The sequence below is a fragment of the Gossypium raimondii genome, chromosome 12 (assembly GCF_025698545.1).
Source record: "Gossypium raimondii isolate GPD5lz chromosome 12, ASM2569854v1, whole genome shotgun sequence".
NCBI classification, from domain to species: Eukaryota; Viridiplantae; Streptophyta; class Magnoliopsida; order Malvales; family Malvaceae; genus Gossypium; species Gossypium raimondii.
The window spans coordinates 47,812,894-47,926,504 of NC_068576.1; the positions used below are offsets into that span (position 1 = coordinate 47,812,894).

Consider the following 113,611-nt stretch of genomic DNA (forward strand, 5'->3'; position numbering starts at 1 on the left):
AAATATGACAATAGACCTTCTAATTACTTTATGGTGGTGTTAATGCACATAGACTTAGATTGCAATTTCTTACTTTCCATATTTGTAACAACTCGATTTTCAGTGGTAACGGAACAATGCCTTCAAGACCACAAATTTTCGTTGTGTTAACTCGTAAATATTATTTTTAGAATATTTATAGTCATTAGAGACGTATTAAAATTTGATTTAGAAATATTAATGTTTAGTTAATTAAATAATTAAAAAGGACTACTGTTAAAAAGTTACAAAAGTTGGTTACTATAAGTTAAAGGTATTAAAAGATTAATTTAGTATGGTTGCAAGGGCTTTTATAGCAATTATGCCAAAGCTTAGTAGTATGCTCGGTTAGTGCTTGGTTTGATTATTATATGTGATAATTATATTATTATCAATTAAATAAGATAGTTAAAGAAAAAGAAAAAGATACACATCACTTTATTATTATTATTATTATTATTACTTGTTTGTTTCAACTCCCCCACGCCGAAACCTCCATTAAAATTAAAAGAACATTCGGCCAAGCACAATTGGGTTGCATGGTAGGTAATTTGAAGCTCATTTCTTTTGATTTTCATATTGTTAGAGTCTTGGAAGCTTCATCTAGTTACTTTATGGATCTATTTGTAGAATTATCAAATGTTTAAGAGTTTGCCGTTGTTGGAAATTGGATTTTTTTTATGTTAATAGATGTATACTTGATTTTTGTGATGATTTTAGACTATTTAGAAAGGTACTGTCAGTCTTGTAGCTAGGGATGTAATTGTGATAATGAGGAAATTCAAGGACTAGAGGCTAATATTTAAACTACATAAGGACTGTTAGAAAATCAGCATAATTTCCTCTAGCTTAGTTATTAAATTGGGAGGTTTAAGAGAGAGGGGTAAATGGGATGAAATCAAAAGTTTAGGTTAAATGTGTATACTTTCATCGAAGGGTTAGCTATGTGAATTATTTGTGATTTTTTTTAAAGATGGTTGAGTACATTAAATGAATTAATGATTATACGTAGATCAAGAATCAACTCCGTCGATTGTTTATCGGGGAAAAGAGAAGGTCGTTGAGTAGACATAGTCTCATTTCCACAACTATCGAACTCTGGTAAGTCGTATTATATAGTTTGTGTTTATATATTAATTATCATTATTATATGTACTTCAAATTCGTATGGTATTATGAATTGATGATTGGAGAACTATGTTATGAAAATATTTAGTAGTGCTAATAATTATTCGGGCTATGTGCCTAGCAGGCTGTGTGCCGGTGATTATTCAGGCTATGTGCCTAGTAGGATGTGTACCGATAATTATTCGAGCTATGTGCCTAGTAGGCTTTGTGCCGGTATTATTCAGGCCATGTGCCTAGCAGGCTCTGTGTCGGTGTATTGAAAATTTACATTAAATTGATCATTTTCAGTTAATTAATAAATGAAGTTAATGCCGAACTTACTAAGTTTTTTTTATGCTTATTATTTTGATTTATTCTTGTAGAACCTTTGGAATCGTTGCTTTGATTGGATCGACTCGGAAGCTCACACACTATCGTTAACATCTCAATAGTCATTTTGGTTGTTGCTAGTTGGTTTAAGTGGCATGTATGAGGAAGGGTATTTAGCATTTAGATATTTTGTATGGATTTAAATATTGAAAGTTAACATGTTATGCTTGTTACTAGTGTCACGGGCCAAAGTGCAAAGCCCGTGACCATGCCACAAGAAGTGCCCCATGGAGGTCTATCGATTAGATGGGGGGCATTTAGCCCACAAGAACTGGCCCGATTCAGAGAACTACTAAAGAAGCCTATCAGATTGAAGACTGGTTGGCCCAATGATAAAGACATGGCAACTTAGGTAATTTTGGTAACTAATCTTAATAGATAGAAGAGAATCATATCTTGTAAGATTAGATTAGATTTGATATGGCAAATCTTGTAAATCCCTAAAATCAAGGGATATAGTGAATCTCGTCCGTCGATATACATGTATCTTGACCGTCAGTTTTGGGGGAGCTCAACTATAAATAGAGAGCCTCCCCCTCATTTGTAAATCGTCCATTGTAAGGTGAATTCTTAAGAGTAATAGAATTCCTGAGCATTTACTCAAACACTTGGTGTGCATTCTTTCTTTGGCTTTCTATTGTTCTCTTGTGGCTTCTTTTGGCACAATCGCTTCCGCTATACAAATTGGTGCCTCGGATGAGTTCTTTAAAAGAATCCTCACTTTTGGGAGTTAAGGCTGACTTGGGCGAGTTTGGACAAACGGATTGCCTAAGGCCGCATGGTTTGCAAGACGAAAGGTCTAGCCCCGTGACAAGTGGTATCAGAGTCAAGTTTTGAGCCAAGTGTTAATCGAGTTGGTTCGAAGGCACCGTTGGGATGTCAAAAGAAGTCATTGGTCAGAGTGAGCCAATGGAGACCCGTGGGAGGGCTAGGAAAGGCAGTCGCTCGAGGGAAATGCTGACAGCTTTGGAAAATCGAGTGGTCAATCTCGAGGAATCCGTAGGGAACGTGAAAGAGACGCTTGAATTGGTCGAGGGACGCACGGATGGGTTTGACTCCATAGAGGAGCAACTCAGAGATTTTGTGTTGGATTCTCTCGGTGCCAATGCAGAAAAGATGAATAATTTAGTAGAGTCCACTGCGGGAAAGTTGGCAGAGAGGATGAAGCTCTCGAGGATATGGTGCTAGCCATGCAGAAAGAAATGGATGAGCTTAAGGGGGAGCTCGCGATCTACAAAGACGCTTTGAGTAATGGGATGTTGTCTTCAAGGCCGAAGCAACAAGCAATGGATGTTCCCAAACCGGAGAATTTTAAGGGTGCACAATCCGCGAGGGATGTGGACACCTTCTTGTGGGAAATGGAGTAATACTTCTGAGCGATGGGCATCGAGGATGATGCCATTAAGGTAAACACTGCTTTGATTTACTTTACTGATGTTGCTCTCTTGTGGTGGCAACGTAGGTCCACGGATGAGAAACGTGGAGGAACGGTTATTGGAACTTGGGAGCAGTTCCAAAGAGAGTTGAAGAAGCAGTTTTACCCTCAGTATGTCGAGAAAGAGGCTCGGGCAAAGTTGCGTTGTCTCACGCAACAAGGCACTGTTTGGGAGTATGTGCGGGCATTTAGCGAGTTGATGCTTCAAATATCTGACTTAAGTGAGAAAGAAGCTTTCTATTGGTTCGAAGATGGGTTAAAGCCGTGGGCAAAGCATGAGTTACGAAGGCAAGGAATCACTGAACTTACTGTAGCCATGGCCGAAGTAGAGTCTTTTGTTGAGCTTGATCCGGCGGGAGACAAGCTTGAGGTATCTAAGCACAATGGAAGGGGCAATGGTGAGAGAAACCATGAAAAAGATGAAGAGGGACATAGCGATGATGGCAACAGTACTAATAGCACAAGTGGCAATGGGAAACCACGAGATGCGAAGCGGGGATTAGACAACCCAAGGGACAAGAGGAAGAAAATGAAATGCTTCCTTTGTCAAGGACCACACATGGCGCGTAAATGTCCAAATAAAGTGATGGTTTCGGCAATCAAAAATAAAGATGAGCCGAAAGAGAAGGCGAAGCCTACCGAGGGAAACACATCGAAAGTCAATTCGATGGTGCTCATTCCTGGGAAGAGGAGTGAAAATGGGTTGATGTTTGTGGACATCAACATTGCAGGTCAGAAGCGGAGTGCTCTTATTGATACGGGAGCATCGGACTTGTTCATGTCAGAAAAGGCTGCGAAGAAGCTTGGTCTGTCGATTAGGAAATCGAATAAGAAGATCAAGGTAGCAACTTCCGAGAAAGCCCCAACTGTGGGAGTAGTTCGTAATGTGGAACTACAAATCGGCAAATGGAAGAGCAAGAAAGAATTCGAGGTAATCCAATTAGATGATTACGATTTTGTGCTTGGCTTAAACTTCCTTGTCAGGATTCAGGCAACTCTTCAACCATGGGCCAATCAAATCATATTGCCACCGGTCCATCAACAAAGAGTATTATGCCGGTGCATCGGGATGTGAAAGTTGGGACTAAGGTGCTATCGTCAATCCAACTAGTCGAAGATGTTTCGTATGGGAGAAACATTAAATTGTCGAAATGGAATGCTACGAAAGCCCCTTCGGAAGTGTTAGTGGCGCAAGGGACCGATATGAAGCTTGCGGGATCGACTGTGGAGCCGACACCTTTGGGAAAGGTGGGTTGTGCATCGGGCTTCAAGGGAAAAGAAGCGATGCAAGGACAGTCGAGACGAGTAAATACTGCGAGTCAGGTACATTGCAAACACTCTGATAGTGTTTTGAATTCTGACTTGTTGGCTTGGCAAGGTCGTAGGGGCCCTTTCAAAGTTCATAAGCAAGGAGGCCAAGGAACTGTGGGCGGTACGAAGCCGAGGTATGAGAATCGAGGGGATTCCAACAGAAACAAGTCAAAATTGGGGCAAGTTAAAGCGGAGACTTCTTGCCAACAGAATCTACCAACGAGTGCAACGGTTCAAGATAAGAGGCGACGGAAGCCAAAGCACAGATTTAGAAGGAAAGAACAAGCCGAGGCAACGAGAAATTTTCAAGGTGAATCCAGTCAGTGTCATCCAGAAGTCGCAACGAGGGCGTTGCGAGAATGGGTGGGGGAGAATGTCACGGGCCAAAGTGCAAAGCCCGTGACCATGTCACAAGAAGCGCCCCATGGAGGTCTATCGATTAGATGGAGGACATTTAGCCCATAAGAACTGGCCCGATTCAGAGAGCTACTAAAGAAGCCTATCAGATTGAAGCCTGGTTGGCCCAATGATAAAGACATGGCAACTTAGGCAATTTTGGTAACTAATCTTAATAGATAGAAGAGAATCATATCTTGTAAGATTAGATTAGATTTGATATGGCAAATCTTGTAAATCCCTAAAATCAAGGGATATAGTGAATCTCATCCGTCGATGTACATGTATCTTGACCGTCGGTCTTGGGGGAGCTCAACTATAAATAGAGAGCCTCCCCCTCATTTGTAAATCGTCCATTGTAAGGTGAATTCTTAAGAGTAATAGAATTCCTGAGCATTTACTCAAACACTTGGTGTGCATTCTTTCTTTGGCTTTCTGTTGTTCTCTTGTGACTTCTTTTGGCACAATCGCTTCCGCTATACAAATTGGTGCCTTGGAGAAGTTCTTTAAAAGAATCCTCACTTTTGGGAGTTAAGGCTGACTTGGGCGAGTTTGGACAAACGGATCGCCTAAGGCCGCACGGTTTGCGAGACGAAAGGTCTAGCCCCGTGACACTAGTACAAGATAACTTGTGTGCATAATTAGGTAAACGTTTTGGAACATATATAAGTAGAAAATGTATAAATCTTTTGGTGTTAAATGATGATGCTTGAATACTTCAAGTATGCTATGTGAATTAGCTTAGTTTATAATAAGTCATGATGCTTCATTTTGATAAGTCTTTGACATGTTTAAATGAATAGTTAATTGTTTGAATTTGAGGTGTCTTGTCGGCATATTGGTTGGATGAATTTTTGGTATATTGAATAGATTATTTCATGAATGAATTGGTTTGTTTTGAGGTCTTTAATGTGGGAAAAAAATGCTTTTGGGTACATGTTGGAGTTGGGCATGGAAATGGCTTAAATTTGACCAATTTCATGTCCACACGGCCTGAGACACGGACGTGTGTCTCAGCCGTGTGTGACACATGGCTAGGTGACACGGCTGTGTGTACCCTGTAGTGTACAAAGGGTTGCAAGTAAGGCAGTTACATAGCCTAGCACATGGCTTGACACACGGGCGTGTGGCTTGGCTGTGTGTCCTAAGTCAAAAAGTTGCATGGGCACAGAAACAGGCTGGAACATAACCGTGTGTTCGTACTCAAATGTCGCACGGGCATGTGTCTCAGCCGTATGGGTCACACAACCGTGTGGGTCACACGGCTGTGTGACCCCTGCAGTTTGAAAATTTTCATCTTTTTTTGAAAAATTCTATATGTTTCCAATTTAGTCTCGACTTGTTTCTAATGTGTTTTTAGGGCCTCAAAGGCTCGTATGAGGGACAATATGTATGTTAATGATTGACTTTGCTAAGATTGATGTTGTGATATTAAATGTTTTAAAGTTTTTAGATAGTTTTGAAGTGCAATCTCTAGTAATGCTCCGTAACCTTATTCTGGCGACGGATATTAGTTAGGGGTGTTACAATATTTATAGCAAATAAAATTTCATACGAAATTACCATACAAAGCAAAAAATCAAAACTCTCAAATGCATTGACCAAACCCTTCACTTCACTCTTTGACTTTGCATCATCACAAGATTCATATAATTCCGATAAAGCCAACCTTATTTGGGGAGTTTGAAATCTAATAGGTTTAACACTTTTAATTCAACTCTCCCAACGAGTACTAGATAAAAAATTCACTATTAATTCATGGTCATTATCAAGCAAAAGTTTCCATATTTTTGTACAACCCGAAAATAATGGATATATGCATTGAACAATTCCAAAAAATGAAATAGCTCTAATGCAAGAATGTAACAGCCCGTTTTCAGTAAAATCGCAACAGTGGTTTCAGGACCACAAATATGAGGTTAGAAGAAATTTTATTTTAATATTATTTTATGGTCTACATTATGATAGAAATATCGTATAAAAATTTTGTTAAGAAATTTTACTGATTACAAGTCTAATTTGATGAAAAGGACAAAATTGCATTAAGTGCAAAAGTTGAATTCTAGTAGCTAAAGGTATCAAATAGTTATGAAATTCAAAATTGGAGGTCCTTGTATGGAAAATAGATCATTTAATGGAGTTAGTAGATAAGAATGATTATTCATCATTGGAAATTAGTAAATTACTAAGGTTAATTTTGAAAAGATGATTAAATAAAAGATGATAAATGAATTCAATAATAAAAATATCATCATTTTCATCTTTCCTAAATTTAAAATATGGAAACCCTAGCCATGGGAGCTTGAAGTTAGCAAGCTTATTTTACTTAATTATGTGAGTATTCTTGTCCCGTTTTTAATAATTCTTATGTTTCCGAGATCGTAATAGCTTAATCTAGCTATCTCGGGGATTAATTTGCAAAACTGTTAAAGTATTAGGGTTTTCCCACGGATGATTATAGTTGAATTATAAAGTTTTATGGTAGAAAATGAAAGGTTGTTGATACATGAACAACTTTTGTAAAGAGAATTTTGATTAAATTATGACTTAGGGACTAAATTGAAAAGATGTAAAATTTATGGAAAAATTCTAAATTTTATGAAATTCATGGGCTGCTATTGTTATGTATGAAAATCGACTAGGCTTGGAATAAGGATTAAATTGTATGAATTTTATTTTTCGAGCCTAGGGACAAAATCATAATTAATTAAAAGTATAGGGGCAAAATAATATTTTTTCCAAATATGTGTATTGGACTGAATTGAATATGGATTGTACTAAATTGAGCTAAATTCATTCGTATAGATCCGGATAGATCTAGTACGGAATTGGATCGAGGAAAAGAAAAAGTATAGGATTAGTAGTTTACAAATCTACGTATATTTGTCGAGGTAAGTTCGTGTAACTAATTTGTACATTTATATGTTTAAGGCTCCGTTTGTTTGCCAGTAAAATATTTTCTGAAAAATAATTTCTGGAAAATGATTTACTTTTCTGGAAATGATTTACTTTTTTGGTGTTTGGATGAATTTGTGTAACATATTTTCTGTTGTTTGGCAGATTTCCTGAAAATATTTTCTAGAAGAGCTATTTTTACATATATTGCACTGATTTATTTATTTTATAAATAAATCAAATTAAATATATAATAATACTCAATTATTAAGCTAGAATATACATTAGAAAATAAAAGGGAGAAGAACAATGCAAAATGTGAAATATTTAAAATTAACCTGTGCTGTCAAAGCACAAAAAAACTATTACTGCATTTCGACGCATGTCCTGTAAGGCAGAGCTTTGAAAATTCCATAAACCATAAATTCATATATCTTGGACTAGCTTTGATTTATGAATTCTTACAATTAGATCCATAATGCCAAATACATGAAGAGAAAAAAAACATGTGTAAATAAGTTTGACATAAGTACAGAACTATTCATTCTTCTTTCAAATCTCTTTAATGAAATATTTACAATACCCTTTTTCTCAATGTCTGTGTACCTTAATGCATGTTATTTCAAATGTTTGTCATCAGTAACTCAATGCAAGACATTGCTAGCACCAAATAACTTTAAAACTAAAACCAACCGTCGGCTAGTAATTGAAACGGCCTATGGCCACCATGTAGAACGTGCAATGACGAGCCTTGAGTTGGTCATCAATGCTAAAGGGAAGAGCTGCAAATCACATCTGTTAGGGTTTTGACAGCAGAGGAAGAAAACAGAAGCAAGTAACCCAGATGATGTAAAGATTAACTTCATTACTTGAATAAGCAATGTGCCATATACATAAGTAGTCCGGATTACATGTGTTGGCTTTTTTAGCAGAAAACTAAGGAGAAAAAGAAAAACGAATGCAATGAAGTTTGAACAAGAAGAAATCTGGATTTGATCTCCAAAAATCAAATCTTTTTCATTGACTTGAGAAGCATTTATGTTACAATGAAATATGGCAGTTACTTAATGTATAACTGCTCCCACTAATGCATGACTAAGGCCTAGCTAGAATTACACACAAAATGTAGCTGACATACCAGCTATAACATCAAACATAAATCAACAACTACTCCTACTAACTTTAAGTAAAAATTGCATTGGAACTAAATCAAGTTACAAATGAACAAATAAACAAAATGCTGATGCTTCTCTGGTTTAGCTTGGATGCTAGTCTGCATTCTGGTTTGCTGCTGGTTTCCTGTTGCATTACAGGTCAAAGTTCAACAACATCCTGTACCTTGCTTACTAACAAAGTAGTGCATATTCCTTTTAGTGCATTAAGGGGAATTATGATTATGGTATGTTAGACATGAGAAGAACCTATATATTCTTAAAAAGTAAATATATGAAAAAGCAGAGTGTTGAATTGACTATTCAATGACATTGAAAATAATATATAGGTGTCCAAAACTCAGATTCAAGGGCATAAGCAAAGCAAATAACAAAGACAATGTCACCACATAAATTGTAAACTAAATGAAATATCGTGCAAGGCTGATCTAGAGATAAGAAATAAAATCTTTATTTGAAGCTCAAGGTCTTTGAAATGAACATACCTAAGCAAGCAACAAGGTATCTTCCAAAGCAATACATTGCAAATGATTCATAGCAATCATGTAGTATCAAACAATCAACACTAATTGATGGATGCACCAATGATACAAACTGTTAAAAATAATCCAGGTTAGTAGTACTGAAAATAACATATAATTACACCAGATGCATGGTGCAAAATTAACATGTTGCATGCTGTGCCAAAACTATACTCAAAACTTAAATAGTAACCTAAGTTGAATATAGGTCAATTTTTTTATGAACAAACGTATCCAACTAACAACCACACCTTTCATCGTAGATTAACTTCATAGCTTCAAATAAGTATGTTAGCAATATCAGATCAGACTGTTGAAGAGTCGTAAAACAAGTCACAGGAGTCTAACAACAAAAATTCCCAGTGCAAGCATCTTTAGAAGCAAAAGTTTGCAGCATTGATCATAAAACATTTAGCTAGTGAATTCACTCAGACGTGCATTTCATTATATCGCCAAAGGACCAACTATCACCTAACGATCCATAAAACTGAGCAACAATAAACAACAATTTCAAGCATTGTAAAAAATTTTAAGTTATAATGATTTTAACCTTACATTATTAGAGACTCTTATTTTAATCAATAATATAGAAGAAATTAATGCAAAACACTAGGAGTGTCACAATCTGAATTACATAAAATATGTATCTATAAGATTCAAATGCTTCCATTCAACTAATACATATAAACTCACCAATTCTACAGAATAGCAAGGAACAATAAGAACAACTCCGATCAAGAACTTTTGCTCCTATCAATCCAAGAACATAAAATTTTTAAAAAAATGCAAAACCAAATAAGGAAAAAAATGAAAATTTCAATTAGAAAAAAAGAAAAACACAAAAACTTACCGCAGGATTCTTGTATGAAGAAAGGTGCTTGAAAATAAGAAACAATGAAAGGGAAATTGTTATGACTGAAAAAACTTTAGCAACAAAAGTCACCCAAATAGGAGGCAAATAACCCAATAGATAATATGTAATCTTCATCGGCTACTACACTTTCTCTCAATTTGATGACAATCAGTATAATTCATTAAAATAAAAATGTTAGAAATCAAAGAACAATCATCGCCTTAAGCCAAGACCCAGCGAAGAATTCATGGTAAATTTGCCTAAGAAAGATAGAAAGTAGGGGTGAGCATTCGATTGAATCGAATCGAAAATTTTCAAGTTAATTGAGTTTTCGAATCTCATTTTATCATCCTAACTTTATTTGAAGTTTTCTCGAATCGAGTCGAGTGAGATGGAATTCGAATCGAATCGAATCGAATATATTTGTTCGAGTTAAATTTTAAAAAATAATTTTGGGTCCTTGTAACCATTGTCACCCATCGTAATAAAATTTGTCCACCTTAATCAAATTTTTATTAACTTTCATCACCTCATAATTTATTTATTAATTTTTATATCTTGGTTAGCTTATTTGTTTGCTTAGTTGTTTAAATTATCTTGATTCTTGTCACTATGTATTTTGGAATTAAAAATATATTAAATATAAAATATGATTTTTAATAAAAGTTATTTTAAAAATAAAATGTGAAATTGATACCAATATAAAATTTTAACACGAATATTTTATGGCATAATTAAGAATTCAATTTTAATATAAATATTCAATATGACTAAACAATTCAATAATATAAATAATATAAAATGTGAAATTTAATTTAATAATATAAATAGTATATATAAATAAAATTATTACTATTTATGTTTAGTGATTTTTTAGATAATTTTGACTTTTTATTTGAGAGTAAAGGGTGAGAAGTAAAAGTTTAGGGGGAAAATAAAAAGTTTTGGGAATAAAAGGTTGAGGGAAAAGGGGGAGTAAAATTTTGGAGGGAAAATATTAAAAAAAAATTGGAGGGGGAGGGTTTGGAGTAGATGGGAGGTGGGATGGGAAGAGAATAAAAGTTTTAGGGGAAAAGTGGGAGGGAGTAAAAATTTTGGGGGAAAATAAAAGGTTTTGAGGGTTTTTGGGAGTAAAATTTTGAGAAAAAGTAAATGGAAGAGTAAAATTTGGTGGGAAATGGATTTTGGGTAGATTGGGGGGTTGGGAGAGGAGGGGAGTAAAAGGTTTAGGGAGAAAGTTGGAAGGAGTAAAAGTTTTGAGGGAAAAGTAAAAAAGTTTGGGAGTTTAGGGTAAAAATGTAAAATATTATAGTTTGATATTCGAATTATTCGAGTTATTCGAATTCGAAAACTCAACTCGATTCGAACTCAAAATTCGAAAAAAAATTTGAGTTGATTCGAATAACTTGATTAACTCGAATAACTCGATTCATTTAACTCAAAATTCGAATTTTTTTCGATTTTTTCGAGTCGAATCGAGTTTTGCTCACCCCTAATAGAAAGAGAGGAAATGAAACAAAATATGCTGAGAAGAGAAGATATGCGACGGACTTTTACCTGGAAGAGAAGATGAAGAACGAAAGAAGGAGAAGGAGCCTTACCTGGGTGTAGGAGGAACCGAAAAAGGTCATTGACCAAACTGATTTACAACCCAAAGGGAAGGGGAAAGGGGAGAACAATGCGCCATTTTTCGAAAAATATCTTACCGAATTCAAAAGGGTAAGACATTTTCCTAAAAAAAAACCTCATTTTCCCGTGTTTTGTAAAATATTTTACCATAGAAAATCATTTTTAGCCAACCAAACATCAGAAAAGTGTGAAAAGCTTTTACGAAAAAGCTTTTACAAGTTACCAAACGGAGCCTAAATTGAATTATATGTATGTGAAATGTATATTTGTCATGTATAAGTATTGATCACATATCTGAAGATATCTGACAAAGTCCCATTTGAACCTAAGAAATTTGATGGATAAAAATGACATTGTCATTAAGGGTTCCAATTGGTTGTGGTCCTGCATGTGTTGCGGACTCACCATAACTCTTATGAGCATCCCGATATATGGCTCTCTTTTGCTTTCTGTTATTTGGCTCTCACGAGCTTCTTGATAATTGGCTCTCATGAGCTTCTCGATTAATGGCTCTCTAGAGCTTCCTGATATTGGCTCGCATGAGCTTCCCGTTACATGGCTCGGAATAGCTTCTTGTTTACATGCTCATATGAGTATACATGTATATGAATTGACAGATTACAGTTTTGTACACTTCGTGTGTGCTACCCATGTATCCATTGATTTTATAAATGATTCAACGGGCAAAATTCTGATATGAAACAATTTGAGTACGAAATGAAATATTATCTGTATATACCTGAAATACATGGAATTGATATTTACTTGATAGATTGAACCATGAAATGGGAAATGCATGTATATGAAACATGCTTGGTGATTATGTTCATCCATGTTTATGGATTATTATATGTGTTTACATGGCTAACATGTTGAGGATATGTGTTAGGCCTTTGGCCAAATTAGTTTGAGCATGTTTAGTTTGCTTATCTTGAATGAGAATAAATAATAAGTTAAATTTCATGCTATACGAACTTACTAAGCTTAAAAGCTTACTCTATTTTATTTTCTCTATTTTATAGTAACTCAGAAGCTCGTTAAGGTTAGAAGCTAGTCGAAGATACCTCACACTATCCATCGGCCCATTTCGATATATATATATATATATATATATATATAGTAAATCAATTTTGGTTATAATGACATGTATAGGCAAAATTTTTGCCAATGATGGCATGTAAATGTTTGGTTGAAACTAGCTATTGGTATGGCTTATGATTGATATATTTTGATATGTATATACGGTCGTAACATGTTTAATGTGTGTTTGAAATGGTTGAATAATGGAAAAACATATAGGCATATTGATGATTGGTTTGAGATAGTATATTTGGTAAAATATGCATATATGTGTATTTGGTTAATTTGGTAAGTTTGGATATTTGGATATATGTGTTAATATGTCATGTTTAAGACATGATTTTGGCTTGTTTTGGTTGCTTTGTTGTGGCTTATTGATATATTATAATGTTGTGTTTAGGTTGATGCCAAAATAGGTGAGAAATGTGGCTTAGAAATGACCTATTTTCATCCACACGAGCAGGGACACGGGTGTGTGTCTCAGCTGTGTGTAACACCCGGCCAAGTGATACGGTCGTGTGTCCCCTACATCTTAAATTTTCACAAAACAGAATGCTCACACGGCTTAGCACACGGGCTTGTGGCTTGGCCGTATGACCCTTGCACCTTATTCATGCAAATCAGTGTGCTCACACGGCCTAGCACACAGACGTGTGGCTTGGCTGTATGACCTAATTCAGAGAGCTCCCAAGTTTGGACACAGGCTGAGACATGACCGTGTGTCTCTAATTCGAATACCTACACAACCTAAGACAAGGGGCGTGTTTCTTAACCGTGTGAGCCACACGGCCTGACCACATGGGCATGTGTCCCCTGCACCTTTGAAAAATTTTAATACTTTTTGAAAAAAAATTGAGTACCCAGTTTAGTCCCGATTTGTTTCTAATGTGTATTTTGGGCCTCAAAGGCTTATGTAAGGGACAATATGATTGATTTTTCTTGGTTTCTGATATGAATGTTAAATGATATGAAATGCCTGTTATATGATCTGTAAACTCTGGTAATGCTCCGTAACCCTGTTCCGATAATGTATACGAGTTAGAGGTGTTACAAAGAATGTGTCATATCACTAAAAGTAAGATTCAGACTGTGACAAGCACAAGACTGTCACTAGCACAATGCATATATAATGCTCTCGGGTTTATTTCAAGAAATCTCTTTTGAGCACCTTGGTGCTTCCTTTTCATATTGAAACCATTATCATAACCCTGATCCCTTACATCATCAACATTAAGATCAAGAGACTTCAAAACATCTTGTAATTCATTAGAAAGTCTCAATCTAGATGTATCACCCACCTTCAAAAACTCTAAAAAGTACTCATCAATTTTTATTTTATTAGTTGACATATTCACACATCGTACTATTAGAGTCATTTGTTTTTTATGACTAATATCAGGGGTACAATTAAGAATTATAGAAAAATATTTCGCCTCTTTGATGATCTTAATTATAGAACTTTTAACACTATCAGCCAAAAAGGAGATCAATTCATTTTGAATTTTATGTCCAAGATAATGATAATAAATTTCACAATTTTGAATGCGTCTAACATGATCTTGTATTATCACTTTGAATTTCGCAATCATTTCAACCAATCCCTAGCAATTACCATTGCTATCTTGATAGAGTTTTTTAGTGGATCCTCGAAAAGCCAAATTATGAGTAGCAAGACATTTCACAGTTGAAAATATTCCAAGCAAAACTTGCCTCCATCGCTCTTTCTCTTTCATAAGCTGTTCTTGCAAGCTTTTATCAATTGTTTTATTTTCATCCAACCTTATTCTCATTTCATTCTAAGTATTCATATTAGTCATATGCTCAGCACTATTTTCATGTTGTTTGAGTCTGTCACTACTATGCCTCCAATTACTTAAACCCTCATTTGCTAACAAACTTTTGTTACTAATAGATTTAAATAACTTACAACAAAAACAAAACACTTTGTCAACATGTTTGGAATAAACCAACAATTTTCTATCGCTAATCTCACCACTGCTCAACTTCCTAGAAAAATAAGCATAAGAAAAATGTCTATTATTATTATCGAGAGGAAAATCAAGATTCATTTCTCTTATAGGCCCCTTTTCAACTAAAATGTCTCTTATTTTGTTATCAAGATTAGCCCAATTTCTAATATCATAAATATCCAAATAAAGAATTGTTTGTTCTTCATCAATGCCAATATCAGGAGGAATTGTTTGTTCTTCATTAGGACCAAGATTTTTAATATTGGATACATTTGGAATATCATTAGGCTCATTTAGATGATTAATTCCACCATTCTCATTGACATCATTATTCAAACCTTCATTTGATTGATTCAAATTTTCATTAAAACTACTTTTTAAAAATAAACTTATCAATAGCATATTGCTGTGATTTTTTTAACTCTTCAGCATGTTTTCTGTTTTTTCTTTTTTCACTTCCAAATAATGCTTTTTAGGCAACATTATATATAAAAGATAAATCAGACACTCGAGTAACGCAAGAGAATAAAACAATAGTAGCTGATAGAAGAATTCCAAGTTGAATATTTGCTTTCACATTTGTTAATTCCAAAAGTCAAATCGAGTCAATAAAATTCTGTAAATATAATTATAATAATAAATTACAAATAGACGCATTAATTAACTAAAAATTAAATGAAATGCAAATAAAAAATTAAATGAGTAACAAAAACACAGCTTCTAAGTAAAAAATTAAGTGAAACTGATGTCATATTGTAAGTGTGTTTATCTGGCAAACAATCATTTTCTGCATTCTTGAAATTAATCTAGGAGCTCTATTAACCTCAGAATGTTCGCAATGATAAGCCAAGATCACATTGTAACTCCATGTATCTGGATTAATATTCCTCTCAATCATCTCAGTTAGAAGCTGGTAAGCTTCATCAATTTTATCATTCTTGCAAAGCTTTTTGATAATATAATTGTAAGTGAACAAATTTGGTACTAGATTCAATAGACAATTGCAAAGCTGGTAAGATTCAACACTTATACCATCCTAATATTATCAGAAATGTAAAAAATCTCACAATTGAATTCAACACTTATAAGAGCAGTAAAACAGGGGGAAAAAATAAAGAAATCGAAAAGATTCAATAAACAATAAAAAGGGTATAAAGATAATAACCTTCTGCCCTCTCTCAATGAACTTAACATCAAAGAGCTCTCTTATCCATTTATCTCTAACTAGTTTAGCCACACCAAAGTTCCCTGACCCGATATCTTTCAAAATTTCATAACGTTCCATAGTTTCAATTTTTTTTATTTGAAAATAATTGTATATAAACATAAGAACTCCGTCCAAAACTTGACGCTTGGTTTCAAGTTCAATAGGTTTTATGAACCCAAGTTGTAGCTTAGAAGTGGCAACCATCATCATCATCGTCATCATAAAAAGCTGTAGAGGTAGAGGTAGAAGTAGAGGGAAAATGAGGGTAATAAGCTTTTAAAAACAAGCCAGAAAATTTTCGGGTTTCATTTTACTATCTCTAATTTCTTCCAAGAAATCCCATAAAATAGCAAATTGTTAGTTACTTCCTAATACATCAACCAAAATACGATAGCTTGTATTACTGTGTTGAAAACCCAGAATTCAAGATAGCTAAAATGCATTAAAATCAATGACAGAAATAACGGCCAAAATACCAAAAAAAGCCAATTTTTTAAAATTTACCGAAATGGGCCCAGTATTTTATTATATATCGGAATGAGCTATTTTCCCCTAAATCGCGTCCATGTCAGCGCAATGTCAGGGGATATGTCAGCAAATCGCGTCCACGTCAGCGCGATTTGCTGACATGGGAACAAAGCGCGGCCTTGAAAGCGCAATTTGTGTCCACGTTAGCAAAGCGCGCTGACGTGGACGCGATTTCGCGATGTTTCCCACGTTAGGTTTTTTAGGATTTTTCAGATTTTTAGGGCTTCGGAGAGAAATTAATTAATTAATTAATTAAAATTAAATTACGTGGACGTCAATAATTTGTGAAATCGCGCCCCCCTGGATGCGCTTTTGCTACAGTTGGTCCTGGAAGAAATAATTTTGAGTTGACATTTCTGAGCAAATAGTATAAAATCGCTTCTACCAGGATGCTTTATGAGAAGAATTTGTTAAATCACGCCCACGTGGACGCGCTTTTGCTACAGTAGGTCCTGAAAAAATTATTTCGAGTTGACGTTTCTGAGCAAATAGTACAAAAAACGCTTCAAGCAGGCTACTATTTGAGAAGAATTTCTGAAATCACGCCCTCGTGGACGCGCTTTTGCTATAGTTGGTCCTGGAAGAAATAATTTTGAGTTGACGTTTCTGAGCAAATAGTATAAAATCGCTTCTACCAGGATGCTTTATGAGAAGAATTTGTGAAATCGCGTCCACATGGACGCGCTTTTACCACAGTAGCATGTTTGGGCTGAGGCTATAAATGAGGCAAAAAATGTTCTCAGAATGCATAAGTCACAGCAGAAAAAATTTAGAGAGGCTAAGAAGGTTAGAGTTTCAAATATGAGTAAACGTATTAGTGCAGCTATTTACTACGATGGTGAGGTTTACCATACCGAGAATGGTGTTATTTTTTTGTTGGAGAATACGGTGCGACTGGTTTTTAACCAGAACATAGATTTGACAGAACTTCGTAAAAGAATTAGGCGTAAAATTTTCAGAACGACTCCAATGAAAGTTCTGCCTATCACGTATCGATTTTGTTCTTCTGTTGATCCAGTGACATATGACTCGTTCGACATAAAAGGTGCTCGTAGCTTGGAGGCAATGGTGCAGACTCATCTTGCTAGTGGAGCACCTTATATTGAGTTATATGTACAATTTACATCGCCAAATGATGTACTTGCGACCGGTGTTCGAGATGCATACACGACCCCTAGCTGACACTCGATTAGCAGGTTACAAAAATGGAACAGCCTATGTTTGGTAGCGGTGTCGAATGCACATCCCCTGCAAGACACTCTGTCGGTGGATGGGACATGTACGTCGGTGGCTCGATGTTTGATGCTGGAAATACATATTGGGGAACGACATCAAGTTCTAGTGGGTGGCAATCTACATCCAATTGGGGACGTTATCAAATACCCAGAAGAAGGGATGATGTACTCCCTACGACGTCAAGCGGTGAGGGGACCTCGTACGCTGCAGATGATTGTGGGTTAGAAGATGACTCCGATGTGGATCCACCTCGAGAGCCCGGGCCGGATGGTACAGAAGTTGGCTTATTTTCTGAATTTGAACCTATTCCAACAGAACCTGAAGATGCTGAAAGGAGTTCATATGAAGAAGAAAATCCACGATTCAGAGCATACTCACCTCCAGCCCACATGCATAATGTCGATCTATCTGCAGATGATGCGTTAGAGTTTCCAGATCTACTACACCAGTTGCGTGATCGTACAAGTTCGGGTGTAGATTCTAGTGAATTTGAAGTTGGTAATTAGTTTACCAACAAGGATAGTTTTATTGGTGCTTTGAAACAACATAGCATCAAAAACGGTGTTAACTACCACGTCGTTAAATCCAAATATGATAAGTTTGGGGCAAAGTGTGCGGTCCAAGACGGCACATGTTCATGGAAAATCTACGCCTCGTTAAGGAAAAGGACAGGTTTGTGGGAGATTAAAAAGTACAAAGGTCCACATACATGTGCTGCAGGTACAATATTGACGGTTTCTGAATAATACTTTTATTATGCAATGTTACATTATTTAATGTACTCGGTTTATAGGTGTTTCATAATATCATCCCAAGATGGATTCAGCTATGTTAGCTAGCTTGTTACTGCCCACGGTTAAAGCAGATCCCATGACTTTAGTGCCGGTGTTAATTGCCAATATTCGTAGCCAAATAGGGTACACGCCCTCTTACCGCAAGGCTTGGATAGCTAAGCAAAAGGCGTTGGAGAAGATGTATAGTGGGTGGGACGCCTCATATAATGAAATATGGTTGTGGTGTCAGGTGCTAGAGATATACGTCTCAGGTGCTATCACAGACCTTAAAACGGAACATGCGTACTACAACGGCCGATTGCTACGTGGATGCCAAGTGTTCAAACGCCTGTTTTAGACCTTTAAGCAATGCCGAGACGCATTTCCATACTGCAAGCCGTTGGTATAAATTGACGATACATTTATGTTCGGTAGGTATACTCATCGGATATTACTTACAGTGGCATAGGATGGCGGTGAGAGAATTCTTCCAATTGCATTTGCAATAACACCGGGGGAGTCGTCTGATGACTGAGATTTCTTTCTATCTAGGTTAAGGAGGCATGTATGCCCCCAACCTGATATCTGTGTTATTTCAGATCGGGGCGCCGGTATACTAGCTGCATTTGATCGACAGGGAAGCTTATGGCAACGCACACACCATAGATATTTCCTCAGACACGTTGCTTCGAACTACTACAGGCAATATCCATCTAAGAGCGAACGACGACAAGTGACCAACATGGGTATTTAGTCTATATCTGTGTTATTTCGTTTGTCAATTTGAATTAGTTTTATTGGTAGAAGTGGTATAAATTATTTGCTATGATCTTATATTACCAGGGTATGAAATAAATAAAGATTGTTTTCATGAGATGTTGGCAATTTTATGTTCAATTAACGGAGAAAGGGCGGACTACCTTTGTAACATACATTTCGAACAGTGGGCATAAGCATACGACGGCGGCCTACGATATGGCCATATGACGTCGAACCTGGCTGAATGCATAAATTCTATTCTTAAAGGAACGCGCCATCTACCGATAACATCGGTTGTGCGATAGACATATTTTCATTTGGCGGTGCTATTTCCAAAGCGAGCAGCAAGTTATGCAGGCCAGATGCAGGGAGGCCATGTATGGTGCAGTAAGGTAGTTCAAGAAATTAACAAGGCCAATGCGACGGCAAACACCATGCATATAGTGTGTCACGATCGAGACAATTTATGGTTTCGCGTGATAGAGTTTGACAGACCGCACCAAGGTGTTGTTGGCGGGCAATATCGTGTACACTTGCGAAATAGGACTTGTGACTGTGGGATGTTTGATGCACTTTGTTATCCATGCGCTCATGTTATTGTAGCTTGTCAGAATCTCCGTCTGGATCCGATGAGCTATGTGAACGAAGTGTACAAATTAGAAAACTTGTACAGCGTCTGGAGACACGTTTTCCCACCGGTCCCAAATAAACGTAAGTGGCCGCCTGTATCTCTTGCTCCTTTTAAGCTGTTACCGGATAGAGAATTGCGTCGTAAACCAAAGGGTCGACCTTGCTTGACTAGAATACGTAACAATATGGATATCCAAAAAACAGCTAGTCAACAGAAGTTGTGCGGATGGTGTAGGAATCTAGGTCATACAAGCCGATCATGCCCTAATCGGAATAGTTGAATGTAATTGTAAATAAATAATATTTTTTAATTATTTATTAATATTTGTAAATAAATATTCAAAATATTTGTACAAATTAATTAAGCTCATGTTATTACATCAAATAATATCAAAATAACTCGAAAAAATTTCTATTTTATTACATCAAATAAACTTCTATTTTATTACATCAAATAATATCAAAATAACTGAAAAAAATTTCTATTTTATTACATAAAATAATATCAAAATATTCAAAATATTTGTACAAATAAATTTAAATACGGCAATCAATGTCTACGCTCCGGATTCGAGGTGCGCATGGCGAAATTCGTGATTCTGTATTTGGATTCCTCATTTGTCTAGCTTCCGGTGGCGGTTGTTGTTCTTCTAACGGGGATTCTGGTTCTTTCGGTACGGCATCTGGTTGTCGGACTTGGGACGATGATCCACCTTCAAAGAATAGTGTATGTGAAGGTGTTTGCATCACGAACGACGACGATGTTTGAAACCCATACATTGGTGAGGATTGGTAAAAAGGAGAGCTCCCCGACAGCCCCTCTTACTATCCTTCGTGAGCCTCTTGCCTATACATCGGTAGTTCACTCGGCATAACAGGAAATGGAGCTGAACCGGGCATTTGGTTCCAACCTGCCATAGGACTCGAAAAAGGATACATATAAGGGTTAGGATACATATAAGGGCTAGGAAACGCACCTAACATCATCTGAAAAGGCGGTTGCGTGGGTATCATCGGTTGAACTGTTGCGTCAGGTGACTGTGTCGGTGCTCTCGTTGGGCCTGGTGATTGTATGGCCACTAATGATGAGCCGGGTGAATGTCTGGGCCTCGTTGAGGGGCTATCTTCATCGTCTTGGATTTAGAGGCCCACACCTTTCCCTTTGGACACGTATTTGCCGCTGCCTCTCCTCTAGCGTCGGTAAATACGGCTTGCCATAGATCCTAAACCATAGCATGTATTCCAAAACGCATGCTAACTCCGGAACGATGATTGGTTCCCGAGTAGGTATATATTCATACCGGTCTTCCCACATTTCCATGTACTCAGACCAGTATCTCATCCAATCCGTATTCAATTGCCGAAGGTCGACTTTGTGTTGATCGTCAAACACCTCAAGATTCACGGGAATCGGTTGTCTACATCCAAACTGTCGTAGCACTCTGTCTGACTAGTGCGGCTCCACGATTGCGTAGGTGATCAACACGAAATTCATATGCCAAGCTAGTGGATTTTGTAAGAACTCTTCCGGAATTACTGCTCGAATTACCGGATCCTCGTATGGTGTACATTGAAACTATATGAACATTATAGAAATATTAGTTATATACATAATACTAAATACTAAATACTAATTACCAATCGACTAACAAATGATGGAAATATCAATTTTATTTAATACTTACATGTGCTTCCGACTGTTGGTCTAACAGAAGCCGTATATCTTCAAGTTCCGTAGGTAATCGAGCATGACTTGTCGGATGGTTCCACCTAATTAAATAAAATTTCAGCATGCTTTTATTTTTAAATATCTACATAATAATTGTAAATTCTAATATAAAATTTACCTCATTTATGAGTGGGAATGTATATGGGTGGTCCACTCGAGGACGTAAAAATGGAAAGCGAAACCGTGCCCATGACTACAGTAGTAACAGGCAGCCTCCGATTTTTGCTTTCCTCGGTCGCGTTGCCCCATACATCTCCCGATATAATGTGGCCAAGACGGCAGACCCCCAACTCAATTCACCGGTTGCTCTAAAATCAATGAGTTTCAGTAGCCATCTTAGATGTACGCGGCTCCGTGACAAGTCCGACATCAGATAACCTCCAATTAACTGAAGAATGTATGCCCTAGCATATCAGATTCTTTCTATTTCTGTTGAATCTTCATTCAGATTCGGGAATGTGTCTCGCAACCAGCCTATCTCAATCTTACCTCTGTCTATTTTCTCCTAAATAGCGCCCAGAAGCTTGTAGCACACCGCTGGCCAATCGCTAGATTGGGCAGACCCCGTGACTGGGTACCCATCCACCGGCAATCCCAATTGCAGGCTGACGTCTTCTAAAGTGACAGTGCACTATCTACATGGAAGATGGAATGTATACGTCTCGGGTCACCACCTCTCGATCAACGCACTGATTAGTTTCGGGTCCACTTTGCATCCCCGGCCTACCATCGCCATTTGCCAAAAACCCACTTCCCGCAGGTAGATCTCTACCAACAGTGATGGAGGAGCATGCATATTCCGGATATTGTATTTTAATACCCAATCTACAGACTTTTATAACAAATAATAAATTAACAATTATCTAAAAATACATAAATAAAAAATTCTTAAATAATATTTAAAAATTATATTTAACGCTTACCATTTTCATTTGTTCCACCGATATGTGATGATTATCAAGACGAGTCAATTCTCCGGCCATTGCTGAAATCGTACAAAATTTTACGGTATAAAAAAATTTTAAAAAAATAAAATTATTTAAAAATAGGGATTTAAGCGAAATTTAAGAAGAACTTGAGAGCAAATTGAAATTAAATACGGATTTGAGAGAAATTTTAAAGGAATTTGAGAGCAAATTGAGAGGAAATTTAAGAGAGGATTAGTTTGTGAAAAAAACAAAGGGTGGAGGGGTATTTATAGTTTTTTTTACCGTTGGGAGGGGGCAACGGTCAAAAATTTGACCGTTGCACTGTTCACGAGCAGGGCAGATCGCGGCCATGTCAGCGCGCTTTGCTGACGTGGACACATCGCTCTCCAGAGGACGCGATTTGTTGCCATGTCAACAAAGCGCGCTGATGTGGCCGTGATTTCCTGGGACGTCCTCTGATATCGCGCTGACGTGGACGCGATTTCGGGGAAAAGGGCCCATTCCTGTAAATAATAAAATACTGGGTCCATTTCGATAAATTTAAAAAAATAGGCTTTTATTGGTAAATTGCCCAGGAATAACATGAATAATGACCGGATGCTGATGGCATAACAAACTAACAAAGTGATGTGCTCTGTTTAAATCTGCAAGTTACAAAGAGGAAGGAGGGAGAATTAATGAATTATACCTGCAACAATGCTAGTAATGGTTGATTTTTTGGGGGGGGGGGATGAAATTGTTTTTAGCTTTAATGGTAGGAGTTGAAATTTAGTAACCAGAAGAGGTTTGAGAAGTCAATGAGTTGGAGATGAAGGGGAAGAATTGAAAATCTCTTTTTTTTTTCTGTTTTTTTCCTACTGCAATGAACTCCCCTGTTTTTTTTTCTGTCTGTAACGTATCAAAAAGCTTAGAAGATGAAGAGTTCTTTTCACTTTTGAAGAAATAATTTTTTTGGGCCTTTTCCGACCTTGGACCTTGGACAAATCTACTCCCAAACTACCCAAGGGTCGGGCTTGGGTGGTGGATGGTGATTATGTATACGAAAAAGAGAAACATCTAACTATGCTTAAAACTTTGCTTTTCTTCACCAACAATGGCTTCACTGTTTACGGTTGTAAAGGTCAGTTGGTCTTCTGAGTGGACTCGTATGGTCCTGACCCTTAATGCTCATGGAAGATGCTTGCTCACTGACAGAAAGAAGGTAGTTTTTTTCTCGTTTCTATTTAAACGATTTGTCTGGACTCTTTCAGTGAAATAAGACAATAGTTGGATTTGCTTTAATGGGTTCCGTTATGAGCTAATCTAGATAAGTGGATATAGTTTTGACTTGTGAGTCAATTTGTTTAAAGTAGATAAGCTGGAGATTCACCCAAAGGAGCGTTTCGGGTTTTAAGTTTAAAATCAGGTTTTTTATGTAAAATATAAAATGAAATTAAAATTATGCGGAAAAAAATTAATGTATAAAAATTACATGTCATTTTAGTATTGGTATTTTAATGATTTTGAACTAAAATAAAATAAAATGATAAATTAAATTATTATTTTATAATTTTTAAAGTTGAGTGATTTAATAATAAATTTTCTAATAGTGGAGTAAGAGTTTATATAATTTAGTTCAAAAATGGTAACAACTCCTTGTAGATTCCAAATTATCCATTGCAATTCGCACCTTAATGCCATCGCTTGGAGACCGAAGAAAGGGCCTTTAGAAAAGACACATCCGTTTTTTTTATCACAACATCGGCACCACACTTGGCTTCCTGCGCGAACAATGCAGCATCAATCAAGCATTCTCGCACACCTATTCCTGCACTCAGTCCTTCAACAGAGAGACCATGTCTCATCGGATCACCATAAGTTTGAATACCGCTCCTTGTTGCTTGTCACTCCTATAAATAAACAGGTGATCGTGATAAAATAATCGAAAAAGGAACCTCACCATTGTTCCATGAGTTCGTTTCGCACCCACCATATATGCCAGTTTATCATACAAAACTTAGCACTTGCTTTTTTAAGAAGACACATGATATCATCCAAGTCATGAAAATATTTGAAATTTTCATCAAATTTTAAGGATGATAATACCTTTTCCTTTAAAAATAAATAATGGATAAACTAAAAATTTCAATGTCACCCCCCCTCTCTTATAGAATATGTTTTCATCATTCTCCCCCACTAAAAAACAAAAAAACCCCAACCATACTTATACCTCATTAAAGGTTAGGTTACCCACCCACACTTAAATATTTGTTTGAAATTTCAGAATATTTAGACAAACAAACTAAAAATGAATTTAAATAAAAAAATAAGTTTGTTCGAAATATGGGGTAAGCTCGAACTTTAATATTTAAAATTTAAGAGTGACTTAACATGATCCGTTTTCAAGTTTATAATATATATTTTTATTAATTATACTATACTATAATGTAAAGATTGAAAAATATGATAGGTTATTTAAAAATATATAATGGTAAAAGAAGTTGTTGACACCATTTTTTTGATAAAATGGGGTCGACTTGGATTTTGGGAAAAAAACGAAAGTGGGCACTCTTTTTGATGAGGTGTGATCGTGTCACCTTAGAAAATTGCTATTTTTAATAAACGGTTTGATTTATTAAAATTACGCTTTTTGGTCTACGAAATTCAGAAAGATGGGTTCGGGAGTCGGTTACGTACGAGGAAGGATTAGCACCCTCGTAACACCCAAAATTGGTACCTAGTTGATTAATTAGTGTCTTTGTGTCGAAAATTAAAAACTCGAAAAGAATTTAAAAATACGATTCTTTTTTTATATGTGTTATTTTAAAATTACTCGAATAAATCCAAATGGAAAATGTCTTCTTATCTTGAAGTAACAAGATGTCACATCCAGTAAGTTAGGACACGACACCTCGTATTTTTGAGAGTAAGCTTGCCTTTTATTTTCTTATTTAAACCTGATTTATTTCAATTTTAAAAGGATATTCGGTTATTTAGGTTCAACGCGAGAAAAATCGAAACCTAGTAAGTTAGGGCACGACTTCTCGAATTTCTAAATACGGAATATTGCCTTTATTATTTTGAAATTTTAAAAGGATATTTGGCTATTGGGTCAAACGAAAAATCGAAACCCAGCACGTTAGGGCACGTTTTCTCGAATTTCCAAATGCGAAATATTGCCTTATTTTGAGATTTGTTACGAATTTAGGTAAAAGAATAGTGAAAAGTTAAAAAAACGCATTTTATTTATTAGGTTTTTTAGAGAAATCATTTAATACGCAAAAGGAATTGTACATAACTATTAATAATAATACAACATGCATTTGAAACAAAGGCCTAACATACATCGTAAAATTCAAATGTTTTAATATTTAAAAGTTCTAGTATCAATGTGCATGAATAATAATAATACAATGATATGTATAATACTACGAACTTAACAACGACAATGCACATAATACTAATAAATCTAAATTTTGGAAGCATTTGACATTATTAAATAAATAGATAGCGAGAATAAAGGCACAAATAATACGCGTCAACCAATAAACATAAAGCAAATGAATAATAAATAAATAAAAGACATATAAGCTTAATTGGAAATTTAAAACAAATAATTAAACGAATATCAAATAAAATAAATAAATAAAATAAAATTAGTAACCGTTTTTAAAAAAAAATGAAATTTGAACTTAAATTTATTAAGGACCGAATTGGAGTTTAAATAAAATCAGTGGGTTAGATTTGAAATATAAAAAAATAGGAGTCGATTGGAACACGCGCAACGATGCGGGGGCTAATCAGGAAATTAATCCCTGTAAATGGAACGAAAATGAAACTTTAACAAAATTACATGGGAAAATTTAAAACTAAAAAGGATGCCATTAAGAACTGAATTAAAAGCGGAGGGACTAACCGAAAAAATAACCCTTTTCATTCGGCACAAAACGACGCCGTTTACAATACTGGTGCATGTGTCACGGGCCGCAGTTCAAAGCCCGTGACCAGTGCACCAAATGCATCCAATGGAGGTCTGTTGCTCAGATGAGGATCATTTGGCCCACAAGAACTGGCCCAATTCAAAGAGATATTGGAGAAGCCTGTCAGATTAAAGCCCGGTTGGCCCGATAGCGAAGAGATGGCAACTTAGGCTAATATGGTAACTATTCTTAGAAGATAGAGGGGATCATATCTTGTAAAGATTAGATTAGATTTGATAAGGCTTATCTTGTAAATTCCTAAAATTAAGGGATATGGTTAAATCTCATCCGTCGATGTAATTGCATCTTGACCGTCGGTTTTGGGGGAGCTCAACTATAAATAGAGAGCCTCCCCCTCATTTGTACTCACTCCTGAATTGTTTCATTATTCTTTGTGAATAAGAATTGAGAGCATTTACTCAAACACTTTGCGAGTGCTCTTTCTGTTGTTATTTGGCTTAGCTTCTTTTGGCACAATCGCTTCCGCTATACAAGTTGGTGCCTTGGAGGAATTCTAAGGAATCCTTACTTTTGGGCGTAAAGGCTGACTTAGGCGAGTTTGGAGCAAACGGATCGCCTAAGGCCGCACGGTTTACGAGACGAAAGGTCTAGCCCCGTGACAAGTGGTATCCGAGCCAAGGTTTGGACCAAGTAATATTCGAGTTGTTGGTTCAAAGGCACCGTTAGGATGTCGAAAGAAGAGTTCGAACAAAGGTGGGCGAGGAAGTCTTTGAGGGAGACATTATAGGAAGTAGAGGAACGTGTGGGAAAACTCGAGGGATCCATGGAGGATGTAAAGGAGGCACTCGATGGGGTCGAGGATCGCATAGCTAACTGGAAGGAGCAGTCCAGAGACTATGTAAAGATGTCTCTTGGTTCCATCATGGATAAGGTAAACGAGTTGTTTAATTCACACAGGGATAAGCTGTCGGACAGGAATAATGCTCTCGAGGCCATGATGATGGCTTTGAAGGAGGAAACAATGGCCACGATGAGGGCTTTAAGCACAAGAATAGAAGAGATCGAGGGAGAGCTGGCCTTGTGTCAAGCAGCCGTGGGGAAAGGAGTGGCAAATGCAGCACTCAGTAACTAGGATGTTCCAAAGCCGAAAGAGTTTGTGGGGACAAGGTCTGCATGTGAGGTGGATAATTTCTTGTGGAGGATGGAAAACTACTTCCGTGCCAAAGGCATCATGGAGGATGCGGTTAAGGTAAACACTGCTTCAATGTTTCTTACTGACATTACACTTTTATGGTGGCGAGGTAGGACCATAGATAAAAGACATGGTGAGATTGGGACGTGGCAAGAGTTCCAATGCGAATTGAAGGGACAGTTTTACCCAGAGTTTGCCGAGGAAGAAGCTCGGGCAAAGTTGCAAGGGATAATGCAACGGGGCACAGTGGGGGAGTATGTTCGAAAGTTCAAGGAATCCAAGTTTCAGATGTGATCGATGAAGAAGCATTGCTTGCTTTTCAAAAGGGATTGAAGCCGTGGGTCAGACAGGATGTGGAGCAAAGAGGTGTCTAAAAGCTGTCGGAAGCCATGACGGTAGTTGAGTCCGTGGGCAAGCTTGGTCTAGGGAAAGACAAGCTTGGGTCTTCCAAGTCCGAGGAAAGGGGTGTATGTGAAAGGGATCACAAGGAAGATAGAGTTGATGGCAATGGCAACGGCGACAATGGTGGTAATGGGAAACCACGAGTTGGGAAGAAGAAACCCAAGAGGAAAAGGGACAAGCTGAAATGCTTTCTCTGCGACGGTCCACACATGTTGAAGAAATGTCCGAAGAAATCCGCGCTTAAGGAGAAGCCGGTGGGTAAGGCCTTGGTACTTGGTTCGAGCGCAAGGGGTGTCGAAGCCAAGGAGGCCGAAAACGAGAAGAAGCCAGTGGAGTACTTCTTGTGTCATGGTCTGCATAGGTTGCGGAAGTGTCCGAGGAAGTCTGTCATCGAGGGGAACGATGGAGCAGACAAGGAGCCCAAGAAGCTTGGTTCGAGCAAGGGAAAAGCCGAAGCCAAGAGGGCAAAGAGGAGCAAAAAGAAGCGAGTTAAGTGCTTCTTGTGCCGTGGTCCGCATGAGTTGCGGAACTGTCCAAAGCAAGCCGGAGTCAAAAGAAATGCAACGTCTGAGCTTGGTGAGTCATTGGAGGGGCTTCCACCCAAGTAAGAGGTGAGTTTGTCATTGGACTTAGAGGAAAGAGTTGCGATGAAAACAGTGAAGCTGGGACCAATAAGGCTCAAGTTGAGTGAAGCGTCAGAGTTGGCCGAGTCATTGACAAGGCTTCCACCTATGGGAGAGGTGGGTGGTGCATCAGACTTCAAGAAAAAGGAAGCGATGCATGTGGGACAGTTGACCAGAGTAAATGCAGCGAGTAGGACGGCTCGAGTTAAGAATCAACGTAAGCCGAGGCAAAAGTCCCAAAAGAAGGGAAAGGCTAAGGCGCCGAAACGAGACCGAGGCGAATCAAGTCAGTGCCATTCGGAAGTCACAACGAGGACGTTGCGAGAATGGGTGGGGAGAATGTCACGGTCGCAGATTCAAAGCCGTGACCAGCGCATCAAATGCATCCAATGGAGGTCTGTTGCTCGGATGGGGATCATTTGGCCCACAAGGCGGCCCGATTCAAAGAGATATTGAGAAGCTTTGTCGATTAAAGCTGGTTGGCCGATAGCGAAGAGATGGCAACTTAGGCTAATATGGTAACTAATCTTAGAAGATAGAGGAATCATATCTTGTAAAGATTAGATTAGATTTGATAAGGCTTATCTTGTAAATCCCTAAAATTAAGGGATATGGTTAAATCTCATCCGTCGATGTAATTGTATCTTGACCGTCGGTTTTGGGGGAGCTCAACTATAAATAGAGAGCCTCCCCCTCATTTGTACTCACTCCTGAATTGTTTTATTATTCTTTGTGAATAAGAATTGAGAGCATTTACTCAAACACTTTGCGAGCGCTCTTTCTGTTATTCTTTGGCTTAGCTTCTTTTGGCACAATCGCTTCCGCTATACAAGTTGGTGCCTTGGAGGAATTCTAAGGAATCCTCACTTTTGGGCGTAAAGGCTGACTTAGGCGAGTTTGGAGCAAACGGATCGCCTAAGGCCGCACGGTTTGCGAGACGAAAGGTCTAGCCCCGTGACACATGCGCATGGTTCTAGGACCAAATTACACTGTAAATAAAATTTAGAGCCAAAATAAAAAATAGACAAAAACTACATTGAACATGTCCACAAAAGGAAGGGACTAAATGTGAAAATGTCCCCCAAGGAAACACGCGAATCCTCAGCACCCGTTGGGTCGGGTCTTCGGGTCAAATCTGAAACGACGCCGTTTTGGCCACCAATACTAAGGCCCAAAATGACGCCGTATTGCAGCTTATATAAATAACAAAAGAAATAAAAGAAAAATCATTTCCTTTAGTTTTTTAGAAAAAACAGAGAGAGTGAGGTAGAGGTTTCTCCCAAATCCAGCCAACAGGGCCGACACTCGCGCCACCGTGGCCGACGACCGGCGCCGCACGAGGGCGTCTCCGATCAGCGCGTCCAAAGACCAAAATCTTAGACGGGGGAACAAGGAGATAAAGAAAAGGTCCTACCCCTTCCCTAAGCCCAAGTCAGACGGCTGCGAAGGACCGATAACGACAGATCTAAGGGTCGATTCAGGTATGATTCCCGTTTCCTTTTTATATTTCGAAAATATTTTAAAATAATAATAATAATAATAATAATAACAAAAAGAAAATCGCATGCAAAGGAAAACAGAAAAAGGAAGGTCTCAAATCACCTTAGTTTTTTATTTTTATTTCTTAGTTTCGTAAAAAAGGAAGAAGAGTTACAAAACACCAGATTTTTGGCTTTTAAAGCCGATCTAAACAACTCCTAATATCCATTTTTGTTGTTTTGTGATTTGGATTGTCTATTTGTTGTTTTCTGCCTTGTTGGTTTCTCTTTGCAGGTGTCAGAGGCGTGCGATGGAGGTGTCAGACGCGTGGTGGTGATAGGCCGGTGGTGGTTGCAGCGTCGAGGGGACTAGGCTAGAGCGTGCGGCACTGAAGGCTCCTGCTAGGGTTTTTTTGTTGTAAAATTTTTTAATTCGTTGGCCTTGGGCTAGTATTGTTAATTGGGCTTGGGTTGTTGTTTTCTTTGGGCTTTGGGGCCAAATTAGGCCCGGGCAAAATTTGGGCCTTACAGAAGTTACCTATACTTGTAACTAACCTTACTTCAAAACTCTAGAGAGGTGTGTCCTTTTTATTATTTATTATTTTTAATTTTTGTTCTATTATTTTGAAGCCAAATACATTATGTATCATATTTGATTTTTTAAAGGAAAATTACAAATACAAACATTATAAGTTAAATATTTTTTAAAAAAAATTATGATTACAAATTTACAATTAAAGATGCAAACAACACAAGGCGAATAATTGCAAATAAAACCAAATTTTAATGTACTATTACACAAATAATCAGCATACATCTAAACTTATTTTGAAAAAATATATATTTAATTTTTAATCAAATTAAAATTTTAAAAATTATCCAAATACAACATGGTTTTAGGGTACGTTTGAATGGGCGGTGGAGTGCGGTGTGATGCGTTTAGTTTACTTGTTGTCTTACACTACAATATTATTACAATATCTAATTTCACTGCTACCACTATTTTTATATTAACTATTAGTAAATTCATTACCCATCTAAACCATAACTTCTCCTTATCATCGAACAAAGTGCTCATTGATGATATATATTAATCATGGGTGATAGTTGATTTTTTATGCTTAACTTGAATTACTATAAAATTAAAATTAAATAAAAATAAAGGACAACGTGATTCAATCAAAATTATTATATATATTCATTAAAATCACAAAATAATCAGAATAAAATCTACCTTTAGAATGGTTATTCCACACTGAATTATTAATCAAAATACGAAATAGTTTACTTCAAAAAATGATCTAATAGAATATAATGACCATTCAATGTAACCAAACATAGCCTCTATATAATATAAAGCCTTTATGAAAGCCATACGTCCTGTGGTGTAAGCAAAAAGCGGTCAATCCAAAGGGCAGGGAATGTGGAGACATGGGGAGGGCACATGCTGGGCGAAAGCTACACACGCGCGCGAGTAGCGACATTACAGCTTAATTTAACTAACTGAAAATTCAATGGGTGACCTTTCATGTGATGACAAGCAGCGGACGGCATGATTTAGGATTTAAGCCCTCCTGGCTCTCCCGTTACTTTATTTAATCACTTTTTGTTTTTTAAATAATCAGACCCCCTTCACTCTCTCCTCCGCATAAACCTCACATTCTCTTGTATTTTCTATTTTGGAATCACGGGGTTGGAGAGCTCCTCACATTGGGTCAATCATTTCCAATTTTGCTTCTTAATAGCTAGTGTGTATATATATATATATTATAATTAATCGAAAAGTTAAAATCATTTATTATTATTGAATAATTATTAAAGTTATTTATTTAATAAATAAAAATCTATCTAAACAACTTCACTATAAATATTACATTACTATTCTTTGTCACGTTTTCAAATTGCTAAAAGAATATATAAATACTAAACATGATAATGTCACGATTTTTCTTTTCTTTTTAAAGAAAATAAAGATTTTAAAGAAGGATATTGTATATATGAAGTTTGGATACAACATTTTTAGTAAGAATGAAAATATATTTAAATATGATTAAATATGTCATATTTATATCTAATATTTAGATACATTTAGTTTTGTTCGCGGAAGTTGAAATCTTAAGGCCTTGATGCTCCAAGTTCAACTTTTACTTGCATAAAATCATGTGTGGGTGTTTTAAATTTATTTTAACTTAAAAACTCATTATGTGTGCCTTCTCTAAAACTATTCTAATTTGACTTTGGATATATTTTAAATATTAGTTTAATTGTCCTTTGTAATACTCAATTCTAACTATAATTTATTGAAATATGAATTATTTGTAATAATTAGTGAAGTTTATTTTCTCTTGTGATTTAGATACAAATTGTTAAATCTATCTATTTTTAAAATGTTGATATTGGAATAATGCTACCACATCTGTACAATATATGTATAATGTAGAATAAATCAAGATAAAGTACATTAGACAAAGAACCAGATCAAATGAAAAAATTGAAAAAACTTGCAAATAATTTATGCATGTATCGTAATTGTATATGATGAGACTCAATTAGGGTATTCAATAACTCATTTTAATATTTTATATTTGCTTGATTTGTTTTATGTTTTGAAAATTGAAAATGTTAAATATTTATAAATTTTAAATTATATTAACATATAAATATATATTAATGTACTAAAGCAATGCTTATGTGTACCTATATTTTACAAATAAAATACTAACTAATATTAATAAATTCCAAAACAGTTAAATTAAAATAGACTAATATATCCACATATCATTTTTAGACGAAATTCGAAATCGTACGGAAAAAAGAGAGAACGAATCTTTCAATGCACCTTTTTTTGAAGGACATTAATGATTATGAAGTAAATAAGAAAATAAAAGAAAAACCAAAGAAAACTCTATTAGGCATGACCCGATCCGAATGAAACCCGTTTTGACGCCCCATTATGACATCACACCACAAAAAGGCCTGCGGTGCGATTCATCCCATAACGTTGTTTGGTAGAACATCCCCATCACCCCCCGTGGCAATCTCTTAAATCTGTAGTAAAAAACAACAAAAAACAATTTAAAAATCATTCAAATTGCCATCGTTCAATTCATAACAGAAATTTTAGTCCTCATACAAGCTTAAAATCCAAACTCTCTCCCAAATGCAAAGTCCTTCCCGCTCTCTTTTCTTCATGTTGCCTTCTTTTGCCCGTGGTTTAGCAGTGCATGGGCGGTGGCCAGGCTCACTCAGACCCGCCCGACAAGGAGGAGGACCGAAAGTCGCCGCTTGCTGCGGTGGCTGGTCTGCGGCTCCAAGATGCTCCTATTCTTTTCCTGCTTTACTTCCATACGGCTATACGGGCGGAGCTTACTGAGCTCCGGCGTTTGGCAGTTGCGGCCGCTGCGGATGGGAAGAGTGACTCATACTCGCGTGAATTCGTGGGTGAGCTGTTTAGAAGGTTCGAGTTTCTTAAGCTTGTTTGTAAGTATCACTGCGCTGCTGAAGATGAGGTGAGCTGATCTGACTGCATATTTATTCTGTTTGGCTGTCTAGAAAATGAAAATAGACTCGTCCGAAGAAAACGGACAAATGTCGTCCTTCAGTCTTCTTCAGATAAAATCAATGAAATTTTCCTTTTTCCCTTTCTTTTCATTCCTCAGCAATCAAATAGATCAGCTGGCTTTGGATCAGTTGAAATATTTATTGTTGATTCTTTTTAACTAATTTTACGAATATAAGATGATCAAGTAATTAACCGAGGATTATGCATGCAATAAGCATTAATTCATTGTTGCTTAATTATCAACTATAAACGAAAGACTTTTGGTGTAACCAAAACATAAGTTGACTTTCACGCTGAATATTTTATATGTTTCATCCATCAGATTAATAAATTAATCAGAGTTTAGGTAGGTTATGTGGCTTTTGATTTTTATAAGTAGAAGAATTAAAGAAATAAGAATTGCTGCTAATTCTTTTAGTAATACTAAATTAATTAAAGACGGACATAGCATTGAACAAAGCTTAGCTAATAAAGAAACGCTCTTTTTTAAAAACATAGGTTAATGTTAAAAGGTTAATATTTGATGTACTTGCAGTGTATAAAAATGTTAGTGGAAAGTGTCTTAATGCTGACATGAACTCCTAAAATTTGACAATACAAACCGGTGGGTAGAACTAAAGTAGCGAAAGAATTTTTTCCGTCAAGCACATATGTTTTATAATGTTTCAACTCGGATATTTTTCGGATTTCAGAAGTGCACATTAGCATTTAGATGGTTTTTCATTAGCGAAGTTTTCAATTTTACTTGTTTGTAGCAATATGAAATGTACAAAAATTTATAACCTAGTTTTATAGAGTAGAGATTAGATCTCATTTTTGACAAACAAGGAATGCCTAGATACTTTAACCTCCATCATAGTATGCGTTTATGTACGTATAACTTTCCAATTGACATCAGTAGTTCCATGAGTATAAACAAAAATTGTTGGCAGGTTGTCTTTCTAGCTCTGGATGCACATGTTAAAAATGTGGCTTGTACATATTCACTGGAGCATGAAAGTATAGATCACAACTTCGATTCTGTTTTCTATTGCTTAAATGCATTGGAGGGAAGTGAAAATACCTCTAAAGCATTGCAAGAACTTGTATTTTGCATTGGCGCCATCCAAGCTTCTATTTGCCAGCATATGTTGAAAGAAGAAAAGCAGGTAACTCTCTTATTTATTTTTATTAGTTATTTCTTTTTGCTTTTCTTTTTCCCATTACATGAATTGTGTTGCTTTTCCCCCATTAGCTTGCCCTTTGTTTCTAGTTTAAGCGATAACCAAAGATGAAGGTTGGATTGTTTCTGGGGAGTGGGCACAAAGGTTTTTTTCTTAGAGCTATATAGATGCATAAATTATTATGTTATAAAGTGTATATATATACATACCTTCATCCATTTTGTGCTCATACTGTGAAACCGTTGTAGATGAGAGAACTTTACCATTACCACATCTAAAGTATCAAAAGCATTCTCAGAGGAGATATATAATTAGATTAGATGCATATAAAAGTTTAAAGGATTATCCTATACACATCTTCTGGAAGTTTTATAACTCCATAATAGATTTAAATGCATGCTGTGTGTCCATCAAACTATAATAAGGGAGTCGAAATGAGCTTGTAGTCCTAAATTACATTTGTTTCCTTTTTCTGTTAGTCTATAAATTGAACAAAAGTATTTTTTATTCAAATGCCCTAATAGTATTTTTAATTAGACGCCCTTATCAAAACTAGGATGCAAAAGAAGGAAACCGCTATGCTATGAATAAGAAACTTCTACTTCACAGCAATTTTTTAGCCTGGAAAACCATGGCATCTATTGATTGATTAGATGACTTTTATTTTCTATTTTTCTAATTTAATATGTCTTTAAGGCAATTGATAGATATCTAACCAAGGGAGAGTAAATTTGCAAACTTCTCTTTTTTATGTCTTTGTGTCACTTTTTCATTTGTTTATCTTTTAATTTTTAGCACAATGAGCTCTTTAAAGATGACACTCAAAATATTTAAAGTAGTAGGATACTTAATTTATTTAACAACAGAAGTTCCAACAATTAATTTTTGATATAGTTGCGTTCTTCATGTTCAACATGTCAATGCATACCTGACTAACCAACGTTCTACAATCTTATGCACTGCATGCAGGTTTTCCCTCTGCTGGTTAAACATTTTTCTTTCCAAGAACAAGCTTCTCTGGTGTGGCGGTTCATTGGTAGCATCCCTGTAATTCTGCTGCAGGATTTTCTACCATGGGTGATCTCTTTTTCTCAACCAGATGAGCAAGAAGAAATAAAAAATTTTGTAAGAGAAGTTGTACCGAAGGAAAAATCATTGCAAGAGGTAGATCCCGTGTTATATTCTTACCAGAATTTGAGTAACCTTCCTGACGGTAACAAATTTAAACAAATTTTGAAGGTTGTAGTATCCTGGCTAGATAAGAAACACCGGACTGGTTTTGAGTTTCACATTGAGCTTGCGAAAGGAGTTCAGCCTCTTGATGGACCTATCTCTATCAAAAGCAAATTCAAATTCCATTTGATTAAGAATCCTCTTGGATGGATGAAAGCGCCTTGTTTTCAAACAAATACCGGGAATAATCCAATTGATGGCCTTCTTTTCTGGCAAGGAGCCATTCAAAAAGATTTGAAAGAAATTCTGGCAGAGCTGCATCAAGTAAAAACATCAAGCTGCTTTCAAAATCTTGATTTTATTGTACTCAGACTGAAATTCCTTGCTGATGTCCTAATCTTCTACTGGTAACATATGTTTCCTAAAACATTTTTGTAGACTAATTAAAATTTATTTGATTAAGGTGTCTGCTTTAAATATTTTTGTCTGTGCCACTAAATGTAACACCCCCTAACTGAGTTGGCAATGGCCCCAGTCATAGAGACCTCAAATTACGGTCGGTGGCTCTCTATGAGCCTAACTAATTTGAGGTCTCTATATGGTCAACCTATGGTGTGAACAGTGACTCTGGGCCCCTTAGATTGGTTTAACTATGGTTTAAAAGTGAACTGTGAAGTATCGATACTTGAAGGAAAGAGTATCAAGACCTCCAAAGTCAGTAGCCAAGATTTGAAAACAGGGAATCTTAGTCTCAAGACTTAACAACTAAGTCTCGAGACATGCACTATTAAGTCTCGGAAATACCTCTATTATCTTTCCTTGTGCTATTATTTCTTTATCATCTTGTCCAAACTTTCAGAACTTGTTTTGTTATTTGCAGCAATGCACTGGAGAAGCTTTTTTACCCTGTCTTGGTTGATGTTTCCAACATTCAGCTGTCTCTGCCCTCTCAAGATCTCTACATTGCAAGTGATATTAAACATTTACTGTACTTGGAAAATTGTAATAGTCGAAAGGGGATAACAGCAAATGAGTTTGTGAAGGAGCTGTGCCAGAAACTGGAGTCCTTTGTGATGAACATTGACATAAAATTTAGTTTACAAGAAAATGAGGTATAAAGTGATTATTTATTTGCCATTCTTATACAGCAACGTAGGATAAGATGGTCTCTATTGAAGCTTCAATTTTAAGTCATGATATGGCTTTATCTCTTTGTAGTTACATACCAACCATCTTTCCAATAACCACTCACTGAAGTTTTGCCTGGATGACTGCCATTAACCAATTATTAAAAATGTTTTGCTACATTTTCCTTTGACACTTTTCCAGTTTCTTTCAGGTATTCCCCATCATTAGCAAGAACTGCAGTAAAGAAATGCAGCAGCAGCTTCTGTGCATAAGCCTCCAGGTGGTGCCACTAGGTTTGCTGAAATGTGTGGTCACCTGGTTTGCTGCTCATTTATCTGAGGATGAATCTAGGTCCATTCTGCATATTATAAAGAAAGGATATTCTTTGACCCATGCATCTTTTGCATCCCTTTTGTTGGAGTGGTTCCTTTTAGGTTATTCAGGAAAAACCTCAGTTGAAAGTTTTAGAAGGGACTTGGAGAAATTGTTCAGCAACAGATGCTCTTTTCTTCCTGTGTCAATTGAGGAGGATGCTGGATCTTCTTCCTTTCTTTCCGATATGTGCCTTGGTAAAGGATCTAAATCTAAGATAATTAAGCCAGTTTTTGTTTACAAAGGAAAGAAGGACTTCCCTTATTCTTCAGCCAGCTCCCATGGCATTAAGCACGATGAGACATCAAACTGCGGTGGAATCAATTTGCATATATTTTTTCCCAAAATGACAAGGGATTTACGCTTTTTTCCAGATTTTTCTGTTGAGAAGAACTGTGTTGATTATGCTATTGATGAACCAATACCAATGGATATGATTTTCTTCTTTCATAAGGCTTTAAAGAAAGATTTGGATTATCTTGTCCTTGGTTCAGCTCTGCTGACAGAAAATGCCGGGTTTCTCCCTGAGTTCCGCCAACGCTTCCATTTGATACACTTCTTATATCGGATCCACAGTGATGCAGAGGATGAGGTAGCTTTTCCAGCTTTGGAAGCAAAGGGAAAACACAGAAATATCAGCCACTCTTATTCTCTGGACCATGAAATAGAAGCTGAAAACTTCAGCAAAATATCCCTCATTTTGGATGAGATATATGAATTGCAACTTGAATATTCTAGTGGTGAACCAGTTACACTGGACTGGGTGGCGAAGCGCCAAAAGCTGTGTATTGATCTTCAGGATACATGCAAATCGATGCATAAGTTACTCTCTGATCATGTGCATCGTGAAGAAGTTGAACTTTGGCCCTTATTTAGAGAATGTTTCACGCTAAAGGAGCAAGAAAGGATCATAGGAAACATGCTTGGAAGAACAGGAGCAGAAATATTACAAGATATGATACCCTGGCTTATGTCATCTTTGACTCCGGATGAGCAGCAAACTCTTAAGTCCTTATGGCACAGTGCCACGAGAAATACAATGTTTGATGAATGGTTAGGAGAATGGTGGGAAGGACATAAAATAGCTAAGGAAACAGAGGAGTCAACTATTCCTTCGTGGACCCCAGATCCATTGGAGATTATCGCAACATATTATCCTGAAGTCCTTAACAAACGAGAAGCCATTTGCGGCAATTTCTCAAGAACTAGTTCGAATGGTGCTGATGTTGAGCTGTTAAGATTGTCCAACATAGATGATAAAGTAAAGGCTTTTAAAGGTGATGAAAACTGTTCTGAATGTTCCAAACTGTTTAGCATGAGCAGTGACAAGCGATGCAATGAAGCCGCTGATCTGATGGGCTGGACTAATGAGCCAGATCAAAAGTTTCAAGTAACTCATAACACTGGGCAATGCAAACAACTAAAGACAATGAGTCAAGAAGATCTAGAGGCTGCCATAAGAAGGGTGTCATCTGACACATCCTTAGATCCTGAAAGGAAATCACACGTGATGCAGAACTTACTAATGAGGTGGGTAATAAGCATTACTTTTCCATTAAATGATATCTTTTAAACTTTAGGAGAAGATTTGTGGTCTTCGTAGGCTGCTTTTAGATAATCTACACGCTTATTTCTCATGTTTATAATTGGGTTTGCAGGCAGAAACTCCTATCTGCAAAAACCCATGAGCTAATACATTTATCTCAAATGCGACAATAGGCTGCTAGAAAATACAATTAGTGCCTTTTCAGCTGTTTATATATCTATTTTGTGGGGTGTATGTGTTTTCTATATCTTCATAGAATTTGACTCTTTTTTTTCTGGTACAGTCGTTGGATTCTTAAGCAACAGATATCTAATTTAGAAGTAAACAATTCAAATAATGGAGAAGGAATTCCAGGTCAGCATCCATCCTATCGTGACCCTCTGGAACTAGCATTGGGTTGTAAACACTACAAGAGGAACTGTAAACTTTTTTCCCCATGTTGCAACCAGCTTTATACATGCATTCATTGCCATAATGACGTGGCTGATCATAAACTGGATAGGTAATAACACTTTGTATATGAATTTGCTTTTCCCTTTTAAAAATTAGAAGTTCTAAATTTTGTGTCTCTTCATCACATTTACCTGCTGTTCCTAATAAATATGCAGAAAATCTGTCACAAAAATGATGTGCATGAAATGCTTGGTAATTCAGCCAATTGGATTTACATGCTCAACGGTTTCCTGCCATAATCTATCAATGGGAAAATATTATTGCAGGATCTGCAAGTTATTCGATGACGAAAGGTGATATCTTGTTTAATTGTTCTCATATAAGATATTTACTGTGTTGAAGATTGATTTTGGACATTTCTAGACACCTAACATGATGCAACTAAATTCTGATTCTCTTCAAACTTCATTGCTACCATTGACTCATTATTTTTACCTTTGTTAAGCCAACAAACTTAATAGGAAAGGATCAGATTTAAGAGTTTGTCCATGATCAAAGTGGCATTGGAAACATTCAACTTATCTTTCGCTATTTCTATTCTAGAATATGCAATACTAGAAATTAGTATGCAAAGCTACTTCCACTGCACGATTAGAATTTGATATTGATATTTTTATATGTTTCTTCTCTAGTTTACTATTTAAATGCCTGTGCTTGATATGTGGTCATTGGTGGGTGGTTGATAAGTTTTGCAGTTATAACTTATAAGCATTCTTTCTTCGCATAAATGAAAGGCCAAAAGTAAACTGATTTCAAATGTTTGGAATGTTATACTTTATGATCTCATATACTATGCATAGTCACGTTGAAGTCATTGCATTTTATCAGGGACCTCATGAAATTTTAAGGGAATGAAAATTTTCGTTGAGCAGATATAAAGGGAAATGTGTATTATCCATGTCAAAATCTGACATAAAATGATGTCACCTCGTACTTTAATGAATGGAAAAAGACAATAGATAACTCAGATATGAATATTTTATACAATCAAAGGGTATTAGAAAGTCCAAACATTACGATAATTTTATTTTCATTCTGAATTCTAAATTGTTATTATTTCAAATATTATTCTTTCTTTTTAGTCTTCTTAGGTTGCCTTTAGGAACTCGGATTTCAAAAGATGAATTTGGATTTAAAATAGTATAAGTTGCGTGATAAAATGCATATAAATTTAGTATTCATGATTAGTTTTCAAATATATGAATTTTGGATGCCTATGAGCAGTGAATTTGAAATTTCTATTATGTAATTGTAAATTTGAAATTCATCTCTTTATACCTGTCAAATAGATAATTATTTTGATTCTGAACTAGCTTAATGCATAATGTATAGATTTCATTCTCATTTATATATTAAACGAAATCCCAGTCTAAAATTTGGAATATGTTTCCAAACATAACATTAACAAACTGCAATTTGGTGCAAGTTTAAAGCAATTGTGAACTACCTATCATGTAATATAGAGGGTTGTTAACTTCTTGATTCTACATTTATGAATTGTTTAACATGGAAAATTTTCAACAGGCAAATTTATCATTGCCCTTACTGTAACCTCTGCCGAGTAGGGAAGGGATTGGGTGTTGACTACTTTCACTGCATGAATTGCAATGCCTGCTTGTCACGATCTCTGTCACTGCATGTATGCAGAGAAAAGTCCTTTGAAGACAATTGTCCTATTTGCCACGAAGACTTCTTCAGCTCCACAGCTCCAGTAAAAGCGCTTCCTTGTGGACATATGATGCACTCAGCTTGTTTTCAGGTACTTAAGTCTGAAGTTCTTTTTCCTTGCAACTTTCACCGAAATTTATCTGCTTCTTGTGTTGTTTCTAGGATTATACTTGTACACACTACACCTGCCCAATCTGTAGCAAGTCACTTGGGGACATGCAGGTTTGTTTCTCCTTATCTCTAATGTCAATGAATGTTATCATTGGAGTTCTAAGTTGACTATATCCAGTTATCATGTCGGCGCAAATTTATCCTTATATCTGAAATTGCTTGCATTTTCTCATATGAGTGCTTCACTGCTGATAGCAACAATATATGATATGTTGCCTTCCCTAAAATGTACTTGTTTGTGATTTCCTAAATCAATTGGTTCATAAAAAGAGTGAACCTGTGGGGAATCAAAATCAGTGTCCTGTAGTAACAAATTGTTTAGGGTTAAAACATTTCTGTAATATCAATTTTTTTGTCCTGTAATTTCTACCCTCGTTAGTCTCAATTACTTGGGATGCTTGGAAAATTAAAGATTATCGAAAAGCTTCCCCCCCCCCCCCCGGAGTTTTAGTTAAGGGGAAGAAAGAGGAAATAACACTTTCACATCATTATGCTGTAATTAGTGCTTGAAGATATGTAAACAGCTAAACTTTTAGAATCAGTAATCCGGAATCTAACAGGCTTGAGAAGATCTGAAGTCTACAAACTGAAGAAAACAAGCCTCACATTTGTATCAAATTGATCCATGTTCAAATTTTAGTCTTCCCCATGACCGGCTAGGTGAGTACTATTAGCAGAGATGATCATGCTAGCCACTAACATGCTCGACTTCAACTTTTATTTGTTTCTTTTTTTACATGGAAGTTCAGATTGCCTGCTTGTTTAATTTGATTATATCAAGTGCATTGGAACTATCTTTAGTAAATGACGATGAATTGATGCTTTGAGGAGTTGAATGATCCTTAAACCTTTTAAGGGTGTTTTTTTGCAGGTCTATTTTAAGATGTTGGATGCTTTTTTGGCTGAAGAGAAAATTCCAGATGAACATCATGACCGAAATCAGGTTCATCGTGTTGTTTATTTGTCTTGGTTTATCATAGGCACTCTTCTTTGTAAGTTATAGAAGCCGTGTTTGAGAAATTATGATACGGACTGGACAGTGAAATTATTAACTTAAATTACAGGCAATACTATGCAATGACTGTGAGACAAAAGGAACAGCTCCCTACCATTGGAAGTATCATAAGTGCTCCAACTGTGGCTCATATAACACGAGAGTACTATAGAAGATGAAAGACAAGCGCGCAATTCTCTCGCCATCCATTGCCAATTGAAAGAAACCTACCTTAGGTCCACCATGAGGATAATATGTCTAAGGGTCTGTCTTCCGTATTTTGAAAACTTTACCAACCGTGTGCATGTTCTAGATAAATAAAACCAAGAAACTCATTCTTGTTATCCAGCTGCTTATTCAAGTGATGTTTCCTATTAAACCCTACGCAAAGATTCTGCTTATAAAACTACCCATACTAAGGGAGACAATGGATATGATGCTTTTTGTTTTATATAAATTATGGAATTTTTTTTCAACTTAAATCATCGAATGTTTTTCAGGATTATTATTATGCATGTTTAGTATAATGAGAAAGGATTGTATCAAACATAGATATTATTTTTTTCAAGATAAAAATGCTGATATGGCATAAAACTATTAGAAAAAGAATACAGATGACGTGGCGTTATTGTTTCATACAATCCTTTCCCTAGAATAATTATGGGCAGTAAAAATTCCACAAACATTATATTAATGCATTTCAGAGTTTATTATAACCTTTGAGCTGTTTCATAACTAGAGGTGATGATGGGTTGGTTTGGATAAGGCCTCAATAGAATTTTAGGCTTGGGTTATACTTAAAAAATGGGCTTAAAATTTTATCCAAATTTGACTCGGATAAAAATGTTAAAATCCGTACTTGACTCGGTCTATCCGTATTAAATTTTTATATTATTATTTTATATAAAAAATTTAAAAAATATAATACATCAAATACACTAAAAATATTAAAATAAATGTTTTCTAACAAATTAAAAATAAATTAAAAAATCATTTAATACTAAGATAGTTGTAACTTAACAAGTAAATATCTCTAAAATAGTAGCGAATTAACATACAATATCCAAATAATAATAGCAATACAATAACAAAATGACAGTAAAAGAGTGACAAAAGAGTTATTCCATAGTACTTTAGTTTTTTATTCTAAAAACAGTAAAAAAATACACATGGAGAGATTTAATATTCTTAATATGATGTATTCATGTGTTTAAATTTCGTTTACTTGTAATTTTATTTTATTTTTATTTTTATATCGTACATATTTAATGTGTTATTATTAATCGAGTTCAAGCCATATATTTCATTATTTATTGTATGTTAATTTTAAATACAAATTTATGTTCAAAATACATGGTTTCCACACACAGATATGCTTGATAGTGTTTATTATTAATAATATTGTTGATTGAGTTAGTGTCGTAAATTAATTTAACACCAACTTAAAATTGTTGTATTCATTTAGGATTCTTAATCTGATGTAGACCTGTCTATGGGCTAGAACAAAATTTTAGACCTGTTTGATAGTCCCCAAGCTTGGCTCGAAAAATAAGCTTAAAATTTTATTTAAACTCGACTCGAATAAAAATATTAAAACTTGAACTCGGTCTAACCCACCCGTATTAAAATTTTACAAAATTACTGAGTGAATTTTTTATAGTGTGAAAGATTAAGGCTGCAAAAATCGTTGGACTGTTTAAATTGTAGTTAGTGCCGGCATTAAGATTTTTTAAGAGATTTAAGTTGGCGTAAGACCCCGTAAATTATTTACGTGATTCATTAAATTACTTTTGTTATGGTTTGTTTATTGTTTTACTTTTGTTATGACAATCGGAACAATGTTCATTAGAAGAGTTTTCATAACATACTTATATAACTTTTTAATACTATTAATTTATTCAATTATTACTAGGAACAATATATTAATATCATTTTAACATATTTTTAAATATTGTATGTTGTTGCAATAATATTAAACACTAGAAAACTCATTAATAATCGATTGAGTCTTGATGTTAATATTGTTTCAAAGTTTTGTTTTTGGTAAATTTAAAGTATTTGTGTTTCCTTTTAATAAAAAGGAAGGTTGAAATTGGTGGCCGTCATTCCTGACATCACAAACGAGTCCAATCCATAGTCAAAAATCTAAATGCAAGACCTAAAAGGGGTATGTCCTTGTCATTCACCATATTATCATTCCATTCTTTAAATCAAAATGATTATATTCCCACACAAAATATATTCCAATGATAGGATATTTTTTGTCATTGTATCTCAATGTGTCCACAGTATCCCACATAGCCTTAGGAATTCATTTTAGTAACTTACTCTAAAAACAAAAGGAGTTTTTATTTTGTTTTAAGTTTTAACCTGTAAAATGTTTTTTTATATTAATTTTGTAAATTCAAGATTTATAGTTGCTCGGTTTAACAATGTTGTTTATAAAGTTCAAACTTATATTTTCTCCTAAACCATTAAACACAACACTTATTGATATTTTTTATCAAATTTTAATCTTTTATTTTGCAAAACACTTTGATTAAAGAACAATTAATCTTTTTTTTCAAAAGAGGAAATATCATATGAAACCGAATCAAATAAAACAGTTTAAATTATGGCACACCAAAATCTATGTAAAAATATATTTACAAATATTTTATATTAAAGTTAAGTGATATTAGGGTTGAAATGCTAAAATTAAAAGTTCGTTTATTTCTTTGGAGAGTACTCACAGTGAGGAGATTAGTCATTACTATTAACGGTGGATATACTAATTTTGACAAAAAATTTAAAATTTTAAAACTCATGTGCCTCAAGTTCAAATCGCATCATAGTATTAATTTATTAAAAAGCATGAAAAGACAAAAATATTTTTGTATTAATATTTCTTATTTTGTATATAAAAATATTTTAATAATTTCTCAATTAAGTTGGTGCTCGATTAACTCGTCACACCGACTCAGTCAAGAGTTTAATAAATGTATAGACTAAAATGTAAATTTGTTTAGTAATATTTTTCTCGTATCATATTAAGGGAAACACAGGGAGTATTTATACATGTTCCTACTGCTACTGTTACAACTCACAATAGGGCCCACTATTTTGTCTCGATCTGGGGGCCGATGGCACTAACATTCCATGTCTCTGGTGCTGACATTCCCTGGGCATCCCCTGGCCTAATGGATGTGTGTCTGCGAAGCACATAGTCCTTTCTGATCCTTGGACTGACATCTCTAGCGAGCCTCGTACCTACTGGTCACGAGTGGGGATCCCTTGTAGGGCTCACTATCCCTTCTACAGATATAGCTCGCAACCCATTCCTGCGAAGCTTACGCGAGCTCTCCTCGCGAGCTATCTTTGTGAGCACCCGACACCTAGTGGGGCCCCTCGTGTAACACCCCTAACCCGTATCCGTTGCCGAATTAAGGTTAGGAGGCATTATCGAACAAAACACAACCATCTCAAAATCAATACATATATAAATATATATTATTTAAATATAATAAACTTAGTCTAATATAAAACAAAATGCAAAATATTAAACTTCTCTTCTAACCATTTTTTAATAAATAAAGACATTAAAATCTAACTAATAAAGACATTACAAACTAGCAAATCCATAAAGAAATAAACCATTTTAGTATGGCTATTATAATCATATACAATACAACAAAGTACGATCTTCAAAATATTTATCTAGTCTTACATGCCATAGTTAGAATTTAAATATTTTAAATATCGAGATAATAGATAGGGTGATGAACTTGCTGATAATCCCCGAGCTTGAAGCTTGATCTTTAAGTCTATAAAATAGAAAGACATAAGTAAACAAAGTAAGCTTTTATAGCTTAGTAAGTCTATAGCATAACAACAAATATATTTATAAAAATTATAATATTTCTGGTACACTTAATGAATTCGCAAACACTGTATATATTAACAAATACTTATAGATAAATGCATACATAATTATCAACAATTAAAACCGAGTGTATTATACACTTTAACGTAAATAACCGATTGCATATATATACATATGTTTAACAAATTTTATAACCGAATGTGTATACATCTTTATTACTGCATACATCCGAATGCACATATGTACTTATCATGTGTATATAATTGATCATACACATATATACCAATCATATTTTATATTCGTTTGTATATATATATCTACTCATTATGAATTTATACACGAATACATAGCTAATACATACATTCGAATATATATACATATTCTTCATATACGTATAAATGAGTACCTTTATATATATATATATATATATATATATATATATATATATATATATATATATCTCAAATGCATACATAAATAATTATCAAACACATAGACTCAACATATATATATTTAACAATGACATATCACCATATGCATTTATAAATTCAACAATCGCATATACCTAATGTACATATGCCTTTATTAATTGTATATACCGAATACATACAATTATATTTAACCAATGCAAAACCCGAATGTAGGTGTATACTCACCATGCATGTAAAAACTGAAAGTTTATGTATTCATCGATTTCATATAATCAAAATCATAGATATATCAATTGCATATTCTCACATAATTTAAACAGATTCACCGGCACTTAGCCTGTTAGGTTTTAAAACCTGATTCGGTACACCGGCCTTTAGCTTGCTAGACCTATAGTCTGAAATGTATCACCGGCATTAAGCCTGCTAGACGTAAAGTCTGTATTATTTCACCGGTATCAAGCCTGCTAGACGTAAAGTCTGTATTACATTCGATCACTTTATAATGATCCAAACTAATAATTTCATATCTTCACTTCCATTCAAGAACTTTTACATAAATATATATACATAATCGAAACTTTCACATACATATATAAATTTCATACTTAAATTCATTACAAGAACATATACACATAATCTTGCATAATCAAACCTCATATATAAATGTTATACATACCTTTGATTTATACCAGAAATTTATACATATACAACATTTGTACTTTAACTAAACTCAAAAACTTATATATATATATACATATATATATATATATATTCAGTATCATACATACATATATATATATACATATCTTTGACTAAATTCAAGACTTGTTCATGTATTCACATATATATATTTGATCTATCGTATGTATATATATATATAACTTTCTTACCTAATTTCAAGAAAATAAATTTACATATATATATATATATTCATGCTTATTCGAACATCACCTATTCTTGATTACATTTCATATCTTCATTTCAAACCATGAATTTATACAAGATCATACTTGTATATTCAAACATGTTATATATATTATCCACTCTTCAAAATGTATTCATCTATTATACTTTAAATTATAGCTCAACATAAAATACAATTAGTATGCATGTATAAATATTAACTTAATAACTTTTAGTTGCTAATAGACTTACCTCGAACGGTGAAAAGTCGAAACCAGACGATTAATCGACAACTTTAGTTTTTCCCCGATCCAACTCTGATTTCTTCGGTTCTCGATCTAATTATATTCAAAATAAGCTAGTTTAAATATAATTACATTCAATTTAATCCAAAAAAAAAAACATAAATGGGTAAATTACCATTTTGCCCCTAACATTTACACTTTTTACAATTTAGTCCCTATTGGATAAAACAGAAAATACACAAAATTTGTTCACAACATACAAGGGCCGAGTGTACCTATTGTTCATACAAGTCCTCACATTTCATTTATTTCACATTTTAGTCCCTCAAAAATTTAATTTCACAATTTAACTCTAATTACTCAATTTCACCAAAATTTCCAATACAAAACATATTAATCTAAAATATATCTTTCATTATTCATCATCAAACATCACATAACACAAATGTTCATCAATGGCACAACTCAAAATATTCATCAAAATTAAAAATTCAAACATGGGTCGGATAGTATTCGAAACAACGATCTCAAAAACGTAAAAATTATTAAAAACCAAAGTAAAACATACCTTGAATTAAGCTTGATAATGACCGAATATCTCAAAGCTTTTAAACCCTATTTGCTTTTCTAAGTTTCGGCAATGAAGAATGAAAATAATGGCTTCAATTTGATTTATTATATCAAATGTTAATTTAATTATTAGTTTACTATATTAACATTTATTACAAAATATATAAACCTTATAATATAAGGTCATTTTTGACCATTATCACCCACTCACATAATAATGGGCTTTTTACCTATTAAGAACTCCATAATAACAAGACATTAGCAAATTAACACTTTTCACAATAACTAGCCAATTTTTCATTTTACGCGATTAAGTCATTTTCCTTTAATCGATCACTCAAATGACAAAATTAAAACACGAAAATTTCACACAATTAAATTCACACATAATAAACACACAGAATAATATTAAAATATTTTTTGACTCGGACTTGTGGTCCCGAAACCACTATGTCCGATTAGATTCGAAATCGGGCTGCTACACCTCGCGAGCTCTCCCCGCAAGCTATCTTTGCAAACATCCAGTAATCTAGCGGGGTCCCCAGTGAACTATCTTTACGGTGAACATTCTTCTTCCGGGTCGGGTCTATCCTGATCGGAGATTTGGACCCTATTGGGTCATTTGGGTTGACAGTTACCAAATCCTAACAAAATTTGTTATTCATTTATCGTTATCTATACTATATTTAAGTCTCTAGTTAAATTAGTATTACGAGTCAATCAAACATTAACTCAATTGAGAAAGCACTAAAATTCATTATTTTTACAAAATAAAAAAATTATTATAAGTGTGTTTTTGATTTTTATAATTTTATGTAAAATCTATAAAATCAATATAACCAAAGACACCATAGTCTCTAAAATCTAAGCTTCATCATTTTAATTAAAACCTCATTTATTTTTATAGAATTTTTTATAAATTTATTTTTTACATAATTTTTTTCACTCAAATTGTGTATGTCATCTCTATCTAAATTGTTAATTAAGTGACTAAATGAATTTAGTGTCATGAGTTAAATGACAATAATTTCGTGACTCAATTGATAAAAACAACTCGAATCACGTAGTTATATACATAAAGGTAATTATGTCATTTGATATTAATTTATTTTTATTACAAAATGTAGTTAAAGTATTTCATAGGTCTCATATTCTTCACAAATGTGGAATTTAGTATTTATACTTTTATTTTTAAGAATTAGTCTCTTTACTTTTTAGATTTTAAAATTCAGGTCCAATTGTTAACATTGTTGTTTTTCTTGTGTTAAATTTGTTTGTCGATCATTTGAAATAAATAAAAAGTTACTTGTTTGGTGGCAACGTAACTAAAAAATGATGTTGCAATGAACTGAATTTAACAAAATAATTTTAACTATGCTAACATTAAACTTAAATTTTGAAATCTAAAAGTAGAGAGATTAAATTTTAAAAGTAAAATAAAGGGACTAAATTTCAAATTTACAAAAATAGAGACTTATTGCATATTTTAACCTAAAACAATATCCATTCATTGTTAAAAAAAGCATTCAAAAACTAGCTATTGAAAATTTATCTCAGTTAAAAATTAAAATTATTTTTTGAAATTTGTTGTCAAAGCAGGATAATATAGGTTTCAGTGTGTTGAATTGCGTTTGTCCTCTTATTTAAAGGTTAAAGAAGGGTTATTGATAGTTCTAGGTACACCTGTCCAAAGGTCAAGTAGCCCACTCGGCCTAACCCGACTTGAGCTAGGTTTGGACAAGAATTTTTGTACTTTGGGCTAGCTTGGCTCAACCTGAATTTAATTTAAATAATGATTTTTAAAAATTTAAATTTAATTATAAAATATATAACATATATCAATTAAAAAAATATTTTTATTATTTTATTATTTATGAATAGTTATATCGACTTTTTGAGCAAGTAAGGCCAAATAAAAATTTTAAAATCGTATTTTAACCCGACCCATAAAGAGCTCTAATTCTAAGTATTCTATTCATAAAATTAATTATTAAGGTGTAATGATAAATTTATATTTATTCTAATCAACAAAATAAAATGTAATGACAAATTTTTTTCAAATATAATATAATGTAGTTGTAAAATTGCGGCTTAACCCAATAAAAAAAAGGAGGATTCTTCTTGGAAAATAAATTGTCTGATAAATATAAAACAATTTTTACAGATGATATCCACAACAAAAAGAATATCAGTGTTGGGTTGATTATTTATTTGTATCAAATTATTGAGTAAGAATATAGAGATTAAAATATGTTTTAAGTATTTATACATTATGTACATTTGGATTTTAGTCTCTTTTATTTTTAAGAATTTACTCTTATTTTTAAATTTAAAATTTTAAGTCTAATTGTTATCGTTATTAAAATTCTTCTATTAAATCTATTGGAATGACATTTTAAAATTAAAAAAATACATTCATTTGGTAGTCATATAACTTTAAAAATAATGTTGAAAGTATTGATTAAAATTTTTTTCCTTATAAACACCCGTTCGAACTTGTCTTGATAAAATAATTTTTTGTCGTAGTGTTTTAAAGAAAAATATTGTCAACGTTTTAATTGAAATAATTAATTATTTAGATTAACTAATGACATTATAAAATGAAGGAACTAAAATATATAAAAATTAAAGCATGTAGATTAAATATCAAGTTTCAATATAATATAATTAAAACTGAAATTTGACCATTATATGTAAAAATAAAAATAAAGGCAAACTAAAAAAGTGAAGAGTCATAAACCAATTTTTAATACTAACTTTCAAATTATATATAATCAACGTAATATTTTAATAAAAAAACTAACATAAGTATGCAACTTATATATATCATATAATATTTAGAAAAAAAAGATGTTAGGTCCTCTTTCTATATATATATATATATATATGTATATATTTATCATTTGAACAATCAAAGGAATGTAAGGAGCTGTATAAGGACTAGTATTTTAAAACTAAACATCATAACAAGAATAGTACGAGGATCATGAAATCTGGCTTCTCACTTATCCTTTTTATTTTTCTTGTTTCGTAGGAACATGTCAATAGAATATGAATTAGATGCAACATCAAAATCTCCTCAAATTATCCTGCTTCTCTTCAGTCCTACAACTGCATATTCTTGTTGGATCTTATAATCTAAAGCCAAAGAAATAAAGGGTTTTCATCTAAGCTAGCTACCTATACATCATCTATATATGAATACAATTCAACATAAGACTAAGGTTTATCAGACTGCTGTTTCTCGCCATTAACGTGAAGTTCAAGCTCAGGGGTGTTGTCGCTGTTTCCTTTGTACTTATACCAACTTGCGCATAACAAAAAGTAGCCCAAGTTTAAGATTCCTAGGCCAGCAATTATGTAATAGTAGTAATCCAATCTTCCCTTATTCAGATCCTCCTCTAACCAGTTTCCGGTGGCTGTGCGGTTTGTTGTTCGATGAATTATAAAGATCAACAAGCTACTGAAATAATTTGAACCTGCCAACCCACAGTAGAATAGAGACCCTCCGATGCTTTTCATGTTCTCAGGGAACTGCTTGTAGTAGAATTCAATGAGGCCAATGGATGCAAACGCTTCCGTCAGTCCACCAAGTATGAATTGAGGGATTAAAATCGAGGCTGACATTGACGAAATGGCACCTTTCCTTGGCACAACTCCTAGGGTCGGTTTCGTCAGAGCTATGCTTCTTCGGTGTTGTTCTACCATGCCAGACACAAGCATGGTGAATATGGAGACAAACATCCCAATACCGATCCTCTGCAGGATTGTAATGCCCCCTTCTTTCCCTCTGATTTTTCGAAGGAATGGAACGACAGCTCGATCGTATACGGGTATGAAAATGGTCAGGCTAAGCATCATGAAGACAACATAGGATGCAGCTGGGATCTTGAAGTTGCTGTTTCCGAGGCGTCTATCAGATTGAACGGCTTGGAACACGGCATAGGTATGCAGTTGAACAAGGGTAACACAATACATGATTTGTGATGCCCATATAGGAAGCACTCTAAACAGGCATTTCACTTCTTCTACTTGCTGCAAGCTGCAGAGTCTCCATGGATCCGCTGGTGATCCATCACCCTTTATTTCATCTTGGGGTGTCACAATTGCTGCTTTATCCAGGAATCTGAAAAAAAAAAAAAAACTAACTTAAGCCAATTCTCAACATGTTCTTTTCCCCTCTTGTTTTAGCTACATTGCTTGGTCTCGGGGCATGCATTGATATACTTGAAGAAAACTGATAAGTGGGAGCAGATAGTGTGCTAACCTGAATTGGTCGGTGTAGGGAAGCTTGGAGTTGATAGAATTGGGAGGAATATACTTGAAAAGGGAGAGCCAAGGCTGTTCCACAGGTTTTAATTTCCTTTTCTTGATAGCTACCACTATTACTTGTGCTACACTGGTCATTGGACTACCAGTAGCTTTAACTTTGACATATATTTTGGAACCAACAAAATACACCACACAAGCTATAAACATGAGAGTTGCAGGAATCCCAAGGCCAATAGCCCAACTCACGTTTGATTGAATGTAGACGATGAGGGTTAAGGATACCATCTGCGCAAAAGTGAAGGTGAAGAAGTACCAATTGAAGAAGCTGTCGATTCCTCTCTTTCCAGCTTCTGTTTTAGGATTGAATTGGTCCACCCCAAATGCTAAGTTACATGGCCGAACGCCCCCAGCTCCCACAATCATTAGCCCCAAACCCATTAGCAGAAATGCCAGTTGCCCTGCTGTTGGCCCTTCGCATTCCCCACTCTCTTTTGCTGCACACCGGTGAGGATGCAACTCTGGAATGGCTGCTGTTAGTTGTATTGCTTGCAATCCCTTCATAAACAAAAGAGCAGAGAAAAAAATAATAAAAAAGCCAAAAGGTTATATCAAAATCTGTACTGTAGTGCAAAATTGGTAAGTTTGGTTGGGTTAATGTCCTGTTATGGTTCAGCTTAAGATCTATACTTTTTTATGATTAATTTCCTTGATGGGGGTTTTCAAATAAAGGGCAGGGGGTGATCTATGTTTAATGTTATTACCAAGAAAGAGGCAGCTGTAGCAAATCCCAAGGTTTTGTAGCGGCCGAAGTAAGTATCACAGAGGAAAGCTCCGACCAGGGTTCCAAAATTTGTAGTGCCATTGAAGATATTAATCATAGTTGCAGCTGTAATACTCTTCAAGTTGAAGACAGTAGTGAGGTAGATCAACAAGTTGGCTAAGGTACCAATGGCTCCCAGTTTCTCAAAGGTTTCATTCCCTGCCATGAATCATACACCTCAAAAAACCAAGGCAAAAAATCAAAACCAAACAAGCTTTTGTTCCAAAGTTACCTATAATAAATGGCATGGCTTTCCATCCTCTGTAGTTGATTTCAGGCTCATCATCTGTTGCGACGGTAGCTTTCTCCTTCTCCATTTCGTCTTTGTCACTCTTGTTCATTCTGTCATCCATCTTTTTCCACTGTTTGCTAACCAAGATGCTACTATCTCATTTATAACATTAATTGCATGTCTGAGACCTTTAGTGTGAACATAGCTCAGCTAGTCACATTGTTCTTGCTTCTGATTGGCAACGCAAGAGACCAACCCTACCAAAATTTCCTACCTCGATGTGATAAATATCAGGGATACATTCATATTACACAAAAATTCTGATATAATTAGATGTAACATCACGTCATTTTAAGTATACGGACACTAATAATTTATTCAATATTATAAATTAACTAAACCTTTATTGTAACAATTGTTAGAAAATAATTAAACACAATCAATTTTTATTAATGCAGCAGATGATTTTATTTAACAATTATTTGGATCATCTATTAACTTAAGCCTAATTTACCATTACACAAAGAAATAATTGCAGCCTAATATTGACCCCAATTATCACAAGTCGTTCACCCAAATATCTCACAATACAACCGATAAACTTCTCCAAATATTATCTAAAAGAGTGTCACAAAATAACCACAAGAAAATACAGTAAAGTTGTTGACAAAGACACTCCAAAAGCTACTCTCAACACCAGAAAGAAACAAAAGCTCGTAATAAAAAAACTCAAGAAAGTGAAGATCTTCTCTCTCTCTCTCTCGCACGTGATTTACCAAGAGAGAATGAAGCCTATTTATGCTCTATTATAATAGCAAGACAAACTCCTTCAAATTAGCAAATAAATCATTGAAAAAAACTCTCTTGAATAAAATTGATATTTATCTTTAAAAATTAACGTTTTAATAATAAAACATTCAAGGTTATTCAATCATTTCAAGCAATTTAGTTGGGATTCTTATTACCCCAGTTGATTCATACTTCTTGTTTTGTCAAATATGCTACATTCAAGTGAACAGCTCTATTCAAGGCCTAAATGAATGACCCAAATAGAGAAACAATCTTGTTATAACATGACATAGAATAAACAACAATAATTTTCCTAACAATAGCGTTAATTTATGAAAATTAAACTCAAATTAAAATTTTATAGATTCAATTATAAAAAACCAAAGTTTATGTGTCATATTACAGATAAAATAAAAGTGAATATATGATTTTAAAATTTACCCCATATTAATTAAATTAAACTGAGATTTTCCTTTCCGACTTTTCTACTACCTGATGGCCCTGAGAGGAAAAGACAAACATATTCAATTTCAATGGCCTTTTTTCCAACTTAAAAGTCTAAACCAAATTGTTTTTCTCTAGTGGTTTGAGTTGCACTAATCATCGAAATAATGACAAATATTGAATGTTTTATTCGTTTTATTGGAGTACAAAAGATTGGAAAAATGCAGAAACTGGCTATCTAGATATCTGGAAGTTGGATGAGTGGTTTCAAGAGTTTATCAATATTTCTTTCCTAAGTGTTTGTAAGCTACTTTTTCCAAATACTTGGTCTATTTTTGGTTCATATTTTTATTTTTCCTATTTGCGTTTTTTTTTCAACACAACATAAAGTTGAAAAAAAAATTAAAAAGTATCTACCAAATCTTAGTCTTGGGATTTGAGCTACATAAGCTTTTGGCATGCAATGAATTTTTCAAATCCAAACAAGTTATAATTAGACTGCTCATGGGTTGGTCACCCAGTCCGGCCTGAAGGTCCGCTAAAAATGAAAGAGGGATTGGATAAAAATATAGGCTCAAAAAATAAGCTTTGACAAAAAATAAGGCCCGTTTTAAAAACGGGTTGGGCCTTGGGTAAGACATTTTTTATCCGGCCTTGTCCCGGTCCGGCCCGAATTCACTAAATGACAAAAAATCTTTTTTATAATTTTTTAAATATTATTTTCTTGTTATTTTCTCTCAATTTTACGACCATTTTACTATTATGTTACTACCATTTTGTTGTTATTATTTGGATATTGTATAAAACTTATTTTATTTTTAATTTTGTTATTATTTTAAAGACTTTTGTTATTATTTTAGAGGCATTTATTAGTTAAGTTGCATCTATTTTAGTGTTATTTAAGTATACATATTTTTTAAATTTTATTTTTAATTTGTTAGAAAATATTTATTTTGATGTTTTTAGTATTTTTGATGTATTATATTTTTTTAAAATTATATAAAAATTAATATGGGCGGACCGAGTCGAGCTTGGGTAAAATTTTAGGCCTATTTTTCAGGCCAAACCTGGGCCTAATAAACGAGCCTGAACGTTTAGTTGAGCCCGGCCCATACACACCTCTAGTTATAATATAAATTTTGCTTTTAGTGAATATTATATATAAAATTTATTTGATTTTCACAAATTATCATGATCATTATTATATAATAGAATTTTATATTTACATATTAAATACATAAATAATTTTATTTATCAAATATAAACATAAACTAAAACATTTATTCATTTAAATTTATATAATTGAATCAAAATAAAATTTATACGTCTACATAATTACATGAAATAAAATTTAATGTATGAAATTATATAATAGATAAAAACTGATGCAATTTATATTATCTTTTTTCATGACAGTCGAAGGGCCCATCACAACCTAACTTAATTTATATTATCTTTTTTCATGACAGTGAAGAGCCCTCACAACCTAACATCAATTTGAACCACTTGGATAGTATATGAAGGGTTGAATGTTGGACCACTTGGACAAAGTGTCCCTACTTTATTGCATTCTTTTTTCTCTTGTTTGTTTATTTGTCCTTTTTCTTTTTGTAGCTTATATTGTTGATTAGGCATAGGTTTCATTAATATGTTTATGTATGGATGTGTTACAAGTCATGGATTAAGGCCCGTGACCATTACACATGAAACGTTCTATGGAAATCAATTGATTAAATTGACTCATTTAAGAAGACATTCGTGTTAATGGATAAAAAGTGAAATATTATATAAGTATTAGCTAAAGGTATAGTACTGTAATACCCCTAATCCGTATCTATCGCCAGAATAGGGTTATAGAGCATTATCGGAATTTACAGATCAAATAAACATATATTTCATATAAAATAACTTTCATATCGGAAACCAATCAAAAACAAATATATTATCCCTTGTGCGAGCCCTCGAGGCCCAAAATACACTCAGAAATAAGTCGGGACTAAATCAGGTACTTAAAGAATTTTTCGGAAAACATTAAAATTTTTCAAAGGTACAGGGGACACACGCCCATGTGGCCAGGCCGTGTGGTTCACACGGTCAAGAGACACGCCCGTGTCTCAGGCCGTGTAGGCATTCGAAATAGGGGCACATGGCCGTGTCCCAACCCGTGTTCATACCCGTGTAACTCTCTGACTTGAGTCACACGCCCGTGTGCTAGGCCGTGTGAGCATTCTGTTTTGTGCAAAGTAAAGATGTAGGGGACACACGACCGTGTCACCTGGCCGTGTGTCACACGTGGCTGAGAGACTCACCCGTGTGGACAAAAATAGGTCATTTTCCTAGCCATATTTCTCACCCAATTTGTCATCAACCTAAATCAACATTTTGGACATCAACAAGCCATAACAAGGCATTCAAATCATGCCAAAACCAATACTTAAACATGTAATACTATCACATACCAACAATATGCCCCTAGGCTCTTTAAATGACAACATAACTAATATCAATCAAATAACCAATTTCACCTACATAACCAAATACATATATGCATAATTTATCAAATATACCTATTCAACCCAACCATTAATATACCTATAAGATTTCCATCATTCAACCATTTCAAACACACATCAAACATGATAAGGCCATTTACATACACATCAAAATGTATCCATCACAAGCCATTCAAATGGCTAGTTCCAACAAAACATTTATATGTCATCATTGACCAAATTAACCTATACATGCCATTATAACCAAAATTAATTTACTAATTATACCGAAAAGGCTGATGGATAGTGTGAAGTTGCTCCGACCAGCTTCCAACCAAAATGAGCTTCCAAATTACTATAAAACATGAAAAATAACACAGAGTAAGCATTTAAGCTTAGTAAGTTCATATAACAAGGAAATTAACTTACCATTTAATCACATTTAAGGTAAGCATGCTAATATAACCAAACCAATTTGGCCAAAAGCCTAAACACATATCTTCAATATGTTAGCCATGTAACACTTTCCATAACTAATAAACATGGATGTACATAATCATTAGGTAAGATTCAAATACATGTATCATCTATCTCATATTTCAATATATCATGTAATATCATTTCCATGTAATTCAAGTATATACCCGTAATTGTTCATTTCGAACTAATATTGTTTCATATCAGAACTTTGCCTGTTGAACCATTTAAAATAACGTTGGATACACGGCTAGTACACACGAAGTGTAGAAATCTATAATCCATCAATTCATGTACTTGTATGCTTCTACAAGCATGTAAACCAGAAGCTCTTCCGAGCCATATAACGGGAAGCTCATACGAGCTGTATATTGGGAAGCTCTTGCGAGCCAAATATCGAGAAGCTCATTAGAGCCAAGTATCGGGAAACTCAAGAGAGCTGTGGTGTGTCCGCAACACATGCAGGATCACAAACATATCGGGAACGCTAATGACATGTCATTTGTATCCTTCAAATTTTTAAGGTTCGAACGAGACTCGATAGTTATCAAATATGTGATCATAATTACACATGGCAATTTGTACAAATCACACACAACAACATTCAATTTTAAAACATATAAATATACAATTTAGTTATATGAACTTACCTTGATAAGTTTTCGTAGATACGAAGGCTACTAGTCTGATACTTTTTCTTTGCCTCGATCTAACTCCGTATTAGGTCTATCCGGATCTATACGAATGAATTTAACTCAATTTAATATAATTCATATTCAATTTAATTCAACACACATCTTTGAAAAAATTACTATTTTGCCCTTATACTTTTAATTAATTACAATTTAGTCCCTAGGCTCAAAAAATGAAATTCATACAATTTAATCCTTATTCAAGCCTAGCCAATTTTCATACATATCAATAGCAGCCCATGTTTATCTAATTGATAATTTTATCAAAATTCTCTTTACAAAGGTTGTTTATCTAACAACACCCTTTCATTTTCTATCATAAAACTTCAAAATTAAAGCATACTCATCCATGAAAAATCCTAATACTTTAATTATTTTTCACATTAATCCCGAGATAGTTAGATTAAGCTATTTCGATCTCGAAAACATAAAAATTATTAAAAGCGAGACAAAAATATATACCTAAATGAGTAAAAATAAGCTTGCTAACTTTAAGCTTCCATGACTAGGGTTTCCATTTTTTCTTTTATTTGGTAAAAGATGATGATATTAGATTATTTTATTTATTTATCATCATTTATCATTTCTTTTCCAAAATTAACCTTAATAATTTATTAAATTTCTAATGATGAATAATCATTCATCCAATTTAAATTGTCTATTTACTATATAAGAACCTCCAATTTAAAATTCCATATCTATTTAATACCTTTAGCTATTAGAATTCAATTTTTGCACTTTATGCAATTTAGTCCTTTTTATCAGATTAGACATGTAAACGGTAAAATTTCTCAACGAAATTTTTATACAATATTTCTAGCATACTGTAGACCATAAAATAATATTAAAATAAATTTTCTTCCGACCTCGAATTTGTGGTCCCGAAATCACTATTCTGATTTCACTGAAAAGAGGCTGTTACAAGTACGCCTGATTTGTATGGAATATTGTGTTAGCTAGACTTAAAGTAATTTGGTTAGAAACCAAATGTATATTTTAACCTGATAAGTTTGATGAAGGGAATTTATTTATATTTTTATCAGAAACTATAGGCCAATAAGAAGATAAGTTTTGATACGTACGACACTTATTAAAGCAAGATGAATCATATTTATATGTGAGAGTGTGTTCTAAAAAGGGGTCTTCCTTCTTTTCCTTAAGTGGTCTCTACTGAAACCTTCCTTATATCTAAATGTATCCTACCTCGATGATTTAGAGGCTAAGATTCTTTTATGATTAGTAGTTACTTCGCATCAGGGTAAGTATTGCAACTCTACACGTTAAGTACTGAATAAGTAAATATGAGACTGTAAGTATAAGGTTTTTACATGGAATTCTCAACTATTGAAATGATAAGCAACTTGTATGTATAAGAGTAGTAATGGTGAAATTTTGTTCTTAAGCAGTGATTGCTACTGGTTTGAGAGAGATGTATGGATTTGGAGTTTTAAAAATGGATTGGGCCTCGAATAAGGATTTTTGGCTCGAGCCCAGCTCGACTTGGCCTGAATTATCAAAAAGACAAAAAAAATATGTTATTTTCTTACTATTTTTTTGTTGTTTTCTCATTGTTTTGTTATCGTTTCACTATTATATTACTACTATATTGTTGTTATTGTTTGGATATTGTATAACTCTTATTTTATTGTTAATTTTGTTACTATTTTATAGGCATTTGCTTGTTAAGTTACACCTATCTTAATGTTATTTAAGTATAAATATATTTTTTAATTTATTTTCAATTTGTTGGGAAATATTTATTTTAATATTTTTAGTATTTTTGATGTATTATATATATATATATATTTTTTTTTTTAAATTATATAAAAATTAATTTGGGCGGGTCGAGTAAGACCCGGGTTTTAGCAATTTTATCTGGGCCGAGCTTGAACCTATCAAACGAGTCTAAAATTTTAGTAAAGCCCGACCTCGAATCCGGCCCAGCCCATGAATAGGTCTAATGGAAACAAGGCAAGGTGGGGCAAATTTTTGCCCACCCCATTCTCGACTTGAAGCTTTATCAATCCGCCCTGAGCTCAATCCCACTCTAATTCTTAAGAAAAATTTTGTCTCAAATTAAAATTTTAATAATAGACCTAACTCAATTTGACCTGACCTGACCTCAATTTAATTTAATTGTTTTATTTTTATTTTAAGGAAAATAAAATTACTTTTTTACTTAGAAATTAAGTCACAAAAACCATTTATTTGGCAAAAAAACGGAAGCCAATTTCATTTTTGAGTTTAGAGCAATAACTTTTTTGTTCAAAAATAAGAAATTATGTGCAAGGGAAAAATGTAGAGAGAAGCAAAGAAGTTATAAGACTTCACAACAAAGGAAAAGTCAAGGTGGGGATGAGCAACACTGACTAAACAAAGGAAACGCACTAAAAACCTTTAAAGTTTATACTTCAAATTTAATGTATACTAGATTTATCACATTCTCGATGAAAATATTTTTTTATTACAAAAATATATTAATAAAATGATTACTAATAGAGTGGCAATTTTATATGAATTTGTTAGTTTTATATTCATTTCTTAAATAATATTTTTTTAATTATTTTATTTGAAAATTATATAAAAATATGAAAAGATAAAAAATATCTTTTTAATAATATTAATTACTCCTTAAAGTAAGAATATTATTAAATTAGTATCAAGTTGACTTATGATATCAATTTAGTCATCTATCCTATATTTACTTTCAATCCAATCTCAATCCAACTATTTTTATAATTTCACTCAGAAAAATTTTCTAACCTTAATAGATTGGATCGAGTCGAATCACGTCAAATTGGAGTTTGTTTATTTTCATCTATCCACTCCTATCGAAGCGGTGGGATTCAAAATCCATATGGTTTGGTCATCTCTACCAAAATTTCAGTATGATAATTGTATGAGAAGGAAAGTGGTCCCCTGTTGAAGACTGAATCACTGTCACTATGATATTTCGAACATGGGTTTTAGTATTCACCCAATTATGAATATTTTTTTTAATTATTTAATTATAAAAAGTTACAAAATAATTATTTAATTATTTTATTTTATTTTATTTTTGTGACTCAATCATATTGAATAAATGATTATGGTTTTACCTTCCTAACATGGTTATATCAACAAATTTGTCTAATCCAACTTTAATGTAAATTGGTTTGAACCCTAAACTAAATAAGCGATTAAAATAGATATTTATGGGTTCACCCGACAATTGCATGTAATTGAAAAATCAAAGAGGCAGGAAATGGACATCAATGTCCAGCCCAAATGACGAGTTTCTTTTCCTTTTGATGAAGGCCCAAATGAAGAGGTTTAACTAACTTTGAATAATTAAGTCATGCAAGCACATTCACGTTATTATAACGCATATAATAAGGACCATGGATTGGCTTTTCCAATGATTCATTTAGTCCGCGCACAAAACTGAAGTTAAATTATATATTTTTATAATAATAAAGATGTCATTTTGTCATTTTAATAGCATATATCTTTATAATTTTTAGAAGATTAAATTAAATTATTATTATTATTTTTGGAGGTCAAAATACAATTTTACCATTATTAATTTAAGATTTTATAAACCATAAACAACTTTAAAAATTCCATTTTAAGGAAACTCAAAGTCCTTTCCAACTCCTAGATCTGCCCTGAATTTATTCATATAATGTTTTCTATAAAATAATCTATATTCCAACAACAAAAGAGTTACTATACAACTAATCCATAATAACCATAATTTTCATAAAAAATTTATTATGAAGCTAAAGTTACTATAAAAACTTAATTCTTTATTATTTTTCATGGGATGTAACTATTAATAATTCCCAGTAGTTTAGAATTTTATTTGTAAGATATTTCACACAATTGATCCATCTATCAATTACCAAATCTTCTATTTTTATCGATATTGTTAGTTTTGGAACTATCGAGTTTGAACCAGAAACCAGTGAATCGTTCAAAACCAATAAAATATTGAAAATTAAAAATTAAATAATTCAAATATTTTATTCTTTTATTAATTTTAATTTTTAATAAAAATACTTTTTCATTATATTTTCAAACAAATGATATATATATATATATATATATATATTATAATCCGTTTTTTTCCTTTTACCTATTATAAAGATGATGATGAAATGAGGACTACAACGCCCACCGCGATGATGATAAAATTGGTTGTTTTGTCATCATTGTTCACTCTGAATATAAATTTTCTTTTCTTTTTTTAATATCCTGATTTTCTTTTTAAAATTTTTATTTCAAATTCTTTAAAAAAAAAAGTAGATATTAGTTAAATTGTGCGTTGAACATGTTGGAGATGTCGAGAGTTTGAGTTGATTTTAAGTTAGAAGAAAGGAGGAATGGATGAGGTTTTGTAGGGTGAAAGTGGGCAATGATGAGAAATGACTTGCGCACATTAAGGGTAAGTTTAGATGGGCAGTGCGTTTACATGCGGTTAGTGTAAAAATAGCGGTGGCGGTGAGATTAGATATTGTAGCGTGAGACAAAAAGTAAATTAAACGTATCGCACCCAATCGCTCATCTAAACCCACCCTAAGTTGGCATGATTTTCTTTAAATAGTATAATTTCATATTTCAGCTTCGATCTTTCATGGTTTTATGAACATGCGAATCATAAAATGGAACAATTTTATCTTATTAATAAAATAACATATTTATATATGCACAAAAGTCTACTAAAATCATTTAGTATTTTTTATTATTTGATTATCAATTAATATGGTTTAATTTCAAATTTATATGAAAAACAATATGAATTTATTAAACATAATGTTATTATTAAATACAAAAATGTGCATAGCACATGTTGGCAAACTAATTTGATTAACAAATTTACGATCAAAGCCGAAGTTTCCTAACAAAATTTAAATACTAAAATTTTATACGGGCAGGTAATATAAACTTCCAAAACATGATTGAAAAATATATATATAGAAACACAATTTTTCTATTTACAAAATTTATATGGGTGAAATATTTACGTATTCACCACATTTTTAATTAATTAATGAAAACATATTTTTAACTAAATTTAAATTTATAAAATATCTACTTTCAAAATTAATTTATTGATTTATATTACAAATTGGATATACACATGAGCGGATCTCTTATATAATGAAATTTAATTGAAAACTAATTGGTTAAATTTAAATATAAAATTAAGTTGTACCAAGTCAAGTTGATTAGACCAGATCTCTCTTTATTGATAAATTCAATGTATGGATAATGTATTATCGTAAAGTAAAATATGAAGAGAGTTGCAATATGTATAATGAACTATACCTATTATTATTCTGCATTTCTACTTGCATAAGTAAGTTATGTACAATGGAGTTAAAAATTAAAGAATATTTGGTTTGGGCTCATCATCCGAATGTGTCTAACATAAGCCTCATCAATGGGCCTTCTTGATAACATGATCAAAAAATCATTTACTTATAGGCTAATCAGAAAATAAGTCGCCACACACTCAAATCAACTTGAGTAAGAAAAAGAAAATTTCTTCAAGTTGAAAACTGATCAAACTTAGAAAATTTGAATTTTAAAATGATAATTTAAAAACAATAAAATTATAAATTAATATATGATAAAAGTTGAATTTTGGCACTTAAAAAATGGGATTAAAAATTATATTTTGAGTTTAAAAAAAAGTCTAGATTCCCCACCCCAGTGAATGAGAGTGGCTAGTTGCCACATTGTTCTCAAGTTAATTGAAGTGTAAACTAAATATGCGAAATTCGAATTTTATTAAAACTACTGAATTTGCTTCCCTCATGTTTTAATTAATTAAATTCAAGCTCAAATAATGAGCTTATTTTCTATAAAATTTCATTTCTCGTTCCGAGTTTTAATTTTATCTGATATAAAACCCAATTTTTAAAAATAAAATTGAACAAGGTTGAAATTAAGTTTTGATTCACAACTTTGGTTCAACTAGTTGAATTACACCATCATTAATCAAGTTTTATACCACTGGGTTTAGAGTTGTGGTATCTTGTACGTGTGTTCAATTTTTGGGTTAAATAACATAAATTTTAAGGTGAAATCAGTTTGGGGTTGCAAAGTATAAATGAAACTGTCACGGGCCGCGAATAGCACCGTGACATCATCATCATCATCATCATCAATATCAACTATCCATTTTCTCCATTCGGCTCCTAATTTTGATCGACGGGGCACTTAAGAAAATGTGTATTTTCACTGAATAACACAATTCAAGCAGTTGAATCTAAGGTTTAGAAAGCACACTGATTTGACCTTTGTTTTTTATTTTATATAATAAAAGAAAGGAACTCAATCTAATTAACCATTACAAGAATCAGAACACAGCAAGTCATTCTTAAGCAGCGCCCGGGCTCCAGGAGTTGGTTCTTCAAAGCAGTGTAAAACATCTTCCCTGTTAGCATCTCTGGGTTTTTATTAGTACTCATTTGTGTGTGGTTGAAAGTATAAATACTTTGCAGATTTCACTGGCAACAGAAGAGTGACCCAAAAAAAAAAAAAAGAATCACAAAACAAAATTGCATCTAAAATCTAAAATGCAAAGGCAATGAAGTTTGAAGGGATGGTATCACCTCACACATGGAGTGGTTCCCACTCAATAGTTCATCCCACTAATACAGAATAATAAAATTCCAAATCTCCTTTTGTGCAGCCAATTCCAAGGAAATATGTCAACTGGAAGTAAAGCAACATACTGTTGTTCAACATTAAAGCAGCTCCACCATGAAAGTTACTGAAACTGTAGATGAAGAATTTATACAGAAAGTGTCAATCAAAGCATTCTCATGGGTTTTCACATCACGGAAAATACTACTTTTTTCAGCTTTCAGTGAGATAGCTGTATTAGCAATTCAAAGCCTGCTAACTGTTATGTTTGATCTTATCTCATTGAATTTTGGATATGCAAAGGGTCAAATGCCTGCATCCCATAATGAATGAATAAAGCATAAAAGAAGCTGCAATGGATTGTGTAACATTTCTAAGAACCTTATCAGAAAAGATGTTATTTAATTACATTCCTGGGGAATTGAAGCTTATCCAACTGTAAGAAGTAAGAATCCCCCCAAAGCAAACTAAGATTACACAAGGGGACAAAAAACAACCATTTCCAACCACAAACCAACACCAACACATTTGCATTTCAATGCCATTCATTGGGTTTTTATTGCTTCCTTATAATTGCTACTACAAAACAGACTTGAACAAGAGAGATTATAAATACAGGAACTCAGCAAGCCCAAGACCAAAAGGCATGATCATCAAGAGGGAATCCAAAATTACAGGAACCTGCAGGCGGGTCGGAGTAATCGATGTCTTGGAGTTTAGGGAAGACGCATGAAGGAAGATGTAAGAGGCCCTTGCTCAAGTTGTCTTCCTCATCTTGTGATAAATCAGACTGGTCTGGTTCAAATGGATAAGTTGAACCAGCACCCTCCAAGAGTACTGAAGAATGAACCCCTTCAGTGTAATCGCTTTTGGCAGACACCACTGGCACAACCTTAGACTCTTCCCCCTCGGCAGCCTCTGATGGTAGCTCTTGCGACGATGTTTTCGCATCAGGAAGCTCCGGCTCTCCCTTATCTTTCCCTTCCAAAAGTAACTTGTCCGTGAGCTGAACAACCTGAAATATATAAACATGAAAATTGACTTCATTATTGACTATATGGAATTTTGTAGCTAATTAATTACCTCTTCTTTTAGTTTGTCAGTCTCCTTGACGAGATTGTCATAGTCAGCCTTGAGGCTATTATAGCTGGCTTGCAAACTGTCATAGTCTTTCTCAAGCTGCTTGGTCTTCCATCGAGCCCTGCGATTCTGAAACCATATGGCAACTTGTCGTGATTGGAGCCCAAGGTCTTTAGCCAGCTGAACTTTCCTATCGGGTTCAAGCTTGTTCTCCGCCTCGAAACTTTTCTCTAGAAACTGGACTTGGTCAACCGTAAGCCGTCTCTTCTTTTCAGATCGATGTAAATACTCTTCTATATCCTCCTCCACCTTCTCTTCTCCATCAAACGTCCTAAAATACGATCTTCTTCGGTCAACGCCTTCGAAGCTTACCATCGATCTTGTACCTGAAACTGGACCATCATTTTTCAGATCACAAAGTAAGGATGAGAATAAAATTTAAAAAAAAAAAAGATGGAGAGAATACCAAGAAAAGGAGAAGGAGAAGAGCCTGGAATGAAAAGGGTATCAAGAGGCTCAGAAGAGGAAGGAACCCATTGACTTTGAAGCAAAACAGAGAGATTATTAGAACCAGCATCAGCACTAGTATTACTACGATAGACCCTCCCACCCGCCATTAAAATTTTCAAGCTAAAGGATCGATCTTGCTGTTTTTTCTTTTTTTTCAAAATATCAGCTTCATCATTATCATCAACATCGTCAGAAGAAGATCCAACAAGATTAAAAGGGGAAAAGAAGGCCACTCTGGATAGGTGGGTTTCTTTGTTTCAAAGAATATGAAATTCTTCACTTCACTTGTTTAAGGCTTGTGGCGAAAGAAGCTGGTGATGATGATTTCAGTGATATGGGATGTGTGGGAACAGCGGCAGATCACACCCATCATCACTCAGAACAAGTTGAAATTTTGTTGAGTTTCCGGCAGAGGAAATAGATGGAAGGAAAGCTTGGGGAAGAAGATGAAGTGGCAAAGAGATAATTTTTTTTTAAAACAACAACAACAATAACAATGGGAGTTGAGTATGATGAGTTTGTATTAAGTCCAGCAGATTGGTTTTCATGGGGGCATGATGTGCTTAATTTGATTTTTATTTTATCTTTGTTTAATATTCCTAAAATAGCTTTAATGAATCAATTCTTTACACCTAAGGCCATCACTTTTTCTTTGTGAAAAGTACTCAACATTGTTCCAACTTTTGCTTGGAATAGTATCTCCTAGTTTTAGATTGCTACCAATAGTTGGGATACAGTAACTTGCATGGCTTTCTTGGGCTCATATTGCCCTCTTTGTTCTTTAAATGTGAAACAACACATGGATTTCATATGTAAAATTGCAAAAGCAATAGGGAATGAAAAGGAATCTTCCTTTAACTTATGAAAATGGGTAAAGGAGAAAATTGGATGACAACCCAAATATGAGAACATATCTATCAAAATCATCAACAACTCATGATCAAATTCAAGAAATTTTTAGAATTTCCAAAAGATATCTAGAAAATGATAAGTAATCATATAAATTATTATAATAATTAAGGTGTCAGAGGTGTTCAGGTATGGTCCAATTAAAATTTTAAGCCTGTTTGTTAGGTTTGGATTTAGCTAGATCCGAAAAATGAGCCTAAAATTTTATCTAAACTCGACTTAGATAAAAATGTTAAAATTTGGGTCCGGCTCAACCCATCAATATTAATTTTTTATATACTTTTTAAATATATATAATACATCAAAAATACTAAAAAAATTAAATAAATATTTCTCAATAAATTTTAAAAAATATGTATACTTAAATAACTTATCTCTAAAATGATAACAAAATTAACAATAAAACAAATGTTATACAATATCCAAGCAATAACAATAAAATAGTAGTAACATAATAGTAAAATGATAGCAAAATAGGGAGAAAATAACATTAAAACAACAAAAAAAAAAACAAATTTTTTTGTCCTTTTGTGAATTCGGGCTGGGCCTGAGTCAAAAATGCAGGTTTGACCTTTTTTTAAAACAGACCTTATTTTTTTTGTTCAAACCCATTTTTCAGGCCTATTTTTTGGTCAAAGCCTCCTACTTTTCAGTCGGACTCGGCCTAACCCATGAATAGGTTTACATCTTGTGTAGATACTTAAATTTATTTTTGTCAAAGAATTTAAAATTTTATTTCGTTATCACTTTTAGTGTAACTGTTAACTTTCGTTAAAAAATTCTTTGAATCAATCAAAATATGAGAAAAGATATTTTAAATTAAATAAAAATATTTAAAATTAATATTGTTTCGTAAACACTATACTTAGGGTCTGTTTGATTGACGGAATTGATTTTCCGGAAAATCATTTCTAACTTTTCCAGCGTTTGATTGGCGGAAAACATTTTCCATTTGGAAAATGAACTCCAAAACAAGGGAAAATGGGTTACATTTTAGGGAAAATGTCTTACCCTTTCAATTTTCGTAAGACATTTTCCGTGCTCTCCTCTCTATCGCCTCCTTCATTCCTTCCTTCATTTCCGTAGAAAACCGCTACATTTATCGATTTTCCAAGAACTTGTTTTTTAATTATTCAATACTTGTTTTTTAACACAATTACAAATAATTTATTTGATATTAGTTTTTTCAATTTATAACGATTAATATTGTAGCTTAATAATTGAGTATTATTATAAATAAATCATTGCAATATATGTAAAAATAATTTAAAATATAAAATTTATTAATATATATTAATATATGTAAAACAACTTTTTGAAAAATATTTTCAAAAAATCAAGCAAAGCAGAAAATATTTTACATGATTCAATCAAACACCGTAAAATATTTTCCAAGAAATCATTTTACAAAAAGTAAAACATTTTCCGAAATCATTTTACGGAAAATATTTTACTGGCAATCAAACAGACCCTTAGTTGTTCCACTTTTTCATAGAAATGCTATAACAAGTTGTTCCCATTTTTTAGCGAAACAATATAGCTAGTTATTCTGAAAACTCTATGCTTGATTGTTCCCATCTTTTTTAGGAAAATGTTATAACTAGTTATTCTCAAAACGATATGCTCTTCTAAATTTTATTTATTTAGTTTAGAGAAAAGCAAAACATGCTCTTCTTAAATACCATAACTTATTTTCTCAAAATTTTCGACAACAATTTGCATGTGCTTCCCATTTTTCATGTAGCTTGCTATTTTGCATTTTTTAGAGAAATTCTTTTTAAGGAAAAACATTTAATGCTTAAGTGACTGAAATGAAAATACCTTAAAAGTTATATAATAAATTTGTAAGAATATTTTTGAGTGGTCGGAATGAAAGTGCTCTAAAAATTAAGTAGTTTACCATTTTAAAAATTAAAACAACGAGCATTTAATAAAATATCAACTTTGGGAGTTGTAATGAGGCTAAAATTTTGTTTGTAACTGACTTTTGAATTCGAATTTTAAAAAAGGTTTTTGAAATTTCATTTATAAAGATAGTTTTAAATGTTTTGAACCAAAGCATTAATAACTGCTCATTGTTTTTAAAAGATGTCATGTTGTTGTAAAGACCAAAATATTGATATCTTTTTTCAAATATTTGTGAAGCTGATTTTTTATTTTGTATGATTTCAACCGAAAAATAGTCGTAACAATGTCATCATCACCCATTTGTGTTTTATGAGTAAAAGCATTCTTGAAAAGGAGTGATAACAACTCCAAGAACCAGCGGGAATAGTAGGAAGCATTGTTCTTGGGGATGAGGGGATGAAGGTTTTATTGACTTTCCCTTGACCAAGAAATAGATTAACAATGTAGTTACCCATGAATTCCCAATTGCCCAGGAGCTTTTAAGTGGCCAAGAGAGAAGAAAGCTTCCTTGATATCTTCTTTTTGTAATGGGAGCATCCATTAGGGGAAGCAAGTACTCACTACAATTGTCTTGAAGACAACGCAGGTGATTGATAACAGCTTCCTTAATTCCCTCTTTATTTTTAATAGCATTCCCATAGCTATCTTTTAAGAACCAAATTCTATTACTAACTCTTCTCTTGAATGGTTCCAGCTTCTTGCTGCCAATTCCTTTTTAATCATCTTTCCCTTCTAAGGCCTGGGTTTTTTATTCTAACAACATACTCACTCCGTTTACTTGAAAAGCTGGCATGCCCTTAACATTCTTCTCCCATTTTGATTTCAACTTTTGTTTTACTTTACATCTACTATTATATGTTTCAAATTTCAAGCAAGTCACTGAACACTGCACAATCCTTGAGGTTGTCACAACTGATTAAAATCTCCCAGTAAGACAGATTTGGGTTCTGTTTATCCACTTTTAGCGGCGTTTGGACAAAAAACATCAGTAAAAATCGAGTATTAGTGGCGCTTTATGTAAATCGTCACTAAAGATTGAGCATTAGCGGCGTTTTTTGAAAAACGCTGCTAAATGAGCATTAGTGGTGTTTTTTTGAAAAAACGCCACAAAAAACCTAAGCCCAAAGCGCCGCTAATGCTCGGGGATTTTGCGGTATTTTTGAAAAAGTGCCTCTAATACTTGGGGCTTTAGCAGCGTTTTTGAAAAGCGCCGCTAATGCTCGGGGATTTAGCGGCATTTTTGAACAGCGCCGCTAATGTTCGGGGCTTTAGCAGCGTTTTTAAAAAAGCGCCGCTAAAAACATTTTATCTTAATTGGTTTATTTATATTAATTAAATAAATTTCAATTCATTTCTAATTGAATATTTAAAATCTTCAGAAAAAAAACAATGACACGTGGAAATAATTTGAAATAAAACACATGGAAAAATAAAAATACTATTATTTAAAATAATTTTAAAGTTTTTTGGGTACATGATTACTGATTGTTTTTTAATTTATATATTAAAAAAATTATTATATAATCATAAAAGAGCTAGTATTAATTTTAAAATATTGAATTAATTATCACTATAGTTTAGGGTTTTTGGTTTAAGGTATATGATTAATTTAAGATTTAAGGTCGGTTTAGGAGTTACTATTTTAAGGTTTAAGGAGTATGGATTTAGAGATTATGGATTAGGGATTATGGTTCAAAGGTTGGGATTTAAGGTTTAGGGGTTAGGAGTTAGACGTTATGGGGTTAATATTTAGGGATTTAAGGTTTAGGGATTCAGGGGTCGGGTTAGGGTTTTGGGTTTAGATTAATTAGTTTTTTAATTTATATTTTAAATATGTTCTTATATAATTGTAAAAGAGATAGTATTAATTTTAAAATATTGAATTAATTATAATTATAGTTTAAGGTTTAAGGTTTAGGGTATATGGTGTAGGGTTTAAGGTTTAAGAGTTACTATTTTAAGGTTTATGGATTATGGTTTATGATTTATTGTTTAAGGGTTAGGATTTTAGGTTTAGGGGTTTAGGGTTTAGGGGCTATGTTTTATGGTTTATGGTTTAGGGGATAAGGGTTTAGGGTTTAGATTAATTAGTATTTTTAATTTATATATTAAATAATTTCTTATATAATTGTGAAAGAGATAATATTAATTTTAATATATTAAAATTATGATTATAGTTTAAATTATTTAAGAGATAATCGATAAACTTTATATATATTAAATGGTTTAGGATTTAAGGTTTACTTGAGATTTGTTAAATGATGAAATTTTATACAATCAATTAATGCTTTTATATTTAAAATATTTAATCTAAACCATTTGATATATTTAAATATTAGATTTTTAAAAAACATTGATAAATAAATAAAAAAATATGATTGATATTGATAGGTAACTATCTATTTTGGATAGGACTAAATTATAACAAATAAAAATAAAATACAAAAATAAAAATGAAACACAAAAACTAAAAATTATAATTTTATCTAATTCTTTTAAATATTACTTAAAATTTTAAAAAATTATTTATTTAAAATTTATATGAAATATACAATAATTTAATATAAAATTGTAAAAAATCGAGCATTAGCGGCGTTTTTGTTACAAATGCCGCAAAAAGTTGAACAATATTGGCATTTTTGGTTCAAGCACCACTAAAAGTCGAGCAATAGTAGCATATCTTTACAAACGCCATGAATTTTTATTTTGCAAAACGGCGTCGTTTTGTAATTATATTTTTTTATCCCAAAATTTCAAATAAAATCCCTCTTTTTTTCCCCTTCCTTTTCCTAAAATTTCAAATGAAATCCCACCTGAAATCTTTTTCTTTTTTCCCCATTTTATTTTTCCCAAACCATTTCTCCGTTACCCTGATTCCCTTTATTTTTTGCCCCCAATTTCCCCAAATCGACAGCCCTCTGCATCTCCGTTGGTCCCGTCCATTTTCCCAGCCTTGACTTCGGTGAACGAAACGACTACCTCAAAGGCGTCGTCACCGATGTTATCCACGACCCAGGCCGCGGTGCGCCCTTAGCTCGCGCCGTGTTCCGTCACCCATTCCGTTACAAGAAGCAGAAGGAACTGTTCGTCGCCGCTGAGGGTATGTACACCGGACAGTTCGTGTACTGTGGTAAGAAGGCCAACCTTATGGTCGAAAACGTGTTGCCTCTTAGATCTATCCCCGAAGGGGCTATCGTTTGCAACGTCGAACACCACGTTGGTGATCGTGAGGTTTTCGTTAGGGCTTCTGGTGATTATGCCATTGTTATTAGTCGCAACCCTGATAACGACACTACCAGGTCTCTAATTTCATACTCTTGTTTTAATTTTAATTTTGATTTAGATTTATTTGCTTTAATTATATGCCATGTTTATACAAAGTTTGGGTTCAAGTATAAATTATTGAGGCTTAAAAGGAAAAATCTGACATAATTTTTGTCATGAATGAATGAATTAATGCATTGTCTATTTATTTCTGCATCACTGCATCATTGTCACATGATTTTGTTCTTTTTAACCTTTTCGATAAACATCAAAACAGTTGGTTTTAATAATCTTCAAACTGAATTATTGTATCAAAATAAATTTGGACATCCTAATACTGTTCTGCTTCTTATTGTGTCTAGTAATTACATTTCAAAGGAAAATTATTGTTTGATTGCGAAGATATGTTGAAGCTTTTTATCGTTGTCATGGTTACGGATCTTGGGTTAGGATTGATTTCTCTTGGGTGTTAATTAGATTTGTGTTTTTAGCTTATTTCCATGGCAATTTTAACTTTTTATGCTTAGATTCTCTGGGATTTTCTATGCTTAGTTTCATATTTAATGGTTGTGATTTGCTGTATCAGTGTCCAGAGCAGAATTTAAAAGCAATAGTGTGCTTTATGCCCCGTATGATTTTTTTTCACTATTGCGTAATCTGTAAGCAAATAAAAATATCAACGTTTATGATTGGTGTGCGAATTGATGTTTCCCAGCGATTAGAGCTTGAGATTCCTAGTTGGAAGAGTTTAATTCGAACCTTGCAATGTTAACTAGAGCTTTTGAGATTGAAAACAGTCTCTTCTTGTTGTGTAGCTCGTGACTTGGCGGGTCTTTGCATGCACCTCAAAGTAAATATTGAGATTTGAATGTCAATCAACATGTGAAGCTATAGAACTGATGTTCTAAACTCGGTTTAGTTGTAGAAGTTCTATTTTCATCTAATTTGTTTGCTGTTTATGCTAAAGAACTGTGGCCTTTTTTATCATTTATTCTGTGCATCTTTGTATTGATTTGGATTGGCATCCTTTAAATTTATAGGAGGTGAAGATGTCAACTCCTGCAAGGAAGAGATTGATGAGGGATTTTAAGAGGTTGCAGCAAGATCCTCCTGCAGGAATTAGTGGTGCACCTCAAGATAACAACATTATGCTTTGGAATGCTGTTATATTTGGGTATATTATGAAATAAGACTAGAGAATCTTTATGTACTTGCTTTTTAAATTAAAGTTCTATTAAACTGTGCTAATGTCTTTAGTTGATGGATTTGCAGACCTGATGACACCCCATGGGATGGAGGTAAAGTAAATTCTGGTGTTTTGGTTTGAAGCATCAATTTTTCTATGTTCGTTTAGTTTATTTGTTTGATTTTCTCTTTAGAAGGTTGCTATGCTCAATATATGTTGATGTAATCTATTTAAAATTTCTTAGCGGTTTTTTGAATGATGAATTTGTTTTCTAAAACGGAGTAAGCTTTGGCCCGAAGATGAAGAGAGCTTCTGAGACTTGTATGAGCTGGTACTTAATGCAAAATGCTGAAGGTTAGATTTGTTCAATGGGGAGTGGCATTGTTAATGGGCCTGTAGACTTATTTTTCATGTCAGTAGTGAAGCAGAAGCAGAACAATCTTTCATCAACTAGAACCTTGTGATATCTTTCATCGACTAGAACCTATCTCTTGCACCTTCTTACAGACTTGATATGGTCATCCGTGATAGGTTTGTGAAACAATCTTTGTATGTTTTATTTCCTCTCGTTGCTAGTTGTATGAATTCTGTAGTATCTAAATGTGTTTGGTATTTTGGGTATCCAACATTTATTGATGCACTTAGAGATTTGGATGATCCTCTTACAATGGTGCACCTGTTTGCAATGTTAACTTTCAAGAATTGATTTTTTTGTGATGTTAACTTTCAAGAAAAATCAATTATTTGGTTTTTCCTGCTTCATGTCTCGTTTTTGTTTGAGAGGAGTTAACGAAACTGAAAATACCCTGTAAATTGTATTTTATAAATATTTTTAACCATTATTGTTTGTCTGGTCTCTTTGCTGTAATCTATGATGTTAGGGCCTTCACTAATTTTCTATTTGTCTATTACAGTTTGGTAGTTTTGGGAGTGGTTAGGATATTAATTATTTTCTCAACTATTTTGTTCTGAAGGAATTAAGTTTTCTTGGGGTTTGAATTACTGGGAAGCTATTTCTGTTGTGATATACATACTTTTAGATTTTAAATTATCTTAACACCTTACTGTTTTCTTCTTCCTATGGATACCATTACAACTTGCAGTTGAATGTTTCTTTTAGGTATTTCTGCTTCCAATTCGCCTTCTGTTTGTTGATTGAATTTTTTTAAGTGATTAGGTTTGGACGTTGGTGCTAGAGAGAAGCAAGGAAATCCTAAAGTTGATGATGGATTCAAGGTTCCAAAAGAAAAAATCACCTGCATTACGGCATCTGTTGATGTGGATGAGGAGTTTGAATCTTCTGGAGTTGAAGAAACTAGGAGTACTGTTACAAATGGCAGCCGAAGCCACACTAACAGACGCTATCGTGATAAGACAACTAATTTAAAAACTAATTCTGGTAAGCTTTTTATCTTTATTTTGTCTTTAATAAGATTTTTTTAATTAAGAAACCATTTTTTTCTTTTTAAATGTAAAACTTTTATACTAAGCAGCAACATAACTAAATCACCATATGCTGATAATGAGAAGATTTATTGTTCCTATTCCCTTGGCTCCAATTTTTTTGGTTCAAAACTTGATGTCTAAGTGCATGCTTGAGTATTTGGCAATCAATCCTGTGAAATAGTTTCCAGTTAAGGTGGCATAGAAGCATATAGTCCAGGCAAAATCTCTTTTTGTAGGAATTTCAGGAATAACATATCCTTCTTTGTTTTGAAGTGTTCGATCTATTTTGGTTAGCTTGGCACTGCTTATGCTTAATTTAGTCTTCATACAATTGCTATAATTTGGTTATCAGCCAGATTTATGATTGTTTTCTATTTTTATTGATTTATGTAATCAATCTCAATTCTGCTTTGCAAATTAATACTATTGTTCCTTGTTAAAAAATTGAATAGTTTAGACAATCATTAGAAAGAATGCCTATTTGTGACACATGGAAGAGCTATGATTGAGATTGTTTGTTAGTATGTTTCAACCTACTACTAAAGCTGCACATCATTGTTTGTTATATATATATTTTTTAGCCTTAATGGCTATATATAATTTTTATTTTTAACATCTCTGTTGTTTACCAAGTTTGTTGGTTTATCTGATCATTTGGTTTTGCATCCTTTAGATATTGAAGGTGTTGTAGAGGATTCAATCTCTTCAAGCTGGAAAAGCCAAGGCTTAGCACTTCTTCAAGTGGGAGTGTTATTTAATTTTCCATTCCATGGTCGTTTATCTTAGTCGGAACTTGAATTTGGTGTTATTGAAATAGGGTTTTGTAGCTACCTTATGTACTAGCTTCTTTAACTATGATTGTTAATTATTACGTGTTTTGTAAGTTCTTTTATATTTGGCCGAGTTAATATAGATCAGATGAGCTGTGAGGTAGATTGCTCATTTATTTAAACATAATTTTTTAATTCTAAATTTAAATTCATTAATTTTTATATTTAGCTTTAAAGTTAAAATTTTAATAGAAATTTTAATTTAATTAATTAATTAATTTTTTATCCTTAAAAGTATATAGTTTAAAGTTTAAATATAAAAAATAAAACATAATATAATATTTATTATAGAAATAAATATTATTTAGTTAAAATATTTTTAAAAAGTCATGTTTTTAGCGGTGTTTGTAAAAAAGCGCCGCTAAAAGTCATCTTTATATTGGCGCTTGTGGTAGAAGCATCACCAAATGTCATGATCTTTAGCGGTTTTTTTTTATAAACGCGGTTAAAAGTCATGGTCTTTAGCTACGTTTGTGGTAGAAGTGCCGCTAAAATTAGCGACGTTATCTATAGCGGCACTTTTTGCCCAGCGCTGCTAATACTTTTAGTGGCGCTTAAAAATGCCGCTAAAAGCCTAAAAAAACGCCGTTAAAAATTTATTTTGCTGTAGTGATCATTACTTTTCAAGCCAAATATTTAATAAAAAAATTATCCAACTTCGATTCATAAGACTTAATTTGTCTGTAGTATTTACACACCATGTCAATGTTAGCTCATAAAAATTGATAATTACAATGGTAATCTTTTAAATTAACAAAAAAAAAAAGAGTCAAAAACTGCTAAAATCAACCTAATGGAACAAAATGTTGAGTTTGATTATTTTGTTTGTCGATCTAGCCGTACAAAATTGTCAATTTACTTGATTTTATATGTAAACTGAATCGATCTCGACTAAATACATACCTTTATTAACCCCAACAAAGACGATGCAAATCAGATGAAGATACATGTATGAACAAAGAATGGAGTTCATGTGAGTAAGTTCGGACACCATTCAAGGCCGCAACTATGGCCCATAGTCTTTTACTCAGAATCTAAAACTCTTGGGGCATTGGTAAGGTCAGCCCCTTATGGCATCGTCCCGGGTCTGATCAAGTAGGCTCTTCGACCATTTGGAGCCCACAGCCAAGTAGGTCGCATGGTTGTAAGTTCAAAAAATTTAGATCGTTTCTTTAGACATTTCCCACCTGCGCTAGAAATTTCTGTACCAATCATTTGACACAAGGAAATGATAAATGGTCCTCTTCTTTCGACTAGAAGATTTTGGATGTAAACACTGCCTTGTCTATTCTAGGTTTGGAATCCAAAATATCTTTTTTTTTTTTGTATATATCTACAGAAAAATAATTGAGTTAAAAAAATAATGCTGAAAAAATGCGATCTGGAAATTTTTGTTTATTTGATATTATTGCGAAAAAACTTTCTGGTGAATTCGTAACATATTTGGATAGAAAATTTTAAATAATCTATTTTATTTTTCTAAAAAATATCTACTTATGTATTTTAAAATAAAAATATTTTGATGTTTGGTATTGTTGTTTATTGCAAGAATAATGATGATATGAGTTCAAGTTCGTTCATATACTTATTATTCTCTTATTTAAAAGTTTTAAGAAGATTTATTGATAATAATAACAATTGTATAAAAAATAGTAAGGGTTTGAGACGATTTATCGATAATAATAAGAATTATATAAAAATTATGAAAAATCTTATTACCATTTACCCAAGTTTGAAATGTTTACTGATGAATTGACATTACAAATTAACTTGACACTAATTTAAAATTGATGATGGTTTTTTAAGTTATCACTCCACTTGCCATTCAATTTTAAATGAATATTTTATAATTATATTTTTAATGTTGAATTTTTCTTTCATCATCATGATAACATTTTGACATTTTTATAACATGTTAAATAATGCCACCTAACATGATAACATTTTAGTGTGCTATAGGAAAATGACAATACGAGCTAGAAATCAATTGGAGTGCATTTAATATTTTTAATCGCATTTATTTACATATTTAAATTTATTTTTACTCACAATTTAAACTAATTTATTCTATTTTAATTTTATACATATTGTATATATCAACCATCAACTAGGTCTTAATTTAGATTCGTTTTCACTAAAAATGGCTTTAGGAAAATGATTTAAAAAAAAAGACTTGTTTTTCGGAAAATTTAATATTTTCTTTTGTTCGGTAGATTTCACGAAAATATTTCATAAAAGCTATGTTCAATGAAACAAACATAATTTGAGATTTTTCATCCTTCTATTTTTTAATTGAGTTTATTTTATATTTTACATTGTTATTTGTAAAGCAAACACAACATAAATATATTTGTTATAAATATTTATTATTAAAAATATGAATATTTTAATTATATATATGAGTATTTGTTTAAATAATAGTTAGCTTCATTTAACGTCTTAATATGTATTCTCATATATATAATAAATATTTATTATTAAAATATTAATATTGAATATTTTTCAATTATATATGAAGAATATTATTTAAAATTATTATTTTAAAATTTATTATTAAAATAAAATTGAAATATTAAATAAATTATTAAAATAATAAATTATTAAATATATATGTTTAATAATATTAGAAATTATAATATTTTATATTAATATTTTATTAATTTTATTTTTTAGAATAAAATAAAAATTTATTAATAATATAATAATATTAAACTTGACTTAAATTAATTTTTATATAAAAATAAACTCACCAAAAAAAGAGTTTTTTCTAAAAGATGATAAATGACTTATTTTCCGTTGACCAAGCTGTTTTTCATGAAACAAACACAGGAAAATACAGAAAATATTGTTCGAAATCCACTTTCAATTAAACAAACGGAGTTTTAATCGTAAGATTTTAATCCTAAAATTACCAAAAGCTCTTTATTTTATAAAATAATATCTTTTAATAGAAAATCTAAAAATATTTGCATAGGATGAGATTCAAATCCAAAATGAATAATTTAATATCAATTTTACTATTTCAATCAAAATTATCTTGGACTATTTAAAATTATTACATTCATTTTTCGGTAAAAATCTAGTATTATTATTGCTAGATTTGATTGAATGTAAAGTTTAAAGGCACATGTATCGGTATATTATCTTCCTAGGGAAAGAAAACATGACAATCAACTCAATCTTTTAGGGTTTGAGAAAACATCTTCCGAAAGATGGATGACTAGTAACGAAAAATATGATTATACATAGTAAGTAGTCAAAATATAAGCTGAATATAAAAATATTTTATTGTCGATTTTGTATAACATAAATTTTAACAGTTCAATTAAAAATATATTTTTAAAAATACAATAAATATTTTATGAAATTTTATATATTTATATAAAATTCATAAAAAATTTAAATCAAATTAAATCAAGAACCTAGGGCTTCAACTTCAAATACCAAAGTCTTCGAAGATTAACTTTGTCATTTCCATTAGAATTGTTTTTTATATTTATATATAAATATAGTTTTAATTACATAATTTTTACATAGATGTAAATTTATTATTTACCTATATTTGTTATTTATATATTATACTATTTTTAGGCGTTGTGAGTTTATCGAATTTCAATTTAATTAAAATAAAATTTTAAAAATATTTTTTAAAACTAACAAATATTACTATGAAATTATTATTATTTTACTTTTATATATTTATAACAAAATCATTTAAGCCCAAATTAAATTAAGAAGTTAAGATACCGAATTTGCCAAAGATTAACTTGTTATTTCATTAAAAGCTCATTGATTTTTATATAATTTTTATAAATATATTTTATTTATTTTGGTAAATTATTAAGGGTGATATTTGATACATTCATAGTGTACTTTTTTTTAACAATCTCATTATAGGTTCTATCATATTTGCTCTTCTTGATACAATACCTAGAATTATCTATAGCCATTTTAGCACACTTAAACTCATGTCCTCCTGTATTAGCAATAATGTCTATACCAATCGAGTTAAGACTCAATCGGCACAGTGTACTTTTTTAACTCTACAAGCATAGTTAAAAAATTGTCATGTGTCACATTTCTTTTATTTACTTTTTAAATATTTTACTATACTCTATAGAACATTTTTCATCACATTACTCGTAAAATTTAAAATCGAAATTATACAGGTGTTATATATAAAATACATAGAAGAGTTTTTTTTTTTTTTTGATCTGGAAAATATATAGAAGAGTTATAACATAAATAGAGAGACATTTTTCTTTTGATAATATATAATTAAATGATTAGTATTTACGCACACATATTTATATCATACATGCACGCATTATATTTAAAGAGAATTGTCCAAATCAAATTCTATTACTACTCCCCTAATAACCCTAATTAGTTACTAGATGTACATAATATAAAGAAGTGGCGCGCGCATGGCAAAAACGTTGAAACATGCATCCCACCATATGTGGCCACAACGCAACTATTGCCATATCTCCTTCCCTCTTTTTATCATGTTGGGCAAACATGTACCAGACTTATGGCTTAGTTGTCACTGCTATCAGTTCATATATTCTATGTCATATTTGTACTTTTTTTAATGTTATAATTATGTTTAAATTATTTCACATTTTATATAATTTTTTATTTGTTAATAATTTGTGTTATATAGATTTTGATATATTTACATATTTATGTCATGTTTTTTCTTAGTTTTTTTCTTTCTTTTTTATATTACATAATTGTGTCATGTTCAATAAGCTGTGAAATTGGTTTTAATAAAATTAAAATAATTAAGAACAATACCACTAAGATTAAGATTAGTGAATATTTGGATTCAAACGTCATAATGATAATGTAATAAAAACATGTTTAAAATAGGTTTAAGTATAAAGCATGCGAACAGTTATTAAAAAAATATAAATTTATCGTTACTTTATGAAAATTGAGAAGTTAAAACTTTTTACTTTAATTTTGTCGAAATTGATCTTTATACTTTACAAAGATTAGTAAGTGAGTCCAATTGAGTAACATTGTTAAACATTATCATTGAATCGCAAATTAAAGTGGTGATATTAACTTGTAAATTTTCATAAAGTGTAATGATGATTAAAATGATAAATTGTTATGATACATGCATGCATCTTGAATGTTGTGGATGTTATAATGACTTTTATGAGATTTATGTATTTATTATTTGGAGTTGTGTATAAAATGAATTAATCTTCAACCCAGTCAATTAGAGTAAAATCCTAAATTCAAGATCAACCTGATGGAATTCAAATAAAAGCTTAAACCTTTGACTTTGCCTTTGCCTTTGTGGTCTTTTTAGGTTTCATCCTTTGTTGGATCTTACAATCATGTTAGCCTCAATGAATGTCCTTTGTTTGAGCAGTTTTTTTCAATTCCCACATTATGTTTCATAAGGGTTTTTATTTATTTATTTATAATTTTAACATAGGAAACCAAAGTATACTTTATGTGTACCTGACTTGCCTTTGCAAAGGATGTTGACTGTGAATTTAATATGTAATTGTTGCGTTTTCGAATGGGATTGATTTTTTTATCTAAAAATATTTTAATTGGTTTTCAATTTGATTAAAGTCTGATTTAGATAATATTAATTTTAAAAATTTTGTTTATATTTTAAAATTAAATTAAAATTATTTTTATTTTTATTTTGAATTTTAAAGAACTTTTAATATATATATATTTAAAATTATAATTTTATTTTTAACAATTATATGTATATTATGTTTTTATTAAATTATGAAAAATAAATTTTAAAAATATTTATACGTAATGATCAAATTGATAAAAACTATAATCGTTGAGGGCTAAAAATTATTTTACCTTTAATACCATTAAATTTAACAGCAAAATTAGATGGAGGGACCAAAATTTTAAATAAAAAATATAGTGATTCAATGTCTCAAAATTAAAGTACATAAATTAAAATTTAATTTTGAAAAGAGTACAAAGAGCCCTAACATGTTTTAATCTTTTTATCTGATTGAAATTTTTAAAAATATTTATAAAAAATACTTTAAAACTTAATCGAATAATAAAAAGTTATAATAAAAAACCGAAAATCAAATCAAATTATTACAAACAATAAAAAAACACTACTACATGGAATCAAAGTCAACTACAACATTAAAACATATTTGAGAGGAAATAAGTATAGTGGTATTGGTTATCCAAAACCTCAGTTTAAGTGTACCAAGATTGAGGAGATGAAACATTTAATAGAATCAGAATCTAAAGAAAAGTGAAGTGAAAGGCAGAATCAAGATCAGCTTTTAAAATAATTATTTATTGGCTTAATGTTAGGATTATATGTCATCCAAATATATTATTAATCAATGCTTAAAAATATTAATGTTTTTCCTTTTTTAGTTTTGAACTTATATATTTTTTGTCAAATCACCCTAAAATGGATAAAAGTTAACGATTGTTAATTTCTTGACATGACATACACGTAGATGATATATCAACATTTAATTAATTTTTAAAATAATAAAATATAAAATTGATTTTATATTTTTTGAGTTTTAAAATTTTAAAAAGTGCCATTCACGTGGCAATTCACGTATATGTTATGTCAGCAAAGTTAAAAAATGTTAATTTGATAAAAGAATACAAATTAAAGACTTAAAAGAGACGAAAAATTAAATAAATGACAAATGATTTAAAAAAATTATTATGCTAAAAAAATGAATAAAATCTTTAAAGAGGTGCAGAAGGGGGGCATGGATCAGTGGGCGGTGGTATGTGAGGGAACATCGGCCTGCGTCCGGTACGACTCTTCCTTCATCAATAGGCAAAGGAGCTGGGCGTATAGTGACATTGTCCAACCTCTACAGTATGCCCATTCCTGCTATGGTCAACAAGATATGCTGCTCAATATACTAGTTTAATGCACATGCAATCTCATTCTCGTGTGGTCACCCTTTAATTTCATTGGCTTTTATTTAATTGTTTCCTAAAATGCTAATTCACCTTACATTGTTTCATTATAATGGTTAACATATCAAGGCCAACGGCAAAAACTTGTGGAAACCCACACCTAACTTCCAAGTTATTTGTTATGGCCGGAAAGCTTCAGCGATGTGTCCCATGAAAAGCATCTAAGCATGGGTGGCAATATATGCATGCAAGCAAATGGAAGGAAGTCTGGTCCCAATCCTAAAAGGCTATAAGCCACCCAATTTGGAGATTTGGAAAAGGTACATCGTTATCACGTCCACATAATCGGCTGAGCAAAGGGACTTTCAGGTGGCCTACAAAGGAAACCGGTGATGAAGGTAATGCCATTGGAATCAAATAGTACACCACACTCCTCAGATGTCCTTCTTTCTAGTGACTTGACTTGTGAGAATTGAAGCTGAAAACACTAGTAGCAACATGAAAAAGGGACAATAAATTCACATGTATTAGACGGTGACACGACATGACAAAGAGATTAGCTCTTTTTGTCAGATTAGAAATTCAATCAGCCTGATCCAAGTGATCTGGAACAACTTTTTTATACAAGAAAAAATTTCAACTGTTCATCACTTTATCTATGTTAGGAAAGTCAAAATATAGGATCTATGAGGATAAAACACAGATAGTGGAAGTAGAAAAGGCACTTATCTCTCTTAAGATTAGCTTTAAGTCCCAATGGCATTACCACCAGAAAGAGTGAGTGTGGGTGTGGGGCATGTACAGAAAGCAAGGATCTTAACTTTACCCTCATCAACATCATAACACTATAGCTTCATTTAATCTACTCCACTTGTTTCTTTTATTTTTATATCTCATTCTCAGATACTCATCCTTGATAAAAATAAATACGTTTGGGCATCTATGTATTGCACAGTCTGGACAGGCAATCATCTGACACCACATTCATTTCCAATTTGCAGCTAATATCAGCTAGAAAATTATCTCCTTACACATGTTCGCTATCATAATTTCCTTACACATGTATAGACAAGTTTAAGTAGAACCTGAGAATTAATCCAGTTGGTTCCATGTAAACGTTGGACTTAATATTTGCAATTCTTTCCTCTTTATGAGCTCCTTTGCGTAAATAATAAATATGACCATCATCATGAAGTTCAAATAATCTTCTTATTCGTGTTGTTTTGATGATAATGGTTAGGCATATCGTCTGGGGTAATCGGAGCCCATCTAAAACAGAAAACATAACAGCATTTTTCAATCATCATAACAAGTGTGCAAACAGGTCTTGATTCCTAACCTATTATGCTTCTCATTTTTATCATCATTTCCTGTATGATTCACTATAACCAAGTGATCTTAGATAAGAATACACCTCCACTAGTATCCCTCTCTCTCTCTCTCTCTCGCTTCCCCTCCCCTTCAATCTACAACCTACACTGACAATATAGGAGGAAATGAGTAGTCATTATCATAGGGTCTAGACCTTTCTCTAAGGCTTGGACCACATATTTTCTGTCTATATAAATAACTCAAATCTCTACTACCTTTTATTCAAGAAATTCTGTATCAAAGTCTTCTCTACCAGAGATATCCCTCCTGAGTTTAAAACACTAAATATAATAATAACAATAAACGTTGCTATGGTGATCTTAACATCTTGTTCCTTTTTCTTATTTTATCTTCACGCTTTGCCACTTGTTTCTAATTCAGTTGCTGGTTCATTGTTGCAGGAAGAAGGACAAGAGTTAAACAAATGGGAAGGGTATGTAAATTGGAGGAATAAACCTGCCATGAGAGACCAACACGGTGGCATGCTAGCAGCCTCCTTTGTCTTAGGTCAGTAGCACCATCATCTGTATTGTTTTTTATCTGATTCCAAGGTCTTACAAAAGTACGCAACTTGGTTGTTGCAGCAAAGAGCAGTTTAGATATAGTAAATTCAACAATATGAAAGAAATTTTTACGATATGTTATATTATCTTATATTGATATTGCAATTAAATTATATCCTAGTGGTGGAGATACTGGAGAATCTAGCTTTCCTGGCTAATGCAAGCAACCTTGTGCTATACCTTTCAAAGTTCATGCACTACTCTCCATCAAGTTCTGCAAATATTGTTACCAATTTCATGGGAACAGCCTTCCTCCTTGCTGTCCTTGGTGGCTTTTTATCGGATGCTTTCTTCACCACCTATCGCCTCTATTTGACAAGTGCTGCAATAGAATTCATGGTAAGAATCTTTAGTAAACTTAAACTCTTCAACTTTATGTTAATTTTTTCCCCATTTTCTTTGGAAGCTTAGATGACAACAATAAACTAGCCGAATATTGAAATATGAAAATCGACCAGCACAAAAGCTGCCATCAACTGGGGTACAAGTTGGTCAAGAGAGCACTTAATTGGCTTTTTCAAGCTATGTTGCTCCGATTTTTCATTTTTGTTGAGTTACTCAGCATCAAACACTTGTGTTTGATATATGGAGTTATGACTTTCAAAGATCCTCACAATACATGTAAAAACTTAAAAAAACCTGACCATATCTGTTTTGGGCACTTAGCCATATCCAAAACTTACACCCAAATTCGGGTAACATAAATTTCAAGTCTCTTTGGTAGGAAGGGTGTAGAGCAGAAATCACCACAAAGTATCTGTTTGTTATTTCAAGCACGACGAAACATTTAATGCTCCATTCATCTAGAAGCATGTGTGAACAATGCTGCATGTCCCAATTAGCATTTCAAAGGGATATGTTACTACCCTAGGCCCACCTGATGAGGTCCCTACCTACAATTGACACATTATCAATGGGTTCAGAACAATGACTCCATCACAAGACAGACAGAGCAAGCCTAGCCAATAATGATCTATGAAAACAAGGGGTGGGGCAGGGGAAATACAAAGATTGAAAGTGTTAATTTGGCTTACATTTCATGGCAACTGGGCTTGGTCCCACAAATGAATCTGCTTTTCCTTTAGAGAAATTTTATTGGTGGAAGAAAAAAATTCCACGTCTAATTCCCCATCTGAGTCCACTTCAATTAAATGCAGTCCATGTCCAACCATGTAAAAACTTGATTAAAAGCGGGTGTTATTAATGCAATTAAGGGGGCAAAAGTGTATGTGCCATACAAGCTCCCCCAATCTTCATAAAGTAAATGTAGTGTGACCAAAAGAACATGATGCCCATTAAAACTCCATTTGCCATTGTTTTTAGATGTGTAATAAGTAATAGGGGCTTTTGTTTGTTTTCCCGCAGATATTTTTTACTTGGCTTCTGCCTGATTTTTTTAACAAATTCTAATAATCAAACAGGGGTTATTGATACTCACAGTGCAAGCTCACACACCTTCACTGAAATCACCAATTTGTGCTTCAGCAAGCACTGAAATTCAATGCGAGAAAGTCAATCGGCGGAAAGCAGCCATGTTGTTTACTGGACTTTATCTGGTGGCACTAGGTGTTGGTGGAATAAAAGGTTCACTTCCCCCTCATGGAGCTGAGCAATTTGATGATACCACCCCACAAGGGAGGAAGCAGAGATCATCCTTCTTCAATTACTATGTTTTCTCCCTCTCTTGTGGAGCTTTAATTGCAGTAACATTTGTGGTATGGATTGAAGACAACAAAGGGTGGCAATGGGGTTTTGGTGTTGCTACTGCTGCAATACTGGCTTCTATCCCCGTTTTTCTCCTTGGCTCTCCTATTTACAGGACAAAGATTCCAGCAGGAAGTCCCATTACCACAATGTTTAAGGTAGAAAATCAAACGAATAATTAAATTTAAGAGTACAAAAGCACCGCAAGTTGCAAAGCTAGAGCTTGACTAAGTGACCCTTTCTCATTCATGCCCAACAGGTTTTAATTGCAGCAGTTTGCAACAATTGCAAGTCTAAGAATCCAAGCAATGCAGTCATGGGCATGAAGACAAGTCCCTCATCCTACACTACTGAAACCGGTGAAGAAGGGAATGCTACCAAGGTGAAGGTCCCAAGTCAGACTCTTACAGAAGACCTGGAGTTCCTAAATAAAGCAGTCACTGAAAAAACAGTTAGCCCAATGTTACAGTGTACAGTAAAGCAAGTAGAAGAGGTGAAGGTAGTGCTAAAAATAATCCCAGTTTTTATGTGCACTATAATGCTGAACTGCTGCCTTGCTCAGCTCTCTACCTTTTCTATCCAACAAGCAGCCACCATGAACACCAAGATTGGTTCCTTAAAAGTTCCACCAGCTTCTCTACCTGTCTTCCCTGTCATCTTCGTGATGCTCATTGCACCAACCTATAACCATGTCGTGGTTCCATTTGCCAGGAAAGTAACCAAGACTGAAATGGGAATCACTCATCTCCAGAGAATAGGAACAGGGCTGATTCTATCCATCATTGCAATGGCAGTGGCAGCTGTAGTGGAAATGAAGAGGAAAAAGGTAGCAATCGAGTCGGGGCTACTTAATTCTGCGGAGCCTCTACCGATCACATTCCTATGGATAGCTCTCCAGTACTTGTTTCTGGGATCTGCTGATCTTTTCACCTTAGCCGGCATGATGGACTTCTTCTTCACCGAGGCCCCGAAAAGCATGAGATCTTTGGCCACTTCCCTCTCTTGGGTTTCACTTTCCATGGGATACTATTTCAGTTCAGTGCTTATCTCAACGGTCAACAATATTACCAGCATCTTTCGACACACGCCATGGCTTTCTGGTAGCAATTTGAATCACTACCACCTAGAGAGGTTTTACTGGTTAATGTGCATACTTAGCAGTCTAAATTTCCTCCATTATCTCTTCTGGGCAAACCGTTACAAGTACAGAACAGAAAGCACAGCTGATTAAAATATCTAGAGATCTACTAGTTGTGGTCAACCAAATTCATCAGCTGTAAACCCATTTATATGAATGATTAATGTCTAATACCTTTTCACTTACATTTGAATCAGCTAATAAACGAGTCAAGAAATGGCCGCAAAGTTAGCAGAGTGCACAAATCATCACACTTACCTTGCTTACTGAATGTTCAAGAGCAACACCATCCAAGAAACAGCTTAATCTTGAAATACTTGCCTGCCTCCAAATAAAAAAAAAGGGATGTCTAAGTGGCACGAAATTAGCAAAATTAGCAACTAACGAGAGTATGGGTGTTTAAAGTATAGCATGCAACTTTTACTTATAAACAGATTGAGATCAAAGTAAATGAAAAGTGTAATACGTAATGGAACAGTGAGCAGGAATATGCTTGTTAGCTGGACTCTTCAAGGGAGGAAAAGGGCAATGTCAGCCCATCCCCAGTTTGATTGATCTGACGACAATATGTTGAGTACCTGAAATTGGGAAATGTTGGAACGAAATAAATATTCCATTGAAATAAGAGCAATATATTTGGTAGTGGTCCTGCATTCTCATGTGCTTAATCACAAGTCATCTTTCCTTGGTTTCTAGGCAACTCAACAGTTCATCATCATTAATTGAAACATTAAGGCTAGCATGTGCCTACCCTTATACGGACACAAAAAAAAAAAAACAAATAACAAATGAAGAAATAAAACAACATACCTGCAAATTGCAAGGTGAATAACCAACATTTTTCACCAAAAAAAAAAAGGAGTAACATTCGGAATTCCAAATTTCCAATCATCACACTCTTTTCAGAAGGTTTGCCTTAAATGACTAGATAACAATCAAACAGAACTAGTCCTCCTGCTTTTGGATGCAAAGAGTTTTATTCTAGTTAAATCTGATTGAAGCCCTGTAACAAAGGGGATGTAGCTCAGATGGTAGAGCGCTCGCTTAGCATGCGAGAGGTACGGGGATCGATACCCCGCATCTCCAAATCTTTTTAATTTTTTTTTTTGGATTTCTTGCTTCCATGACCCGATTCCCAAACCCTCTTTCCTTGCTCAGAAATGGGATTTCATTCCTTATTCTATAGTTTTTTATTTTATCACTCTTGTAACAGTTTCCTCAAAATATAACTTTGTTATGGTGCCTTACTTGGAGCCAGCTCCAAGCACATTTTAATTTTATTTTATGATTCTTGTAACAGTTGCCTCAAAATATATAATTTTGTTATTGTGTGTTTACTTGCAGGCAGCTGCAAGGGTAATGAGAAAATTTTGCAAATCAAACCAACTGACATGGTGATCGCTGAATATGTAAATATATGCGAGAGTGGCTGGTATTGCTGATCAGCAACAGTCTATTTTCATAGTTTTTGCGAGATAGCTTCTCTGTTAATGTCCCTGGGGAGGGGATTACTGCAAATGAAATGATGTGATTGACATGAATGGAATTGCTGCTGCTCCCCATGTGACTTCTCAGATTGTAATGGAGATGGACTCCTCCAGGCTACCTTTCTGCAACTATGTGACTGGGTTCTGCTTAAGACAGGGAATAATGGGTTTTGATGTGTGCCTGTTTAGTTCTTGCTGCCTTTGCTCTTGTAGTTGTGGTTGTCATCCATGACCAAGAACATGATTTGTTAAAAAATAACAAAAAATATGATACTGCGGAACAAAATGTGATCATATGAAGTTATCAAAATTTATACAATATGATTATGACACAAAAATAATACCAAGAATTGCCCGGTCTAGTTCATGAGTTCCTCTTGCTGCAATCTTGTCTTTTCTCATGCAAATGCAACACTTGTTTTCACTGCAATTGTTTCCACAGCATTAGCAGCTGCTTCATGGCTTAACTTCCGATGAACCCTTCATTAACTTAACTTTTTCTGCATTATATGATATCTTTCACATCATTATTTATCACTGATACAAGGACCCTGTATACATAACAGTAAATACTATGATTTTGTGGCGACCAAATCAACTGAATATGATGAATTGGGTATTCTTTCTAGTGCTTGATAGCCATTGAAAGTCCAATTCTAGGAATACTATTGTTGTCCCTTAAATCGAGCTCCCCTGCAATGGAGACATAGAACCTTTGCCAAATTTCCTGCCGAAGAACAGCACTGACTTTGCCATCAGTATTCATACGAGCCTTCACCAATGTATATGGCAACAGTGCATGCTGGGCTCCAAATGTAAGGGTGGTTGCATCCCTGGAAATTCTATGCTTCAACTCAGCTGCAATTGCAGTCATTGTTGGGGGGTTCAGTGGATGATAAACCGATGCTTTTACACTGTCACAACTATCACTCCTGCATTGTCACAAATGCTAGGTTTTTTTATTTCTTCTATTCTAACAATAACAGTTCTATTTTCTTCTCTAAATTTATATACTGAAAGCTCACAGGGTCATGGAAGCAATAAGGAAGGCACTATTCAAGCTCAAACCGGCACTGAATTTGTTTAGAGTCCTTGTTGTTATGTCGATCCCCAGGTCTGCTCCAAGAGAGACGACAGTGCTTCCTATTACACCCGAGATGTTAGCAATCGGATCAAATCCATGTGCAGAGTTTGCCTTCAGTCCTATTCCAGCACTAAACCCCACATAATCACGCAAGTATTGCAGTTCTGCCTGTTATTGCAATCACCATTGCTGTAAGAATTAGCACTGTGCATACTTACAATAGATTCTTGTCCACATTTATTGTGCATTACATTGTTCAAGTTTCAGATGACAAGCAAATTTAAAGCATATTATTAAGTACCTGGCTTGAATCTGGAACAACAACTCTAAAAACTGTGTTCAATCCAGGCAAAACCTCTTCAACTGTAAAACCATAAAAACTTTGTAAGCCAGGAAATAAATCATCAGCTGAATTTCCTACAAACAAGAAATTCTGCTGCATATGATAGACTCAGTTCAACTCAATAGTGCAAGAAGCAACTTGATTAATATATATAAATATGGCCAAAAGCAGATTCCTGTAAAACAGACTTGGAACAAAAAAGAGAATAAGAGGAGAAAAATTACTTTGGCATGAGAAATCAAAACTCCAATCATAACTTTGGTACCGAATCTGTAGTGGTTGAGGTTGAGCATAATCCTTGTACAGAAGATCTAACAAAACATTCAGATGGTAAGCATGAATGAAGAACAGCAAGTGCTTAAGGAAACAATTCTGAATCTGTATTAAACAATGTTATAAAGTAACCTCTAGCTTTCCTGCCTATAGCAAAGTATAAACCAGGATTCATGATAATTTGTTGTTTAAGCTTTTAAACAGCGGATTTCAGCTTGTTTATTAACCAGTTTTAATTTTAATATATATAAATATATATATATTGTTTCAGGAAAATTTATTGAGAATGAGAAGAATGAGCCAGAAAGGAAGCTTCAAAAGTAGTGACAAACAAAAGATTCCTGTATGAAACGAAATTTCCAGGAACCAATAATACGGTCCATCGAAAATGCCAGCCTAAATCAGATGTCTCTTATCTTGGATTTGCCTATACTTTTGTGAATTAGTGACTACTTAATTTAATATAGTGAGAAGGAGACTATTATTTGCTTCTTTAGTTTCTTTTCAGTCTTTTTTTTTTTTTTTTTCAAAGAGACTCTTAAAAGAACTGAAAATACCAGCATTAGTGATATTGCCATTTTTTATGTTCATTTGCTTAATTTTTTTTCAAATTTTGATTTTGTTTGAGTCAATATGCAATTGCAGCAACAATAAATGAGGATAGAAGTAGAGGTGATCATGGGTTGGAGGGCTCGGCCCGTCCCGACTGTTCGCCCGAAATATGAGAGGGTTTGGGTAAAAATATAGGCTCGAAATATGGGTTTGGGCAAAAAAACGAGGTCCGTTTAGAAAACGGGCGGGGCATTGGGTATCACTTTTTTGGCCTGGGCCGGGCCAAATATATAATAAATATATATTTTTATTTTTTTAACTTTAAAATATTTTTCAAATACTTTTTTTTATTTTTAAAATAAATTGTTGGTGTTTATTAAAAAAATGGGCCGGGCTCAGAATTTTTTCCCGGACCGGGTCTAGACAAAATTTCAGGCCCATATTTTGGGCCGGGCCCGTCCTAGAACGCAGGCTAAAATTTTTTAGGCCCGGCCTGGCCCATGATCACCTCTAGATAGAAGTAATCGAACATTTTTTTTCAAAATGTATAGAGAAGAACGTGATTTCATTTTGACGAATTGAACCATTTAAAAAGAAACACCAAGAAAATAAAGGCGACAAATCCTGATGTAGGTATTAGGGGTAGGGAGATACTCCAATTGCGCAAAAACATAATAGAAATAAAATATGACGCAACAATTAAGTTATGAGGGCATACTGGAGCTTATAAAACTAAGATTAAAGGCATAGAAGAGATAGGCCAAAATTTTCCTACACCTTTAACAAGGGTTTGAGATCTATTATCTAAGGTAACTGTAGAGGAGGAAGTAAAATGAGAGGTAAGGGTAGAAAAAAAGATTTTGTTACCAAAACTATGATCAAAAGTACCTTAGCCAAAAGATTTACTTGGTTGATCCAACGCGTGATCCTATAAATATTCATTACAACCTAATCCAAACAATGAAACAGATTTGGTTCCTTGTGCATGGGTGGTTGAAAGCGGAAGAAGTCTATCTCCTTGAACTTGGGCTACATGAGCCAGGGTCGATTATGGCAAGGAGGCTAAGACCCACTTCAGTTTCCTCTTCGATTATCACCTTGTGGCCAGTTTTTTGTACTGTTAGTATAGAGGATTATGCCTCAACTTGGGCTTGGTTTGAGGAGATGTGAAATAATCAGTCAGTCACCTCATCAAGAGTTGGAATGGTTGGGCTAGTAAGAATCTGATCTTGGGTCGAGGCTAAATCTGCTCACAACCTAATCGAAGGAAGTACCATGAAAACTTATCCCATTGCTGCTCCTGGTAAGCGACATTTTTAGTAAGAGACATAACAACATTGAACTCATCCTTCAAAGTTTCAACCTGGCCCAAGTAATTGGCCATATCCTGTTGATTTTGCTGCAGATTAATAAGATTTGAGATAACTTTGTAAATCTACCTAATATTATTGAAGTATAAAGTTTTGGCCCTAGTCCAAACTTTCTAAGAAGTTTTGTAGGACTGAAACAAAGAAAGTAGCTTTGGGTTAAATAAATGCCACGATAAACTACATAATTCAACAGAAGGGACCCAATTTCATTAACTTCATTAACATCAATTTCTAGATGATCCTTGTATCATTTCCCTCTAAACCACAATTCAACATAAGCGACCCAAGATACGAAATTATTATTGCCTTGAAATTTGACAGTAATAATAGTTCGAGAACTTGAGGTGTAACAGTCCGGTTTAGACCTTAGTCAGAACAGGTAGTTTCGGGACCACTTAACCGAGTTAAACTATTTATTTTATTATTTTAATGAGTTTTACAGCATGATAGAATTACCTGTAAAAGTTTCGCAAAGAAATTTTACCTTTTAAATAGTTAATTCGGTGAAAAGGATTAAATCGCGTAAAGAAAAAATTATGAGTTCTATAAGTGTAATGACTTATTTGACTTTGGTTTTATTAGTGGGAGTCCTTGCATGGTAAATATACCATAGCTATTTTTGAGTGGACGGTACTGGAGTTGTTAAAATCAATTTTTATATGTTTCATTATAGGATAAATGTGTAAATTGATAAACAAGTTATATTTTTTTTAAAAAAATAAAAAAACAAAGGTAAAATTTATGTTCATATTTTTCTATTCTCAACCGAAACAAGTAAAGAAAAGAAGCCATGAGTTTTTAAAGAGTTCGGCACTTGCATGAATAATTTGTAAGTGAATTTTAGCTCGGTTTTTGATAGTTTTTACGTTTTTAAGATCGTTGCTATAAAATTTACAAAGCCCATGTTTTAATTTTTGAATTTGATGATGATTTCGTGTTTTGCTATTGATGATAGTTTGTAATTTCTGTTATTTGATGATAGAAAATAAAAGATATGTGATAGATTACAATGTTTTGTCTTTGGATTTTTGATGAACTTGAGTAATTTGGGTTAAATTGTGAAAATAATATTTTTGAGGGACTAAAATGTGAAATAAATGAAATGCATGGACTTGTATGAGCATGAGGAAGATTCAGCCTACGCATGAAATAGTGAAATTATGTGTATATTTTTTTTTGTGAAAAAAAGGACTAAGTTGTGAAAATGTAAATTTTAGGGGCTTAAGTGCAAAATGCCCTAATTATGTGTTTGTGATTTAAATTGAATGGAATATGTTATTGAATAGCCAAATTTGAATATGTTTAGATTAAGAACCAAAGAAAACGGATTTGGATCGAAGGAAAACAAAAATAATCGAATAGTTGTTTTATTTTGTCCGTCAATATCCTAGGTAAGTCTATAAGCATATAAATGTTGTTAATTTTGAATATATGTAAATTTTATATGTTGAATTAAATTTTATGAATATAAATATGTATTGGCCGAATGTTTATAAGCTAGGGAAATATGTTTACGAGATTGATTCGATCAAGTTACAACATCCGAAAGTCTCGTACGAACTTTAGGAATAGCTAGGATACATATGTCATGACATAGGATTTCATTATGTGTTATCGTGTAAGACCACGTCTGGGATGTTGGCATCGACTTGTGACTTATGTGTAAGACATTATCTAAGACAGTGGCATCGATATGTGATTACATGTAAGACCACGTCTGGGACGTTGGCGTTGTACGAGATGTTCGATTATCTGAGTATCCTTTTTAATTCTGAATGGTTCAACGGGTAATAATAGGTTAAAATCGGGTGAAAATTTGAGCTAGAAAGACTCAGGTACGTACTCATACCAAGTTATAAAAAAAATAAGGTAAGTTGAATGTTGAATTGATGATATAATGTTATATGTTAATGTGAATTATGTGATAGTATATGTGAATATATATATTCGGCCTAATGATGTAAATGTATTATAAAAAGTAACAGTTAAGTGTACTAATATTTGAATGGGTATTCGGCCAAAGGAGAATTTATGCAAAACTTATATGTTTTGATTTATGAAATTATAAGTTGGAATTGTACATGAGTTAATAATGGTTTATTTCGGTTTGACTAGATTAATTTTGTATATGATTAAATGTTTCCATTGCTTATGACTTACTAAGCTGTGAAAGCTTACTGTGTGTATGTTTGCTCTTTGTTTTATAGATTTTGGAGGTTGGTTACGAGCTCGGGAATCGTCAGAGAAGTCTATCACACTATCGGCCATCTTTGGTATTTTATAAATTTGAATTTGAACTTATGACATGTATTGTCTAGTTAATATGTTTGATGTTAGGATATGTAAATATGAGTCATGCGAAAATGGCTTATTCATTTTGGTTAAGCTTGGTTTTCTATGTTTTTGGTTAAATACTTGATGTGTTTGATTTTGGGATATATATATATATATATAAGCCATGAAAAAAAATGTGTAACACCCCAAATTCGGTCTAAACATTATGACCGAATCTGGCGATGTCACGTTGTAACACCCCTTACCCGTATTCGACGCTGGAATAGGGTACGAGGCATTACCAGAACACATACACTTATAAACATGTTAAACCGAGTTATAAAATTTCATTTAAATTTAAACTCTTCAAATTTTTAACATGTTTTTATAAATCTTCACGTTATAGCTTCAAAATACTATATTTGTAACAAATAGGGCTTCTGAGACCTAATACATACTCATGCAATTCAATGCTTCATTTCCATTTCATTTAATTCACGATTCTCATGTTCATGATTCAATTTAATTTCTCAATCCAATATACATTTCAATACCACAATAATTCATTTAATTCAAATCATATCATTTGCAATTTCCATTTAATTCACGTACAATTCAATTTCATTAAGTTCAATACTAATACATATTTATCGTTTAACTTAACGTCCATTTTTTGCATCATTTTACACTTCAAGCCTGAACCTAGTATTTCATTTCCTTTTCACTCCCGTTTCCTATGCATATCACACAAGATATAAACATTACACTCAACCATAGTCGCAAGCTAGTCTTTTTGAAGACTAACCACATTATAAACCATTTTAATAGAGATTACAAACTTTAAACCTTACCACCCTTTTATGGTCACAAGCATATTTCCATCTAGACATTTACCATCTCAATGCATAATTTTATAAATTTAATGTGGCGTAATCCAGCCACAACTTGGCCAAAGCCTAAGCATACACACCAAACATGCTAGCAAAATAAACATATAGTATAAGCATTATAAGCATGGATAAGCACCACATTTATTTATGTATCAAACTTATCAACATGAGTTAATTCATAAACCATTTCTGACATTGCTACATATCAAATCATATACCAAGTATACCATATACACATTCTATGAAACTTTATTTTCTCACATGAACTTTAACTATAACTAATAATGCACAATTATAAACATCATTTCTTTTCAATCGTTTATTGATTATAATCGAGCATATGAAAAATTATACATAAATCATTCATATGTTCTTCCAATTTTCCTCCTCCTCTCCATTGCACATCCTTAATGTGTATAACACACTTAAACAACATTAACTACAATTTCACTATTCACTCACATGTATATTCAAAGTTGTCTATTCGAGTCAGAGTCACTAAATTATTTTTACTTGGAGCTACAGAACTCCAAATTAAGATCCGTAAATTTTCCTTGAAACTAAATTCACATTCTTCTTACCATAAAATTTTCAGAATTTTTGGTTTAGCCAAATAGTACATTTTATTCTTTAAAATTTCCCATGTTTCACTGCTCGATAGTTCTAACCTCTCTTCACTAAAAATAAATTATCTCATTGTAAAGAATTCAGATATTGTTTCTGTTTACTTATCTTGAAAATATATTCACTGAGGATTCTAAACATATAAACTTTATCCCATAATTATTTTTTTTACAATTTTTACAATTTTCCAAAGTCAGAATAGGGGATTTTGAACTCATTTCGACTGTCTAACTAAACTTCAAATATCTCAAAATATATAACTCTTTTGCTTACTCTATTTCTTTTATATGAAAATAGACTCATTCATCTTCAATTTCATATATTATTAACCCTCTAATTAAATCTCTACCATTTTTGGTGATTTTTCAAAGTCACACAATTGTTGCTGTCTAAACTGTTTTATTGCTAAATGTACTCTTTCATAATTTCACTTTTTCACTTTCAATTACAATTCAATTCAAAATTCACTTTTCCATTTCTAAGTAGATATTCAGTTCAATTCCACACCTATATCCATTATTCAATTACACTTAGTCAATTTCCCGATGAACACTTCGGAATAATAACAGATACTCGGTGGATCCAACACATAGCAACCACCTTATTAATCAATGATGTTCGGTTTACATACTAGCCTGCACATAGTATTACACATGTGACCATTACCATCCGATACACGTAGTAGCCTGCACATAGTACTATACACGTGATCGAAACTATCCAGTACGCATAGTAGCTGCACATAGTACTACACACGTGACCATCACTTTCACTTTTACATAGTGACCTACAAACAATCCGTGCCACACATGTGATCATTTCTGTCACTTCATTCATATCCCTTTTTATTCCAAAGGTTTATTCGGGAATTTTTCACTTTTTCTCACTTTTCTTTTTATCGATCAATTTCAATTTCTCGTATTTCTTGATTTATAACAATACATTTAACTTATATAACATTCACACTATTCATTCCAGTCCAAAAATCATACTTTAGCAAAATTACATTTTTGCCCTTAAAGTTTCACAAAATTACGATTTTGCCCCTAGGCTCGTAAAATAGCAGTCCACAATACTCATTTATTCACATACTTGTGACATATTTTATAACATTTACAAATTAATCCTTTTAGGCATTTTCATCGAAAATTACTTAGTACAAATCGTTTATCACACTCCAAATATTCATATTCTTCCATAGAACATCAAAATACATGCATATCATTCATGGGTAAATTTTTAAACACAAACCCTAGTTCAAAACAATGGTAAAAATAGGTAAATCTTGTTACAAGGATTTCAAAAATGTAAAAATCATTAAAAACGGGGATAGAACAGACTTACAATCGAGCTTGGAAGCTTGAAAAACCCTAGCCATGGTTTCTCCATGCAATTTTCGGCCTAGGGGTTGAAGATGGACAAAAATTGGCTTTTAATTTTGTTTTTAATTCATTTTAATAACTAAATGACCAAAATGCCCTTAATGAAAAACTTTGAAACATGCCTAACCATACCCATTTTTGTCCACCAAATTAATCAATGGTCTAATTACCATATAAAGACCTCCAATTTAAAATTTCATAACAATTGGACACCTTTAACATATAGAACTCAACTTTTGAACTTTTTACAATTTAGTATTTTTGACTAAATTGAGCGCCCAAACGTCAAAATTTTCGAACAAAATTTTCATGAAATCATTTTGTGAAATCATAGACCATAAAAATATAATGAAAATAAATTTTTTTCTCGTCGAATTTGTGGACCCGAAACCACTATTCCGACTAGCCCCAAATTCGGGCTGTTACAAAATGGCTTAATTAAGAAATCAATGTTCATGTATGTTTGGTTGTGATTTCATTTCCTAATGGGTTATATTTTATGATATTCATGCTTGTGATGTTTGGCTTGTGATTCGGTAATAAGGTAAGTAAGTATGTCAATAGAGTTAGATTATTTCATATGTTAGTTGAATGGTATATGAAAGCAATATATGTGATAAATAATTATGTTTTGTAGTAATGACAATCGGAAAAATGATGATATAGATATGGACTATGACTTTTGAGCTATTCATGTTTCAGCACTTATACTTACATTCGTGATGAATTTGTTTGAGATGATGCTTAAATGGCATTTGGATGCTTTGAAAGTTTGATTCGGTTTGTTTAGTAAAAGAACTTATGCTCAAAATGATGCTAATGGAATAGGTGTTCCAAAAGTTTAATAATTGTGACCGAAATGGTAAGGGTTATATAACTAAATTAGATGTGAATTATTGGATAATTAGATATCATTTTTGGTATTTGGATAAATGTTTATTTTAGATGTGTATGCTAAGTTGAAGTTGTTCGACGAGTGGGTACATTAGTTTTAGGATTTGGTAATTCTACTAAGGAAAATATGTTTTGCTAAAATTTGGATATATATTTATATATATATATATATATATATGTATATAGCGTTTTGGTTATTGATTGAATATGGTTAATACTAGTTATTCGATCAATGTTTGTATTGAGTATAAAAAATGACATTTGTTAGTCAAATTAGAAGTATATAATTGTAGTAGTTTTATAAGTTGATTTGTGCGGATATGATATGATCAAAAGGCTTGTTTTATGATTTGTTTGAGTTAAAATTTTGTATGTACAAATTTATGAAATGAATCATTAGCGATAATATGTGCACTTGCTATTGTGTTATAATGATATATTTGATAAATTGCTTATGAAATATGTGACTAGTTATATGTTCGACACGTGTTATAAATGATTCGTTAAGAGATCATGTTTGCTTTAAGATTCAAAATATGAATGTCATAAGTAATTTGATATGATTAATTTATCAAGTATGAAATGTATTGCATGTCTATTCCAAGTTGTGTCTAGTTCGGTGATACCTCATGACTCCATTCCGACGACGGATACGGGTTAGGGGTGTTACATGAGGGATCCATACTGAAAAGAGAATTCAATGAAAACAACAAGTCGAAATAGCAAGTGGACAACACCTCCAGAGTTGGATGAACAATATCAACCTTCGAGAAGACTTTGTCAGAAAAAAATCAGTTTAGAAATCGATTTGGTTGTACAATAAAAATTAGTTTTTTTTCTAAATCAAGTCATTGTGTTATTTATAGCAATAAATCATTTACCAAATTAGTATCTAAGATTTGGGCTAAGCGCTTTAGGTTGTGTTCCAGCTAACTACTAACACAATCTCCTTTGTTATTCTTGAACCCTCGGCTTGCTTAGTCTTTATGCTCTAAATTCACAAATCGATTAACACAATGAATAAATCTCTCTATAAAACAATGGGTATATATTGCCCTAGCCCATAGCCAATAATCTTAGTTGAACAAGAGATAACAAAATAATAATATTTTAATAAAAAATATAAAATCCCTCTGAGTTTGACTAAAGTGGGCAACGAATACCCTTTAAGAACTAGGATTTAAAGCTCATCACTCATCAAATGGGCTCATTGGGTTCATTTGTATATTAAGTACAATTATATGTTTCTTTTTTGTCTTTAAACTAACCCAATAACTATTTTTCTATTTACAAAATATTATTTAATTAATTAAAATAAGCTTAATGAATTTATTCAATTAAATTATTTTCTCAACCCAATTTTAATTTCATCAAAGTCATGATGACTTTACCATCTAAAATCTACAAGTAAATAAATTTAATTGTCTTGTTCAATAAAAGCTACGGTGACTAATTAATATAATTTCTACTTCAAACTTCAATTATTTAATTACAATTAATTAAATAAAATAATTCAAAAAGTAATTTAATCTCTAAGTCATCTCTTACTCATAGCAAGAAAACGCACTTTGTAGATAGTAATACATGTGATCTATTTCTCTAATTCATCATTTTCATTTATTCCTTGTATTGGTTCAAATAAAACCTTCAAGGATTGTATCGAGATAGCGAAAGAACAAATTAAACATATATAATTAGGACTCAAATAATTTGTAATTAAGTTTTGACTCTTCGTCTATTAATTGCAATATTAATCATCGAGTCAATCCACTAAAAGTACCATTATTGAACTCTCCCCATCATATACCATTACGAAAGCAATTTATCATCTGCTCGATCAATGACCTGGTCTTATTTGTGTTACCCTCATAAGATATCTTTAATCTCTTTATGTTAAATTTGTTCACCCAATATAATCATATTTTACGTCATGGTAATAATTACATCTTCCTTCATAAAAATGTCTATCACTAACACGTAGTAATTAAATTATTCGTCTTAGACAAATTGACTTGTGGCCTCGTTACTTTTCCATCAATTATCTAATGTCAATGAAAAGATATCATCTACCCTTTATTAGGATATGAATTCTAGTATTGTAAATAAGTTATGCTGCAAAAGTCATATACCCAACGTGCTAGCTTTCGACTCTATACTAATTGAACTCAAGCTTTCAATACATCAAATGCACGCATAGTCAGTCACTTTCTTAGGATTGAGATGCTATAAAATGATATAAAGTTTATTCAACTTGGGTCTTGTCCAACGTATTGTCAGTTTAGACAATCATATTTATGTCTCATTCTTCTAGGAGTCACCCGCTCCGATACCAAAAACAAAGTATCTCTTTAATTGAACTTGATAAATGACATAATAGTCCTTGAATTGATTTACTCAATTCCAATTCATTAGACTATGAACTATTTAGTTTACCTATTGTATTATGATCTAGCCACAAAATGTAACTTAATATTAGTTAAACGTATGGTAATCAGTGAGTCAATATTTGCTTAAACATTTTACTTTGCGTGCAAAAGCTATCGAGGATAAATACAAATGATATTAATGTAAATAATAAAATTTTATTAAACCAATCTATTTGAAAAATTAAAAGTGTATATGATGAAAAACTATACTAAACGTACTGAATCTCAACAAACTCACTCTGATGAATGGTGGTTGAAGGGTGGCTCACACATTAGTGTGTGGGAGAAGAGTAGAAATTATACGGTGATACGTGTAGGCTACACGTGTGGATTCCGATGATCGGACCTAGTTCGAAGAGATGATTGGAAGTGAGTTTTCTAGTGAGATGAGTGCTGAAAATGGTATAGCTCTAATACCATAGTAATTGAAAAGAGATTCAAGAAAAGAGAAAAAAAATGTTGTTAAATAACATAAACAACAATCATATAATATTCGAAGTTATTGCAAGTTGTTTTTAATATTTACATGAATAGAGGTGTTAAAAGCTGGTGTGTATCTCATTGATAACAATAAGACAGATATGCAAATCAAATTGTTGGTTTACTCTCCATTTGATTCAAACCTTTTAGACGCAAAAACTCCCAAAGCAAATGCCAAAGCAAGTGTTAGAAGAATGTTGTTCCTAAGCAAATTGATAACCCTCTCCAATATTCCTCCATTCTTTCTCATCTCGTTGTCAGTAGCATTAACAATATTATCATCATCAGTCTGCTTGCTCTGTTCCTCACTCTCAGCATGACAATGTTGTTCATGTGTTGTTTGATTTTGTTCATTGATTACTTCTTTTTGTTTTTCTTCTTCTTCTTCTTCTTCTTCTTGTAAACTCTTTTTCGTAGTGCTGGGATTGCCATTTTCGTCTTCTTCTTCTTCTGTTCTCTTGGGGAAAGTTAGAGTGAGCATTTCATCCTCGAAAGATTGACCTACCTTTTTCATATCTAAATTCTCTGGCAATTTTAAAGCTTGCCCGAAATATGTGCATTTCTTATCATTCACTATTCTTTCTCCACTGATTGTTACATAGCCAGGGTATGCAAGTCCAACGTCCACCTCCTCCTTTCTGAAACCTATATGAATTGGGTTTTTCAATTTCAATACATAAATATTTTTTGTGATGCAAAAACTTAAACAAACAAGTGGTGCTATCCTCTATTGATGCTACTGCAAAATGTTTTCTGGAATTTGTATAATTAATTCATCCTGTTCCTAATTTTATTTGGCATGAAATAATGGAGTTTTGATTTATTTATTTATTTAGTTTTCATGTCAAATTGAAAATAATTCATTAAGGATTTTCAAAGATGACGCTTTTATCAACAGAACTTTTCCCTGAAATCTAGATAAACTCAAAACTTAGGTAGGAGTTACAGATATGCTTGATATGTATAAAAACATGTCCAAGGCAAATGAGTATTTCTCTTAATTACTACTCTCACCATTTTGCACCACTGCTTGAACAAAAAAGCAATTTCTATGCCTGTAAGGGGCTTAAAAGCAACAAGGAAAAGAAAAGCTTCTGAATACAAACACATTCATGTTCCACGAATATCACCCATGTTGAACCAAATGACTGCAAAAAAGGAAACATAGAGATGAAGGTGTTGATTTGTACCGGGAAGATGAACTAATAAGTAATGTCTCATTGAGTCTTCAATCCAATTCAAATGGGGTACCAACTCTTCAACTGTTCTTGTCCCACGAATATCACCCATAACGAACCAAAATTCCAAATGAAGTATTAATACTGAAACCAAACATTACCAGGGACTAAAACTATACTCTCTTCTTTGATGTGCATGCTTTTCATTCAAGTTTTCTTGTCATTGTACTGCACCTTTATTCCTAACTTACGACATTGTTTTCTTAGGTTGTATTTCAATAGAAGATAGAAAGATTTTATACTTTTGCCAAGGGATACCAAGGGGATAAGTAAATTTTTGGGTATTTTATTCCAATAATATATATATTTTTAAAATTACCAAATTAATACACATTTTATATTATTTGCTAAACTAGTACAAATTTTGTAAGAGGAGAGAAATCAATATTTTTTATATATTTTTAAATCCAGCCAAACATCAACTGATTAATGGTAAAATACATAATAAAAAAAAGAGGCCATTTTTTAATTTTTGTATTATTAGAATAAAAACAAGTTTTATTTTGTTAGCGAAATCACGTATAAGATTTTTGAATATGAATAGGATTATATTTGTATACTCATATTTTAATAAGTAAACGAAATATAAGACACAAAGAAAAGTTTGAGCAAACTCGATAACACGTGGTGGTTGGTAAGGCGAAAAATTAATGCAAATGAATATTTTAGAGAGAATTTGTAAACCAAACATTCAATGCGAGTATAACTTAGTGGATATGCTTATTACCGTCCACTATATCTGAATTCTAAATGGTTTAATTATTATTTTGGGTCTTTAATTAATTACAATTTAAGTCTTCTAACTAAACATTTATAGCCATTAAACAATACAATTTAGTCAGTAGGTTCAAATTAACCACAATTTCGGTCAAGTTGATCATCCAAAATTTAATTCACCTACATAATAACTCCGTAAATATCTTTATTTAATATTTATGAACTTGATTTACGAAAACGAGATCCTGAAACTGTATTTTTCAATACCACTGGAAACCGAATCGTTACAAATATTAAGAGGAAACCTCTTAACTTCCCCCATATTTGAGGTCAAACTTTTTATAAGATTCCAAAACTGAAGATAACATTATAAATAATGACTTTCTTGAAAGATAGTTTATCTAAATAAAAATATTCTGAACCATGATTCTTCCTAATATAGCTATTCTTAAAGCATAGTTACTCTAAACAAAAATGTTCCAAACATTAATTGTTCTCAACCAGAGTAGTTCCCAAATCATAATTAATATGGATAACAATCATTTTAAACTGAAGATATTATCAATTAACAATTGCTCTAAATAAAATAATTATTCTAAACAAGAGTTGCTATTCTAGAAAATATATTAATGGTGTGTTTGTTTCACGACAAATTACTTATGATTTTTTTTTTGCATTTTTTATGTTTGTTTCATGGAAAACAATTTGGTCAACGAAAAATGATTTACAAGTCAATAAAAAATCCCTTTTTTATTTTTCGAAAAAACTCCTTTATAAGTAATTTTTATATAAAATTAACTTAAATCAAGCCTAATATTATTATACTACTAATAAAATTTTAATTTTAATTTAAAATATTAAAATATTAAAATAAAATATTATTAAACATACATATTTAATTATTTGTATTTAATAATTTGATAAAATATTAATATAATTTATTATCTTAATAAATTATTTAATATTACGTTTTATTTTAATAATAAATTTTAAAAATAATAATTTTAAATTTTAAATAATATTCTCCATATATATTATTGAAAATATTTATATTAATTTTAATAAAATAAATATATATTACAATTATAATTTTTTATAATATAAAATTTAAAATATGTCATAAGTCCATGTACTCTTCAAAATTTTGGAATTTAGCCCCGTACTTTTATTTTCGGAGTTTAGTCCATCTACTTCTTAAATTTGAAAATCAAGTTCAATTGTTACAATTTTTTGTCAAGTTTGTTATGTAACATTTTAAATAAAAAACTCACATGGTAGTCATGTAATTAAAGAATGATGTTGTAATAAATGAATTTAACAAAATAATTTTAAAAGTGTTAATAGTTAGATCTGAATTTTGAAATCTAAAATGTAGGACTAAATTCCCAAAAATAGAAGTACAAGGACTAAATCATTATTAGAAAATAATATCTTATTATAAAATAAATTTTGATTATCAAAATGAAATTGTACTATAATATTTTGTAAAAATATATTTATGTCGCGTTCGTTTTAAGAAAACAATTTTTAGAAATCGGAAAATTTGCCCAACATAAAAAATTCTCAACTCTTCAGAAATCATTTTTGAAATTGATTTTAGTGAAATAAATGCGGTCTAAAATAATAACACCAATGCTTATTTAAATTGCAATTTCTTAAAATATAAGATTAGAAGAGATAAAATATTGTTAGGTGCATTTGGAATGGAAAAATGTGAAGATATAAGGGATTGAACTCTTCTTTTCCAATAGAAATTCATCTTTTGTTTTATTCTTCATAAATGTGGGATGCAAGTGTGCATACATACACATTCAATTTAATCAAATGTTCGACAAATGAAAACCCCAACCGAAAAAGCAATAATGACGGAAACAACGGCCCCTTTATTTTTCTTAAGAAAGTTCATTGCCATCTCTAATGGACTCTCATCTTCTTCCCATTTCTTCAACGTCTCTTTGGGAAAGCTCGCAACTTGGCAAGCTTCCTTACCGATCGCCTCTCCTTTGGGTTGTCGCTCCTCCTGATCATCTTCACGTTTACTTTGATTTTCAGGATGGTCAATGTTGGTTTGTTTTTGAACAGTCGTTTCTCCTAAGCCATTGGCAGCATAATTTCCATGGCTGAGCTCCTGCTGTTTGTCTTGTTCAGCAACCGATAGCTTGGGGAGAGTTACATGAAGAAAATCACCATCGAATTTTGCATTGATTTTATTCGTGTCTGAATTTTCAGGCACTTCAAAGGATTCCTCGAAGTATACGGATTTGTTCTCATCAACTCTTCTTTCTCCACTGATGATTATATGGCCAGTTGAAGCAAGCTCAAGCCTCAACTCCTCCTTTTTAAAACCTTATTCAACATACCACAAGGCATGAACATTAATAATATATATTGTAAAATGCTATATATACATATAGAGAGGGTATTGCATTTGTACCAGGAAGATCAACCAAGAGAAAACTGGCCTTGTCGTCATGAGTCCAATCAGAGGAAGGCACAATCTTTTGACGGAAAAGATTAGCCATTGATCACCACGGCTTGCTTTACAATGAGGATCTACAATTCTCTATATGTCTTTGTTTTGTATAGGTAGGAATGGAGAGATTTGGGTTATAAATGATGATATATAGGTACGTATTTAACCCATGCTGGTAACGTTGGTCTAATTTCTTGTGAATCTATGCGCATCATTTATTCCTAACTTCACTCAGACTTTGCTCTTTTTCATTGTATTACATGTCTTAGCTTCCTGCGCATGATATTCTTGCACTATCCAACAAGGAAAAACATGTTTTATTAGAATTTGTTGCAAAACCATATAAATTTAGACCTTATATTCACTTTAGTCGAATAAGTAAGCATAAAGCAAAGCAACTAATTCAATTTTATAATAATCTTTATATGATTCTTTTCTCCTTTTAATGTTTATTTGTCAAGTTGAGTCATGTGTGTTATTTAGATATGATATATTTTGTCTAGATTATCATTAACATAATAATAAATTGTGATAATGTTATGATTCACATAAATTTTAACATCTAAAGAGACTAAAATAAACTTTACATAATAGTACTTAAGCTTTTAAAATCCCAAGTTTGAGTTGAGTGAATTTTTTCTCAAATTTATTTTATTAACTTGTAATTCTTAACTTTTAAAAGATCATGTTGAGGTTATTTAATTTAAATTGAGTTGTGCAAAGCCTGGCGTGTTGGGCAATTTTATTAGATATTATTGCTACATTCAAATTAGGATGAGGTAATGGCTTGACTTCACACAGTTTGAGCTGTAGAGTTGAGTTTCAACTTCCAATTTTTTTTATTTTTATTTTTTACCATTGCACTCATGATTTGTTGCTCAACTATAATATTAAATTCTCAATTTGGACTTACCTATTTTTGTCCCTAAATATGAAAATTGTGAATAGTTGATCTTGTAGCGGAAAATGAATGTTTGAAGAACTATTTATTTATCGAAATGGTAAAGCATGGCAGTTACTAGAGAAGATAGAGACGTGTCATTTTTTAATTGGATTTCTACATTCCATGCACTATATTCAAACAACATCTAATTTTCTAGCTAAGGAGGGAATGAAAAGCGAAGGAAGTACTTGTTGGATTGAGGAAGCTCCGGCGTCTATTATTCACCAGAGGACGGGGTTGGATAAGGTTTATAGATATGAGAATAAAGATTGTTGGATTCTGGCTCTATTTTTAGTTTAAGCTCACTAAAAGTCTTACTCATTATGCTTGAGTCTTTCGCATTATTGAACAAAGTTATCTTCACCAAACCTAGCATCTAGAAACCACGTAAAAAAAAGAAAAAACAATTGTTCAAAAAAATAGTAAAAATACACAAAAAAAGTTAATTTTCTTTTTTAATCGAATAAGCTGCAAAGTTGATACATTTCCCAAATGTAACTTTGTGAGAAACGATTGTATTACTAACAGTCCTGTGTAAGCGGTAAGATTTAAAATCTTGAAACTAGGGGTGAGTAAAACTCGATTCGACTCGAAAAAATCGAAAAAATTCGAATTTTGAGTTAAACGAATCGAGTTATTCGAATCAACTCAAATTTTTTTTCGAATTTCGAGTTCGAATCGAGTTGAGTTTTCAAATTCGAATAACTCGAATAATTCGAATATCAAACTATAATATTTTACATTTTTACCCCAAACTCCCAAACATTTTTACTTTTCCCTCAAAACTTTTACTCCTTCCCACTTTCCCCCCAAAACTTTTACTCCCCTCCCCTCCCAACCCCCCAATCAACCCAAAATCCATTTCCCACCAAAATTTTACTCACCCATTTATTTTTTCTCAAAATTTTACTCCCAAAAACCCTCAAAACCTTTTATTTTGCCCCAAAATTTTTACTCCCTCCCACTTTTCCCCTAAAACTTTTATTCTCTTCCCATCCCACCTCCCATCTATCTCAAACCCTCCCCCCTCCAATTTTTTTTAATATTTTCCCTCCAAAATTTTACCCCCTATTTACTTTCCCTCAAACTTTTATTCCCCAAAATTTTTTATTTTTCCCCTAAACTTTTACTTCTCACTCTCAAATAAAAAATCAAAATTATCCAAAAAAAATCACTAAACATAAATAGTAATAATTTTATTTATATTTACTATTTATATTATTAAATTAAATTTCACATTTTATATTATTTATATTATTGAATTGTTTAGTCATATTGAATATTTATATTAAAATTGAATTATTAATTATGCCATAAAATATTCGTGTTAAAATTTTATATTGGTATTAATTTCACATTTTATTTTTAAAATAACTTTTATTAAAAATCATATTTTTACATTTAATATATTTTTAATTCTAAAATACATAGTGACAAGAATCAAGATTATTGAAACAACTAAGCAAGCAAAGAAGCTAACCAGTATATAAAAAATTAATAAATAGATTATAAAGTGATGAAAGTTAATAAAAAAATTGATTAAGGGGGACAAATTTTATTACGATGGGTGACAATGGTTACCAAGACCCAAAATTATTTTTTAAAATTTAACTTGAACAAATATATTCGATTCGATTCGAATTCCATCTCACTCGACTCGATTCGAGAAAACTTCAAATAAAGTTAGGATGATAAAATGAGATTCGAAAACTCGATTAACTCGAAAATTTTCGATTCGATTCGATCGAATGCTCACCCCTACTTGAAACTATACATTACCTTGGATGAATAAGTGATAATACTCTTCCTCCAACTATTATACACCATTTTATGGATGTGCTTATAATAAAATAAAAAATGAAATGAAATGAAATTAATTAATAAATGTAGTTGAATAATGGTTTATACGTTCTTATCCACCTATATTAGACCAAGGTCACTGAATTCATTTCCCTTATTAATATTTATGGTATCTCACATCCTCATGATGTAATAATGGATGAAAGTTGTCGTAATTGATGGTATTCGTCTATTGTGACATATATAGGAATCAATAATGACCATGTATTAGTTAGAATAGGTAATAGCTAAACTAAATGACAATAAGTACAGTAATTAAGTTGCACAAAAATTATGTGAATTTTATTTTCCTTGAAAAATATAATTAAAAACCTATTTTTTTTCAAAATCAACAGGGTGTGGTTAGAAGTACTATTTGTGATTGGGTGTTCGATGGTGAAGTTATTGATCCTCTCATTGTCCTTATACTTAAGTTCTCTAACCCAAAAAGTCTTTGTATTGTCTTATACAATTTGATTATGAAGATTATAGTTAATCGTTTCAAAATGGTTTTTCCTTAAATCATGGCACAAGAACAAGCTGGTTTTATATCGGGAAGGAACATCTCAGACAACATTATAATTACACAAGAGATTATTCACTCTATGAGTGGGAAACAAAATAAAAAACAATGGATGACGGTCAAAATCGATTTGGAGAAAGCATATGATAGAGTCCAATGAGATTTCATTGATATCTCCCTCAAATCAATTGGTATACCGGATTATCTTAGAAAGGTAATCATGTAGGCTATTTCTAATTTCACTATGCAGACTTTGTGGAACGGTGTGCTTATGCAAAGGTTTAAACCTGCTAGAGGGATCTGGTAGAGGTGTCTTTTGTCTCCATACTTGTTCGTGCTTTGTATGGAATAGTTGTGTAACGATCCGATAGTCACGGGTGTCGAAAAATGTATTTTCAAGACTCCGTTTTCGTAAATCAGATAATAAATATTTACAATGTTAGTTGTGTGGTTAATTAGGTTTTGATTAGGTGAATTTACATGAATTAAGAATAATTAGGTATAAAGACTAAATTGCATAAAAGGTGAAAGTTGAATTATAGATTAAAGAAAAACTAAAAAGGACTAAAAAAGCAATTATGTCATTGCTCATAAATGAGGCGGCATAAGTGTATGCTATTATAAAATTTAAAGTAAAATATGTATATTATAATATATATATATATATGATATTAAATCTTAATGTTTAAGTATATATATTATATTATAATAAAAATAAAAGAAATAGAAATAGAAAAGAAAGAAAGAACAAACGAAACAGAAGGGAAAAAGGAAAGAAAAGGAAAGAAAAGGAGAAAGACCAAAGTAAGGGTTTCAAAGTTTCAAGCTCAATTGGTTAGTCAATTTAATTTTTTCTTATAATTTTTATATTTTTGGAATTCGATATTAAATACTACCCGACCCATGTTAAAATTTTAGAAATTATTGAGTTTTTAAGTGTTGTCTATATTGAATAATTTTAGTATTAGGGATTAAATTGATAGATTTTAAGCTAAAACCAAAAAGGATTAAATTATAGAAAAAATAGTAAATTTTGTGCAATAGAGACTAAATTATGAAAATTTGAAATTTAGGAATTTATGTGAAAATAGGAGTTGAATTTAGTCTAAAGTGGAATTTACATAAAATAAAGAATTAAATGTGAAGAATAAAAGTTAGTCTCGGTTTAGGGACTAAATTGGAAATTAGGCAATATTTGAGTGAAAATTGAAATATTCAACATGAAATTGAATTGTATTGTATTGATGATTTTTAATTATTTTAATTCCATAACTAACGTCGTACCGGAACCCTCGACTAAAAAGGGAAAAGATAAAGTCGACGAAGAATAGCTTGGAATTTCTGGTTTCTATTTCTATAATCTGAATTTAGTTGTTAATTATTATAATTCAATTTAATGTATATAGTAAGTGTTTGAGGCGAGAATTATTGTGTTTTGCAATTGAAATGGATTGATTTAGTATGTGATGAATTTATTGAATTTATATTGATTGAATTGGTATATATATTGAATGTATTGATTGTTTTAAATTAAAATGAATATTGGTTATATTTGAAAAGTGAAATTAAATCCTATTAACTATATCAGGCTAAGTCGGATATAGATGGCATGCCATAGGATTGGAAGAGTTCAGGGATTTCTTCAACTTCGAGTTGATGAGACACTGTGTTGTGTGTCAATTTACTACTTCGGATTAATTCGACGAGGCACTAGGTGCCAATTTACTTCGGTTTAGACGATGAGACACTGGGTGTCAAATTATTACTTCGAATTATCCGATGAGGCACTGGGTGCCAAACTGGTGTGTTTGGTTGGATCCGTGTATCCGTCCAAGTCCGAGTCGTGTTAATAGGGGTAGTTAATTGAAATTGCATTGTGATTGATGTTAGATGATATGTGTATTATATTGTGAAAAGCTATTTATTTAGCAAGTATGAGAACTGAGGTATTGTGAAATAAATGAAATGTGATATGGTTATTGTAATATTTAGATTGTATATTTGTGATTTCATATCTTTTGATATTTAGATTATAGAAATACCACTGAGTTTTTACTCAGCATACAATTTTGTTTTCTATGCATAGGTTAGGTACTTAATTCTGATCGTCAATTTAGCATCCAACAACGGTCCCGAACTTAAACGTGGTGATGTTTATCCTTTTGTGTCGGCATGTACCTAGGGTGTCTTATTAATAGTTATTTTGTGAATTAATTGTAATAAGATTATAAGTTAATATTGGTTGGTTATATACATATAAATATGTGTTTATGTTTGAGGTCATACTATGGCATGTTTAAGTTAATGTTTGAATGAACATGAATTAGGCAAAATAGATTGAATTTGACATGTTTGCATGTTGGATTTGATTAATGTTTTATTGATATGTTTTGATTATATAATGGTGGTACTAATGATGGTACATTGTTTAGGTACCTAGGATGATTGTTTTGACATGTTTTGGATGTGTTTGATCGTGTTTTGAATTGGTTAAGTGAATGATTTTTGAATTGCTTATTGTCCAATTTTGCAGGGAATGGTACACTTGTTGATTAAGGTACATTTTGAGTCCACACGGCCAAACACACAGGCATGTGACTGGACCGTGTGAGACACACGGCTAGCACACGGGCGTGCGAGGCCATTTCGAAAAGGCACACAGTCTGGCACATGGCGTGTGGCTTGGCCGTGTAACCCAAGTCAGAGAGTTACATGGGCTGGGACACGGCCGTGTGTCCTTATCTCGAATACCCACACGACCTGAGACACAGGTGTGTCTTCTAACCGTGTGAGTTACACGGTTTGACCACACGGCAGTGTGAACCTTGCAGCTTTGAAAATTTTTAATATTTCGCGAAAAATTCTCTAAGTTTTTGAATTATTCCTAACTTGTTTCTATCAAGTATTTTGGGCCTCAAGGGCTCGAATAAAGGACAATATGTATGAGTTTGATTGATTTTGACTTGAATATTACATGATATGAACTGTTTTTAAATTATGTTTGTTTGATCGGTAATGCTCTGAAACCCTATTCAGGCGACGAATGCCGGTTAAGGGTGTTACAAGTTGGGTCATAATATTCATTCAGCCATTTCTAGTGGTAGATAGTGCCTCATTCGCCTGTCTCGATTTGGATTGAATCTATCTCATTTTTTCTTTGTTTATAACCTTGTAATCTTCTCTAAATCAGATTTGAAACAAGCTCAAGTTCTTATAGAGACTCTAGATAACTTCTGTGCTTTCTCGGGGCATCGGGTCAATGCTTGCAAGACTAATATTTTCTTTTTGAGTGGTGTTGATGAGGACCTAAAGGACAAAATTATTTCTACACTTGGATTTCAAAAGGTACAAAATCTTGGAACCTATTTGGGAGTACCTTTATTTCATGATAAAGTGATGAGTAGTACTTTGAGGTTTGTGATTGATAAGGTGCTCAACAAATTACATAATTGAGACATCAGACAACTCTCTTTTGCAGGTAAAATTATTTTAGCGCAATATGTTTTTCTTTTTATACCTAATTTTTTATGCAATCCATGATGTTACCCAAAAACATCTTTGCAGAAATCAAAGTAGTTAGGAAATTTATTTGGACAGCATCAAATGGGAGGAAGAAGATGACCTTAGTCAACTGGGATCTGTGTGTCAGCCTCACGCTTGTGGTGGTATTGGATTTCGACACTTGGAGGATCAGAATGCTTCCTTTTTT

At 32.8% G+C, this 113,611-nt stretch overlaps 7 protein-coding genes, 2 long non-coding RNA genes and 1 other non-coding gene across 15 annotated transcripts; 4 read left to right on the top strand and 6 right to left on the bottom strand.

The window, feature by feature from the left end:
* Positions 1-33,274: 33,274 nt before the first annotated feature.
* On the top strand, positions 33,275-42,895 carry LOC105764612 (hypothetical protein). Of its 2 annotated transcripts, XR_008191935.1 has the most exons (13): positions 33,275-33,692; positions 34,678-34,893; positions 35,878-36,072; positions 36,148-36,488; positions 36,962-37,193; positions 37,421-39,111; positions 39,411-39,629; positions 39,736-39,873; positions 41,105-41,339; positions 41,411-41,470; positions 41,980-42,079; positions 42,291-42,362; positions 42,484-42,559. XR_008191935.1 is itself a non-coding variant. In XM_012583257.2 (12 exons), exons 1-12 carry the CDS (start codon positions 33,408-33,410, stop codon positions 42,583-42,585), a joined length of 3,786 nt encoding a protein of 1,261 aa, XP_012438711.1. In that variant the 5' UTR covers positions 33,278-33,407; the 3' UTR covers positions 42,586-42,895. The 2 variants fall into 2 exon arrangements, 1 of the variants encoding a protein (XP_012438711.1); XM_012583257.2 differs by lacking the exon at positions 41,980-42,079 and having other exon boundaries at positions 33,278-33,692; positions 42,484-42,895.
* Positions 42,896-51,408: 8,513 nt separating this feature from the next.
* LOC105764613 (protein NRT1/ PTR FAMILY 2.11) lies at positions 51,409-54,019 on the bottom strand. Its single transcript, XM_012583260.2, has 4 exons — positions 53,749-54,019; positions 53,458-53,675; positions 52,692-53,251; positions 51,409-52,550 (listed from the first exon to the last, which is right to left on the bottom strand). The coding sequence occupies exons 1-4, from the start codon at positions 53,867-53,869 to the stop codon at positions 51,644-51,646; spliced, it is 1,806 nt and encodes a 601-aa protein (XP_012438714.1). The 5' UTR covers positions 53,870-54,019; the 3' UTR covers positions 51,409-51,643.
* Positions 54,020-65,638: 11,619 nt separating this feature from the next.
* Positions 65,639-67,453, bottom strand: LOC105764614 (homeobox-leucine zipper protein HAT5). 2 transcript variants are annotated; one of them, XM_012583262.2, is made up of 3 exons: positions 66,825-67,453; positions 66,362-66,744; positions 65,639-66,293 (listed from the first exon to the last, which is right to left on the bottom strand). In XM_012583262.2, exons 1-3 carry the CDS (start codon positions 66,973-66,975, stop codon positions 65,901-65,903), a joined length of 927 nt encoding a protein of 308 aa, XP_012438716.1. In that variant the 5' UTR covers positions 66,976-67,453; the 3' UTR covers positions 65,639-65,900. The 2 variants fall into 2 exon arrangements, with proteins under 2 accessions (XP_012438716.1, XP_012438715.1); XM_012583261.2 differs by having other exon boundaries at positions 66,362-66,750; positions 66,825-67,450.
* Positions 67,454-71,421: 3,968 nt separating this feature from the next.
* Positions 71,422-74,139, top strand: LOC128035518 (60S ribosomal protein L8-3-like). The gene is made up of 4 exons (XM_052625293.1): positions 71,422-71,426; positions 72,637-72,984; positions 73,502-73,562; positions 73,990-74,139. Exons 1-4 carry the CDS (start codon positions 71,422-71,424, stop codon positions 74,137-74,139), a joined length of 564 nt encoding a protein of 187 aa, XP_052481253.1.
* A 133-nt stretch (positions 74,140-74,272) lies between these two features.
* LOC105764615 (uncharacterized) lies at positions 74,273-76,473 on the top strand. Its single transcript, XR_001124671.2, has 3 exons — positions 74,273-74,666; positions 75,313-75,534; positions 76,255-76,473. It is a non-coding gene; the product is annotated as an uncharacterized LOC105764615 (long non-coding RNA).
* Positions 76,474-83,018: 6,545 nt separating this feature from the next.
* LOC105764618 (uncharacterized) lies at positions 83,019-88,696 on the bottom strand. Of its 4 annotated transcripts, none has more exons than XR_008191999.1 (5): positions 88,557-88,696; positions 87,155-88,411; positions 86,283-87,057; positions 84,400-86,141; positions 83,019-83,801 (listed from the first exon to the last, which is right to left on the bottom strand). It is a non-coding gene; the product is annotated as an uncharacterized LOC105764618 (long non-coding RNA). The 4 variants fall into 4 exon arrangements; XR_008191998.1 differs by lacking the exon at positions 83,019-83,801 and having other exon boundaries at positions 85,198-86,141; positions 86,283-86,389; positions 86,687-87,057; XR_001124676.2 differs by lacking the exon at positions 83,019-83,801 and having other exon boundaries at positions 85,198-85,570; positions 85,996-86,141.
* A 407-nt stretch (positions 88,697-89,103) lies between these two features.
* On the top strand, positions 89,104-89,176 carry TRNAA-AGC (transfer RNA alanine (anticodon AGC)). The gene has a single exon. It is a non-coding gene; the product is annotated as a tRNA-Ala (tRNA).
* Positions 89,177-89,845: 669 nt separating this feature from the next.
* On the bottom strand, positions 89,846-91,553 carry LOC105764619 (mitochondrial outer membrane protein porin of 36 kDa). Its single transcript, XM_012583264.2, has 5 exons — positions 91,410-91,553; positions 91,229-91,315; positions 90,963-91,024; positions 90,603-90,829; positions 89,846-90,509 (listed from the first exon to the last, which is right to left on the bottom strand). Exons 1-5 carry the CDS (start codon positions 91,450-91,452, stop codon positions 90,203-90,205), a joined length of 726 nt encoding a protein of 241 aa, XP_012438718.1. The 5' UTR covers positions 91,453-91,553; the 3' UTR covers positions 89,846-90,202.
* Positions 91,554-102,199: 10,646 nt separating this feature from the next.
* Positions 102,200-103,533, bottom strand: LOC105762504 (uncharacterized). The gene is made up of 2 exons (XM_012580277.2): positions 103,360-103,533; positions 102,200-102,814 (listed from the first exon to the last, which is right to left on the bottom strand). The coding sequence occupies exons 1-2, from the start codon at positions 103,457-103,459 to the stop codon at positions 102,291-102,293; spliced, it is 624 nt and encodes a 207-aa protein (XP_012435731.1). The 5' UTR covers positions 103,460-103,533; the 3' UTR covers positions 102,200-102,290.
* A 2,328-nt stretch (positions 103,534-105,861) lies between these two features.
* Positions 105,862-106,742, bottom strand: LOC105764620 (inactive protein RESTRICTED TEV MOVEMENT 2). Its single transcript, XM_012583265.2, has 2 exons — positions 106,559-106,742; positions 105,862-106,470 (listed from the first exon to the last, which is right to left on the bottom strand). Exons 1-2 carry the CDS (start codon positions 106,644-106,646, stop codon positions 105,941-105,943), a joined length of 618 nt encoding a protein of 205 aa, XP_012438719.1. The 5' UTR covers positions 106,647-106,742; the 3' UTR covers positions 105,862-105,940.
* Between the last annotated feature and the right edge of the window lie 6,869 nt (positions 106,743-113,611).

Coding starts and splice junctions, on each gene's coding strand:
- LOC105764614 (XM_012583261.2), bottom strand. CDS start 66,975: ATGGCGGGTGGGAGGGTCTATCGTAGTAATACTAGTGCTGATGCTGGT. Junction 66,751..66,824: donor TTCTCCTTCTCCTTTTCTTG/GTATTCTCTCCA, acceptor ATGATGGTCCAG/TTTCAGGTACAAGATCGATG. Junction 66,294..66,361: donor CTGACAAACTAAAAGAAGAG/GTAATTAATTAG, acceptor TATATATTTCAG/GTTGTTCAGCTCACGGACAA.
- LOC105764620 (XM_012583265.2), bottom strand. CDS start 106,646: ATGGCTAATCTTTTCCGTCAAAAGATTGTGCCTTCCTCTGATTGGACT. Junction 106,471..106,558: donor TCTCTTGGTTGATCTTCCTG/GTACAAATGCAA, acceptor ATGTTGAATAAG/GTTTTAAAAAGGAGGAGTTG.
- LOC105764612 (XM_012583257.2), top strand. CDS start 33,408: ATGGGCGGTGGCCAGGCTCACTCAGACCCGCCCGACAAGGAGGAGGAC. Junction 34,894..35,877: donor TGTTGAAAGAAGAAAAGCAG/GTAACTCTCTTA, acceptor CACTGCATGCAG/GTTTTCCCTCTGCTGGTTAA. Junction 39,112..39,410: donor ATGCAGAACTTACTAATGAG/GTGGGTAATAAG, acceptor TTTCTGGTACAG/TCGTTGGATTCTTAAGCAAC.
- LOC105764613 (XM_012583260.2), bottom strand. CDS start 53,869: ATGGATGACAGAATGAACAAGAGTGACAAAGACGAAATGGAGAAGGAG. Junction 53,676..53,748: donor AGCCATGCCATTTATTATAG/GTAACTTTGGAA, acceptor GATTCATGGCAG/GGAATGAAACCTTTGAGAAA. Junction 52,551..52,691: donor CCCTACACCGACCAATTCAG/GTTAGCACACTA, acceptor TTTTTTTTTCAG/ATTCCTGGATAAAGCAGCAA.
- LOC128035518 (XM_052625293.1), top strand. Junction 72,985..73,501: donor CCTGATAACGACACTACCAG/GTCTCTAATTTC, acceptor TTCTATGCTTAG/TTTCATATTTAATGGTTGTG. Junction 73,563..73,989: donor AGCAGAATTTAAAAGCAATA/GTGTGCTTTATG, acceptor TTAAATTTATAG/GAGGTGAAGATGTCAACTCC.
- LOC105764619 (XM_012583264.2), bottom strand. CDS start 91,452: ATGAATCCTGGTTTATACTTTGCTATAGGCAGGAAAGCTAGAG. Junction 90,830..90,962: donor TTGTTCCAGATTCAAGCCAG/GTACTTAATAAT, acceptor TTGCAATAACAG/GCAGAACTGCAATACTTGCG. Junction 90,510..90,602: donor CTTATTGCTTCCATGACCCT/GTGAGCTTTCAG, acceptor GTGACAATGCAG/GAGTGATAGTTGTGACAGTG.
- LOC105762504 (XM_012580277.2), bottom strand. CDS start 103,459: ATGGGTGATATTCGTGGGACAAGAACAGTTGAAGAGTTGGTACCCCAT. Junction 102,815..103,359: donor CTTATTAGTTCATCTTCCCG/GTACAAATCAAC, acceptor CAATTCATATAG/GTTTCAGAAAGGAGGAGGTG.